The sequence below is a fragment of the Pinus tabuliformis genome, chromosome 9 (genome assembly GCF_031772625.1).
Source record: "Pinus tabuliformis cultivar Carrire ecotype Pingquan chromosome 9, CPIR1, whole genome shotgun sequence".
NCBI lineage: Eukaryota > Viridiplantae > Streptophyta > Pinopsida > Pinales > Pinaceae > Pinus > Pinus tabuliformis.
The window spans coordinates 1,344,513,967-1,344,658,145 of NC_142307.1; positions in this window are offsets into that span (position 1 = coordinate 1,344,513,967).

A 144,179-nucleotide genomic window follows, 5' to 3' on the forward strand; every position below is an offset into this window, starting at 1 on the left:
TCCATCTCTCTCTCTCTCTATGTGACTCCCCTTTTGGTGGCTTGTGGAAGTGTAATCTACAACGTATTTTGGTCTTAAGATTTTCTCCTAATACTCATACATGTGGGGGCAATTTGTTATCACCAAAAAATGATCGCCTAGCCATTTCTAACTAGGTGGATCGAAATACACCATGTGGATTTAATTTTACCATAGTAAAATCACTTTCACTGTGGAAAATACTTTAGTAAACCACTTTTATTAAATTATTTTCTGATTTAAATAAAAAAACCCCATGAGAATAATTAGATAAATCATTATTTATTTAATTTTCTCTAGGAATTATTATTAAATCATTATTTAATAATTATTCCTTGTCCCATTTGTCTAAATCCTTTAGGAATATTTAAATAAATCATTATTTATTTGAATTTCCTTATTTCTATTATTAGAATAATTATTAAATCACTATTTAATAATTATTTTGATTTCACACCTTTCTTGTTTCTCGCGAAATAGTTAATAAATCATTTTATTTGTTAATTATTTCTAAATAAAGGAATTTAAGCATTTTAAATTAGTTTTCCCTCTCTAATAAATATAATAAAGTGTCCAAAGTAGTTAGATCTGAATTTGGTCAATAATATTTTTTTGTTATCCATTTTTTAGATTAAATATAAAGGAGGGTTTTTCATTCATTCATCACCATGATCATTTTCATTATCAATATTATCGTCATTTTCTTGAGCTCCCATTTGATTTCTTCACTTTGTTTGGGCTTTTCATATGGTTTAGAGAGGGAATTCTATTTATGAAGCATCAAGGATATCAAAGGACCAATCCCCTGAAGGGGGACTTACATATCAATCTATAGATATCCTTCACCAGGTGTTATTAATAAATATTTATTTGTTTAAAATCATCTTTCCACTGGGTTATTATTCTGGATACATAATTTTGTTGCTATTTGTTTTAGATCTTGTTTCCTTTTACTACAAATTTTCCATTTATGTTGCAAATCTAGAATAACAACAACTATCAACTTGCTTTTAGGGTCACTTGTCACCTAGTGACTTAAGTGAGGGTTTTTGGTACATCTTCTAGGAATTTCCATACTAACACACCTAGTAAGAAATGGCTAGGTGATCATTTTTTGGTGATAACAGATTTGTCCCCAACATATGAGTGTTAGGAGAAAATTGTATGACTAAAATACGTTGTAGGTTACACTTCCATGAGACACCAAAGGGGAGTCAGAGAGAGAGAGAGAGAGAGAGAGAGAGAGAGAGAGAGAACTGAAGCAATGCAAGAAAGGACAAAAATGGAGGGGGCAAGACCTATTAAACTGATAGAAGTTTCCTTTTATGTTGGAGTACATGATCTCAAATGAGGCAGGAGAGGCATACCCATACCCACCGAGATAACTGCATAAAAAGAATAATGGTGAGCCCAACAATGCGGGATTGAGCTACAAAGTACATGATATGTTCGCATTAATGGGCCATAAAATAATACAATGGATACCATATACATAATTCTCCTAGAAAGACATAGGATAGGATTGAATACAATAACATCTTAGTACATGAGACATAATGCCCCTGATGAGCGCCAGTATTGTAGCAAGGATGTTGCAACTCCTGGGCTACCAGCTTTACTTATCAGCTTGGGGTTCGTACAAAATTGGAGGTGACAGTGCTATATGCACAAGTAAAAGTGAAGGTCTTGCTTGTTGTCACTGTTCATCTGGCGAGAGACCCCAGGGGTTCCAAGCCAGACTCCTATCGAGTCAAAAGAAGCTTGATTCTTTGATGGAAGAAGATAAAATTTATTCTAAGAGAGCTACTCTACTGCAGTAATGATGAAAACAACATGTAATGCTAAATCACACCATGTCCTAATTAACCATTTAAACAACTATGCTAAGTAGAATTGCTAAATCAACACTAACCTAATGCTGCTATATAAGTTACAAAAGTAAAGAGCATCAAACCATACTAATGTGTAAGTAAGAAAACTAAACTAAATCTGTTTTCACTTTTTTTGGTTTCCTTTGGTAAAATCAAGCATGAAATTTTAATCGTTCTTGCGGATGTGACAGGTGGATGGAAGGTGGTTGAGGATGGCTAGAAGGATTATGGAGTGGTTGGATGGTGTGGAAGGGCCCTAGGAGGCTTTTTGTGACTTCCTAGAGGTTCCCCATCAATCCAACCTCGAAAAAGGCGATTTCAGGAAAACCTACAGGATGTACTAGAAACCTACTGGATGATCCTATAGGAATTATAGGAAACCTACAAGATGCAACTAAGAGCTAATTGTGAGGTGCTAGGAATCTTGGAAAAGTTGTGTGATGAGTGGGATATGGTTTCGGAAGGTCTAAGAACACTCAGGAGTCAATATCCAAGAGAAGAGATGGCTAGATTCACTCAATGTGTCTAGGGGAATTTCAATAAAAAAGGACAAAAAAACTAGTGAGGGTGATGGTGGAACAAGAGATGGTTGAGGTTGAAGATGGGTGTTGGTGATGAAGTCTAGACCTCCTCCTGAAGTACCTGTAGTGCTTAAAACACGTGTGCCTTCCAAGAACTATGCAACAAGATACATTTTCGTAAACTAAAAAAGCATGAACCAATTGCCCACATTATGCATGAAGAAAGTGTTGAAGGAAATGAGAACATGAGTGAGATATTATTGCATAAATAGAGTAATGGAAAAATATGATAATGAAATGAACCAAGTACTGAATCAAGATAACAAACTCCAAATCTCATGCAAGAACTAGAAATATATGTTTTTGGGGTTGTTGAAGGGTCTCTTCCTCAAGTCATGGTCCTAGAGGGAGGAGGTGAGGCTGAGACACCTACTGACAACCTTATGGTGATATTTTTCTCCTTGCTAACCTGGTAATTGAAAGAAGGCACAAATGGAAGCAAACTAAAACACAACCAATCTACTCTACACTATTGTAATGGAAATTCAGCTACTTAAGCATATGAACATTTAAACCATGAATCTATGATAACATACATGTACAATAAAGAGGAGCCTTGGTTGCTAGGGTTGGGCCCTAAACCAAGAGATTTAGCCCTATGAGTTAGCTTAGTGCTAGCTTAAAACAAAACTAATTTTTATTATCAAAATCATGGATTACATAAAAAACTATCACAAGTCTTGCAGCTCCAAAATAGAGTAGAGTTTTTCAATAAAAAATTTGAATCCTACTAAGGTCCTAGGCCTCTCTACTTATACATCTAAATTCTCCAACGAATTCCTTAAAATTAGGGAGGCTCGGCTCCCAAACTCGAGATAAACTGGTACTTTGTCTTTCACTTTCTCAGTTTCCTTCTAGTCCTCATGATTTGGATGTTTGCACTTCGAGCTGATGGAGGAAAATTCGAATGGAGGTGTAGTAAATGAGGAAGATTTACCTCCTATAATTCCTCTCCCTTGTCCCATTTGAGTTTTGACCAAGGTCTTTGCCAAAATTCCTTGCTTTTATCCTTTAATCCTGCATTAAATGCAAATTAGACCACAAAGCAAAATATCCAACTGCAACTCATCTCATAAACAAAATATAATCAAAAGTATGCAATAATTTGTAAGAATAGTTGGTTTGACTAAGCTTGGAGGTGAATTAAGGCCCATAGTTACCCAATGATGAGGCTCATCATCACCCCCTACTGAAAGTGTTGCTCATCCTCTGAGAAACTTAGTCAATGTCCATGTCCTTCATGGATTTGGTAGCCTCTCTGAGATCCCATGCCTCTGCTGTGGTCACTTATACTTGTTCATAGAATCCTTCTTTCTTTTCTACTTCTTCCCACTACCTCTTTTCCTCTTCTTCTTTTCTCCCTTCTAGCATCCCTAGGAGTAATGGTGGACTGAGGCTTAGGCCTATGCAATTGACCTTCAATCTTTGCATTGATTGCTTATACATAGGTGTCATGTTGAGTTCCTCTCTCAACCTTTGAGGGGAGTGATATTCTTTGATATTCAAGCTATGTGGCAGTGCATTCCATCTCCTTAGGCAAGCATGTATACTATCATCTCCTAGTAGCCTAAACATATCTTCAAAATGTGAATTTGCTTGCTCTTGGGTAGCAATATATCTAGGTGCTAGCTGAGGATCATTTGCAATCAGATTATGGGTGTTTATTAGGGCCATGGGATTTGATTGTTTAGCTCTAATGAAAAGAGGTTCATTTTGCTCTCTAGCCAATATTCTTTTCATCTCTGCAACCCTTGACTCCTCATGGTTCATCCATGATGCTAAAGCAATTAATTATAGATCTCCTAGCTTGGCATTAGGGTCCCAAACATTCATGTCTATGAGGGCCATGTTGTGCAAGTAAAACTTAGCCATCTTGACCCTATTCTCTAGTGTACTTTGATCACAAAGATCAATAAACTGCATGTAGTCCTGAAATGGAATGGTGCCCCTTTGTGCTAGTGTTTTAATATGAAACTGTAGCCATTGTTCTTTGTGGTAAATAGCATAGGATTTATCTGGCATCCTACACTGGATGGCTTCCAAGTTGAGGTTGGCCATACATGCTAGTTTGTTCTCCCTTTCCTACAGTTGTCCCCTTAGCCATTCATTTTCCCTCTCAAGTTGATCTCTCATTATTGCTTCTTTATCCCTTAAGCCACTTAGCTCTTTATCCATTTCTTTGACCCTCTCTTCCATGTGCCCAATTTCTTCCACCCCTTTTGACTTGGTGATTTGCATCCATTAGTGGGTTTTGGCCCTCTCCTTCTCAAGTTCGAAAAACAATGGGATGGAAAATTTTTGAGCTGCCTCCAATAAACTGGTAGTAGGAGTCTAGGTTAGGTTGTGGGCTTGGTTCCTTTGTTTCAGGGTTTTCTTCTTTTGTTTGTTGTTTCTCCCCTACCTTGCCTTCAAATTTCTATGCTTCCTGTAGTTTTCGCAGAGTATCCTATAGGACTGTTTTTACTTCCTGTAGGTTTTGTTGTGGATCCTATAGGACGACCTTACCCTTTAAGGAAGTTGATTTAGTACTAGGCCTTCTTACATAGGTAATTGGTGACTTAGGCATTTTGTCTCTTGGTGTAGGGGAATATTCAATCTCAATAGGAGTTTTTGTGGATATTTGTGGCTTCCCTTGTTTGATTCTTGTGCTCTTTCTTGTTCTGAACTATAGTGGGGATTTCCTCCTTCTTTTCCCTTTTTGCTTGACTAGGGCGCTGAGAGCAGTGAGGGAAGTTGCTTCCTCCCTCTTAGTAGCCTTTGGAGACACCCTAGGTGACTCCTATTTGTGTTCTTCCTTTTCTATTTGAATGCCTTCCTCCTATCTGTTTTTCTTGTCTCCTTCCACCTAATCTTCTTCCTCCTCCCCATCAGTTTCTTGTTTAGTTTCCTCTGTTTCATCATCATCCTCCTTCTCTTCTCCCTATTCTTTTTATTCTTCATCATGTTCCTCTGTGTCAGCTTCTTCTCCTTCATACATCTCATCCTTATCTAACTTTGTATCTTTTTCTTCCTGTTTTGCCTCCTCCTCACTGACAAAAGGACTAGCATCATAAGTGAGGGTTTTGATTTCATCTTCTGTTGGCAAGTCTCTCAAGACTAACCATGTTATAGGGAGTCTGAGGTTTTGGAGGGCATCCTCAATGAGGATCCTGATCAACCCATGGTGAGCCAATTGTTGGGAATTCCCTTCCTTTACTTTGTTTCTGAAGTCTATGAGTGATTGCATCAAGAAATAGGGTATGTTGAGTCTTTGGTGAACCGGTGTTTCTACCCGAATCTTAATTCTTCAAGGATCCTAAAATGGTAGCCATAAACATCATTGTATCTACCCTCACATGAGATATATTTGATGAGTTGGTGGCCAACCTCACTCCATGGGTATGGTAGATTGTCCCTCCTTACCCCATTTTTATCCTCTATGGGTTCTTCACCTTCTAAAAATAATTTCCCTTTTTTCCACCTAACTGTCTACTTTGTCTTCTTTTCTCCATGGAATTCCTAGGGGAAGTGTGGTGACCCTACTGATGAACTCTGGGGTGAGATCTATAATGAGTTCTCTATCTAAAATAGTGGCATGGATTCTGCTGTGTGGAGTGAGGGAATGAGAAATTTCTTGAGCCACCTCATCATCATACCCTGTGAATTTCTCGAAAAACTCCATCCAGTTGTGTCTTGTAAAGATTTCAAACACTTGGGGGTGTTGTTGTATCCTCACAGTGTTTGTGGGTTCTCTCCTATTAAACCCTCCTGTCATCTTGCTTGTGAGGCTTGAGGAGAAAATGAGAGGGTTGACACAAAATTTTTAAATTCAGGAGGAAAATAAAGTTTACTGTGTATGCAATTCACCTCCCATAGTTGCTAAATTCACTAGATTTGATAACATTTCTAGTTAATTTCCTTTTTTTTTTTTTTATAATTGGCAGAAACTGATCTCTTTTTTATTTGAATGGTGAGTGAAGGGATGATGATAATGGACGAGGTGAGGGGTTAGTTCATGTGGAGGATGAATTTTAGGGACCTAAAAAACCTACCATGTGCCCTCTGATTGCTTCCTGTAGGTTTTCCGGGTCATTGTACTTCTTACAGGATCATCCTGTAGGTTTTCAGGGGATCTTATAGGAATACAGGGGATCCTGTAGAAAACACAGTCTATGCATAAATTGAAGCAGTGGAGTGGAACACGATAGAAATGGTGGAGGGATGCATGGTAAGGAGTGGAGGAGATGGATAGGTGTGAGGCAGGGTTCCCTTTGGATCCTCTTTTTTCTCCTTGACTATCTTTCTTGCCCACCTGCAATTAACAATTATATATTTTCTCTCTCTTTTTTTTTTGAAAAACACCTAGGCTGCCTCAAAGAGGTTTTCACCCTAGATGTTTGCCTTGGCTGCCTCAAAGAAGGTTTTCACCCAGGGATCTTCTTATTCTTATTTCTACTTCTTTTTTTTCATCATTGGGCCACCTCATGAGCTTTTCGACCCAAAGAAGGGACTCAGGCGCCTCATGGAGGTTTTCATATGAGTCTCTCCCCTTTTTTTTTTTTTTTTCAATGACCTGATGAGGGAGGAGCTGGAACTTGCTCCACCACCATCATTGTTTTATTGATATTGTTAATGAACTCTTACCTTGATAAATGCCTCTTGTACATTTTCAATCCGTGCCCATTAACAAGCAAAGGAATGGCTTCTTCATATATAGTTCTTATTTTCACTGAACCATTATCATGGCATCTCTCCACCACATAAGGTCTGATCCATCTTGTCCTTAGCTTGGCCTTGAAGTCTCTATACCTAGAATCATATAATAATTCCCAATCGCCCTCTTGAAATTGCTTCTCATTAATATGTTTATCATGCTAGATCTTCCTCTGAATCTAAACTATCTCTGTATATAGGAGGGCCTGCATTCTGAATTAATCCAAGTTTTTCAATTGGAACAATTTTTCTTTATGTGGATGATTGAGATCCAAATGTAGTTGGGCTACCATCCTTAATGTGTTATATTCAAACTCAATGGACATCAAATCCTTTTTCCCATAGACCAGCTCATAGGGTGTAAATCCAGTGGTGGTATTTCATGTGGTATTATAGGCCCAGTGGCCTCAACTAGTCTCTCTGCCTAATCCTTCCTACTACTACTCACTACCTTGGTTAAGATGCTCTCCAGTGCCCTATTGGACACCTCCACTTTCCCATTAGCTTGTGGATGATACAAAGTGGAGTTCCTATGCTTGATTTTGTGACGGCTGACTAGTTCTTCAATCATGTTGGAGGTAAACTGGCTACCTTGGTTTGTGACTAGCTCTCTTGGATACCCAAATCTATAGAAGACATTCTCTCTTAGGAACTCAGCCATCTTCTCTTCTGTTGTTTCCTTAATTACTTTGGTTTTAGCCCACTTAGTCAAATAATTAGTGCACACAATAATGTACTATTTTTGCTTTGAAGGAGGGTTGATAAGACCAATGAAGTCCATGCCCCACTTGTCAAATGGCTCAAAAGTCACTTGAGGCTATAGGGGCATTTCATATCTTGTAGTAGGATTTCCCATCCTTTGGCACCGATCACACTGAATAATGTACTTTTTCACATCTTGATGAAGGGTGGGCCAATAATAGCCTGCTTGTAACACTTTGGATCTTGTCCTATTTGCTGTGAAGTGACCTCCATAAGGCCCATCATGAAAGGTCAGAAGGATGTCAAAAACTTCCTCTTACATTACACACCTTCTCAAGATTTGATCTGGGCCAAGTTTGAAAAGATTTCCCCCAATCCAGGTGAAGGGGGCGCTCTTCCTGACTATCTTTCTCTTTTCTTTGGAGGGAAAGTATGGTGGGAACTATGCTGATACCAAATTGTTTGGTATATCAGCAAACCATGGAGAGAGAACTGAAATAGCAAACAAGTGCTCGTTTGGTAACTGGTCATTCACCATTCCTTCTTCACCTGCAGGCAGATTCACCTTAGATAAAATATCTGCAACAACATTTTCTTTACTAGGCTTATAAATAATGGTTAGATCAAACTGCTGTAATAAAAGCAACCACCTTATAATTCGAGCATTCACATCTGGTTTGTTCATTAAATATTTGATTGGTTAGTATGCACAAATGTTTGATAGCCTGTTGTAGAAATTTCACCTGTAGAACAAATCGATATATGCAATCTCCTAAACCATAATACTTGTTCTACTTCTACAAAACATTAAGCGGAAGCATAATCGAATTCATGAGCAACATCAAGTAGAAACATGCATAACTGATCAAGAGAAATAATCACACATAACACAAGATATTTCCAGGTGAAAGCACCAGCATAAAACCCCAACCATGTATTATCAATCAAGTGGAAATCCTCTTCACAATACAAAAAGAATTAGCTCTCAAGTTATTCAGTTCTCAATGAACTATGAAGATATGAAGATATCTCATAAACCAACCAAGCCCTGCATATAAAGGCTTTACCTATGGTCCAATCCCTATTTCCTTGCGCAGTTTGCTTAGGAAATAATAGCAAAAGTATATGCAATTAATTCCAAACATACCAAGTCAACCTATGGTCCAACTACACAATCTTTGAGGACACTAGTTCCTCAATCATGCAAAAACTACTTACTAGAAATAGTCAAGCATCTGATAGTACACTATCCCACATCTGATCTCAACTGGGTCTTTGACAGAACTGACATGCAATAGTTATCCATGAGTGAATCCTCAATTATCTAAAATAATAGTTGTCACATGCATGCAAGCATTAACAAACTATATTTTATTATTTTAACAACTTGTTAAAATAATCTAACTGGACTTGACTAGTTAGAACTAAGTCAACTAATTCTCTCATTATAGAACTCATACTTATTCCCTCAATCAGTGGAGGAAATTAAGGATAAGTTTCTCAATTAGTGGGACAACTCATGTGCATGCTCACAAAGACTTCAAATTCGAATTTCCTTAACTAATTAACTCAACTGAATTAATTAATTACTATTTCCAACTGCTGTTAAGACCAAGATTAATTTTACTTCCTATAGATAGACTAGGGACTCCTATAAATAGGAAGGGACACAGAAATGCTATTTTTAGAACTTTCTATTTTTAGTAGTTTCACCTCTCACCCAAGGTGGTGAATGACCTCACTGGCCAAACTGCTATTTTTAGACATGCTATTTTTAGAAGTCTTATTTTTAGCACATTCTAAATTTAACATTTCTTGTTGCACATTTTTCAACACCTGTAACATAATGCCTAAATTTGTTTAATGAATGCACAACAGCCAGGAGTTCCTTTTCGGTCACTGTATAATTTATCTTAGCCTTTGACAAGTTCTTACTGATGAAATAGATGGAAAAGGGAAGTTTCTCCTCTACCTAACCTAAGGCTGCTCCTATGGTTTTGTGTGAGGCATCAGCATGAATATGAAAAGGGAGGGCCTAGTTTGGGTCTTGAAGAATTGGTGCAGTGGTTAACTTACCCTTTAGAATGTCTAAGGCCTCTTGACAACTTTTTGACAATATAAACTCAAAATATTTGGCCAACAACCCAAATAAAGGAGAGGCCAACTTGCTGAAGTCGTTTATGAACCTTTGGTAGTATCCAACTAACCCTAAGAAACTCCTGACATCTCTCTGATTTTGCGGAGGTGGGACCTTTTGGATGATTTCTATTTTGTTTGGGTCCACCTGCAATCCTTGTTGAGATATTGAATGACCTAGCATGGTCCCTTCAATCATTAAGAATTCACATTTTTCTAGACTGAGAGACAGGTTCATTTCAATGCATTTGTGCAATACTTTTCCTAGGTTTGTTAGGAATTCTTGAAAATCACAGCCATAAGGTGTAAAATCATCCATTAAAATTTCCATCGCATCATGTACTAATTTGGCGAAGATACTCAAGACTGTTCTCTGGAAAGTGGCAGGAGCATTGCATAGGCCAAAAAGAAGGACCCTATAGGCAAAAGTACCCCAAGAAAAGGTGAATGTGGTCTTATCTAGTCTTCTGGGCAGATTTGGATTTGGTTGTACCCACTAAATCCATCTAGGAAAGAAAAAAACTTTTTCCCTGCTAGGCCATCTAGCACTTGTTCAATGAAGGGTAGGGGAAAATGATCCTTCTTTGTTGCTTTGTTCAACTCCCTGTAATCGACACAAATTCTTCACTTACCATTTTTCTTGGGAACTAAAACTAAAGGAGAGACCCACTCACTATCAGAGATAGGGTAAATGAATACTGCATCTAGCAGTTTTTGCAGTTCTTCTTTGACTATATCTTTAAGAGCTGGATTTATCCTCCTTTGTGGTTGTCAGACCGGCTTGCAACCTTCTTTGATGTATATGTGGTGAGTACACACTGAGGGGTGTACCCCTTTCATTTCCTTGTAACTCCAAGTAAAGGTTTCTAGGTTTTCTTTCAGAATGTTCAATAGCTTTTCCTCTTCGAGAGCAGAAAGAGATGGATTAATTTTCCAGGTTTTCTCTAGGTCGAATTCTATGGTTTTGACATGAAGTGGATTGGAATCGTCCAAGCATAAGTTAATTAGATGATTGTTTTGGGTTTCCATTACTTCTTCTTCTAATGGTAATGATTCAGCAGTTGGACTTTGGAGCAGGTGTTCAATTAAGTCATCCTCATCCTGTTGTCCTCCTCCTATGATTACTTCTAAAGCATAAAGTTGGGCAGAATAAATCTCATCTTCTTCCTCTTCCTCCAACCATAAAGGTAAATCATGCTCTAGAGAAGGTTGAGTAGGAGGGTATAGGACTAACCATTTGGACATATGCCCATTCTAATATTCCCATCTCTGCAGCTAATGTAAGCATCGGTTGTGGCCAACCATGGCCTCCCAAGGATGAGAGGATAACCAGTGAGTTTAGCCTTAGGCTGGGGAACTAGAAAATCTGTAGGGTACTCCCAGGAGTCAATGGAGACCATCACATCCTCCAAAATTCCCTCAAGGGGTATACTTTACTATGCGCACTTGTATGAATTGTGAATATTGTTAAGTATAACTAAAAGCATACAAATAAGCCAAGTTAATCAACTAGTATCAAATTACTAGTAAGGACTTGGGTAATAACACTATTCGGCCCCTAAGTAGGGCTACACGAAGGTAGCACCTCAAGCTATGAGGAACAGGTAAGTGTGCATAACAACATACACGTAGGGTTGAACGGCGAACCACTTGAGACCATCAGACATCTCTAGGGTGCGGAAACCTGGTTCTAGCACCCTCCCATACTACTTCGAGTGAGACATCAGTGCGCACTCCATAGACTATTGCCAAAAGGGCTAGTAGTACTGGGATTTGTTTGGCTAAATCATCTCTGAACCTGGGTCAGGCCCCAACAAGCCAAAAAATGGTTCCATTGTCGAGATCGAGATCTGCATAAGGGATGTCTAATGTTGTGTCACAAGAATCAGACGAAGAAAGAAATTGAAGGGGGTTGGATTGAAAGATTCACTAGTTTGCGGCGCAGGAAAACAAGAATCCACGAGTATCAAAGGAATAGTGGTTAGAGCGCTACTTATATATGGAAATCCATGAAATTTTCTTTGAATCCTTCCCCTCTAAGTTGTATGAGTGGATCACGAAGCTAGTAGACAGTCAAGGAAGGTGTAGGCTTGACAAACCGATTGTGTGGACTCCAGAATTGGTGCGTGGACTAGAAGCATCAGAAGATAAGATCATGCGTGTTGTGGACCATTGGCTTGATCAAATTATAGGATGCTTTATCATCGAATTAGTGGTAGACACGACAGGCAGCTACAACGAGGCGGAATGATGCTTCTTCAAAGGACCGCAAGGTAAGTACATTGAATCTTTGAACACTTGGATTAAAATGCTATTGTGTGAATAGCGGGTTATGCGAATAAATTGATGTTTGGGGCTACGTGGATTGGGATGATCTATAGAAACGAAGGTAGCACAGAGATAGAGAATAGCCCCTTGATTTCACCTCAGTGAGAAAGTGAGGAACAACTCGTGAAAGTTTCACTGAGAAGTGTGATCAATCTGATAAGGCAGCGAATTCTATGCATACCACCTCCACCTACACCACCACCAATCTCACCATATTCATCCCCATCTCCACCCACACCACCTTTGCCACCACCATAGTTCAATATGTAGAGTGCGATAAAATTACCAGTGTTCAAAGGAGTAGGGAACAAAGATCCAGACCAATTTTGGTTCGTAGTAAAAGCCGTATGGGAAGCACAAGGAGTCATGGATGAAAATATAAAGAAGGAAACACTCGTAATCACGTTACAGGATCAAACACTGACATGGTACATTAAGCATTCTAATGACCATCCAAATGCAGGGATTGCAGATATCCAGGCTGCGCTGAATAGGGAATTTAGCAGGCCAAAATCAGAGACACAGTCGATTATCGGGTTTAAGGAAATCACGATGCTTCAAGGCGATACCCCCTAGGAGCTAGATCAGAGACCAAATAATATGATTTGTGAAGCAAACATGACCTTGAAGGATTGACAACATTGCACATGGTTTGTAGCACCACTAACGCTACATCTAAGGACCGCGTTGTTGCAGCAGAAGTTATCGACCTATGCCAAAGCTTTGGATATTGCAATGAGACTGCAAGAAACATCGATACAAGATCCTAGCCTGGGAGTCCAAAAAATCCACATGCAACTGAAAAATTTGTGTCTGGAAATGTAGAGTTTGAAACAGGACAGGACAACTCGCCCAGAGGCATGCGAGGAGGAATGGTGCATAAAGTGCAAGGGATAGGGACACTACAAGGACCATTGTCCAGCCTTTGCAAACTACTTTGCGGGAGGAGGGCCAATGCCATTAAGTCCAAAAGCATAAGCAGGACCGAGCGTGGCGACTGCATTATGGTGCGTGATTTGTTAGATAGGAGGAAAACATGCTACGAATAATTGTAACCTATTACAGAAGTATACGAAGATGTCCCAGAAATTGTTCTGTGTTGTAGAAGTTATGAATTGATGAATGAACTCCTCCCTACAAAGTTCAGACCAAAATGCGAGTCCTCGATCAAAATGCAGGAATGGCTTGCATTGGATTCTAGGGGCGTGGACGAGGTCGAGGTGGAATGGGACTAGGAAGGGGTCATGGATAATTGATTTGTTACAATTGCAGAGGGACATGGCATTATGCCCGTGATTGTACAAATCTGACAAGGGAATCATGTTTATATTATACCCAGTTTTATCATGAGATGGAGCACTGCCCCACACTCATAGTGAGGTTGCGTGATAAAGGAACACTCCAGTCTCCCTTGACGTAGAACCTACAAATGGTGAGGCCTAAGTCGTGCGAAGAGGACCCAAACATAAACATCATGCTCCGAAGTGGTATCACAACAGGAGAGGAAAAGGGCAAGTAGCTTGAAGAAAGTGTGTGGGTTCTCAAGGCTCCCACAAAGAAACCTAAGTTTGATTTGGAGCGCACGAAGGAGACATTCATGGAAGCTAAGAAGAGCTTCATGGAGGCCTCCACTTCAGGTAGTAAGGATCAAATAGAACTGGAGATGGATCCTTCAATGATCACTACCTTTCTTGAGACATGCATGAAGCTAATGTGTGATAGAAAAGCAGTGAAAGGACTGCAAGAACTCATCACTAGATGTGCTGGATCAGGGGAACCGCACATATTCCGGAAGCTCAGAAAGCACACGTCGCGAACAAGAAGGGAAATGAGATTGAATGCGCAAATCGGGGAGTATGAAATTGATCAAGTAGTTCTGGATCTAGGATCGGACGTGAATGTATTGCCAAAGTAGACATGGGATCACATGGGCAGGCCCGCGTTGCAGTGGTCCCCTGTTCAATTGCGAATGGCGAACTAGCAAAAGATCCTACCCATGGGAAGATTGCAAGGAGTAACGGTGGATATTGAAGGTGCGTGGTGGACTCCAGTATTGCAGCAATAATGCTGCAACTCCTGGGACTCCCTTCTTTACTTTTATCAACCTGGTAGTTCGTAACAAACTTGGAAGCGACGGTGCTATATGCACAAGTACTAACTCTTGCCACAGGCTGTCACTTGATCAGCTGGCACAAGTCTGCTAGGAGCTTAAGCCAACTTCTATGAGCTCTTAGAAGAAGCTTTTAATTTTGATGGATGAAAGCTAACTCAAAGGAGGCTAATCTACTTGCAAAGAGAAACTAAAAGCTGAAAGGAAATGCAAACCCTAGCAAAACCTAGTTTTACCGACTAACCCTAATGGTGCAAGAAAAGAGATGAAAGTTGTTGAAATGGATGCTATTGACTCTTGGAAAGGTAAAATGCAAGTGTCTAAGTTACTTTTGAAGGAAAATATGGAAAAAGCATCTTTTTGTATTTTTGAGTAAGTTGGCAGAATTATTATGCATGTGCTTTAACTATTTTTGACTGAGCAGGGGTTTATTGGCGAAAGGAAATGTAGTGGGCACTTGTAGGAGGTTGGGAAGGTGAGAATAGGGCCTAAGGGGTCCCTAACACCCTTCCAGAGAGTTTCACAGTGATCGGATCTCAAAAAACTGCTCACGTGAACTTCTACAGGAAGTTTGCAGGGGTTCTACAAGATGTTCTACAGGAAGATCTGAAAGAGGATTTTGGAGGGTTGATGGTGGAAAAATGGTGGGAAAGTGGAAATGGAGGTTGGATAAACATGTTAAGGGGTCTAGGACCTGGTGAATGAGGTTACGGTGTGATTAAGGTGATTGGATTTGTTCAAAGATGGCGGGAGCAATGATGCACAAGAATGTAGAAATTAGGGCAAAGTGGGGAAATGTGCAAATGAATGGAAGGAATCTTGGATTAGGGGTTGGAGAAGGTTGTATGATGGAGGAAAGGTAGGCAAGGAGGTATCACAGGTGTTCTGCACACTATTTTCCAAAATTGATCAACAAAGACTAGGAAAACCAAAGATCTAGCTATTTTGACCTAATTTGACCTAAAAACCAGAAACATGATGAACATAAGTTTATTGGTAGAAAATCATGCAAGATAACTATGGAAACTAAGCAAAAATAGATTCTAAACATGCAAGTACAACTGGTATCAACTTTCCTAACTAAAGATCTAACACTAGCAATTGCATAAAGAGGCAAAAACAATGTTTTTGTGGCAACAAGTATGCCTTGGTCTTAGCTCATGGTCCCAAGGAGGGAGAGATGAGATCAAGGATTGCTTGACGGCCTTTTTGCAGATATTTTCTGTTACCAAACTATCAAATCAACCTGAAGCATGAAAAACTATCTCAATCATCAACCTAAGTAACAAAGCAAGATTTTAACCTAAATAACATAAATTATTCTATGAATGCAACAAAGACACATAAAAGTACACAAAAGAAGTATTGGCACTTGGGTTGGGCCCAACCCCAAGAGCTATAGCCTCCTAAGAAAGATTAGAGCTGGTACAAAGTTGGATTCATCTTTATTGATCAAAAAATAATAGTTACATCCCAAAAACTGTCTACAAGAAAAAGCTCGAAAATGTGCTGAAATGCAGAGCTAACCTACTGACTAAAATCTAACTAACAGCTGACTAAAATCTGACTAAATCCTACCTAACCAAACTGAGGCCCTAAGCCTTCATATTTATACAAATTGGGGACCCCAAAAGTCCTCCTAAACTTTAGGAACTCGGCTGCCAAAACTTGCAGTTAACAACAACTTTACTAGCCGTGCTCGACTGCCCTTGTGATAATCGATGTGGTGGCCCTTGAACTCTGAGCTGCTAGTGGAGAATTTAAGGTAGGGGCTCATAAATGAAGGGGACACCTTCCTACAAATCCTCTCCCTTGTTCTTCCATGAATTTGGCTGCCAAGTGCTCATTAAAACCTTTGATTTTGTCTCAAAATTGACTAAAAAAACTTCATAAAGCACACATTAGACTTTTTGGCATAATGACTAACCCAATTCACTCTATTAGCATAAATATAATAAAAAAATGCAATAAACTAATGAGAATGGTGGATTAATTCGAATTAGGAGGCTGAATGAGCCCATATAATTACCCATTTCTGGGGCTCATCATCAGCCCCCTACTGAAAGTGTTACTCATCCTCTGAGCAACTAATCTATCTCTTCATCTTTAATGGCCCTGGTGGCCTCCTTACCATCCCAAGCTTCTGATGTGTGCCATAAAATTCTACCTTCTTGTCCATGTCCTTCCACTGCTCCTCCTATTCTGCTTGTTTGAATTCTTGTGCTTTTCCTAGCCTTTAAATACATGGAGGCCTGCCTTTCTCTCCTTTTCCTTTTCTTTTTGTAGGTGTGCTTAATGCAGCAAGCACAGCTGCTACCTCCATTGCCAATATCTCAGGTGATTTCTCCTCTTGCTATTCTTTTTCCTTGCTTCCTATAGAAATCCCTGTGTCAACTGTTTCTGTGTGTGTTGTTGAGATCTCAGGGTGTGTCTTTTCCTTTTGCTTTTGTGTGCCTGCTTTGGTTGTGGCAGCCTTCATTTGGGATTTCTTGGCCTTCTCTTTCCTACTTTGCATCCTCTTTTCCCTTGGTGTTTTTGTTGTTGTTTCTTCCTCTATTTTAGGCTCAACAATCTGGCCCATTTCCCCTTTTTCTTTCTGTTCTTTCTGTGCTTGAATGTCCTGTGTTCCTTCACCATTGGTTTTCTCACCTTCTTCAGTGTGTTCTCCCTCCTCACTGCTAGATGGGGTGATGTTTTCGGCCAAAATTCTAATATTGTCATCCCTAGACATGTTTCTGAAGATTTCCCAAGATATGGGAACAGTGTAGGTGTGCAAAGCATCTTCCACCAATAGTTTGATGAGCCCATGATGGGCCAACTGATCTGGGATCCCTTCATTTAACTTTGTACCACATTCAATTAGTGACTGAAGAAGAAAATAGGGGATGCTCAGTTTCTTGGCTGGAGGCAAGGAAATCCCATGCCTTAGTTCACACAACAACCTAAAATGATAACCATAGATGATGCTAAACCTCCCTTCACATGTGATGTACTTCGTAATTTGGAAACTGACTTCACTCTAGAGAGTGCTCTTTTTATGTTTTAATCAGAAAAGGAAATGCTTAGGCAACCAAACAGTCAATTTGAAACAGAGGATAGCTGAATTTGGTTTCCCCTGAACCTAAGAAGGAATTTCTCGTGTGTCCAATATCAACTAGCAACAATTCCATTGTTTTAAGGCTGCTGTCACCCAGAACTTGATTGTTTGCTTATGAAAGGAAGAATTTTGTTTTTACAGGCAGAGCACAAGGATCAGGTTCTTTTCTCAGCACACAGGCAGATATGCAAATCCAAAATTTTTTTACACACGGATAGGCTAGCCTCCAAGGCTTCATATATCTTCCCTACAGGAGAATTTAAAAAGAAAATGTGGAGGAGATTCTTGATGCAGGAAAACTGGGGAAGCTCAGTGCAATATGTAGGCAAATGTTTTACTTCCACTACATAGGCAGACTTTTCTTCTGATTTTCCAATCTGATGTTGTTCAATTCACCACCTTGCACGAACATATCATGCATAGAGGATTTTTTTTGAGCCTACCTCATTTTGAGCTTCAAATTCGCTGAAAATCCTGGGTTTTCTTTCTGCAGGGCTGTTTTCTGCCTTTCCTGTAGAAGAATTCTTGTAGAAGGCTCTTGTTTCCTGTAAAACGAAAGTGTGCTTCCTGTAGAATGCCGATAAGTAGGAGGGTTTTGAAAAATGGCTGAGAAAGACTGGTTCGCTGCTATGGAGGTGGTATGGAGCTTGTTGCAGCTGCAGGGACGATGATAAAATGGAAACAACAGTGGTGAGAGTATTTCAAAGATGAGTTTGATTGGCTGCTTATGGAGACTTCCGTTGATGGAGGGTGAGCTGGCCAAGTGAACGTTGGCCCCATGTAGACCGTTGGTCCCCACTGCAGTGTTATTATGAACTGTATGTTCTCTGCTTGTAATCACTTCCATCAATTACGTTGGAGTTTAAACAGCCACCACTACCTATTTTCAGTTTTCTTCTTGAGATGGCTGAGCACACGTGTTGATTGCACCCACCGAGCGCTGTTTGAACTGGATGAGGGTGGCCAGTTAGCTGGCCACCAATCTTGTTTAATCACAACCATCTCATTGTTCACACAGTTCTTAAATTACATTCATGCAATAGAGGAATGGGTTTAGTCACGTACCTGGAAGTCGAATGCATTTGTTGTGAGGTGCTATGGCCTTTCTTTCTGCTGCATGCCTTTGCTTTTGTGGATGCATGCTGGTCTGGTTGCTGATACATGGCTATTTTTCTTGTGCAGGTATCCTCTGGCTGGATCTCAGCTGCAGGAGTCTGTTTCAACGTTCAAATTTGCACCCTCATGTTGCTGATGTTGGATTTTTGCAGGATAACGACTTGTTTTGTCCATAGCTCCCAAACGATAGACCGATTGACTTGAAACTTTTTGAGCATGTTTCTATCATCATTATGCACCTCCCATAGCAAAATTGTGGTCAATGGATGCACAGATTTCGAGAAAAACTGAAAATGGGTGAAGGTGACAGAGGTCAACTTCTCGAAAACCGTGCACTGGAATTGGTTGAAATTTCTTGGGCAGGTTACTATCACCCACATGCATCTCCCCATGAAACAGGTTTTTAAATGGATGCACGGATATGGAGAAAATGCCAAAATGGCTGAAGGTGATGGAGGTTGATTTCTTGGAAACCGTGCACTAGAATTGGCTGAAATTGCTTGGGCATGTTGCCATCATCCCTATACAACTCCTCATAAAACAATTTTTTAAATGGATGCACGGTTTTCAAGTTAGGGAAAAAACAAATTTTTGCTCTATGTATTTTTGTATCAGAGCATTCTGCAGTTTTTGCACAGTAAGGAAAAAATGAGCTTGGGCTGTAATGCAGACTTGGGTCTCAGCTGATGAGGAATCTAGATAGAGGGTAACATGTATGGTGAGTGAAAAACTGCTGCTTGATTTGTCATTAAGGAGTTTTTGCTGGCAGTATGAAGAAAACAGGATTTCTGTGTGTGACTGGGCAGGAACATAAAAAAAATGAGTGCAATGGAGGTGTACGGAGATGGAAAAATGTGACATATGGTGATGGATGAAAGTAGGGATGTTTACAGGCCTCATGAACAGATTCCCAACCTTCGGGTCCTCCTTGGAGATCAATCTTGGCTTGTTTGTAGGCTCTATAGGATCTTCCTATAGAAGACACAAAACTTCCTGTAGAAGGTGAAATCTCAGTTCGAATGAGACCAAATCTTAGGAAAGGGTAGTGGTCATGGAGGAATGGATTGTGAGGGATGCTTGCAGCCTGGTGCTGACTTCCGTCTTTGTCTTGTGCGATCCTCCTAACTTGCAATGTCCTTCCTGCAACCTGCAATTATTCAATAGAAATTAGATTTATTTTTATTTTTCTCTTTTCTTCTTCCTTTTTCTCTTTTTTCTTTGAAAAAAACAACTAGGGTGCCTCATGGAGGTTTTCACCCTAATTGCCTGCCCTGGGCGCCTCCAAGGGAGGTTTTCACCTAGCGATCTTATTCTCTTTTTCTTTCCTCTTATTTCCAACCCATTGACCACCTCATGGAGGTTTTCAATCAATGAGCCAATCTGAGACACCTCCGAGAAGGTTTTCACCTTAGATTTTTATTTTCCTCTTATTTTCATTTTTTTCTTTTTTCCTACCCTACCCTACTTGAAAAACAAAATCATTTTTAAGTATAAGAATACTTCCAATGGAGCCATGTGAACATCGAGATTAGAGACAAAATGACGTGGAGGCTTGAAATGCATGCTTTGACAGGTATCCAGATTTCAGAGACCAAATGATTTGACTTTGAAGGGATCAAACATAGTCGAGGAAGAGAGTGCTGCTGCAACTTAGTGACCGTCTGGAACCATATCTCAATATAGCTCTGATATCCTTGGTCCTTTTGCTGATCTGGATCATTCTCCATACCTTCTTCTATCATGACCTTCACATCTTCCTCTTTTTGCTGATTGTTCTCTTGAATACATGCAGGATTTGATGGTAACCATGAGGGAGCTCTCTCGATCTCTAATTCTGATGTCTTCTCTTCATCAAGTGCAGCCCATGGTTCTTTGATCTCCTCTCTTGAATCTTCTTTTGCTGGATGTGGTCCTTCAATACTGTCAATATAATCTCTTCCTTGCAATACTCTTCCTGAGCTATGGTGAACATCATTGAGCTCAAAAGGAGTTGTTTGGAAATGTTGTGCCTTAGCATTGTAATTGGGTTGAGCTACTCCAATGTGCGGGTTTGGAAATGGTGGTATGGGTAGTTGAGTGGGGGTGTATATTTGAGATGGATGTGGATGGGGTTGTGGTTGGGCAGGTGGTTTCCCACTATATACTTGTTGAGCCTGCCTATTATTTGGGTTCGGGTTTGGTTGAGTAGGCATTTGGGGCTGCCTTGGTGGAGCAAGAGGCGATGGTTGCGATTGAGCAGGTGGTGGAGGAAAAGGAGCAGGAGGAGTGTTGTACTGGGGCCTTCACCCCGGATGAGGTGCATTCCACTGAGGCTGCGGCTGAGCGTAGGGGTGAAATGGATGAGCAACTGGTTGGGCATAATATGGAGATGTGAAGCATAAAGGAGGAGGTGTGGACCAGGAAGGATGAGCAGGGGGACCCCAAGAAGGCATGGAAGTGGCTTGATAGGGGTTGTAATAGGTCTGGGATGTCCCTTGCATTCCTTGTTGGTAAGGTATGGGTCCATGTGGCCTCCTTTGGTTCATATAATAGAGTGGTTCAGGGGCTCCTTTGGCCCTCTGATATGCAACTTTGATTCCAGGTAAGGAAGGGCACTGGTGCATAGGATGGTTTTTTTCACAGACAAAACACACTTCTATAGAGTGCAATGGACATTTGTTCCTAGGATGCTTTCTAGTGCACCTAGGACAAAATATTGCCAAAGACCTCTCGGCTTCCTCTTGATTCCTTTGGATCCGCAAGGTATCCATTTGCATGGCAACCATCTGCCTTATCTCGCTCTTGCAATATTCCCACATGTTTCCAATTTCACCTTCAATGGATGAGTTGGAAGAAAAGGTACTGCTCCCAACATTTCTGTTTTCAGCCATTTGCTCCAGAGGAATGTTTTCTTCTTCTTCTCCCCTAGAGGTTCTTCAAATATGTCTTGTTGTCCACCTAGGGGTTCTTCTTAATCACAGCCATCGAAGAAGAGAGAAGGTTAGCTGTGTGAAGCAGTGGGGGTGTTGTGCAAACATTTTTCTGACTTATCTCTACTTCGACAAGGCATGAAAGGAAATCTTTTTGGTTGATTTTTGTTTTTGTTTTTTGCTTGTACCTGCAAAACTGAAATAGATTGAACTGCAACTAACTAAAATCTATCTTGCTGAAATGAAAATGTAGAATTGAAATGAAAGCAGGAAAGGACTAATATATGTTGCTGAAATGAAATTGCAGGAATGAAATGTTAAGCTACGCTTGCAGAATGGAAATTGCAAAATTGAAATGCTAATCTATGCTTGCAGAATTGAAATTGCGGAATTGAAATGCTAATCTACGCTTGCAGAATCGAAATTGCAGAATTGAAACGCTAATCTATGAAAGCAGGAAATGCTAATCTACGCTTGTTGAAATGAATTGAAAGCAGGAAATGTCTAATCTACTTTTGCGGAAATGAAATTGCAGAATTCAAATGAAACAACTGCTCTACTCTTGCTGAAATAAACTACTTAGTAGAAGGTTGCAGTAGAAAATAGAAGAAAAGCAGCAATCACAAATACTTTGATGTTTCCCTGGCAATGGCGCCAAAAAGATGGTGGGCTCCAATATTGCAGCAATAATAATGTTGCAACTCCTGGGACTCCCTTCTTTACTTTTATCAACTTGATAGTTCGTAACAAACTTGGAAGCGACGGTGCTATATGCACAAGTACTAGCTCTTGTTGCAGGCTGTCACTTGATCAGCTGGCACAAGTCCGCTAGGATCTTAAGCCAACTTCTATGAGCTCTTAGAATAAGCTTTTAACTGTGATGGATGAAAGCTAACTCAAAGGAGGCTAATATACTTGCAGAAAGAAACTAAAATATGAAAGGAAATGCAAACCCTAGCAAACCCTAGTTTTACCGACTAACCCTAATGGTGCAAGAAAAGAGATGATAGCTGCTGAAATGGATGCTATTGACTCTTGGAAAGGTAAAATGCATGTGTCTAAGTTACTTTTGAAGGAAAATATGGAAAAAACATCTTTTTGTATTTTTGAGTAAGTTAGCAGAATTATTATGCATGTGTTTTAACTATTTTTGACTGTGTAGGGGTTTATTGGCGAAAGGAAACGGAGTGGGTACTTGCAGGAGGTTGGGAAGGTTAGAAGAGGGCCTAAGGGGTCCCTAACATCCTTCCAGAGATTTTCACAGTGATCGGATATCGAAAAATTGCTCTTGTGAACTTCTACAAGAAGTCTGCAGGGGTTCTACAGGATGTTCTACAGGAAGATTCGAAAGAGGATTTTGGAGGGTTGATGGTGGAAAAACGGTGGGAAAGTGGAAATGGAGGTTGGATAAGGATGTTAAGGGGTCTATGACCTGGTGAATGAGGTTAAGGAGTGATTAAGGTGATTGGATTTTTTCAAGGATGGAGGGAGCAATGATGCACAAGAATGTGGAAATTAGGGCAAAGTGGGGAAATGTGCAAATGAAGGGAAGGAATCTTGGATTAGGGGTTGGATAAGGTTGTATGATGGAGGAAAGGTAGGCAAGGAGGTATCACAGGTGTTCTGCACACTATTTTCCAAAATTGATCAACAAAGACTAGGAAAACCAAAGATCTAGCTATTTTGACCTAAAAACCAGAAACATGATGAACAGAAGTTTATTGGCATAAAATCATGCAAGATAACTATGGAAACTAAGCAAGAACAAATTCTAAACATGCAAGTACAACTGGTATCAACTTTCTTAACTAAATATCTAACACTAGCAATTGCATGAAGAGGCAAAAACAATGTTTTTGTGGCAGCAAGTATGCCTTGGTCTCAGCTCATGGTCCCAAGGAGGGAGAGATGAGATCAAGGATTGCTTGATGGCATTTTTGTAGATATTTTCTATTACCAAACTATCAAATCAACCTAAAGCATGAAAAACTATCTCAATCATCAAAACAACCTAAGTAACAAAGCAAGATTTTAACCTAAATAACAGAAATTATTCTATGAATGCAGCAAAGACACATAAAAGTACACAAAGGAGGTACTGGCACTTGGGTTGGGCCCAACCCCAAGAGCTACAACCTCCTAAGAAATATTAGAGCTGGTGCAAAGTTGGATTCATCTTTATTGATCAAAAAATAATAGTTACATCCCAAAAACTATCTACAAGAAAAAGCTAAAAAATGTGCTGAAATGCAGAGCTAACCTACTGACTAAAATATAACTAACATCTGACTAAAATCTAACTAACTCCTACCTAACCAAACTAAGGCCCTAAGCCTTCTTATTTATACAAATTGAGGACCCCAATAGTCCTCCTAAACTTTAGGAACTCGGCTGCCAAAACTTGCAGTTAACAACAACTTTACTAGCCCTGCTCAGATGCCCTTGTGATAATTGATGTGGTGGTCCTTGAACTCTGAGCTGCTGTGGAGAATTCAAGGTAGGGGCTCATAAATGAAGGGGACACCTTCCTACAAATCATCTCCCTTGTTCTTCCATGAATTTGGCTGCCAAGTGCTGATTAAAACCTTTGATTTTGTCTCAAAATTGACCAAAAAAATTGCATAAAGCACACATTAGAGTTTTTGGCATAATGACGAACCCAATTCACTCTATTAGCATAAATATAATAAAAAACATGTAATAAAATAATGAGAAGATTTTGAATAACAATATTGTGATTAAATATTAATTTTTTATAAAACGCGCGCGCCCTGATCTACGAGCTTCCATCTAGGTCAGCGATCGCTGCCAGGACTTCCCACCGCCATGGGTGCACCAGGGGGTGCGGAGCCCTCTCCCACCCCTCCACCATCAACAGTAGAAGCCTTCCGTAGCCTGCTATCGCAGAAGGGGAAAAAACGACCACATCCCGAAGTCCCGAAGTTCATCAAAAAGCTTGATGAAATCCCAGAAATTGCTTTGCCGGAAGATCAACCGATCAAAATCGCCCTTGCCTTGGCTGACAGAGGTTTAGTGGGGCAATTTATGGGTCGTTGGCCAACAACAAAATCGACTGATGAATGGGTTCAACGAAACTGGAGGCCCCTGCTGCCCAACAACATGATCTGCTATCCGGTCGGTAGAGGTTTTTTCATCTTCGAATTCACTACCAAGGAAGACCGAGATCTGGTGTTCAAAAATGGTCCATATTTCATGGGAAACCAAGGTCTCTTTCTGAACAAATGGACCCCCGACTTCGACCTTTCAGTTGATTTCCCAAAGGAGGTTCCTGTTTGGGTTCGGCTACCCAACCTGCCAATACACTGTTGGAGCTTCCAATCCCTGCAAAAGATAGGAAATGGACTGGGCAGATTCATCGAGAAAGCTGATAACAAGGGCCAATAGACCTACGCCAGAATCTGCGTGGAAGTTGACTTGGAATCTGGTCTTCCAGAAGCCCTCAAACTTACAGTTGGAGATTGGCACCACTTCCAGAAGCTGGACTATGGGCAACTGCCTTTTAAGTGCAGAATCTACCATGAGCACGGTCACTTTCAACGAAACTGCCCCAAAGCACCATCAGGGGACAAAGTGGAAGAAGAAGGATGGAAAGAAATAAAAAAGGGCAAGGTAGTCTCAAAGCCAAATGAGTAAAAGAAAACAGGACCAAGGGGGAATCCCCAGACCAATGACAAGACCAAACCAGTCTCAAATGAAGGCCCCTCCTCAGGGGAAAAGGTGGATGCCTCAGAGAACCATGAAGAAACTGAAGATCAGTCGAAGAAAGGGAAAGAAACCGAAGAAGAAACAAATGTCCCCCTAACAGAGGTAGATCAAGGGGGAAACGCAGGCAACGACGAGCACATTAGTCTTGCATCTAACTCAGGGGAAGAATCAGAAGAAAGAGACTCTGAATCAGACAGCTCACAAATTTCTCCTATCAAATCGACCAGGGGCCGGAAATCCAAGAAGAAACAGAGAGAGGAGAAAACTTATCTGGATGTTCTCCAAGGCTCCCAGAAAACTCTCAAAGGAATGATGAACACCAGATCTGGGCGCAAGCACAACAGGGCTCCAAAAGGAGCCACTCCTTCCCAACCCAGTAAATAATGAAATACGTCTCCTGGAATTGCAGAGGATTAGGTAGCAGGCTGAAAGAAGATGCCCTGAAAGACATTGTGAGGTTGCATTTGCCTGAAATCCTTCTCATCCAGGAGACAAAGCTGGAGGACACTCTCCTCCTCCATTCCAGCAAAACATTCTGGCGCAAAGGCCCTGGTAGAGCTGTCAGTGCTAGAGGCGCCTCTGGTGGGATTGCCTCCTTCTGGGACAGCTCCAAATATGACTTGATTCAAGAAGAAAGTTGCCAGCACTGGATTTTCACTCAGCTCCTCCACAAAGACTCTGGTCAACAAGTAAGTATGTTCAACCTTTATGCTCCGGTCTCTCCAGCGGAGAAAAAAATTTGTTGGGACTCGCTCCAGTCTTTTCTTTTATTGCACAATCCAGAAAACATCATTATTGCAGGGGATCTGAACGTTACTCTAGCTGCTGAAGAGAAAAAAGGTGGTTCTCCTGTAAGGGATCCAGCTAGAGAATGGGTAGAAGATATAATGATTGGCTGGGATCTGGAGGATATCAAACCATCAGCTGGGAAATACACTTGGTCTAACAAAAGATTAGGTCCCAGCCATATAGCTACTCGTTTGGACAGATTCCTCGTCCAAGCCTCCTTTCTTACTAGTGGTCTAATGGCCTCATCCAAAATTCTTCCTAACTGCACTTCCGATCATAAACCCATTAGTCTCGAGCTCTCCATGGATGGTTTTCTTGGCCCCATTCCCTTTAGATTTAGCCCTTTGTGGATTCAGCAAGAGGGTTTCAATGAGGTGGTTTCTGAAGTCTGGAACCGACAAATCCTGGGATCCCCTTTCTTTGTGTGGGAAGAAAAGTTGCGGGCTCTTAAGAGAAGGCTCAAGGAGTGGGCTAAAACTCTGAAAACTCCAGCTGCCAAGAGAAAAGAGTCTTTAGAAAACCTTGCTGCCCTCCAATCATCAATGGAGGATTCTGCTATTACCCAAAGTCTGCTCCAAAAAGAAGTTGAGTTGCAAAAAGCCCTCCATAAAGCTAGTAGGGACGAAGAGGAGTATTGGAGACAAAAATCCAGAAACTTATGGTTACAGGCCGGCGACAAAAATACTAGTTTTTTCCACAAGCATGCCGAAGCTCGCAAGCAATTCAAAAATGTATCAGAAATCCGCTCCCAAGATGCAGTGGTTAAAGATTTTGAAGGCATCAAGAGAGCAGCCTTCTCTTTTTTCAAAGATCTTTATTCAGCGCCTGCTGACCCACCTATAGATCCCCATGCCTATCCATATAATCTAATCCCCTTCTGTGTGCAAGACTCTGTCAATAATATGCTGACTGCACCGATCAGCATGGATGAGCTCAAGAAAGCCTTGGATTGCATGGAACCGGATAAGGCGCCAGGGCCTGATGGGTTCACTGCTAGGTTCCTTCAGTCTTGCTGGTCAACTATCAATAAAGACCTCATGAGAATGGTAAGGAAGTCCCAATCTTGCTCAAAGATATGAGGCAGTACCAACTCAGCCTTCCTTGCATTGCTTCCGAAAGAGAAAGGAGCTTCAGATTTTAGTATATTTCGTCCCATTTCGCTATGTAATACTAGATATAAACTGATCACCAAAATAATTTCCATTCGACTCAAGAATATTCTGCCGGACATCATACCGGAGAATCAAGGAGGCTTCATCAAAGGGAGAAAGATACTGGATAATATTGTGCTGGTTCAAGAGGCAGTTCATTCAAGTGGCCAGAGAAAAGAGAAAGGAATGGTAATAAAACTCGATTTGGCAAATGCCTTTGACAGGGTGAGGCATGACTTCCTGTTCACTGTTATGACGAAAATGGGCTTCTCAATAACCTTCATAAATTGGGTGAAAGCCTGCATTGCCTCTCCTTGGATTGCACCGTTGGTAAATGGCCGTTCTACTGAATTTTTTAATGCATCTAGGGGATTAAGACAAGGTTGTCCGCTGTCCCCTCTCCTCTATGCTATCCAAGCCTCAGTGCTTAGTTTCCAGCTAGACTTTTGTCAACAAGTCCATACTCTACCAGGCCTCAGAATGGTGCACAATGTAAAAGACACAAACCATGCCTAATTTGCCGTTGATACTCTGCTCCTGGGTGGAGCGAGCATTAATTCGGCTAGATCTTTTAAAAAGGAACTAGACATTTATAAGGAGGCCTCCGGCAGCAAGATAAACTATTCAAAAAGCACAATCTATGGCTGGAACTGCTTGGTCAAAGATCTGGCTGACATAGCTAGGCTCCTTGAGATGAAAGTCTGTCAGACCTAGGAGTCATTCAAATATCTTGGGATACCAATCTTCAAATCCACTCCTAAAGTTACCCACTGGATGCCCCTCTTAGACAAGCTTAAGCTCAGAATACAAGCCTGGGGAGCCTCCTGGCTGAACACTGCTGGGAAAATAATTCTTATAAAATCTGTTCTAATAAGCATGCCTCTTTTTCAGCACTCCATTCTTCTTGCCCCCAAAACCTTTCTCAGTAAAATGGATGGTATGCTGAGGAGATTCCTTTGGGAAGGGGGGAAAAATAATGAAAGAAGACTTCATTTAGTTAATTGGGATACCATTAAGAGGCCAATCCTGGAAGGAGGTCTGCAAATGAGAGATTTGGCTGCACAAAATCTCGCTCTAGGCTCTAAAATCCTGTGGAATATTGTGGCTGGGAAAATAAGCTGGAGCAAGAAAGTCCTGTGGAAGAAATATTTTCAAGGTCAGCGTTTGAGATGTTTGGATCATCCGCCAAAAACCACCAAAGGTTCCCCAATTTTCAAGCTTTGTATCGCTGCTCTGGAGCATTTCAGTCCCAATCTCTACTGGATCCCAGGTAATGGGAAAAAAATTAGAATTTGGGAAGACCAGATTCTAGGAGTTCAGCCATTAAACCATATAGAGGGCCTTCCAAATATTAAATTTTGGCTACTGTCCAACAATATGGAAACCCTTTGGGACATATCCACCTGGACGGAGGACTCTGGTAGACGGTGGGACAGCTGGAATCTGGGAGAGGTTCCACATCGTCTGCAAACTGAAGCTTCATTACTATTAGACAAACTCCAAGGAAAATCCCCCATGTCAGCAACAGCCAAGGACAAAAGAGGGTGGGGCTCCCATTCTGGTTCTTTCTCGGTTGCTGAAGGTTACAAAAGTTTGATTGCTGTTCCTAATGTCCCTCCTGACCCAACGCAATGGAATTTTATTTGGGGCTTCCCTTCGCTCCCAAAAGTAGACTTCTTCTGCTGGACGTTAGCTCACAACAGTATTCTCACAGGAGATAACCTGAGAAAACGTGGAATGGAAGGGCCATCCAGATGCCCTTTGTGTATGTCAGAGGAAGAAACAACTGATCACCTGTTGTTGCTGTGCCCTTTTGCCAAAGCAGTTTGGAAGGGGGTTCTGAGATCAAGGGCTGACAAGGTTGAGCTGCCAAGAAATATGCCAAAACTGCTTCACGAGTGGGCCAAGCTATCTTCGTTCTGCCTCAATAAAAAAAACCTGCTTAAGACTGCTTGGATGTGGATCCCTAAATTCACCTGCTGGAAGTTATGGTTGGAAAGGAATAACAGATTATTCAGGGGTGAAACCTGCACTTCAAACAACGTTATCTCCAAAATTAAAGCTCTATTGGGAGAGACTTTGGATGCTATACCGGCTTTAAGGAATGAAGCGATTCTGGACAGTGAGGAGGAGCTTTGGCTGAAAGATATTGTTCCAAATAAACAAACCAATCCTATTTCTCCGGCCTCTTGCCATGCTATGTGGGAAATTCGCCTGGAAGAACAGGAGTTTCTAAAGTGGCGTTCTGCTCTGGATGACCACTGTCTATTCTTCGACGGGGCCTCTAAAGGCAACCCTGGGGCTGCGGGTGGGGGTGGAGTTCTTCTGAATCCCGATGGCTCTACATTGCTCAGGTATCATTGGGGTCTGGGATTCGAATCAAACAACAGAGCTGAGGCTCTGGCTTTGTGGCAGGGGCTTTCTCTGGCTCTTAATCGGAACATTCAGTCTCTGACGGTCTTCGGAGACTCCAGACTTATCATTCAAGCGATGAACTCACTTTCGAATCCTTCGCAGATCCATTTAGTCCTCATTCTCAAGAAAATTAGATCCATGCTGGCCAAGTTTCGGAAAATTTCCTTCTATCATATCCTGAGGCAACTGAATTCACAAGCCGATCTGGAAGCCAATCTTGGCTCAGCCTGTAGCCAAAGAACCCTTTCAGTCAATTCTGAAGAATCTCTCTGCATCATCCCATAATCTTCTTAAGACCTTCACTCTCAGAAAATCTGTTCACTCTGATGCATTGGGGATCTGCACCTGAACTAGTAACATTGGGATCTACAACAGGCTATTCTTAGGAGTCGATGCTCTGGAAGCTCAGTCCCTATCAGTAGCATTGGAAGCTCAGACCTCAGCAGAAGCATATGCCAGAGTGTGAATTTCTGAAGATAAGTAGACAACAATCCAAGCTGTTCTATTTACAGGAAGGGTTCATCATGAACAAAGGAGAGAAATCTTGGGCAGTAACCTTTGCAAACTGATACGTTTTCCAAACATGACCACTCCCAAACTGAAAGATGTTCTTTCTTGCGATGACTTGGATAATGTGTGTGCATCAAAGGTAGTGTCAGAAGCACTTCTTTTGAAGGCAGATGCACACCACAAAATATTGAATGAAAGGGTGTTCCAGCATTCCCCTATTACAGTGGTGGAGTATGATGACCCTATCAAGGAATGCATGGTGTTTTGGTGCATAACCAAAGATTCCTGTTCTCAGTTCTCTCCTGATGATGAGCCGCTGTATTCTCTACCTTTCTTGTTCTGTGGCGCAAATACAATCTGTAAAACTGTAGGAGGAAACGTTCTGATAATGTCTCAAAATCATCCAGAAGGCGGTTGGTATTTCATTTGCCCATGGATTTAGTGGAAGGACGAGGAGCAGGCATTGGTCCTAAACGCTTGTACAGAGCAGCACAATGAACAGAGCAAATTCTATCCCGGCAAATTGGTGGTTTCTCTGACATCAAAAGGCGGTCCAGACAAGTCCAGCAGTTTCAAAGCACCTCCAAGCATGGATTCAGCGAAACAAATCCTCCAAAGGGCGGTCCAGTTATTTCCGCAACATCAAAGCATCTTCATGGACCTGCTGTATCAAAGAGCAAAACCCTCTCTGTGTAATAAGAAAGCCTGAGTGACAAGAAATAATGGGTAACAAATGAATTACTGTGTAACAAGTACGCGGCAACTATTTTGCCACCTTTCAAAGCAAATTAACCGTTAAAGTAAAAAAAAATAATGAGAATGGTGGATTAAGTCGAATTAGGACGCTGAATGAGCCCATATAATTACCCATTTTTGGGGGTCATCAGTGTGAGCGCACTTGCATATTTCGAAGTGATAGAGATTTTTGATGACAACAATCCCTATCCCATGCTACTGGGAATAGATTGGACCACTGATATGAATGGGGTGATAAATCTCAAGAAGCGCAAGATGATTTTTGAGAAAAATTCACTGCATGTAGTGGTACCTTTAGACCATGTGGAAGGATCACGCTACATGGAGCCAGTGTGTGACGATGAAAGCGACAACGATCTAGACTATATCTACAAGATAACTGCTTGAGAGCAGGATTGGTTAAATCCTACAGTGGATGGTAGGATTTTGTGGGTGTGCGAAAGCTCCTGCACATCAGATTCGGATGAGGAAATAGAAGGATGGTAGAACTGGTTACACGAGGTAACCATGCTCAATTGCAACATGATGGTAAGATCACTGCACTGCGTGAAAACAAAGGTAATGGATCTACCTATGTATGATGGGTTGACAGTGGTGGATGAATTCCTGAACAAATTTAAAAGAGAGGTGCTAGAATAGCAGCGTTTTGACGCTTTGAAATGGGCATTATTAGCTATGCCCGCAAGTTTGTGGGGTGCACATCAAAGTAGTTTTGAGAACATGCATGAATGCAGAATGGTGATGCTTATACAGTTTGGAAAGCCTCAGCTGCAGATGAAAGCCGCATATGATGGATGAAACAACCTACGTGCTTAGCTCTCTAGATGGGTACAGGCATATGGTATGCAACCTGCACGAATACACACCATCCTCGCGATATAAAATAGGAACAACAAGCAGGAGCGGGCACAACTAGGATGCGAACAATGAAGGATGATACGACTAAGCGCACTGGAGATTATACGCGAGGAAGCCTTTGACAGGTGTGCGAAATGTTGAACACGATCCACCATGTGAAATGCACTGACTGGGACCTGCATGTACCAATGGTTATATGGGCTTATAGGAACATGTGAAAAACCCTGGCCACACAAGCACTTCCAAAGCTGAAGTATGAAGTAGGGGCTATGATCCCTATGGAGCATGCGAAGCCTAGTTTGCGCATAGCAGCACCCATAGATATGAAGGTCCACGAAGCCCAAAACAAAGGAATCACACAGCCACGACAAATAGAACACATAAGACTCGAGGAAGAAATTCGACAGGGAAACCTTAGACTTCGCAAACTTGAAAAAGACCGGGTATGGCTAAGGGAGAAAAGCACTTTGATGGACTCAGAGGTCAAGAAGCTAGAAGATAAAATAAAGGAAGCATTTCTCGTCAAAAAACCAAGGATGGTAAGGCAAGGTGCATACGATCATACTAAAAAGTTGGAGCATTATCGCCATAAACCGTTTAGTCTACTACCTTGGCTTGGACCACATATCGCCAAACATAGTAGCACGTTGCAAGTAGTAAAGTGCACAATGCCGATCATAACAATGGAAGGTGGAGATTCTCCACAAACCATGTTGGAGGATGAGATGGAGCCCTGCACAGGTGGTGTGACTACCTGACTAGCCATAGGAAGAATAGTCTTAACACTCTGGGAAATTGAAAGGGAGTGCGAGACAATAAACTATTCTACCTGGTAGCTGTGCGATATGGGAGATGTGCGCAGAAGCAGAATGTCACAAGATTCGCAACCGCACACAAAGGGCTACGATGCCACGCAGGTTGGCTGGGAAGTGACCATTGAGGTCACTATTCATGATGGGATGTGCGATCTGAGGCCAAATGGAGCGGGTGGCGGGCATTTAAGATGCGATTTATGGGCAAGATTTGGGAAAATATATCACCGAGAAAGCATTAATGGCCCAAAATTGGGGGGAACGGTCAAATTTGAATTCAAAAGGCATTATAAAACACAAAGGGCTGGCTAGTGAACAACACTTGGTCATTTGAGAGTTGAGTGTTTGAGCAGAGCACTAAGCATTGAGAGTCGAGCATAAGTGAGCTGCTATGTTCACGAATGACAAAATACAGCCTAGATACGATGATGCCACTAAAGATGGTTTGGGAATTGAAGAGGTAATCGTCGGTGAGGCCACACAGACCGAAATGGTGGAGAATGTCCTAGAAGGTGCCAGGGTTGTGGCAAAAATCCCCAAATCACTGTGAATGCCAAGGCTGAAGAAATATAAACAAGCAATGACCCTCGTACGCGTGTCCCCGAGGAACCCACTATGCAACAAGCTAAGGCACTAAAGGAGCAGGTGGACACTGCACGACACAAGGAGGCAGTTCTCAAAGTGCGCGTTTAGCCATGGATTGATAAGGCCTTCATGATCACGATGCATATCGAAGGAAAGCTTGCGCACATACAGGGGATGCACACGCACATGCAGGGAAGCACACTAGACACAGAGGTCTCAGAAGAATGGATGCAGCAGGTTCAGTAAGCAACAACTCAGTGCGTTGCGGACATCAGTACCATTCAAGAATAGTAGGAGGGACTCCACGCCAAGATTGCTGCGCTGACAGAGTGACTCGAGGGTGAGTCACGATGTTTTTGTTGGGGGCTTATTGGGCATTGAATCCCCCCACGACATGTTTTGGGGCTCAAAGCCCAAGTTTTGAGTTGATATTGTTGTAAAGCTCCGCGAATTGCGGGCGCAAAATGTATGTTAGAATCATAGGGTTGTTCGCCCTAGTCTTGAATGTAAGGTCGGCCTACCCATGGTCCGCGGACCATGGGATTGTATAAATAGAGCAAGGCTCTAAGTTGTAAAGAGAGATCCAATCTAATAGAGAATGGGCATGAAAGTTCCTAGAGATTAAGTCAAAGGATGAAGTGTGTCTTGGGTCGTAGAGTAGGAAAAAGCTCTGCAGCTGAGTGTGCAAAGGCCTAGTAGAGTCGGCAGCTGAGTGCGCGGACCCCTATAGCTGAGTGTGTAGGGTTGAGTCAAGTCTGTAATCGGAGAAGAGATTAATAAAGAAAGGTTTTGTTACCAATTATGTGTATCTGTTCTGATTTATTATATGTTTGATATCATTTGCGAATATACTGTTTCTTTACTGTGCGCACTTGTATGAATTGTGAATATTGTTAAGCATAACTGGAAGAATACAAATAAGCTAAGTTAATCAACTAGTATCAGATTACTAGTAAGGACATGGGTAATAGAACTATTCGGCCCTTGAGTAGGGCTACACGAAGGCAACACCTTAGGCTGTGAGGAATGGGTAAGTGCGTGTAGCGACATATGCACAAGGTTGAACTGCGGACCACTCGAAACCATCAGACATCTCCAGGGTGTGGAAACCTGGTTCTAGCACACACCCATACTACTTCGGGTGAGACCTCAGTCTACGCTCCATAGACTGTTGCCAAAAGGGCCAGTAGTACTGAGATTTGTTTGGCTAAATCACCTCTGAACTTGGTCAGGCCCCAACAAGCCAATACTCAGTGACCCCTTCAGCTCCTTGATATACAACACTAAGTCTGGGTAAAGAAGGGAACTTGTCTTTGGAGTGGTTTTCTTCACAGAGAGCAAATTTCAATACAGTCCAATGGAGATTCATTCCTAGGATGCCTCTTGGTGCATCTAGGACAAAAGATGGCCAAGGCTCTCTATTCCTCTTGCTTCCTTTTGATGTTCATGGTGTCCAATTTCAAGGCAAGGGTTTACAACATCTCATTTTTGAAATATGCCAACATATTTCCAATTTCATCCTTGATGGATGAGTTGGAAGATGATGTACTGGCCATAGGTTGACTACTCCTACCCTTTTTCCTGGCTACCCTAGAATGGTTTCTAAAGATAGTCTTGATATCCTCATAGGGTAATTGGTAAATATCTCCTACTGCTAATAGATGTAAGGTATCCAAAAGATCTTCCCATACTCCTCTGAGCAGGACCAGCTTTAGTGACTCGGGGTCAAGTGTGCACCTGACCCTTTTGTAACTAAGTTGGAATATCTCTTTGTAGTCTTCTAAGGATTCATCCTGGCTCATGGTAATCTTGAAAATTTCTTCTTTAGTATCCTTTGACATAAAGTAGTCCCGATATTTGTTGTTAAAATCCTGCTGCATTTGAGCCCACGTTGTGATGCTATCTCCAGGTAAACCCATGAACCAGTGAAATGCTGCATCCTTGAGGGTAGATGGAAACAATTTTAACTTTTCTTATCATCTGTATAGTCATAGGTTCGGCATATAACAACAAACTCAAATAGGAAAGTTTTTGGGTCCTCTTTCGTCAGGCCATGGAAATGAGGTAGGGCAGAGGGGCTTATATTCTTCATCTTGGTGTCCCCATTGGTTTGCCTAATGGGGAAGGCACCCTCAACTCTCTCTCTGTTCCCTTTGTAATTTTAGTTTTCAGCCATTGGTTCAGTAGGAATGGGTTCCTCTTCTTCTTCTTCCCCTATAGGTTCTTCAAATACATCAGGTTGCTCACCTAAAGGTTCCTCCAGTTCACAGCCATCGAAGAAGAGAGTGTAGGAATTTACAAGGTAAGTTCCTCAGAAAGAACACAAAAGGACACCACTCACAAACAGATCATAGATCAATACACCAGTATTCTTGATGTGGTTAAAACCCTCAAAGAGGGAAACAGTCCATGGCCTGAGCCAATGTAGCCACTTCAGGCAATTTATTAATAAAATAATTAAAATTTACATAAGCTTCTCTCATGAACAGTTACCCTACAAATGACACTCCACGCTCTTTAAATAGAGATCATGGACCAATCAGGTGTTAAGCCACAGATCAAGTGTCGATAATACCGAGGAGAGAATGAACCCTTGAATCACTACATATCGTGACCATTGGATTGTAAGTTACAAAAGTACATAGTAAAGAAACACACTTTACCTAACTCTACACTAGACCAAGTTATACTTAACTATTTACTATGTGTCGGAATATCTTAATATACCCCCTTAAGAACAACTTGGGATAGGATTGAAGGATGTACAAATATGACACAATAGGAGAAGGAAGGAGGCATTAGAGCCTATCCCCCCTTAGTGACAACTTCTTGAACTATAAATCGAAGTTCAGTAAACTTCGCCTTTGTGAGAGCCTTTGTAAAGATGTATGCAACTTGATCATATATTGAACAATATTGCACTTCAATAACATGGTCATGAATGAGCTTTCTGATGAAGTGCATGTGCAATTCAATGTGTTTGCTGCACTGGTGTTGGATTGGATCTTTGCATAGTTGAATGGCACTTTGATTATCACACCAAAGTGTAGTCAGATGATGCTGCTGAAATCCAAACTTTGACAGGATCTGACAAAGCCACAGGGCTTCCTTACTAGCTTCTATGACACCATGATACTCTACTTCTGCTGAAGAAGGAGAAATGGCACTTTGTTTATTGCAAGCCCATGTAATATGTCCTAAACAAAGAGTGAACACATAACTTGCAGTAGACTTCCAATCATTAGGGTCACTAGCCCAATCGGAATTAGTGAAACCAACCAATAGAGGAGATGCTTCTACACTGTAATGAATCCCAAACTGAACTATACCTCGAACATAATGAACTATTCTTTTAGCTGATTTCCAATGAATTTCATGTGGGTTTTTCATAAACCGAGCAATAAGGTCAACAACAAAGGAAAGGTCAGGATGAGTATGGGTCAGATACAAAAGTTTTCCTACAAGTTGACGGTATAAGGTAGCATCAACTTCAGGGGAAGTACAAGTGACTGAAAGTTTGGATCCAGACTAAAAGGGATAAGGGGATAGATTACATTCTTCCATGTGAAAATGGCATAGAAGATCACATGAATACTTGGACTGGGAAAGGGAAATACCTTCCTTGGATTGCAAGACTTGAAGACCAAGAAAATAATGCAAGTATCGTAAGTCTGTCATTTCAAACCTCTTTTTAAGGCTGGAATTCACATGCTTTATAAGGTTGGGATCACTACTAGTAAGGATAAGATCATCAACATAAAGAACAAGAATTTTTTAAAGAGACTTTCCCCCTTTCTTGGTGTAGACAGTATTGTCAGAATGACACCTAGAAAAGCTAGTTTCTAAAAGAAAGTTATCCATTTTGGCATACCAAGCCCGAGGGGATTGCTTGAGACCATAAAGGGATTTCTTAAGCCAACATACAAGACTGGAGTCTGTTTGTATAAATCCAGTAGGTTGTTCCATATAGATTTATTCATGCAAGTCCCCATGCAAGAAGGCATATTTAACATCCATCTAATGGACTTCCCATTTGAAAGAGGTAGCAAGGGAAAGAACAAGGCAAATAGAGTTCATTTTGGCAACAAGGGAGAAGGTTTTAGTATAGTCAATGGCTTCAACTTGTGAAAAACCCTTAGCAACAAGATGAGATTTATGTTTATCAACTTTTCCATCTGGTCCATACTTGGTTCTGTAAACCCATTTGCATCTAACAAGTTTTCGTCCCTTTGGAAGAGGAACAAGATCCCATGTATCATTTGCCAATAATGAACGATATTCTTCATTCATAGCTGCGTCCCAATCTAGATGGCCTGAAGCTTCTGCAAAGGTATCAGGATCATAATTCGCTGAAGCTTGAGCTAGTAAAGAAGAGGCTCTATCGAACTGAGAACGTGTACGTCGTTGATCTGTAGGATCATTGACAAGAGCACCTATGACATCCCAATTAGAACGGACCCATTTTGGAAGCTGAGGAGATGAAAGAGGATCCTAAGAAGGTGGGGGAGGATTGTCATCCTCGCTATCATCATTTGAAGAAGAAATATTTTAATAAGTAGAAGGGATAGAGAGAGGTGGCACATCCATTGAACTAGGATCGTAAGATGATATATTTTCAGCAAACTTTACATCTCTTCCAATGATAACATTTTTGGACTTAAGTGGAATAAGTCTATATCCTTTGACATCTTTAGAATATCCAACAAAAATACATTTTTCACTCTTAGGTTCTAAAGCTTTATGTTTCTCATCTGGAATATGCGTCCATGCTTCACTTCCAAAAACACGAAAGTGACTTACATCTGGTTTAATTGAGCTCCATGTTTCTTCTAGATTGATATTCTTTATAACCTTAGTAGGAGTGCAATTTAATATGTAATTTTCACAGTTAATTGCTTCTGCCCAAAAATTAAGACTAAGTCCTTTAGATTGAAGCATACAATTAGGCATTTCCTTTAAGGTAATATTCTTCCTTTCAGCTACACCATTTTGTTGTGGAGTATATGGAACAATATGTTGCATTTGAATTCCATTCTTAGTGCAAAAATTGATGAATTTGTTGTTAACATATTCTCTTCCATTATCAGATCTTAGCTTAAGAATTTGATGTCTATATTGTTTTTCAGCAAAGGCCTTAAAGGCCAAGAACATGTTAAATACTTCACTCTTGAGTTTTAAGAAGTATACCCAAGTGCATCTGGAGAAATCATCAATGAAAGTTAAGAAATACTTCTAGCGAGAGAATGAAACAACTGGAAATGGACCACATAAATCACTATGCACAAGTTGTAAAGGGGCTAAGGCATGCCAAGAGGCACGTTTTTCAAAACTATCCCGATGATGTTTTCCGAGTACACATATGGAAAAAAAACCATCTTTGCAAGATACCATTGGAAGACCTATCACCATATTTTCTTTACATAGATTCTGAAGCGAGTGATAGTTTAAGTGACCAAATTGCTTATGCCAAAGTTTTCTCACTTCATCATTATGAACAAAAAATACCGAGGGAATATTTGATTACCCAAAGTTGTTAAACTTACACAACCTTGTAGAATCATCAACAATGCCAATAGCTAAAATCTGTCTAAGATCTCTTAGGTCCTTAATTACAACATCGTGAGGTGAAAATTCAATGATTTTACCTTCACCTAAATGAGTTATCTAATATACAGATAGAAGGTTGTAGGATACGGTTGGAACACACAATACATCATTAAATTAACCATTGTCTAGATGAATAGTTCTAGTCCCTACAACACTAAGAGATCTATCATCACCAACATATATATTTTTCGTGTTACAATCATTAAAGAAGAAAACATATCTTTGTTTTTGGCCATGTGATAAGAAGCTCTAGAATCAATGAGCCTCTCATGAGAATGACAAGAAGAAGATACATTTAGTGCATAACTGAACCGAGATGCTTAACAACCACATGTGGAAAGTGATATTCCTGAAGGTGAAGTTGAAGTTGAAGAGTGCTCCAAATGGATGTTAAGCTTCTTCATTGCTACTTCCAAGGCTTCCATCTTCTTAAAGAATTTGGATTCTAAGTGGCCATCTCGATTACAAAAGTGGCAATGTCTATCAGTCTTCTTCCCTTTGTTTTTATTTGCCTTATCATTTTGCTGAAATTATTTTTCATTTTGAGACTGAAATTGCTTAGGACCCTTACTTGGTTTAGGACCATTTTTTTTTTAGGATATTGCGTCTTAGGATTCTTTGAATTTGGTTGCTCCTGGGTGGCTAAGGCTTTCTTAGAAGAGTTTCCAAGATTAAGAATACCAAGATATAAGAGCTTTTCTTGTTCACTTTTTAAAGAATCACAAAAGGCATCAAAAGACAGGGAATTGTAGTATTGTCCTTGAGAAATAAAGGCTTCTCTAGTAGAATGGAAGGTGGAAACAAACACAGAGTAGGCTAGTCCCAACTTAGTAAGAATGGAATAGATAAGGCTACTATCTTCTTTCTTAACCTTAGCACCTTCCAAGAAAAGTCTAAGGGTCTTGAACTTGGACAAAAATTCTTCAATGGAAGAAAAATTATTGGGGTCCAATGTAAGCAACTCATTTTCGAGTTGATGGGATCTAATTTCATTTTTAATTCAAAAAACTTTAGTGAGTTGTTTCATTGCTTCATTAGGAGTATCAAGTTCTGCGATATGGAATCTAAGGTCTGGAGAAATAGACATCCTTATCAACCCACATGCTTGATCTTGCCTATTTTCCCATTTGGTTGCTTTATCTTCATGTTGAGGTTTGGTTTCTTGGCCTGAGGCTATTCTGTAAAGACCTTTACTTCTAAGTAAATCCACAATGTAGGACCACCATTGGAAGTAGTTGGTGCTATCAAGAATAAATTTGCATGGAATTTCCATTTTAATGGAAACTGAAGCTGTAGATGTTGAAACTAAGTGTTCCAATGGAAAGATCTCAAAAAATTAGGCTGATTAAAAAAAAATAGCTCTTAAAACGGCTTCTGGATGAGTTACCCACTAAATTGTAACTTAAATAAAAGATAAAGAGACTTTAGAATTATAAGTGACTCACTTTTTATATTGGGTGAGAACACTTTTACATAAAGTAACTTTAAAACATAAAAAACATGTGATTTTTGAAAAAGTAACTCAACAAAAAGAAAGACTTGAACCCAAGACCTCTATTCTCATAAAGTAACTTTGGACCAAGTGAGCTAGTTTAAAAGGTTAGTAATTTTTGGAAAAGAGGCAGTTTTTTTTTTAGTCACTGAAGCTTTGGGGTGCATGCTTGCTTGAGAGATCTCTTTTTTTCCTACAAAACAAAAACCACAGAACGCAACACGTACATACAAAAAAACAAAAAAAAAACTTACAGTTTGAAGTTAGCTTTACTCAAAAACTAAAAATTTTCCTCAATGTTTCTGATTTTCTGAGATCACACTAAGACGTGGTGGAAAAGAGCATACACATGAGAAAAATCCTTCCTTTATGTTTCTGATCTGCCCAGATTGCACAGAGTCATGGGGAAAAGAGCATACGCAGAAATGAAAGGTATAGATCCAGTAATTAAAAAATAGAGAGATAAATAAATCGAAATAAACAGAGAGAAAATAACTAAAAACTTCAAATAAACACTCTATACCTCTAGATCTTAAAACTAACGTAGCTAGGGCTACCAGAAACCTTTTTGCATGAAACGAATGGGGTTCCTCCCTAGAACAAATGCTCCTAACATAATAGAGTAGTCCTCTCACCCCGAAAGCAGACATAAAAAATAGATCTAGGAAACGACAGTTGGATGCAGTTCTACCAACTTCAGATTTGGATCACCAACGGATGCGACCCTCAAATAGCTCCGATACCATGTAGGAATTTACAAGGTAAGTTCCTTGGATAGAACACCAAAGGATTCCACTCACAAATAGATCACAGATCAATACACCAGTATTCTTGATGTGGTTAAAACCCTCAAAGAGGGAAATAGTTCACCGCCTGAGCCAATGCGGCCACTTTAGGCAATTTATTAATAAAAGAAAGAAAATTTACATAAGCTTCTCTCATGAATGGTTACCCTACAAATGACCCTTTATGCTCTTTAAATTGAGATCATGGACCAATCAGGTGTTAAGCCACGGATCAAGTGTCGGTAATACCGAGGAGAGAATGAACTGTTAGATCATGACATGTCATGACCGTCAGATTGTTAGTTACAAAAGTACATAGTAAAGCAACACACTTTACCTAATTCTACACTAGACCAAGTTACACTTAACTATTTCCTATGTGTCAGAATATCCTAACAGAGAGAAGGTTGGCTGTTGGAAGTAGTGTGGGTATTTGGTAAGAATTTCCCTAAATTGCCCCTATTCCTACAAGGCATGAAAGGAAATGTTTTGGGTTGGTTTTTGTAAGATTTTTTTAAATTGGAAAGTAATTTGTAGAAATAAAATTGTTGATTGAATGAAAACTACTGACAGAAAGAAAAGTTACTTGTTGAATTGAAATTCTACTTGCATAATGGAAAGGAAAGCAGATAATGACAACTGAAAAAAAGAAAGCTACTAGATTACTTTTCCAAAAATAAACTAATGGCAGAAAATTGGAGCCTAGAAATAGAAGAAAAGAAAGTAGTAATCACATTTTACTCAGACACCTCCCTGACAATAGTGCCAAAAAGTGATGAGCGCCAATATTGTAGCAAGGATTTTGCAACTCACGGGCTACCAGCTTCACTTATCAACCCAGGGTTCGTACAAACTTAGAAGCGACAGTACTATATGCACAAGTAAAAGTGAAGGTTCTGCCTATTATCACTGTTCATTTGGCGAGAGACCACAGGGGTTCCAAGGCAGACTTCTATAGAGTCAGAAGAAGCTTGATGCTTTGACGGAAGAAGAGAAAATTTATTCTAAGAAAGCTACTCTACTGCAGTAATGAGGAAAACAACATGTAATGCTAAATCACACCATATCCTAATTAACCATTTAAACAGCTATGCTAAGAAGAATTTCTAAATAAACACTAACCTAATGCTTCTATCTAAGTTACAAAAGTAAAAAGCATCAAACCATACCAATGTGTAAGTAAGAAAACTAAACTAAATCTATTTTCACTTTTTTTGTTTTCCTTTGGTAAATTCAATCATGAAATTTTAATTGTTCTTGTGGATGTGACAAGTGGATGGAAGGTGGTTGAGGATGGCTAGAAGGCTTATGCAGTGGTTGGATGGTGTGGAAGGGCCCTAGGAGGCTTTTTGTGACTTCCTAGAGGTTCCCCATCAATTCGGCCTCAAAATAGGCCGTTTCAGGAAAACCTACAGGATGTACTAGAAACCTATAGGATGATCCTGTAGGAATTACAGGAAACCTACAGGATGCATCTGAGAGCTAATTGTGAGGTATTGGAGGTGTTGGGAAGCTTGGAAAAGGTGTGAGATGAGTGGGATAGGGTGTTAGAAGGTCTAGGAACACTCAGGAGTCAATATCCAAGGGGAGAGATAGCTAGATTCACTGAGTGTATCTAGGGGAATTTCAATAAAAAAGGACAAAAAAAAATAGTGAGGGTGATGGTGGAACAAGAGATGGTTGAGGTGGATGAGGTGGAATATGGGTGTTGGTGATGAAGTCTAGACCTCCTCCTCAAGTAACTGTAGTGCTTAAAACATGTGTGTCTTCCAAGAACTATGCAACAAGATACATTTTCATAAACTAGAAAAGAATGAATCAATTGCCCACATTATGAATGAAGAAAGTGTTGAAGGAAATAAGAACATGAGTGAGATCTTCTTGTAGAAATAGAGTAATGGAAAAAGATAACAATGAAATGAAGCAAGTACTGAATCAAGATAATAAACTCTGAAGCTCATGCAAGAACTAGAAATCTGTGTTTTTGGGGTTGCTGAAGGGTCTCTTCCTCAAGTTATGGTCCCAGAGGGAGGAGGTGAGGCTGAGACACCTATTGACAACTTTACAGTGATCTTTTTCTCCTTGCTAACCTGCTAACTGAAATAAGGCACAAATGGAAGCAAACTAAAATACAACCAATCTACTCTAGACTGTTGTAATGGAAATGTAGCTACTTAAGAAAATGAACATTTAAACCATGAATCTATGCTAGAATACATGTACAATAAAGAGGAGCCTTGGTTGTTAGGCTTGGGCCCTAACCCAAGAGCTTCAGCCCTATGATTTAGCTCCGTGCTGGCTCAAAACAAAACCCATTTTATTATCAAAACCATGGATTACATCAAAAATTGTCACAAGTCTTGCAACTCGAAAATAGAGTAGAGTTTTACAATCAAAAATCTGAATCCTACTGAGGTTCTAGGCCTCTCTACTTATACATCTAAAGTCTCCAATGACTTCATTAAAATTAGGGAGGCTCAGCTCCCAAACTTGAGATCAACTAGTGCTTTGTCTTTCACTTGCTCGACTGCCTTCTAGTCCTCATGATTTGGCTGTTTTCACTCCAAGATGATGGAGGAATATTTGAATGGAGGGGTAGAAAATGAATAGGATTTACCTACTATAATTCCTCTCCCTTGTCCCATTAGAGTTTTGACCAAGGTCCTTGTCAAAATTCCTTGATTTTATCCTTTAATCCTGCATTAAATGCACATTAGACCACAAAGAAAAATATGCAACTCTAACTCATCTCATAAACAAAATATAATCAAAAGTATGCAATAAGTTGTGAGAATAGTGGGTTTGACTAAGCTAGGAGGTGAATTAAGGCCCATATAATTACCCAATAATGAGGCTCATCAGCCCTTCAAGCTGACATGGTGAGAAGGGGGGGGGGGGGAGTGGGGTTGTAACCAAAGAAGCCTTGTTGCATAGGAAAGGGCTCTGAATATTTGAATGGATCATTTGAAGGAGAAATGCATGCTGTAGGCACTACAAGCAATGAAAGGAAAACCCATCACATCTACAGAACTACATATGAGGCTAGATCAACATTGGCATACATCTCGGCATGTGAGTGGCTACCTAAACGGCCACCCCTTAATGAGGTCTCGAACATCTCGCACACACTTGGGAATCACTAATATGATCTGAACCATCAAGTTTATGATTCTTAATCGTGTGATAAGTATTTGACATCAAGAATGTGAGAAACAACCAAGTCAAAGGGAAATGTCAATTCCCTTAACTTGATTTGAGGCACCGAACAAAGATGAAATATGGAACCAAGGTGCACCTAACTCTAGGCCACTGTTCTGGAATAAATGTGATGAAGTTGACAAAAAAGGGTCTACCAGAGTTAAGGCAATAACGAATCCTTAACAAAGGCATGAGGTATCATAGTAGAGTGACTAATGGACTGGCACCATGGATGATGATGGAGGTAAACAATATGAGTGGTGGACAGACAACTTCCCTTGTCATAGCATGATATGTATGGTTGACCTGGCAGTGACTGACTCGATTCCAAAAGGGATAGTCAATGACTCAAACAAGAGTTTTACAAAGATAGAACAGTAGAGATGGAGGCCAAATATGAATACAATGGGATGGTTGTGACAAAAATATGTATGGAAAACTGTAATTGGACTCAAGAGGACTTGGAACAGACTCCATAGATACAAGGGTGACTCGATGATGCTACCACGTGGGGGAGGCCCTAAGGGGACCATAAAAACATGAGTAGATGATGATTATTCATGAAAAAAATTGACATGTGAGTCAAACAGAGCAAAGGTAAAGTGGTACCAGAGCCTGGGTGTCTCAAATGAAGAAATTCGATTTTCAGAGGTTGAAAAGTGAGACCTTATGGAAAAGATAGCTTCCCAGTGAAGTGTTGCTTTACCCAAAACAAAGGGAGACCCATTATACAAATCAGTGAGAGTTTTCCAATGGTGTTGACATTTGTCAAACGAAGTTACCATTTGGTCACAATGGGTGACATAAAAACTCGGGTTTTTCCTATAAAAGGACTTCTTTCCCCAAATCCAATTCATTTGGATAGTGAGTTGTTGGAGAATTTGGAGAGGAGGAGAAGTCCCTAAATTTTGTGGTTGTGGTAGTGGAAAAACCGACCAATGGATTTTGGACCCTTGACTTTCAAGTAGGTGGCCTTACTTGTCTAAAATTTCCTTAATGCTTCTTGGAAGAATGGTTCCTGATGAAGAATCAAGGTAAGAAAGGAATACAGGAATGCACTACTAGAAAAGGTATAGAATCATCCTTCTCCACCAAGTCAAACATGGGGTCTAGGTGATAAGTGTGGCATCACATAGACTAGAATATTTGAAAATATGGCATCAATCATGTACAATAGGAAATGTGCATATGGCTCGTTGGAGGGACCAGTAGGACAAGCTATCCAAAGAATGGGAGCATAATAGACCATACCTAGATCATTGGGGTCTAGGCCAGGACTTATGTTAATTAAGTGAAAAGGTTGCCAGGGGCCATCATGCCCTCAAGCATGAGATACTGCCCCCTAGTATGTGTGATGGGGGGGAATGATCAGGTATGCAAAGGGTGGGAATGATGCCCCCAACTAGAGGATTACGTGGAGTGCCATTGTTTTCCAAGTGCTCAAGTAGGGGATTGGAGCATTTGGTCTAATAGGCACGAGATACTCCAAAGGATAATTTGCATGTTATAGACATGATGGATGTATTTAGAAGAGTGGACTCTAAACACATTTTGATGAGGTGGTTCACCATTTGTTTATGATTGTCTTCTCATGGGAAGAGTGGATAGAGAAAATTAGAGAAAAGAAATGGTGGATTACTAATATCATTTGGCACTTCATATATGAATCAATGGACTGAATTTATGGGTTTGCATACATGGTGTCACCATACCAAAGAGTGGATTTGAAATATAATGAATTGATGCTCATCTAAACAACACTATGGGTGACCAACAATAATGTGTAAGGGATAGGATTGTTGAGGTAAAATGGAGGAATGATTAAGTGGATCATCCCTAGAGTGATAAGAAGTGATATGAGACTTTAGAGATTCTTCTACATGGCTAAGAATAATGGTACTCCTAAACTCTCAAAAGTGGATGCATCCTTACCCAAACATTGTGTGGCAATGTAATGGCCATAAGGTGGATGTGGTTCAAATTCATGGGTTCGACATAAGGGGTTATTGAACCAGTGGACCTCACCATGGAGGAAGTATTTGGACTCCACAACATATGGATCATGGGTTTGCTACATAAGGAAGTATGCATGATGTTGCATATCATCCCAAGGATAATATGGGGTGATCATGGCTTCCATGATGTCTTCATTAGAATGGAGTATGGGGGGGATGGAAGAATAGAGACCACATGAAGAAGAGGATCTACTTGAGGCGTATTCATGAGAGATAAGGTTCACATGTGCACTATGAAGGCTGGGAGACATGTGACTAGTAGATGGGAGATCTGTTGATGTTAAGACTGAAGTGTTCGTGAAAGAACGTTTAACATCACCACAATAGGAGACATCAAGGGAGTCCCATTACATTGATCTCATGGATGACGAAAGGTAGATAATAGGAGCTGTAATATCCATCATCTCGACATCACGGGGAGGGATCACGATGGTGGTTAAGAAATCTCATGTTCTAGAAGAGGAGTGGGATGAGAATCTGTAGGTAAAGTAGAGGTGGAATCACTACAAGTGGTCTCTAATTCTGGAAGCACTTGATGTGTATCACAAAAATATTCTAGACAAGGAAAACGATGAGAATAATGGCCATAATTATTACACAAAGCACAATGGTGATTCATGCGTAATGATCTATTATTATTAGCTGACTCAAGTAAGATGACATGGACCTCAGGAATGTTAGAATCAAGGAAGGTATCAAATCCCACATTATTGAATTGAGGGAGTTTAGGACAATTATTGGTGGCATGACTAACAATATCACAAAAGTAACATGGAATAATAGGCTTTAGCAGATTAAAGGGGGCCGAAGTTGTTGGGGGTTCCTTGTCTTTGGTTACATTTTTATGGGATTTCTCCCCCTCACTAGATGCTTTCACAACAGGAGTAGGTTCCTGTTGAGGTTGCTAGGGAAATGAAGAAAAGGAAGGGGTAGGAACAATAGGTTGAATAGAGGTCAAAGCATTGTAAGGTTTGAGTTGATTTGGGGTAGTTTTTGCAAGAGGATTAATTTTCCAGGCTGGGATCCCCAAGGTAATGTTAGGTAAACTCAACATAGCCATGACAAGTGTAGAATAAAATAAGGAGGTTGAAATAAGAACGTTATCTGACCATAAGGGTAATGACTTGGGGGACTTCTTCGAGATGGTTAAGGCTTAGGGAAATGGTTCTGGGATGAAAAGGACTAAGAGAGATACCAACAAAAGGAAGGGGACCTTGACGAGTGATACCAGAAGGTTGGGTTGAGTTGGGGACAATAGGTTGCAGAGGTGCTCACTACTATGTAGGCATACCAAACCATTTATGGAGGACCTTGATGCTTGGAGCATGCAAACACTGGGTGAGAAGGAGTAGGTGGTGGACCATAATAAGAACCAACAAAGGTGGAATCTTTGTAGACTATAGGAGAGACATTGGTGAGGGACAAGATAGTCTGATTTGCAGTCATCAATGAGATAGTGGACTAAGGTGAAGTCTACTATTTGTGATCATAGTACGTCAGTTAATCGATAGTAATGATATTTTCATTATGGGGGAAGCACATCTTAAGGTGAACAACATATGCAATAGCTTACATAGCATATGTATAAATATGACCCAAAACGATGTTGTAATCTAATGGGGCATCAATGACTTTAATGTCAATAAAGACAGTCTTATCGCAATAGTGATAGGATAGTTGCGATATAAGCCAAGGGGTTGTGAGGGATGACCATCCCAAGCATGGAGAGTGATGGTGGAAGGAGACAGTTCAAGTGAACCTAGTTGCTTCCAAACACTAGCAGCCATCACACAGGTGGAGGTGCCTTTCTCTATGATACACCACTAAACAGTGGTGTTTCTTATGGTGAATAGTATTTGAAATGCAACAGATGAAGGTAGGGGAGGATTTTCTAACTTGTCAATGTGAAATACAATCCAGCATTGACATGCTAGTAGGAGACTGTGCCAAGTCATCTACTATGTTATAAGTATGGGTGGTTTTAGCATAACAAATTTTTCGACATAATGGACATGTGGGGATCTTGGGAATAACCTCTGCCTTAGGTGGATGGATATGTAAGGTACCATTGGATAACAAAAGAGGCTTGGTGGAGCCTTTAGGTTAGGAATCATTCACTGACTTATCAGGTAGCTTGTCATATTGGCATGATCGAGCCTAAAGGTTGACTTGTGCAGTATTGACCTCATCAGAATTCATCCTAAGAATCTGATAATCATTGTGACCAGAAGATGGAGCTGGGGGAGTTGCCTGACCTTGTGTAGCCTAAGAAACAAGATATCCTTGGTGAGGAAAATGATTGGTAAGAACATCTAGTTGAGATGAAGTAGGAGGGGGAGGAGGATCTATGGGCTACGGTCCTCTAGAAGCAACTTCTAGAATTGCCCATACTTGACGCATCTGAGGTCAAAGACGACACTTATGAGTATAATGGCCATATATGTTGCAGCAGGCACAAATGGAAGCAAACTAACATACAACCAATCTAATCTACACTGTTGTAATGGAAATGAAACTACTTAAGCAAATGAACAATTAAACTATGAATCTATGCTAGCATACATGTACAATAAAGAGGATCCTTGGCTGCTAGGGTCGGGCCCTAACCCAAGAGCTTCAACCGTCTGAGTTAACTCAGTGTTGGATCAAAACAAAACTCATTCTTATTATCAAAATAATGGATTACATAAAAAACTATCAGAAGTCTTGCAACTCGAAAATAGAATAGAGTTTTACAATCAAAAATATGAATCGTATTGAGGTCCTAGGCCTCTCTACTTATACTTTTGAAGTCTCCAATGACTTCCTTAAAATTAGGGAGGCTCAGCTCCCAAACTCAAGATAAACTGGTGCTTTTTCTTCACTTGCTCAGCTGCCTTCTAGTCCTCATGATTTGGTTGTTTGCACTCCTAGCTGATGGAGGAATATTCGAATGGATGGGTAGTAAATGAGGAGGATTTTCCTCCTATAATTCCTCTCCCTTGTCCCATTTGAGTTTTGACCAAGGCCTTTGCCAAAATTCCTTGCTTTTATCCTTTAATCCTGCATTAAATGCACATTAGACCACAAAGCAAAATATCCAACTATAACTCATTAATAAACAAAATATAATAAAAATTATGCAATAAGTTGTGAGAATAGTGGGTTTGACTAAGCTAGGAGGTGAACTAAGGCCCATATAATTACCCAATGACAAGGCTCATCATCACCCCCCTACTGAAAGTGTTTCTCATCCTATGAGCAACTTAGTAAATGTCCATGTCCTTCATGGCTCTGGTAGCCTCTCTGACATACCATGCCTCTGTTGTGTTCTCTTCTTCTTGTTCATAGAATCTTGATTTCTTTTCTGCTTCTTCCCACTGCCTCTTTTCTTCTTCTTCTTTTCTTCCTTCTATCATCCCTAGGAGTAGTGGTGGACTGAGTTTTAGGCCTATCCAATTTACCTTCAACCTTTGCATTGATTGCTTATACATAGGTGTCCTGTTGAGTGCCTCTATCAACCTTTGAGGGGAGTGATATTCTCTGATATTCAAGTTGTGTGGCAGTGTGTTCCATCTCCTTAGGCAGGCATGTATACTATCATCTCCTAATAGCCTAGACATATCCTTAAAATGTGAAATTGCTTGCTCTTGGGTAGAAAGATATCTAGTTGCCAACTGAGGATCATTTGAAATCAAATTATGGGTGCTGATTAGGGCCATGGGATTTGGTTGCTCAAATCTGATAAAAAGAGGTTCATTTTGCTCTCTCGCTAATATTCTTTTCATATCTGCAGCCCTTGACTCCTCATGGTTCATCCATGATGCCAAAGACATTAATTTTAGATCTCCTAGCTTGGCATTAGGCTCCAAAACATTCATGTCTGTGAGGGCCATGTTGTGCAAATAAAACTCAGCCATTTTGGCCCTATCCTCTAGTGTAATTTGATCACAAAGATCAATAAACTACTTGTAGTCCTGAAATGGCATGGTGCCTCTTTGTGCTAGTATTTTAATCTGAAACTATAGTCATTGTTCTTTGAGTTAAAGAGCATAGGATTTAGCTGGCATATTACACTGGATGGCCTCCAAGGAGAGGCTGGCCATACATGCTAGTAGGTTCTTTGTTTCCTACAGCTGTCCCCTCGGCCATGCATTTTCCCTCTCAAGTTGATCTCTCATTATTTCTTCTCTGTCCCTTAAGCCATTTAGCTCTTTGCCCATTTCTTTGAGTTTCTCTTCCATGTGCCCTCCATGTACCCAATGTCTTCCACCCCTTTTTACTTGGCTATTTGCATCCATCAGTGGGTTCTGGCCCTCTCCTTCTCAAGTTCGAAAAACAATGGGATGGAAAAATTTTGAGGTATTACCTTGCCTCCTTCAATAACCAGTAGTAGCAGTCCAGGTTAGGTTGGGGGCTTGGTTCCTTTGTCTCTGGGTCTTCTTCTTTTGTTTCTTGCTACTCCCCTACCTTGCTTTCCAATTTATGTGCTTCCTGTAGTTTCAGTAGAGTATCCTATAGGATTGTTTTTGCTTCTTGTAGGTTTTGCTCTAGATCTTGTAGGATGGCCTTAGCCTTTGAGGAAGTTGATCTGGTACTAGGCCTCCTTACATAGGTGATTGGTGACTTAGGGGAAGGCATTTTCTCTCTTGGTGTAGGGGAATCTTCAATATTAATAGGAATTTTTGTTGATATTTGTGGCTTCCCTTGTTTGATTCTTGTGCTCTTTCTTGTTCTAAAATATAGTGGGGTTTTCCTCCTTATTTTTCCTTTTTTCTTGACAGGGGTGCTGAGAGAAGTGGGGACAGTTGCTGCCTCCCTCTCAGTGGTCTCTGGAGACACCCTAGGTGACTCCTCATTGTGTTCTTCCCTTTCTATTTCAATGCCTTCTTCTTCTTTGTTTTTCGTGTCTACTTCCTCTTGTGGCTCTTCCTTGTCTCCATCAGTTTCTTCCTTAGTTTCCTCCTCTATTTCGTCATCACCCTCCCTCTCTTCTCCCTCTTCTTCTTCTACTTCATCATGTTCCCCTGTGTCGGCTTCTTCTTCATCCATCTCATCCTTATCTAGCTTTGTATCTTCTTCTTCATGTTTTTCCTCCTCCTCACTTACAGAAGGACTAGCATCATAAGTGAGGGTTTTGATGTCTTTCTCTGTTGGCAAGTCTTTGAAGACTGACCATGTTATAGGGATTCAGAGTTCTTAGAGGGAATCCTCAATGAGGATCCTAATCAACCCATGGTGAGCCAATTTTTGGGAATTCCCTTCCTTTACTATGTTGTTGGAGTCTATGAGTGATTGCATCAAGATATAGGGTATGTTGAGTCTTTGGTGAACTGGTTTTCTACCTCGAATCTTTATTCTTCAAGGATCTTGAAATGATAGCCATAAAAAACAATATATCTACCCTCACATGAGATATATTTGATGATTTGGTAGCCTACCTCACTCCATGGGTATGGCAGACTGTCCCTCCTTACTCCATTTTTGTCCTTAGTAGGTTCTTCTCCTTCTAAAAATAATTTCCTTTTTTCCACCTGACTGTCTCCTTTATCTTCTTTTCTCCATGGAATTCCTAGGGGAAGTGTGGTGACCCTACTGATGAGCTCTGGGGTGAGTTCTATAGTGAGGCCTCTAACTAAAACAATGGCATGGATTCTGCTATGTGGAGTGAGGGAATGAGAAAATTATTGAGCCACCTCATCATCATACCCTGTGAATTTTTCAAAAAACCCCATCCAGTTGTGTCTTGTAAAGATTTCAAGCACCTGGGGGTGTTGTTGTATCCTCACAGTGTTTTTGGGTTCTCTCCTATTAAACCCTCCTGTCATCTTGCTTGTGAAGCTTGAGGAGAAAATGAGAGGCTTGATACAATTTTTTTTAAATGCAGGAGGAAAATAGAGTTGACTGGGAATTTAATTCGCCTCTCATAGTTGCTAAATTCACTAGATTTTAGAGTATTTACAGTTCATTTTCTTGTAAATGGGGATGGAATGATAGAGCCTACCTCTTAAGAATGGTGGCAGTGGACAATTCTCGTGATATCCCCTCTTGAACTCTTCTATGCCTATCCTATAGACTGCCTCTGTGTATCCTATAGACTGATCCTGTAGACTGTATCCTGTAGACTATATCTTGTAGGAATTCTTATGCAAAACGATGGATCCTTGCTTCCGATGGGTGGCCAGAGTTATGAGAGCGACTTGAGTGAGGGAGTTTCGAGGAGGTGGAATGCATGAATGCATGTGAATGATGTTTTATTTCCCTCTATGTTGTTTCGGGGTGAGGTGATGTGTTGGTAGCAAAGGTACGTTGCCATTTTTGTACCGTTGGTCCCCACTACCACCTCAACATTTCCCACTCCTCGTAATCAGCTCCCACCTCGTAGATCCGTAGTTAACCACCTCTTGTCCTACTCCTCCTCTGTCTTTGAGTTGACTGTAGCCACGTGTGAGGGGACACCCGGTTTTGCATGTGCTGACTAAATGAAGGTGGCTAAGTTAGCTAGCCACCTTTTCAATTATAAACCAACTATCTCATAACCCTTATAACTTTTGATTAAATGATGCATATGAGTGAGTGACCGGGATACTTACTTGTGCTTTGGATGCCATGATGTAGTTGTCGAAGATCAGAGGTGTTGCGTTGTTTATTTGTTGCATGTCATTCTTCTTCCTCCTCTTGCTATCTGCTAATGGTTTCTTAGCTTTTTCAGGTATCTGTGATTGAAGATATAATGGTGCTGCTACTATGGAGCTCCTGGATCATCCTAGTGAAGACTTGTAGCTGGTGATTGGCATTTTGTGGGATCGGCTGCTACAGGACTTCCTATAGGATGTCTTGTAGCTGCTTCTCCCTTAGAATTCTTTAATCATGTTGCTGGCTGGGGCTGTGAGGATGGTGTAATGAATGGACAAAGGGAGTAGGAGTGTGTGTAGAGCAAAGGACACTCAGGGAATGCTCTTACTCCCCTTTGTTTTTCTTTTATTCTTTTTCTTTTTCCTATGACTGGCAGAAACTGATGTCTTTTTGTTTTGAATGGTGAGTGTAGGGATGATGATGGTGGATGAGGTGAGGTCTTAGATCATGCCTAGGAAGAATTTTAGGGACCTAACAAACGTACCATGTTCCCTCGGATTGCTTCCTGTAGGTTTTTTGGGCCACTGTAATTCCTACAGGATCATCCTGTAGGTTTGATCCTGTAGGTTTTCAGGGGTTCCTGTAGAAAACACAGTCTTCACATAAATCGAAGCAATGGAGTGGAAAAATGATAGAAATTATGGAGGGATGCATGGTCAGGAGTGGAGGAGATGAATATGTGTGAGGCAGGGTTCCCTTTGGATCCTATTTTTGCTCCTTGACTGTCTTTCTTTCCCACCTGCAAATAACAATTATATCCTTTTTCTCTATTTTTTTTTTTTGAAAAACACCTAGGCTGCCTTAGAGAGGTTTTCACCCTAGATGCTTGCCCTCGGTGCCTCAGGGAAGGTTTTCACCTAGGGATCTTCTTATTCTTCTTTCTATTTTTCTCATCATTGGTCTGCATCATGAGGTTTTCAACCCAAAAGATGGGACTCAGGCGCCTCATGGAGGTTTTCACCTGAGTCCTTATTCTTTTTTTCTCTTTTTCTTTTTTAGTGACTTGATGAGATAGGAGATAAAACTTGCTTCACCATCATCACTTTTTTATTGATATTGTCAATGAACTCTTGTTTTGGTAAAGGTCTCTTGTACATTTTCAATCGGTGCCCGTTAACAAGCAATGGAATGCTTCTTCATCTATAGTTCTGATTTGCACTGAACCATTATCATGGCATCTTTCCACAACATAAGGTCCGAGCCACCTTGTCCTTAGCTTGATCTTGAAGTCTTTATACCTAGAATCATATAGCAATGCCCAATCACCCTCCTAAAATTGCTTCTCCTTAATATGTTTATCATGCTATATCTTCCTTTGAAGTTGAACTATCTCTGTATGTAGGAGGGCCTGCACTCTAAATTGATCCAAGCCATTCAATTGGAAAAATCTATCTTCCTGTGCATGACTGAGATCCAAATCTAGTAGGGCTGCCATCGTCAATGTGTTATATTCAAACTCAATGGACAGCAAGGCCTTTTTCCCATAGACCAGCTCAGAGGGTGTAAATCCAGTGGTGGTCTTCCAGGTGGTATTATAGGCCCAGGTGGCCTCAATTAGTCTCTCTGCCCAATCCTTCCTACTACTGCTCACTACCTTGGATAAGATGCCCTCCAGTGCCCTATTGGTCACCAACACTTGACCATTAGCTTGTGGATGATAGGGAGTGGAGGTCCTACGCTTGATTTTGTGATGGATGATAAGTTCTTCAATCATGTTGGAGGTAAACTAGTTTCCTTGGTTTATGACTAGTTCTCTAGGGTACCCAAATTTGTAGAATACGTTTTCCCTTAGAAAATCAGCCACCTTCTCTTCTGTTGCTTCCTTAATTTCCTTGGTTTCAGCCCACTTAGTCAAATAATCACTGTACACAATAATTTATTATTTTTTCTTTGAAGGAGGGTTGATAGGCTTAATGAAGTCCATGCCCCACTTGTCAAATGGCTTGAAATCCACTTGAGGTTGTAGGGGCATTTCATCTCTTAGAGTAGGCTTTCCCATCCTCTGGAACCGATCACAATGACTAGTGTACTTTTTCACATCCTGATGAAGAGTGGGCCAATAATAGCCTGCTTGTAACACTTTGAATGATGTCTTGTTTGCTACAAAGTGACCTCCACAAGGCCCATCATGACAGGTCAGAAGGATGTCAAAAACTTCCTCTTCCCTTACACACTTTCTCAAGATTTGATCTGGGCCAAGTTTGAAAAGATTTCCCCTAATATAGGTGAAGGAGGCACTTTTCCTAACTATCTTGCTCTTTTCTTTGGAGGGCAAGTTTGGTGGGAAATGTGCTAATACCAAACAGTTTGCTATATCAGTAAACCATGGAGAGAGAACTGAAATAGAAAACAAGTTCTCATATGGTAACTGGTCATCCACCATTCCTTCTTCACCTGCAGGTAGATTCACCCTATATAAAAAGTCTGCAACAAAATTTTCCTTACCAGGCTTATCAACAATGGTTAGGTCAAACTGTTGTAATAAAAGAAACCATATTATAATTTTAGCATTCACATTTGGTTTGTTCATTAAATATTTGTTTGCGGCATGGTCAATATGCAAAAATTTTTGATAGCCTGTAATGTAATGCCTATATTTGTTTAATGAATGCACAACAACCAGGAGTTCCTTTGCGGTCATAGTATAATTTAGCTTAGCCTTTGACAAGTTCTTACTAATAAAATAGATGGCATAGGGCAATGTTGGGTTAGTGGGGCTTGACCCAGGTTCGGAAGTGATTTAGCCAAGAAAATCATGGTACTACTGGCCCTTTCGGCAATAGTCCATAGAGCGCAGACTGAGGTTGCACTCGAAGTAGTATGGGAGGGTGTTGGAACCAGGTTTCTGCACCCTAGGGATGTATTGATGAATTTTCTCGGGGGTCGCGGTCCAACCCTGTGCGCTTGTGCTACTCCGCGCAGTTAGTTATCCTTCATGACTTGTGCCACTACCTCCGCGAACCCCTGTAAGGTCACGAAGAAAGTACTACCCTGATATCTATTCTTATTGTGCTCTTATATTAGTGCTTAACTTTACTTGTGAAGGCCCAATATTCTTATTACTTCATTCAACATTCAGGTAAGTGCGCGTAATCATAAACAGTATAAATGCATAAAGATAAACAGAAACATAGATGCACAATATTCCGAATCAAACTTATCTTTATTAGTATTCCTTTTCAAGTACAATCCCACTTACAGACCTGACTCTGCCCAACACACTCAGTTGCAGGGGTCCACGCACTCAGCTACGGACTCTACTAGGCCTCTACACACTCAGCTGTAGAGCCTCTTCCTACTACTACGACCCAGTACACTTCAACTTTTCCTCTATTCTCTTACCATGCCTTCACTATTCTATCTATTACCTACTAAAATTACTATCTTTACACTTAGCAACTCACTCTATTTATACAATCCCATGTTCCGTGGACCATGGATAGGCCGACTCAACTTTACATTATTTTACAATTCTTAGGGTAGAAAACCCTATGACTCATCCTATACTTTCGCACTCCGCGCCTGCACTTCGCGGAGTCTTACAATACAATTGACCAAAACTCAGGCTTTAAACCCCAAAACCTACTATGAGGGATCCCATGCCCAACAACCCCCCAACACAATCATTGTGACTGGTCCCGAGTCACTCTGCTGGTGCGGCAATCTTGGCACGGAGCCCCTCCAACTATGCTTGGGTTGTGTGAAGGTTCGCAGTGCACTACTCTGCTGTCTTCTAGATCTGCTGTACTCTTTCTTCCGAATGCTCGCTGTTAGGGGCAGATCCCTATCTTAAGGTATGCATCACCTTCATTTGTGTGAGATTTCCTTCGATATCAGCAGTGATGTGAAGGCCTCATCAATCCACAGTTGGACGTGCGATTTAAGTACTACCTCTTTCTGTCATGCGGCCACCACCTGTTCCTTCAACGCCTTCGCCTATTGTAGCTTCGCTAATTGCTAGGTCAGGACAACTGTCTGCGCCATTCTGTGCACACTATCATACTACACTTGGAGCTCCCACACTTTTGTTTCTAAGCGCTGTATCATGGGGTCCTCCTGTAAGGAAGTGAGGACCGCGAGGGATTCTTCCAACATTATAGTATAGTCCTGCACTGCATGTCCTATTTCCTCAAGCCCCTTTTGGATAGTGCCAGCACGCTATTCCCTAAATTCCGGGGGCATGGATGACTGCACCTTTAATTGCAGTTTGGAAATCTGAAGGTTGAGGTCTAGCTGTATTCTCGTTGCTTCCTCCTTTGCCTCACGGAATCCACTAACCAATTTGTGAATTCGCACTCCTACTGGTAGATCTGTTGCAATTTCTAGCCCCAGGGCGCGGCGACATGCTTCCTCTACTATTTGTTCCAGTTGTTGATTCTACGCCAGTGCTTCATCGCATTGTAAACTAAGTTGCTCGATGTTGATTTGTTATTTGCTGAGCATTTGTACAATGCATCCTTCCCTAGCATGGAGTTCTGTTGTTGCTCCATCCTGTAGTTGGTATAATGTATCCCACAGAAGGGCAACCAAGTTTAGGCCAAGTCCCTTGATCTAGCCCACCGTGGCTTTGTCCTCCGTGTTGTCCGCTGTCAATGCTCCTTTTGGTAGTGCGACAGTGTTAGCCATTTTGGCCCGTAGCAACTACTCCATTGCTGATGTACTTGCGGCACCGTAGACGGCTACCATTTCCTCTTGGGGGGGTCGCACCTGAAGTTGCTGCAACTGCGCCCTGAGGGCCCCCAACACATCCTGATACTCTGTCATTGCTTCCTAGAGTGCTTCCCTGGTGACCTCATGAACTATGTCACCGATGTCGTATAGGTCACTCTCTATCAGTGTAATGGGTTCACCATCTAGTTTGGAAGCCTTGGTCTTCTTCCATGGCCCTGTTCATTCTGTACCGTGCAACCATTTCAGTTGTGTAGATGTCATACTTGGGTCTGTGCCTTCTATTGTGTCTTTTGTCCCTTGTCCTGTGGTTAGGTCTGGGCCTCTTTCCTCCTGCGTCATGGTGGCCCCGGTTGCCAGTGTTGCTACTGCTTTTTCGGTAACCTTGGTCTGCTCTGCAGCGGCCTTCGTTGCCTTGCGGGAAGCCCTTACCTCCTCAGCCAACTACTCATTACGCTTCCTGTTGTGCCAGTAGCTTGGAGGAATCATTTTGTTTTTGTTTTGTTGTCTCATCACGTGCTGCCAGATCTGGGGCATGGCACTTGGGTGGCCATGAGTCGAGTTTTGTCCAAGTCTGCACCGGATCCTTACGCGCCTTGATATACACATTGTGCATATCTGCCTTGAAGTCTGCAAAGTTCCACAGACTTTCATACATTGTGGGGGATAGGCGTGACCTTTTTTTGATCTACATCCAGACGGTCCCCTCCATGAGCACCCAGAAAATCTTGGTCTCATGAATTTGCGTGGTGTTCTTCATCGCCCAGGGCGATGTGTATTTTGTTGCCTCTAGCAAGTCCTGTTCAAGGGGAGGGAATTGACTGTCTTGAGGCAGTTCCCCTATCACCAATAAGATATACAAGAGCAACCATGCATAGTGGAAGGTCTTGCCCTACTCCTGAGCTTCTTTGCAGTTGGTTAGGAATTCCTCACAGAGGAATTCGACCCAGTTGAATTGGACCCCCTCTGCGCATTGTTCGGCCAACATGATAACCATCATTAGTACCTCGTTGCCGTGACATTTTCTCATCACCTTCGCAGTCAGCAGCTGGGCGGCTATGCACACCCCTTTGTCTTGAATGCTACTAATTACGTAGCCTCTCTGCTTCTTTTCCAACTTGTATTTCTTCTTCATGGCCTCTGCGAGCGCCAAATCTCTGCTTTTGCCAGCTATTTTTGTGGGGTCCCTTCCCATACAGGGAAGCCAAGAAATCCTGTGAATAAGCTCCACCATGATGGGAATAGGCTCCTCCAGCCACAAGTACCCATTGTGCACCAGGAAAAGCAGTTGCCTGATGACAAAAATCGTGATCAGTGCTCGATGAAAGTGTGGAATACATAGTAGGTGGAGTAGCTCAGCCTCCTCCACACCGCGCAACCATTTCTGCGGCTCTAGCACTGTAACTTGTTAGAGTCGGTCTAGTAGCCCTCCATCAGCGATCAAAGCTCTTTGCATGTGCATAAGTAGGTGTCTCATCAGTGTCATCTTATTGCATTCCATGAGGCATGCCATAACCCTGATGGAGGAGCTGGTGTCTTCATTCCCCTCTTGGCACTGCTGGATCAAGTTGTTTCAGTCATTAAACTTTTTCAAGGTTACTTGTCTTGTCTTGAGGTTAAAATTCTAGGTCTAGGGTTTAGGTCCAATTTGTCTTCAAGGTCATGTCTCTAAAAGTCAATAAATGCCCAGCAGGCCAGAGGGATGATTGCCAAAGTGCTTCTTTTAAAGATTTCATCTTGTACAGCTAATTATTACCTTGGATTTAAAAACCCTGTTTTTAAAGCCAAGGTCATTTTCTCAAATTTTGTAAAAAAAAATTGTAAAAATTCAAAATTCTTTGAAAGTCAGCACGCAGCCCTGGTCTCCTTTGCCAAGATTCCTCAGAAGCTATCCCTGCAAAAATTTTCAAGAAAAACATCAATTCAACCAATTTCAGGACAAAAGGAAACCATAAAGTCAGCAGCATTCAAAGTTTGAAAAAGTGTCATGATAAACATTAGAAAGAGGGTTTGAAATGAAATTAATTTAAAACAAGACTATAAAGCCCCTCTCTCCCTCCACTTAGTCTTCATTGTGCCTCAAAGCAATAGAGAGAATCGTTTTGAAGAAAATTTGGGCGAGTTTGTCTAGTCTGCCTGCGTGCGACCCATTGAGACTGGCGCGCGACCCGTCAGGCTGCCCATTCCAGTTCAGAAATTACACAGGCGCGACCCGTTGAGGGCGCGCGACCCGTTGGGCAGTGCGCGCGACCTGTTGGGAATTCCTCCGCCAAATTTCGCCAGTAAGCTGCTAAATAACCCCGGATTGCTTCAAGGTTGCAGGTAGGCCTCTCCTCATGAAAATACATTGTTTACCAAAGTTTGAAAAGCATGTGAATGTTGTTTAAGCCAATCATTTTGAAATAATGAATCCAAAGCATATTTGCTCAAGAAGGTCAAAGTGTTGGTTGAGCTAGGGTTTGTCTTGTTGTTTTCAAGGTTATCCTTTTCACCCCCACTTTTTCCCTACATCCTATTTCCACCTCCCTCATCATTTTACTCATTCTCCCTACCAAAAAATACCAAAAGCCTAAACCCTACCCCTATCCCTAAAAATCAAGAATCTCAAACTAAACCCTACCTCTCATAAAGCCTTTGCAAATCATAAATATGTGATGGGGCATATATCATGATTCCTTCCCTTAACTCCCTATTTCATATGTTTTTCCCAATTTCCCTTCAAAGTCTCCCTTCCCTAACATTTCCCTTGTGCTATTTGTCCCCTTGGAGCAGCATTTAAACAGTCAAAACAGCAGGGCATCCCATGGGAGGATTTTATCTCTCGAGAGGCTATGCTTCTCCGGGTCAATGCTCATTTGGAGAGGTTGCTAGCCAAGGCCAACCAAGATAAGGACTTGCTCAGGAACATGAAAAATCACTATTGGGCACGAATGCACGTATGCAAGGCAAAAAATGAAGGTGCTCCAAAGACGGTTGGCCAAAGCACAAAAACGAAGGAAAAGGCCTGACCCCCTCCACATCTTGGCTGAGGCTTCTTTGAAGGAGCATGATACTAAATAAATCAACTCCAGCACAAATTTAAAAAAAATTGAGCATTTTGGGTCATTTGTGATTTTTCTGGCAAAAAACAGGTTTTCTCCACCAATGGGTTGCGCGCCACGCGCGACCCTTTCGTTTGGAAACTCCATTTTGGGAAAACTCAGCATTTCTGGATTTTTCATGGAAAGTTACACTTGCTCAGCCATTGCCAAGAAATTTCACCAAGTTTTGGGCCTCTAGAAAGTCAAAAAACAAGCAAAAAATGACTTTCTGCCACATTTTTGACACACAGGAAGCAGTCTTGGGAGATTGCAAGTTTGGAGGGGCAAATGACCACCAAATTCAGAAATTCCACTTGGGCTGGAAAGTAGTCATCCATACCTTTCCAACAAGCCCACTTTTGCCTCATTTGGACACCTGGAAGTTCCTCCAAAGTGCCTCCAAAGGCGCACGACCCATTCAGGAATTGTGCGCGACCCATCAGGCAGTTTGCACAGGAATTCAACCTACAGCTCAGCAAAACGCAGTTTTGACTGGATTTGACTTTTTGGAGTTGATTTTCATCCTTCTTGTTATAAATGATGTAATTTTATGATATTTTGACACTTATTTATCTCTTCTAGAAGATTCATTCATAAGATAGGCAAAAATTTAATGAATGAATTGGTTTCCTAGCTTATAGAGGCAAGTTGTTTTGATTGCCTAGTTTTCAGTGCTTAGTTTAGAATTGGTTGAAACAACTCCTAGGATAGTGATATCGACCCCTAGAGGTAGGGAAATATGTTAGATGGCCTATATTATGTACTTTCTTGCTCATTTTCATGGTTGGACTCTTGAGGGAGAAGCTCTTATTGTATTACTCACTGTATCTCTGCAATTTTTGGCAAAGGAAGACCAGGGTTTTGCAATCCTTTTTGGGATTCTTGTGGTCACATGTATTGATGGTGTGTTTCTCTTTGTACTTGTAAGTGTGTTATGTGAATAATTTCCTTACTTTTCCTTCTACAAATTAGGCAAATGAAGTGTTAAAGTAGAATTCATGATTGCCATGCTCTGCTTTTAAGTTTGCTTAATATCAATGTTTTCAACTGTTTAAGGGGAATTCAAGGTTATTGCTTGCTCTCCTTAACTCCTCAGCGGTCATTCTCATCCATCCACCTCTATCAAAGGCATCAATACTGTCTCCTACCTTGCCCCAAAGAACCCCCTGCGGAAACTATGTCCAATCTCCGTACCCGAAATTACCATTCCCCAATTTTCCACCAAAACCCTAAAAATCCCAAATCAAACCTCTTGATCAGTTTACTAGCCTAAAATCAGTGTTTCCCTATTGGTTATCTCGCCCATTGAAGATCTTTACCGAGATAGACCGGAGAGAGCCCTCTCCTGCCCCGTAGGGCTAGCTACGAGGCTAAGTGGTTTGATGTTGCCTTGGAGTTTACCTTTCTCAGCCTGAGGTGAAATTCCAAGCGCTAACATAAATAACCCCTCCTTGCTCTATTTCATGAGTTTTCTCGTCTCCAAATGTGGGAACTTTTCACTATCCACGAGGTCCCAATCTTCAAATTTCATCATGGACACGCAGCCCAGAACCGAACCTTCAAACAGAATTCCATCTGGGAGGAACGAGGTTTGGAGTGTGCTCTTAACGATATCCAAATCCTTGGGTACTTTTGCTTTCCCTCTCCGCGGAGGGACATATTGGGGCAGTTTTGCTACAACGCGCACTGGCTGAATGTCTTCCTCCATTTCTTCATCTGCCTCGATCTCTTCTATGAAAGCCTGGAGATCCTCCTCCTCATCATTCGTTTCAATATTAATAGTCTTGCCCTTGTCTTCCATAGACAGTTTACCAAACCACGGATTTCGCGGAGACATGTAGACTGGTCCTACTGCCTGTCGATCCTTTTTAGGACTCGGCATCTGGGGCGATTTTGGAATTTCCAGTGCATCCCTCACTAACAGCATAGGGCTTTGCGTGGCTTCCTTGGTTGTCAACATCATTCTATTCAGGAAGTCCTACATCTCCTTTGGCAATCTCTCAAACAATGAACTTGCTCTCAAAGCCTCCAAATTCGTAAGGTCCATACCCACTTGATAGCGCAACAACTAAATTCTCAAAATTCCAAGGGTTGTTCGCTGGATAGCCACTTGTGATTTATAGGCCTTTTAAAATTCAAATTTGACCGTTCCCCCCTCATTCAGCCCATTAATTCTAGATTGGCAACAGATCGTCCCAAATCTAGTTTTGATTTTGTGTCTTAATTGCCCACTACCTACTCCTTGTTGTCTTAAATTGGACACTGTGGAGTACTAAAGAAGGTATGTTTTTGGTAATTATTTCAGCATCTTTTCATTAGAACTTACAAACCTTTTGCATCATGAACTAGGAAAATGATAAGGGATTGTAATAAAACTTGTAAGATTAATGTGCAAAATGAAAACACTGACAATTGTCATTCTCTTATGCAGGAAGAAGGAAAAACGAAAAGTTGCCGTTCCAAAGGAGAGGACAAGGACGGGTTAACTGCTGTCCCTTTGACGGGGAACCGTATGCAAACAAGGCAAAACAAATCAAAGCGAATCAGCCCTGGAAAGGAAGTGGAGATATCGGCTCGACGCAAGAAAGAAAAGAGATAACTAAGGACTAACGGTTTGACGAATCCCTCAGGATCCCTTGATCCTGAGGGATCGCTGCTTTAACTATTCTTTGCACCTAGACATCTCCACCTTCACCATTATAAAAGGGGCAGCACTATTAGCTCGAGGGGTCTATCGAGTCCTTATGTTTTATGTAATTTCTCTGAAGATTGAAACTTTGATCATCAAGTCTCGTTGAGAACTGATCTACTATAATTCCATTTTATGCATTAATACAAACTCGGTTGCTATTTCATCTCTGAGTCTGGAATAACTTCAAGCGGTGTACCCCTGGAGGCTAAGGGCCCGACCATGGAGGACACTTGCTCCTGTACTATTACGTTTGGTTTATGCATGGTTTGCTTATCAGCGTTATTTGGTAATCTGATATGTTTTGTTAGTTTACATCACATGCTCTGTTATGTTTGATTTGTTAAAGTTTCTAAAGATAGAACTATTGCATTAACTTGGCAACGTATCACTGTTCTTTTAAGTGTTGATATAATACTGTCGGTCTTTACAGAATATTGTTGCTGTTCAATTACAGAGCCTCTGTGCTGTGCACTTATTCATTGATATTACGGAATTCATCTTAGCGATTATGTCTCTGCGATTGTTGAGTTTATAGACATTGTTGTTCCATTTTGAAATGCAGTCGTACTCTTTCTAACTGAGATTGATAACTGGATCAGATTACTATTAAGGTGTGTCGTGTGTATGTATGCGAGGTTTTCAAGTGCTGTTCTATAATTCATCATTAATCAGTGCTGTTCCATTTTGGTGTGTTGTTCAATTCGTCCTTAAGAGTGAAGGATTGCCATTTGATTCCTGTAGGTCACGATTCGTGCATTTGATCTTGTAGACTAAGGTGTTACTGCTTGTTAGACTTAGTTGTTGTTACATTTTAATGTTTGTTGTTCCATTTCAGATTTGCTGTTCTATTCCTTAATTTCTGTCCCATTTCTTATCTGCCGTTCCGTTTCCTGTCATTTGTTATTTTGGTGTGAAGAACGATCCAAGGTTGTAGTGAGCACTGACATTTACTGTCTGGCTCCCAGATCCACGATCTGTTCTCTGATTTACTTTAGTTCCATCAGTTTACAAAGGGATGAGTTACTGCTATTGAACCCTTGACTGATAAATTGCTTAGTTTTCCGAATGTGTGGTTTAATCTTTTGAAGTAGTTTACTGTAAACAAGCATCCATTTACTCTTGTATTTTTAAGCACTTTACTACGAGCATTACTCTGGCAAATGATAGCCTCAGACTGAGACACTCTTTGAAATAACAAAACATTCCTGGATTGACAAACTAATGTGAGGTAATTAGAGGTGAAAGAGACCCTTTTTATAGCTCGACATTTTGGCGCCGTTGCCGGGGAAAGAGTTTAGCCATTTGTTCTTTTTCAGAGTAGTGTGAGAACCTGTTAGGGAAGAATTGGGTTTTAAAAATGGAAGGTGAGAACCTACGTGTGGAGCATGTAACAGCCCTGCTCCTCTGCCCGCTTTCCTACAGATTTGTTCCTGTTTTGTTTGGGGAGAATCTAGCAGTTGATTTGTGTCCATGACTAAGCAAAAAAAGCTAGAAAAGAATTCCAAACCTCTACCTAAGCCAGAAAAAGATAAGGGGCCAGTGACCCTTGGCCGATCAACCTTCATAGACGAAATCTTCAAGAAAGCAGAATCTCAGCCTTCAGTAGGGCCCATAAAAGTTATTTCTAGATAGCCTACTAGTTCCCTTCAGGCCACAGGATCACCATTTGTAGCCTTTGCTGAGGTGCATAGTCAAATTGAAGAGCAGGACTTTCAAGAAATTGAAAATTCTACTCCAAAACTATTGCAAGAAGGGAATTTCAACAATCTTTGTGAAGGAGGAGGAGAGACATGGGAAACTAAGAAACCGAGGTCTCCTCTTGGGACAACTCAGCCATTGAACAACCCAGACAAGGGAAGTGCTGCAAAAATCATTGTTGAAGAAACTCAATCTCCTCAGACATTAGGCACTCTCATTATCCCAGACAGAGGAAGTGTTATTAAAACCATTCCTGTTAAAGCCATTCCTTCTCAACCTAGGAATACCCTCCTAGATATCCCAGAAGGTTATTGGCATATATTCGACCAAATGGCTCAAAACCAGCCAAACACCCAAACCTCTACATTGCAATACCCCATAGTGGATACTGCAGCAAATGCGCCCATGAAAGCAATCCCTCTTCAACATATCCCTACATTCCACGGTCTTACATCAGAAGATCCGGATGCATTTCTATTTGAGTTCGATGTGCTGTGTAGGGGATATGATTACACCACCGACCCCCAAAAAATAAAATTATTTCCCTCTACATTAAAAGGGGCCGCCTTAAGATGGTTTATGGGATTAGGTGGCGGGGTTATAAATAACTGGGATTAGATAAAAGAATCTTTTCTAAAAAAATATCAGGACTATTGCAGGTCTAGAGAACTGAAGGATGAAATAATCCAGTTGGTAGCTAGACCAAATGAAACATTAGAGGAGTATGTGGAACGTTTTCAATATAATCTTCGAATATCTCCTTATGCATCACTACCTTTCCCTGATAATGTGTTAAAAATAGCATTGATTAGGGGCATGAAGGAACAATGGATTGAAACATTAAACATTATGGGAAAAGGAGATATTTATCAGGAAAATTTTGCTGACATTATTGACTTATGTATCAGGAGCTCGAGAGGCAGCACAAGATTAAAATCAGCAGAACATGATCGGTTTGTAAGAGATAATAAAATTTCGACAGAAGGAGTAACGCGTGTAGAAATTGGAAATATATTGGAAAATTTTAAAACTGATATATTAAGGATGCTAACTACACAACTTGATGTTATGCAAGCCAAGCAGAAGCAAATGGAGGCAGAACAGAATTTGGCAATTTTCTGTCCCCGATGCAGGAAGAAACATAGCCATAAGGAGTGTCCACTAGATGCAGTCTGAACATGCGCCATCTACACAAAAGATCACCTTACGGAAAGCTATCCCTCACTTCCTGGATTAAAAGCAGTATATAAGGAAGCAGAAGAAGAGCCAGAATCGGTATATTTGCTCAACCAGTGCCGTTAGTGGCAGCCACGACAATCTGGTATGTTTTCAGACCCGACCTCTTCTTTTCAATCTCCGCAGTATAATTCTCAACAATATAATATGTGGCAAAGTCAATCCCAACCCCCGTTTCCAAACTGGTCATCACAGTCGTTTCCTTCATCAACCCCGTGGCTGAATCAGGCAAGCCAATCTGGTTGGCTGAATCTTCCTTATACCCCACCATATTGGCAAAGTAACGCATACCCACCACAATGGACTCCCCCTACTTCACAAAGTTCAGCCTGGCAGACAAATTGGCAAAGACCGATGCATCAGCCAGTAGGAACCATGCCGCTCCCTCAACCTACACTGCCAGCCTTACAACAAAATCCCCAGTCTAATCTGAGACCGCAACTCCCAGCCCAACCCAACCCCAATCCAAATAATAGACCAGTCCAATCTGTCCAAATAGTAGAAACATCAGAAATAGGAGCTAATCTGAGGGAGTGTAATGATCTTCAGCTAAGATCTGGGCGTATTATTGAAACTGAGGGAGATAAGACAACCCATGTTGAAAATCAGTTACCCAGAGAACATCTGTCACAAGAAGAGGATGTGAACAAACAACAAAATCATAACCAAACAACCACATCCTCTCCCCCATTCCCAGAACGATTAATCATACCTCGACCTACACAATATCCTGATTTTGAAATTCTGGGAGAATTACAAAATTTGTACATAAAAATTCCATTCCTCCAAGCCATTCAAGACATTCCGATATATGCAAAGACTATAAAAGAATTGTGTGTAATGAAATCAAGGAGGAATATGGAAAATAATCCAAGAGTCCAAGTAGTTGGCACTCTATCTGACTTATTATCAGGAAAAGAAACACCCATTAAATACGAAGACCTAGGAAATCCAATAGTCACCGTACAAATTTATGGTCAAACCTTCCTTAATGCCTTAGTTGATCTAGAAGCTGCAATCAACATCTTAACAACTACTACTTGCCAAAAGCTAGGCATTACATCTGTAGAACCCACCTCTACCTTGTTAGAGTTGGCTGACCGATCTGTGGTTAGGCCAGAGGGCACACTACATGATGTCATGGTATCTATTGACTCCTGGGAATATCCGATCGATTTTCTGATAATAAATCCCAAAATTCGACTTGATGGACACCCATTGATTTTAGGAAGACCTTGGCTTGCAATTGCCGATGCCTATATTGGTTGCCGACAAGGCAATATGACCATAACAAGGGGAGCGAATATCAAGAACTTAGCCTTATACCCTCCAGCACAGCCAAGTGTCACAATAATCAAAACTAATAAGCACCCTGTATCATACCTTACTGACAACATTAGATCTCCATTAAATATACAAGAGGCACTTGATTTTAAAGATCAGACAGAGGACGATGCCATTAATAAATTTATTATTCAAACTGAATTCAGATCCCGCACATAGTGTCACATGATAGAGGCAGCATTTGATAACGAATTAGAAGAAGATCCTCTTAAAGATACACATGATCAAACGATACATGTTACCTCTGTTGAAAATAGTAAAATTGTGGAAATCGAACCGGGAAAGACCTTAAACATTAATGCCAACCTCACCTCTGAACAAGAAACGAAGCTCATCCATCTGTTGAGGAAATATAAAGAAGCATTTGCATGGGACTATCCTGATATGAAAGGAATTGACCCTCAATTATGTACACACCACATTTACATAGAAAAAGATGCGAGACTTGTTCGCCAGCCTCAGAGGAGACTTAATCCTCATCTAAAGGATGTGGTAAAAGCTGAAGTTCAAAAAATTTTAGATGTCAATTTCCTCTATCCTATCTCCGACAGTAAATGGGTCTCTCTGCTTGTGGTGGTACCAAAAAAGAATGGGAAATGGAGAATTTGTGTGGACTACAAAGAACTAAATAAAGCAACACAAAAAGACCACTTCCCCCTCCCATTCATTGACCAAGTAAAGAAAGAAATTCTTTTCTTTCCTGGATGGCTTCAGTGGATACAATCAGATTCAGATTGCCCCTGAAGACCAAGAGAAAACCACTTTTACTTGTCCGTGGGGAACATTTGCCTACAGAGTTCTACCTTTTGGATTATGCAATGCTCTTGCCACATTCCAAAGGGCTATCCTCAGCATTTTTGCAGACTTAATAAATGAAGGACTTGAAGTATACATGGATGACTTTACACCGTATGGAGACGATTTCGATCCAGCATTGGATACACTAGAAAAAGTCCTACAATGCTACATTGCTACCAGGCTTTGTTTAAGCCATGAAAAATGCTATATGATGATGACTGAAGGACTTATTCTAGGAAACTTTATTTCAGCAGCTGGCATTCAGGTAGACCCAGCCAAAATCCAAATAATTTTTCTTATTCCCACTCCTACCACTCAAACGGAGGTACGCAATTTTCTTGGATTTTCTGGTTATTATAGGAGGTTTATAGAACATTTTTCGCATATTGTTGCACCTCTGTATGCACTAACTGGTAACATTGATTTTCTTTGGACAGAAAAATGTGAACGTGCTTTCCAGGATCTGAAGAAACTTGTGTCCACAGCCCCAGTCCTTCAAGGACCAAATTGGGGTTTGCCATTTCAGATATCATCTGATGCCTCAGATACAGCCATTGGAGCAGTCCTTGGGCAGGAAGAGGATATAAAACCATACGCAATTTATTATATTAGCAAAAATTTATCCCCTGCTGAATTAAATTACACTGTTACTGAGAAAGAATTTCTAGCTGTAATACATGCTGTCAATAAGTTTAGACATTACATTACTGGATATCCTGTTATCTTGTATACATATCATTTTGCCATCAAATATTTAGTAAACAAGCCTATCACAAATGGCATAATAACTAGATGGATGATTTTATTGTAGGAATTTGATATTACAATCAAGGATCGACCTGGAAAAGAAAATCCTGTAGCCGATTTTCTCTCAAGAATGCCAAAGCCAATCGATGCAGCAGCAATGGAAGATCAATTTCCGGACGCGCATCTGTTTGCTGTGGCTGTTCAAACACCCTCGTATTTTGATGTTGCGAATTACCTAACAGTAGGTAAACTACCGAAACATATAACCCCTAATGAGCGGAAACAGATTGTTCAGAGGAGTGCTCGATTCTCGTGGGTTGGAGGCTACCTGTTCCACACAGGGGCAGACATGCATATCAGAAGATGTGTTTGAGAGGATGAAATATTCAACATTTTAAAAGCTTGCCATGACAGACCATGTGGCGGACATTTCACCGATCGCAAAACTGGACATAAGGTACTGCAAACAGGTATTATTGGCCTACAATTTTCAAAGATGCAAAGAAATTCGTCCAAGCTTGTGACAGTTTCTAGAGAGCAGGATATCCTGGTTAGTCCGATGAGATGCCCTTGAACCCACAGTTAGTCATTGAACCATTCGAACGATGGGCCCTTGATTTTGTCGGACCAATTAACCCACCCTCAAACCAGAAAACATATATTCTGGTGGCAACGGAATATGTCACCAAATGGGTTGAGGCAGAGGCGTTGCCGAGAGCTACAGAAGATTTTGTCATACAGTTCTTGTTCCATATATTTGTGCGTTATGGCCTTCCAAGAGATATAATTACAGACGGTGGACCACAGTTTGCTGGAACAAAATAGCTACAACACTAAAAAACTATCATGTCCAGCATAAAATCACTACTCCATACCACCCATAGGCAAATGGTCAGGTAGAAAGCAGCAATAAAATAATAGAAGCAATCCTAACAAAAAAAATTGCATCACATAGACGTGATTGGGCTGCCAGATTACCAGAGGCACTGTGGGCTTACAGAACAACATGGAGAAGTACCACTGGTTACTCACCTTATCAATTAGTGTTTGGCAAGCAACCCATTTTTCCCATAGAATTCGAAATCCAAACACTGCGAACAGCACAGGAAGTTGGCTTAGATTTAACTGAGGCACAGATCAATCGATTACAACAGATCAATGAGCTTGATGAAATCAGGCTCTCTGCACTCCAAAATACTGCACTTATCCAACAGCAGCGAGCTAAATGGCATGATGCTCTCATTAAAAATAAAGTCTTCCATGAAGGAGACTGGGCACTTTTGTATGATTCTAGGTTTCAGGACTTTCCCGGGAAACTCCAGACTCGTTGGTTGGGACCATACGAAATCCAGAAGGTACATGACAATGGTACTCTTACCCTAATCACTATTGACGGTTCTGGATATGCCTTCAAGGCAAATGGCCACTGAGTTTGCCTTTATCGCAAACTACTCACTTGGGAGTCCTTCTGCCAACAGCTACGCCAAGACTCTGATATGGAAATTTTGGGCGAGGGAGAGAAGTCTTCCTCACCTGTGATTCATTAAGTAATTTACCTCTTTTCACAGTTTGTACATAATTTCTTTTGTTTTGTTTTTGTACATATTTTTGAATCAAATGCTTTACCGTTACTTTTCGAAGCAGCAGCAATGTTATTATTTTTTCTGTTCATTTTCTCGAAGGGACAACATTTTCATTCTGATGTTCCTTTTTCAAAAGAACAACGCCTTTTGGATCAGCCGTCAATTTGCTTTAATTTTTTTCTTTTTCCTTATTTTTACTTTCTGCTGTTCCTTTTCCAAAGGAACAACACTTTTGCTTTTTGTTGTTCCTTTTCCAAAGGAACGACATTTGTGTGTTTTGCTATTCCTTTTCCAAAGGAACAATGTTTTCGATTTTTGTTGTTCCTTTTCCAAAGGAACCGAATTTTTGCGTTTTGTTGTTCATTTTCCAAAGGAACAACATTTTCGATTTTTGCTGTTCCTTTTCCAAAGGAACGACATTTGTGTGTTTTGCTATTCATTTTCCAAAGGAACAACGTTTTCAATTTTTTTTTTTGCTGTTCCTTTTCTAAAGGAACGACATTTGTGTTTTCTGCTGTTCCTCTTCCAAAGGAATAGCATTTTTGATCTTTGCTGTTCCTTTTTCCAAAAGGAACACCACTTGTATTCTTTTGCTCTTCCTCTTTGAAGCAGCAACATCCTCGTATCCCTTTTACTTATGCTTGCTCCCCTTGTTGTTTTAAATTAAGGATGCTTACTGTTCCTGTTCTTTCAAGTCTTTTGGAATACAACTATGCACTTATGCAATGGATACAAAATCACAACATACTGAAATCAGGTGAATTATAAAATCATTATTTTTATAATAAATTGCTCTGAATTGGTAAAAGGATAGAGGGAAGGACACACTTACCCATTATCTTTTGCTGTCATTGCTTCACTAACTCTGCTCTGATTGGTTATCTTTATCATGTTGGTTCCTTTTAAATTCTCTTTGATTATTATTCAGGAATAGGAGCAAAGGGTTTATATCTTCCTATTGAGATGTTAAGACTTCTTCCACAATTCCTACTCTTAAGGAATGTTGAACCACCCTTTGTGTATAAATGGGAAAGTACTTTATGAAAAAGAAAGAAAAAAAGAAAGAGAGCAAACTGACTTGTTTATATAAAGATGTCAAATGCAGGATCGGGGGTCTCATCAAGAGCCAACCTACCATGATCATGAGGAAGAAAGTGAAGTGGCATTCCCACTATGGCCACCACACTAGGGATATGGTCCAAAAGGTATATCAAATAAAGAACCCTTGGAACAGGAGGTCTCATCACGAGCCGACATGCCCACCTTTCGCTCCTTCCTCGTGAATGGCATTATGGCTAACTAGTCACCAAGCCAGCATAATGGCCTACATTTTGACATCACACAACACTTCCTAAGCATACACAAAGGATCATGGTTCCATGGGTGAAATAAACAACTCTGCCAAGGTTATGGACACCTGTCGGCAGTAGAGCACTGTTAATGGTATTGAAGTCACATTATTTGCACCAATAGGTAGTTATTAGCACCCTTCTGTTTCTTATACCTTAGTAATCAATCACATAAGACGAATGCATATTATTTTCCGAACCATACAATGCATATAAATCTATTATCACCAATCATGACAGAACAATTGACAATGACCGCATGGGACTCGGTATGTATGGCAGATGTCCTATCCTCCCAGCCTCGCATCATATCACAACAGTCTCTTACATATTAAACGATCCAACTTGACACCTCGATTTTGGTAATCTGCTACTTTTGTAAACATGGCATATTGCCATACGCTGTTCCTTTATGACTCTGCTTCAGAACAGACCGGCACACCGCTCCTTTATTTGACGGCCGGGACGGCCTATCACATTGTGGGGGGGAGGTTAACCTCATCATTCCTTGGATGACGTGTCAGACCGCTATTCGGGAAACTGTGTACTTGGGAATAGCACAGCTCAATGGTATACTATTTTTTATTTTTGCATGACTTGTTGTTCCTAAGCCATTTCCATTGTATATTCTGCAGCATTAGATTTTGAGCGAGTCTTGCGTCTGTCAGCCTCTCTGTGTTTTAACAGCATGAATAGCTGCCGTTCCATTGTCAAAATTCTAAGATTTTACAGCAAAACCATAAACATGGGAGGGAGATCGATTCAGAGAGAACCGCAGGTGTTAAAAGTCTTTGATGCTGCACGGGAAATCTTGGCAAGAGCCGGGTGGCTAACTTATCTCAATCGCTTACAGGAATCCAACGAGACTGTAGCAATTGAATTCTTGCAGAACTTGCAAGAGGATCACTCTACAGTGAGGGGGAGACACATAACAGTCACCGATGACATAATCGTAGAGGTCTCGGGACTGCTAGCCACTGGACCTGTATGGACACTAAAGAAGGAGAGATTGCAGAAGATTATAGAAACCTTCCAGGAGGAAGGCCAGAGCCTGACAATTAGAGGAAAGGGGGTTCTGCCAGCAGCATTAGGAGAACCATGGGCGGAATTGGCAAAGACCATTCAAAGCTACATCACCTGTGAAGGAAGAAAAGACGTGGTAAGACCACGACACCTTAAACTTTTAGCTGTGTTAAAGCAAAAATGCTCTGTAAATTTACCTGCATTTTTGAATTCATTACAACATGATGTTGCACGAAGCATGAAAAAGTCACAGCATGTAGAATCAGTTGTTAGCCATCATGGGTTGATATGCTTAATAGTCAGCCATATCCTTACCCAGTAGCAGAGCAGCTGTGAAGAGCTAATTGCCATGATAGATGGAGGATTGACCACACCATTCCCAAAACGTAAACATGCCACCAGTACACCTGAGCGTCCAGAAAAACGAAGGAAATCGGTCCGACTAGCACGGCTACGAGGGAGGCTGGAGAAGCCCCAAGGAAATACCAGCCAACTGGTAGAGATAGAAGATACAGGGGATGATCAACCCCCATGATCAGAAGGAGAAGAAAATGAGAAAGTAATGCAGGAAAATGAGGAAGGAGAAATGGAGGAAGAAACCGAGCAATTTGAGCAGGAGGAGGAAACAGAACAGCAGGAAGGCAGCCCAGTGCAGGATCCATTGGGAGAAGATGAATTGGCCAAAGTTTTGGCCAATATGGGCGAATATGGCCAATCTTCCAGCCCATCAGACCTCCATGTTGAAGAAGAACCAAAAGAACACTCTGCTCAGGAGGGAAATGCACCTGAAGAATCACATGCAGAGGAAGTAGAAGAGGAGAGTCAGCCTGTTCATGATGAAAACATGACAGGAGATGTAGAACAGGAATAATCCGTTCCTAGCCAGATGACACCAGAGGAAACTCCAGAGGAAGGGGGGGCAGAAAAGGAAGTCACCCAAGAAATAACAGAACCAGCTAGGGTTCTTGCCCCGGAGCAGCCAGAGCAGAGCAACAAAGAAGCACCCCAGAGAGAAAATGAGAAATTAATCTAGGTCATAGTCCAGGCCGCAGCGAATAGTCTGCTGTTCCCTCTAAGGAAATTGAGGAGATTAAGAAATTATGGAAAGAACAACAAAGACTACTGAATGTAATAGTTCAGCTTCGACAGCAAATCAGGATTTTGAAAGCAAGGAGAGGGGTAAAAAGGACTTCGGGAAGGAAACATGCAATTGCTCCAGCAAAACCCCTCAAGACAAAGGATCGGAGGACCAGAGTCCACCCTACTGTTCAAAACCCTGTCGAAAAGCAGGCTGCTGTTCCAAGTGTTGTTGAGAAGCAGATTGTTGTTCAAATTAAAAAGGAACAGCATTTGACTGATACCCACGTTAAGATAGAAACGGATGATATATTGACCTGCGATAAGGAAATTCAGACAGAGGCACCACCCTCAGGAGTGATAAGGGCCATGAACGCAAGACAATGCAATAGGAAAATTCAGGTAAAACTCCCGGTCTCCATCGCCGCATGGGAAAGAGTCCGAGAACGGTAACCCTACGGGAGGGTTTGACGCAAGCTCAGCAAGTAGCAGAAAGCTCATAGATCAAATGGTCCCTCGAGAAAGGTATGAAGAGGTACAGCAACAGCTTAGGAACATCAATCTATCCAAAAGCCAGGCCTTTGAAGGGTGGCGAAGGGAAGAAGAAAAATTCACGAAGGTAACTCGTAGGTCAGATATAGTTATCAAGCAGATGGATACCTTATGTTCTTTGTACAATGACGTCCTAACATGTAGAGCCCCTGCTAAGAATTATGCCTTGTTTTTAATGGAACAATATTTGCAATTGAAAATAAAGGTTGTTAAAGCAGGTGCTCCCATACAAATTAATACCATCAATGACTTTATAAACTGCTGTAAGCACTACGGGGTAAAAGTTCAAAGACTACTGTGTGAGTTTTATTTACATAACCTTGTATTAGACCAGGAGACCGAGCTGAACCCTGGCCCTTTTGTTGGGGATATCCAATTATAGGCATTTATTTCATTTAGGGTTAATCAAATTAAATGGCTTAAAGCCTATAATGCTTTCCAAAGGCAAGAAAACATATTAGATTTGTGGGTAAGAGCTGAGCCTAGGAATCCAGTACAGTTGTGGAGAGAACATAGGAACCTCATGAAGACTCTAGGTGTAATTGAAGCATTAGGACCCATTCACACAGTAATCAATCAGCAAGGAATAGAATACTTTTTCACTATTAAAGACCTTGCCATTGATGCGGCTAAATTTCGATATCAGATCTCTAATCCGAATATCCAACTCAGGGAACCATTTAAGTATGAAAATTTTAAGTTAGCCGCCAACTGCTTGCACCTCTATGGCGAAGTCATTTTGAGGGCAGGGCCATCCTAGTTAGGATATAGGTTCCGGAGTCCAATTATTTGGCACCCTGCACTTGGGTACCAAGCCCTATATGAGATGCCTGAGGGTCAGACAGGCCATTTCTTTGAACACCTAGTTATGCATCATGGCTGTAGACCTCCACATGAGATTCCATCTCCAGCCTACTCTCTCACTGCCTTACATGTCAACTACAATGTTTTCATGAGGGCATGAAAAAGGGTAAGCAGGGGGGTGTGTGGAGTACTAAAGAAGGTATGTTTTTGGTAATTATTTCAGCATCTTTTCATTAGAACTTACAAACCTTTTGCATCATGAACTAGGAAAATGATAAGGGATTGTAATAAAACTTGTAAGATTAATGTGCAAAATGAAAACACTGACAATTGTCATTCTCTTATGCAGGAAGAAGGAAAAACGAAAAGCTGCCGTTCCAAAGGAGAGGACAAGGACAAGTTAATCGCTGTCCCTTTGACAGGGAATCGTATGCAAACAAGGCAAAACAAATCAAAGCAAATCAGCCCTGGAAAGGAAGTGGAGATATCGGCTCGGCGCAAGAAAGAAAAGAGATAACTAAGGACTAAGGGATCCTGAGGGATCACTGCTTTAACTATTTTTTGCACCTAGACACCTCCGCCTTCACCATTATAAAAGGGGCAGCACTGTTAGCTCGAGGGGTCTGTCGAGTCCTTATGTTTTATGTAATTTCTCTGAAGATTGAAACTTTGATCATTGAGTCTCGTTGAGAACTGATCTACTGTAATTCCATTTTATGCATTAATACAAACTCGGTTGCTATTTCATCTCTGAGTCTGGAATAACTTCAAGCGGTGTACCCCTGGAGGCTAAGGGCCCGGTCCTGGAGGACACTTGCTCCTATACTATTACGTTTGGTTTATGCGTGGTTTGCTTATCAACGTTATTTGGTAATTTGATATGTTTTGTTAGTTTACATCACATGCTCTGTTATGTTTGATTTGTTAAAGTTTCTAAAGACAGAACTATTGCATTAACTTGGCAACGTATTACTGTTCTTTTAAGTGTTGATATAATAATGTCGGTCTTGACAGAATATTGTTGTTGTTCAATTACAGAGTCTCTATGCTATGCACTTATTCATTGATATTACGGAATTCATCTTAGTGATTATGTCTCTGCGATTGTTGAGTTTATAGACATTGCTGTTCCATTTTGAAATGTAGTCGTACTCTTTCTAACTGAGATTGATAACTGGATCAGATTACTATTAAGGTGTGTCGTGTGTATGTATGCGAGGTTTTCAAGCGCTGTTCTATAATTTATCATTAACCAGTGTTGTTCCATTTTGGTATGTTGTTCAATTCGTCCTTAAGAGTGAAGGATTTCCATTTGATTCCTGTAGGTCACGATTCGTGCATTTGATCTTGTAGACTAAGGTGTTACTGCTTGTTAGACTTAGTTGTAGTTACAGTTTCCTGTTTGCTGTTCCATTTCAAATTTGTTGTTCTATTCCTTAATTGCTGTCCCATTTCTTATCTGCCGTTCCATTTCCTGTCATTTGTTATTTTGGTGTGAAGAATGATCCAAGGCTGTAGTGAGCACTGACATTTACTGTCTGGCTCCTAGATCCATGATCTGTTCTCTAATTTACTTTAGTTCCATCAGTTTACAAAGGGATGAGTTACTGCTACTGAACCCTTGACTGATAAATTGCTTAGTTTTCTGAATGTGTGGTTTAATCTTTTGAAGTAGTTTGCTGTAAAAAAGCATCCGTTTACTCTTGTATTTTTAAGCACTGTACTAGGAGCATTACTCTGGCAAATGATAGCCTTAGACTGAGACACTCCTTGAAATAACAAAACGTTCCTGGATTGACAAACTAATGTGAGGTAATTAGAGGTGAAAGAGACCCTTTTTATAGCTCGAAAGACACCTTTTCATGAACAGTGACACCAATGGTCACTTCCTAGCCTACCCACGTAGCAACGAAGGGCCCTATGCATGGGTGCGACCCTTGTGACATACTGATCCTGTGCATAACCTCCTTATCGCACAACTCCTTGTTGGGTGTGGAGCATGATTATTTAGAGGTCTTTGTTTCAGCTGGATGTATACCCCAGGAATTTTGTACACCCCTCCATGCTGGGGGGGGGATCCGGGGGCCAGCGGTCCCCTGGTGGGGGTTTCGGGAGCAGCGCCCCTGAAGCTAAAAATAGATGTAAACTTGCCTTGTAAAAGTATAGTAATTTCTACTCAATCTGGGTCGTTCATTAGGCGGATGATCTGATGGTAGAACTTATGTTTAGTTTAGGGTTTTTTGCCCTAGAAGGCAACCCCTCTCTTTGTATGAGGGCATTGTATTTGAGGCTGTGTAATATATGTGTATTCTCCGAGTGATAAACAAAGAGGTGAGACTATGAGAGAAAATAGAGGATATTATAGCGGATCTACTGTAGGTTGTGTCTCTTCATTTTGCTAGATAATAGAAAGGAAGGACTAGCTGTTCGGGGTGGACATAGCCCAAACTGGGTGAACGACGTATATTTGTGTCTCTCTAATTTTATGCATTTTCTGTGTTTATATTTTTTCAATATTCTATGTGTTCCATTGCTCTGTAATATATAATTTTCTAACAGCCGTTAGCAGAGCCAAAGGTCTATTTGGCTGATAAACTCACAGGAAAGAAGGGTTCCTCATTCGGGTGGGAGAAATGGCGGAAGATGGTAAGTTTAGGGTCGAAAATTTTAATGGCCAAAACTTCTAACTGTGGAAGATGTAGATGGAAGATTATCTGTATCAGAAAGATCGGTACCTACCATTGGGTGGAAAAACAAAGATGTTGATGGGTATGATAGATGAAGAATGGAACCTTATCGACAGAAAGGCACTCGGAATAGTACGGTTGTGCCTTGCAGCGTCGGTCGCCTTCAACATTTCGAAGGAAACAATGACAGAGGGTTTGATTAAGGTGTTGGAGAAACTATATGAAAAACCCTCAGCCTCAAACAAGTTATTTCTTATGAAATAGTTATTTAATATGAAGATGTAGGTGGATCTGTTGCAGACCATATAAATGATTTTAATACTGTTACAAGTCAGTTATGTTCTGTAGGGGTAAACTTTGATGATGAAGTTAGAGCTCTATTATTCTTGTGATCATTGCTAAAAAGTTGGAATGGTTTAGTAATGGCCATTAGTAACTCTGTTTCTGGATCTAGTACTTTAAAGTTTGATGATGTTGTCAGTGCTATCCTTAGTGAGGAAATGCAACAGAAAAGCTCCGGTGAGACATCGGGTAATGCTTTGAGTGCAGAGTCTAGGGGAAGAAAAATGGAAAGAGGAAAGAGCTCAGGATATCGCAGTAAATCAAGGAAAGGCAGATCCGAGTCCAGATCAGGGATAGTGTGCTAGAAATGTAGAAAGAAAGGACACCTAAAGAAAGACTATAGATCTCGGAAGGGAAAAGAAGGAGATGCACAACAAGAAAACAATCATGAAGCAAATGTGACAGGTGAGGTGTTACAAGATGCTTTGATTCTTTCTTTCGAAAATATTACTGATTCCTGGGTGGTAGATTCAGGGGCTTCATTCCATGCCACACCTGATAAAAAATACTTTCATGACTATGTTCAAGGAGATTTTGGACAAGTCCGTTTGGGTGATGATAAACCCTGTAAAATTGTTGCAATGGGTAAGGTTATTGTAAAACAACAAAATGGAAACCAATGGCTACTAAAGGAGGTAAGGCATATTCCAGATCTGAAGAAAAATATTATTTCAACAGGGCAGTTAGGCGGTGAAGGTTGTGTGACAACTTTCACAGATAAAGCTTGAAAGGTCACCAAAGGAGCCCTGGTAATAGCATAAGGCGAAAATGTTGGTACATTGTATTTATGCAATGGTATTTCTAACTCTGTTAATGCTTTAACTTCCAAAGGAGCAGATGCAACATTATGGCATCCTAGGCTCGGACACATGAGTGAGAAGGGGATGAAGATTCTTCACTCAAGGAATTTATTGCCGGGTTTGAAGAATGTTGATTTGGACTTCTGTGAGAATTGCATTTATGGAAAACAAAAGAGAGTAAGATTTCTTAGAGTTGGGAAAGAAAAGCAGAGCAAAAAATTAGAGCTTGTGCATACAGATGTATGGGGACCTGCTCAGGTATCATCTCTCAGTGGCTCTCATTATTATGTTACTTTTATTGATGATGCAACTAGAAAAACTTGGATTTATTGTATTAAGAATAAATCTGATGTATTTGATACTTTCAAGAAATGGAAAGCTTTGGTTGAGATTGAGATTGTTGGCTCCCCGTTAATGGTGGTGTAGAAGGTCAATGCTCCCCGTGTGTTTTGTGGCATGTGCTTAAATCTAGCAGTGTAGAAGGTCAATGCTCCCTGTGTGTTTCGTGGCATGTGCTTAAATCTAGTGATGTGTCTGTTTACTAACACTTGCGGGTTTGGTGTAACGACAATCGTGACTCCAACAAGTGGTATTAGAGCCAGAGGTCTCAAGTTTGAAACACACTTGGCTCACGTTGGGGGGAGATTGTTGGCTCCCCATTAATGGTGGTGTAGAAGGTCAATGGTCCCCGTGTGTTTCATGGCATGTGCTTAAATCTAGCAGTGTAGAAGGTCAAATTTCCCCGTATGTTTCATGGCATGTGCTAAAATCTAGCGATGTGTCTGTTTACTAACACCTACGGGTTTTGGTGTAACGGCAATCGTGACTCCAACACTCCCATATAGATTCTTTTATAGTCCTACACTCTCTTTCAATTGCTTGGAGCACTGAGACTGTGCTCCATACAGATAGTTAGGTGGTCACACTACTTGTGCGAGGCTTCAATTCACCTTCCAGCCCGGCCCGTGAGTACACCTCAGTTACCCTTACTACAATCATCGCTGCACATTCCTCCTCATGTGGAGTGCTCCCCTGGTTACTTTGTTTGGTAAGGTGCGGTCGCAGCCATGGTAGCAGAGTCACAAATGCTCGGCGACAATCTTCAAGAGTCTGGTTGCTCGTAACTTGTCTGGTCACGTTGAGTCCATTGATGTGACAGGCTTGTAGGATTTCGTTTTCCAGGATTTTAATTTCTATGTCTATTAACATGCTTTCCTCAATCGTACTCGACCTTCTTTGAGTTCACGAAGCTTAAGGTTCCCTCATCGCATGGCTTCCCGTATCTGCATTTGTTTGCCCTCACATTGCTTCATAATTCCTTCGTCCTAGTTCTTGCGTACTGTCCCAACTATGGGAGCTATTGTGTGAGGATTCCTTTCCTGCAAAATTATGGTCTTGACTCTGCTCTTCAGCTTTGCGATCATCTCCGCGCTCAGGTTTTTGCACATGGCCCTATAGGTCCATCAGACCGCCAGTACACGCAGGTCCCAATCAGTTCGTCTCGCCTAGTGAACTTTGTTCAGGTTTCTGCATACCTTATTGAATGCTTCTACGTGGAACATTTGTGGTGTGCATCGCCTTTCCTGCTACTGCGTCCTGTTCCGATTTTCTATCCTTAGTTTGGGGTGTGCTTGTGTGGTCTGCACATCACACGTCTGTACCCATCGACACAAGTGGGTGCGTAAGCTGCTCTGTCTTGGCTGCCTGACTCTCGTTTGAAGCTAGGGACTTCCAAACCATAGGCACATCATCATTATAAATCCATGCCAGTCCTCAAATTTTTCTTGATGTGTACCCCACCACCATGTGAGTGTTGCGTGTAGTGCCCATTTCAACGCATCAAACCATTGTTGTTCCGGCATTGCATTCTCAAATTTGCTCAAGAATTCATCCATCGCTGTCAATCCATAATATGTCAGTAGCTCTCATGCCTCTATTGTCACACAACGCAGTGATCTAATCATCATGTTGCAATTCAGCGCTGTCACTTCGTGCAACCGATTTTTCCAGTGCTCTACTTCTTCATTTGATATTGAAGTGTAGGAGCTTTTACGCTCCCACGAGATCCTCCCATATGCAGTCAGATTCACCCAATCCTCGTCTGGTGCAGTTATATTGTAAATACAATCAAGATCATCATCACTTTCATCGTCACGCACTAGTTCAGTGTAGCGCACTCCTTCGGCTGGGTCCAGTGGGACTACTACACGTAGCGACTTTTTCTCGAAGATCATTTTCCACTTCTTCAAATTGATGACTCCGTTCATATCGGTGGCCCAGTCTATTCCTAACAATGCGGGATAGGGATTGCTATCATTGACAATCCAACCCCTTTTGGATAGCGCTAGCATGTTTCTCCCTAACTTCTGGGGCGTGGATGACTGCACCTTTAATCGCAGTTCGACAATTTGAAGGTTGAGTTCTAGCTGTATCATCGTTGCTTCCTCCTTTGCCTCGCGGAATCCACTTGCCAATTTGTGAATTTTCACTCCTACTGGTAGATCTGTCACAATTTCAAGCTCCGGGGTGCATCGACATGCTTCCTCCACTATCTGTTCCAACTACTGATTCTGCACCAGTGCTTCATCATGTTGTAAAGTAAGCTTCTCAATGTTGATTTGTTGTTCACTAAGAATTTGTACAATGCATCCTTCCCTAGCGCAGAGTTCTGCCATCACTCCATCCTGTAGTTGGTAAAATATATCCTGCGGAAGGGCAGCCAAGTTTAGGCCAAGTCCCTTGATCTGGTCCACCACAGCTTTGTCCTCAATGCTATTTGCTGTCAGTGCTCCTTCTGATAGTGTGATGGTGTTAGCCATTTTGGCTCACAGGCACTGCTTCGTTGCCAATGTACCTGCAGCACCATAGACGACTATCATTCCCTCCTTGGGGGGTCGCACTTGAAGTTTCTACTGTTACACCTTGAGGGCCCCCAACACATTCTATTGCTCTATCATTGCTTACTCAAGCACTTCCCTTGTGACCTCACGAACTGTGTCGATGATGTCATATAGGTCACCCTCTGTCAGTGTAATGGGTTCACCATCCAGTTTGGAAGCCTTGGTCTTCTTTTGTGGCTGTGTTCATTCTGTACTGCGTCACTGTTTTAGTTGTGTAGATGTCATGCTTGGGTCAATGCCTTTCATCATGTCTTCTATCCCCTATCCCGTGGTCAGGTCCGGGCCTCTTTCCTCTTGTGTCGTGGTGGCCCCGGTTGCCGGTGCTGCTACTACTTTTTCGGCGGCCTTGGTCTGCTTCGTAGCGGCCTTCGCTGCCTCACGAGAAGCCCTTACCTCCTCGGCCAATTGCTCGTTGTGCTTCTACTATGCCAGCAGCTTGGTGGCATCCTTCTATTTTTGTATCGCTGTCTCATCGTGCGCCACCAGATCTAAGGCACGCCACTTGTTGGCCATGAGTCGAGCACAGTGAAAATGACATCATCAATTGTGATGAAAGGAAGTTTGCTCCAATTATACGCTGGATCCTTACACGCCTTGATATACACATTTTCCATATCTTCCTTGAAGTCTGCAAAGTTTCGCAGACTATCATACACTATGGGGGATAGGCGCGGCCTTTTCTTGATCCACATCTAGACGCTCACCTCCATGAGAACCCAGAAGATCTTGGTCTCACAGATTTGCATGGTGTTCTTCATTTCCTAGAGCGACGCGTATTTTGCTACCTCTGGCAAGTCCTATTCAAGGGGAGGGAACTGACTGTCCTCAAGCGGTTCCCCTGTCACCAATAAGATAGACAAGAGAAACCATGCATAGTGGAAGGTCTTGCCTTGCTCCTGAGCTTCTTTGTAGTTGGTTAGGAATTCCTCACGGAGGAATTCAGCCCAGTTGAATTGGACCCCCTCCATGCATTGTTTAGCCAGTGCGATGACGTCGCTGGTACCTCATTGTTGCGGCATTTTATCATCACCTTCCTAGCCAGCAGCTGGGTGGCTATGCACACCCCTTTGTCTTGAATGCTACTAATTATGTAGCCTCTCTGTTTGTTTTCTAACTTGTATTTCTTCTTCATGGCCTCTGTGAGCTCCAAATCTCCACTTTTGCTAGCTATTTCCGCGGAGTCCCTTCCCATACAAGGAAGCCAATAAATCCTGTGAATAAACTCCGTCATGATGGGAATAGGCTCCACCAGCTACAAGTACCCATCATGCACTAGACAAAGCAGTTGCCTGATGATAAAGATCGTGATCGGTGCACAGTGAAAGTGTGGAATCCATAGTAGGTGGAGTAGGCCGGCCTCCTCCACATCGCGCAGCCATTTCTATGGCTCTAGCACTGTAACTAACCCCTCCTTGCTCTGTTTCATGAGTTTACTAGTCTCCAAATGTGGGAAATTTTCACTGTCTGCGAGGTCCCAATCTTCAAATTTCATCATGGGCACGCAGTCTAGAACCAAACCTTCAAACAGAATTCCATCTGGGAGGAGCGGGGTTTGGAGTGCACTCTTAATGGTATCCAAATCCTTGGGTGTTGTTGCTTTCCCTCTCTATGAAGGGACATACTTGGGTAGTTTTGTTGCAGCACGCACTGGTTGAATGTCTTCCTCCATTTCTTCATCCGCCTTGATCTCTTCTAGTAAATCTTGGAGATCCTCCTTCTCATCGTCCATCTCAAGATTAACAGTCTTGCCCTTGTCTTCGATAGACAGTTTACCAAAACGTAGATTTCGCGGAGACATGCAGACTGGTCCTACTGCCTTTGGATCCTTTTTGGGAGTTGGCATCTAGGGTGATTTTGGAATTTCCGATGCATCCCCCACCGACAGCGTAGGGCTCTGCGTAGCTTCCTCAGTTGTCAACACCATTTTATGCAGGAAGTGTTGCGTCTCCTTCGGCAATGTCTCAAACACTGAACTTGCTCTCAAAGCCTCCAAATTCATAAGGTCCATGCCCACTTGATAGTGCAACAACTAAATTCTCAAAACGCTAAGGGTTGTTCGTTGGATAGCCACTTGTGATTTATAGGCCTTTTTGAATTCAAATTCGATCGTTCCCCCTCATTCAGCCCATTAATGCTAGATTGGTGGCAGATTGTTCCAAATCTAGTTTAGATTTTGTGTATTAATTGCCCGCTGCCCACTCCTTATTGTCTTAAATTGGACATCTTGTCATGAACAGTGACACCAACGGTCACTTCCTAGTCTACCCGCGCTGCAGCATGGGCCCCCTATGCATGGGCATGACCTTTGTGACATATTGATCCCACGCGCAACCTCCTTATCGTGCAACTCTCATACAAACTCTTTCATAGTCTCGTGCCCTCTTTCAATGGCTTGGAGCATTGAGACTGTGCTCCCTATGAATAGTCAGGTGGTTGCACTACCTATGCGAGGCTTCAATTCACCTTCCAGCCTGGTCCATGGGTACCCCTCTGATACCCTTACTGCAGTCATCGCCACACATTCCTCCTTACGTGGTGTGCTCCCTTGGTTACTCTGTTTGGTAAGGTGCGGTCGCAGCCATGGTAGCAAAGTCACAAATGCTCGATGACAATCTTGAAGAGTTTGGCTGTTCGTAACTTGTCTGGTCATGCTCAGTCCATTCATGTGACATGCTTGCATGATTTCGTTTTCCAGGTTTTTGATTTCTGCATCTATTAACATGCTTTTCCTCCTGAGTAGTACCCAATCTTCTTCGAGTTCATGAAGCTTAAGGTTCCCTTGCCACATGGCTTCCTGTATCCACATCTGTTCACCCTCGTGTAGCTTCATAATTCCTTCATCCTGGTTCTCGCGTATTGTCCCAACTATGGGAGCCATTGCATGAGGATTCCTTTCCTCCAAAATTATGGCCTCAACTCTGCTCTTCAGCTTTGGGATCATCTCTGTGCTTAGGTTTTTGCACATGGCCCTATAGGCCCATCAAATTGTTGGTATGCGCAGGTCTCGCCTAGTGAACTATGTTTAGGATTTTGCATACCTTCTTGAATGCTTCTACATGGAACGTTTGTGGTGTGCATCACCTTTCTTGCTGTTGTGTCTTGTTCCAAATTTCGATCCTTAGTTTGGGGTGTGCTTATGTGGTCTGTACATCACATGTCTGTACCCATCGAAACAGGTGGGCGCGCAAGCTACTCCATCCTGGTTGCCTGACTCTCATTCGAAGGTGGGGGCTTCCAAACCATAGGCGCATCATCCTTCTACACGTGCCAGTCCTCAAAGTTTTCTTGATGTGTACCCCACCATCGTGCTGGTGTTGTGCGCAGTGCCCATTTCAACACATCGAACTAGTGTTGTTCAGGTACTATTTTCTCAAATTTGCTCAAGAATTCATCCATCGCTGTCAATCCATCATATGTCAGCAACTTTGATGCCTCTTGTCATGCAATGCGGTGATCTAATCATCATTTTGCAATTCAGCGTTGTCACTTCGTGCAATCGATTTTGCTAGCTCTCTACTTCTTCGTCTGAATCTGAAGTGTAGGAGATTTTGTGCTCCCATGAGAGCCTCCCATCTACAGTTGGATTCACCCAATCCTAGTCTCACGTAGTTATCTTGTAAATACAATCAAGATCATTGTCGCACACTGGTTCAATGTAGCGCGCTCCTTCGGCTGGTTCCAGTGGGACTACTACGCGTAGCGACTTTTTCTCGAAGATCATTTTGTGCTTCTTTAGATTGATGACTCTGTTCATATCGGTGGCCCAGTCTATTCCTAACAACATGGGATAGGGATTGTTGTCATCGATAATCTCTATCACTTCAAAATCTGTCTGTGTGCTCACGCCTTCAATATCAATTGTTACCCCTTGCAACCTTCCCATGGGAAAAATATTATGTTGGTTTGCCATTCGTAATTGAATATGGGACCACTGTAATGCAGGCATGCCCATGTGTTCCCATGTTTGCTTCGGTAATACATTCGCATATGAACCCAAATCTAGGATTACCTGATCCATTTCATATTCCCCAATATGTGCAGTCAACCTCATTTCTCTTCCAGTGCGCAATGCATGCTTCCCCAATTTCCAGATGACGCACGGTTCCCCTGACCCCGTGCACCTAGTGATCAGTTCCTGTAGTCCTTTAACCACCTTTTTGTCGCGTAGCTGTTTCATGCATGTCTCCAGAAAGGTAGTAAGCATTGACGGATCCATTCCTAGATCTATTTGATCCTTACTACCTAAAGTGGAGGCCTCCGTGAAGCTCTTCTTAGCTTCCATGAATTTCTCCTTTGCGCGTTCTAAGTCAAACTTAGGTTCCTTTGCAGGAGCCTTTTGAACCCACATACTTTCCTCTTGCTACTTTCCCTTATCCTCTCCCATGGTCACACCACTTTTGAGCATCATGTTTACATTCGGGTCCTCTTCGCGTGGTTCACACATCTTTGTGATCAATGTAGGATAGTCTATTGTTTCATGATCAAACTGAGAATAATACATACAGGATATCCTTGTCGGGTTGGTACAGTCGTGGGCATAGTGCCCTGGTCCTCGTAATTGTAACAAATTAACTGTCCGCAGCCCCTTCCTGGTCCCATTCCACCCCTTCCTCGACCTCGCCCCTAAAATCCAGCGTGCACCATCCATGCATCTAGGCCAAGGGCTTGCATTTCAGTCTGCATTCTATATGCTGGGGTCTAATCCATCATTAGCTCATAACTGTGGCAAGTGCACTCATCGTGGCCTACTGACCTGTAGAATTTACAAAACAATTGCTAGGGTGTCTGTGTATATTACTGTAGCAAATGACAATTGTTTGTCATGTGTTTCCCTCCTATCTGACAAATCACGCACCATAAAGCAGGTTCTGGACTTGGCCCTGCCTGTGCCTCTGGTCTCAACAGCATTGGCCCTCCTCCTGCCAAGTAATTCGCGAACACTAGACAGTGATCCTTATCATGACCTTGGCCTTTGCATTTTATGCACCATACTTCCTCGCGCGCCTCTAGCCAAGTTGTCCTGTCCTGTTTCAAACTTTGCATCTCCAGACAGATTCTGCAATTGTGCATGGATTTGTTGGACTCCCAAACTAGGGTCTTGTATACAGGTCTCATGCAATCTCATTGCCAACTCCAACACTTCGGCCTGGGTCGAAAGTTTCTGCTATGACAGTGTTGTCCTAAGCATGGTGTCAGGGATGCTACAAACCATGCACGATACTACGCATCCGTTAGCGTCATATTGGCCTCGCGGATTGTACTCTTCAGACATTGGTCCAAATCCTAAGGGGCCTTGCCTAGAAGCATCACGATTTCTTTAAACCTAATGATTGACTATGTCTCTGATTTTGGCCAGCTAAATTCTCTGTTCAATGCATTTTCAATCTCTGCTATCCCTGTGTTTGGGTGGTCATTAGAGTGCTTGATGTACCACGTTAATGCACGATCCTACAACACGCTCACCAATGTAGCCCTCTTAATATTGTCATTTGTGACACCTTGTGCTTCCCATACTGCTCTTACCACGAACCAAAATTGGTTCGGATCCTCATTCCCTACTCCTCTGAGTACTGGTAGTTTGATCGCGCTTGCCATACTGAACCGTGGAGGTGGTGGACATGGAGTGGGTGGAGATGGAGGTGAAAGAGGTGAAGTGGGTGGTAACCACGGAATCTGCTACCTTATCAAACTGATCGCGCTTCTCGAAGAAACTTTCGCGAGCTCGTCCTCGCTCTCCCGCGAGGGTGAAATTAAGGGAATATTTTCTAATTCTTCATTACTTCTACTTTTGTAGATTCTTCTGCTCCGCGTAGTCCCAAACATTAATTTACTTGCATAACCCACTTTTCACATAATAGCATCTTAATTCAAGTATTCAAACATTTAATATACTCACCTCACGGTCCCTTGAGAAAACATCTCTCTGCCTCGCTGTAACTGACAGTTGTGTCCACCGCGAACTTAGTGATAAATCCTCCTATTATTCAGTCAAGCCCGTGGTCCATAGCTCACGCTATCTTAACTTCTGAGCCTTCTAGTCTGTGCACTAATTTCGGAGTCCACAATATCAATTGGTCGAGCCTACACCTTCCTTGGCTGTCAATTAACCTTGTGATCCACTCATACAGTTCAGAAGGAAATGATGCAAAGAAATATCGTGGATTTCCATATACACGTAGTGATCCAACCACTTTTTCTCAAATACTTGCAGAGTTCTATTTTCCAGTGTCACTAACTCATGAATCTTCTTGTCCAACCACTATTTAATTTCCTTCTTTGTTGGTTTCCATTGGCACGACATTAGACATCCCTTATGCAGATCTTGGTCCCGGCAATGGAACCATTTGTTGGCTTAGTGGGGCTTGACCCAGGTTCGAAAGTGATTTACCCAAGAAAATCCTAGTACTACTGGCCCTTTCGGCAATAGTCTGTGGAGCGCGGACTGAGGTCTCACCTGAAGTAGTATGTGAGGGTGCTAGAACCAGGTTTCCGCACACTGGGGATGTCTTGATGAAGTTTCTAGGGGGTTGCTATCCGACCTTGCATGCTTGCGCTACTCTGCACGGTTGTCTATCCTTCGCAACTTGTGCCACTACCTCTGCACACCCCTGTAAGGGCACGAAGAAAGTACTACCCTGATCTCTATTATTAGTGTGCTATTATATTAGTGCTTAAATTTACTTGTGAGGGCCTAATATTCTTATTACTTCATTCAAAATTCAGGTAAGTGCATGTAATCATAAACAGTATAAATACATAAAGATAAACAGAAACATAGATGCACAATATTTTGAATCAAACTTATCTTTATTAGTATTCCTTTTCAAGTACAATCCCACTTAGAGACCTGACTCCACCCTATGCACTTAGCTGCAGGGGTCTGTGTACTCAGCTGCAGACTCTACTAGGTCTCTGCGCACTCAGTTGCAAAGCCTCTTCCTACTACTACATGACCCAGTACACTTCAAATTTTCCTCTATTCTCTTACCATGCCTTCGCTATTCTATCTATTACCTGCTAAAATTACTGTCTTTACACTTAGCGCCTCGCTCTATTTATACAATCCCATGGTCCACAGACCATGGGTAGGCCGACACAACTTTACATTATTTTACAATTATTAGGGTGGAAAACCCTATGACTCATCCTAGACTTTCGTGCTCCACACCCGCACTTCACAGAGTCTTTCAATACAATTGACCAAAACTCGGGCTTTAAGCCCCAAAACCTGCTGCGGGGGATCCCATGCCCAACAGGCAGTTTCTCCTCTACCTGTCCTAGGGCTGCTCCTATGGCTTTGTGTGAGGCATCAACATGAATATGAAAGGGGAGGGCCCAGTTTGGGCCTCGGAGAATTGGTGTAGTGGTTAACTTACCCTTTAGAATGTCTAAGGCCTCTTGATAGCTTTTTGACCAGGTAAACTCAGAATCTTTGGCCAACAACCCAAATAAAGGAGAGGCCAACTTGCTGAAGTTCTTTATGAACCTTTGGTAGTATCTAGCTAACCCCAATAAAATCCTCACATCTCTTTGATTTTGCGGAGGTGGGACCCTTTGGATGATTTCTATTTTGTTTGGGTCCACCTACAGTCCTTGTTGAGATATTGAATGACCTAGCATGGTCCCTTCAGTCATTAAGAATTCACATTTTTTAGGACTGAGAGATAGGTTCATTTCAATGCATTTGTGCAGTACTTTTCCTAGGTTAGCCAGGGCTTCTTGAAAATCACAACCATAAGGTGTAAAATCATCCATATAAATTCCACCACATCATGTACTAATTCGACGAAAATATTCAAGACTGCTCTCTGGAAAGTGGCAGGAGCATTGCATATTCCAAAAGGAAGGACCCTATAGGAAAAAGTACCCTAAGGATAGGTGAATGTGGCCTTATCTAGTCTTCTGGGAAGATTTGGATTTGGTTTTACCCACTAAATCCATCTAGGATAGAAAAAAACTTCTTCCTTGTTAGGCCGTCCAGCACTTGGTCAATGAAGGGTAGGGGAAAATGATCCTTCTTTGTTGCTTTGTTCAACTCCCTATAATCGACACAAATCCTCCACTTACCATTCTTCTTGGGAACTAACACTAAAGGGGAGACCCATTCACAGTCGGAGATAGGGTAAATGAATCCTACATCTAATAGTTTTTGTAGTTCTTCTTTGACTATATCTTTAAGAGCTAGATTCATCCTCCTATATGGTTGTCGGATTGGCTTGCAGCCTTCTTTGATTTATATGTGGTGAGTACACATTGAGGGGTGTACTCCCGTCATTTCCTTGTAACTCCAAGCGAAGGCCTCTAGGTTTTCTTTTAACATGTTGCATAGCTTTTCCTCTTCGAGAGTAGAAAGGGATGGATTAATTTTCAATGCTTTCTCTGGGCCAAATTCTATGGTTTTGACATGGAGTGGGTTGGAATCAGCCAAGCATAAGTCAATTGGATGATTTTTCTGAGTTTCCCTTACTTCTTCTTCCAATGGTAACGAACGAGAAGTTGGACTTTGGAGTAGGTGTTCAATCAAGTCATCCTCATCTTGATGTCCTCCTCCTAAGATTGCCTCTAAATCATAAAGTTGGGCAGAATAAACCTCATCTTCTTCCTCCTCCTCCAACCATAAAGGTAAATCATGCTCCAGAGAAGGTTGAGCATGAGGGTATAGGACTAATTGTTTGGACATATGCCCATTCTTGATGGCCATATTCCTAGCTCTGGAGCTAATATAAACATTAGCTGTGGCTAACCATGGCCTTCCAAGGATGAGAGGGTAACCATTAATCTTAGCATTAGGCTGGAGAACTAGAAAATCTACAGGGTACTCCCAGGAGTCAATGGAGACCATCACACCCTTCACAATTCCCTTAGGGGTAATTGTGGAATGGTCTGCAAGTTGCAAAACTGTTGTGGTCCTACTCAATGACCCTTGGAGGTTGAGCTTGAGCATGGTATCCTTGGTCATCACATTAATGGCAGCCCCAAGATCGATCAGAGTGTGTGGGACAATGGTGCCATTGATGTGCACATCTACTACAGGGATTCCAAGGTCCAAATATTTTGGAGATATTACCTACACCAACATTAAGTCGGACAACTTCCCAATGACATTAATGGTAGGGGCATCCCTTTTTCTTCTTCCTGGATGCTTGAAGAATTTCTCTTTAATCAACTTATTGTAAATAATAACAACTTTTATTGCCTGGAGAAGGGGGATCTTTACACATAGATTTTTCAATTCTCCCAGAAGTTTAGTTTCTTCTGGGGTAGGCTAGAGTGGTTGGGCTAATCTCTCAGGAAAGGGTGGATTTACTTTAAGGTTGCTTTCCTCTCTTTCTTCCTCAACCTCCCTATGTGGAAGGGGGGGTTGGTTATCTAGGAGGACTCTCCCAGATCTTAGGTCGATCTCCTATATTTCTACATCATAAGATGGATATGATGTCTCTCCACTATATACTTGTTGAGCCTGCATATTGTTTGGGTTCGGATTTCATTGGGTAGGAGTTTGGGGTTGCTTGGGTGGAGCAGAGTGTAGGAGTTGTGGTTGGGTAGGTGGTGGAGGCAATAGAGCTAGAGCATTGTTGTATTGGAGCCTCCACCCCTGGAGTGGTGTATTCCACTGAGGTTGTGGCGGAGCATAAGGTTGAAATGGCTGGATGGGAATGATACTGAGATGCACATGACCAAGGAGGGGGTGTAGACCTGGAAGGATGAGCAGGGGGTCACCAAGAAGGTATAGTTGTGATTTGGTTGGGGTTGTAATATGCATGGGATGACCCTTGCATGCCCTGCTGGTATGGTCTAGGCCCAGGAGGTCTCCTTTGGTTGATGTAGCAAAGCTACTCAGTGACCCCTTTAGCTCCTTGATATACAGATTTGAGTCCGGGTAAAGAAGGGTACTTGTTTGTGGAGTGGGTTTCATCACAGACTGAGCAAATTTCAATATATTTCAATGGACATTCATTCCTAGGATGCCTCCTAGTGCATCTAGGACAAAAGATGGCCAAGTCTCTCTCTGCTTCCTCTTGCTTCCTTTTGATGTTCATGGTGTCCAATTACAAGGCAAGGGTTTGAAGCATCTCAGTTTTGAAATATTCCAACATATTTCCAATTTCACCCTTGATGGATGAGTTGGAAGATGATGTACTGGCCATAGGTTGACTACCCCTACCTTTTTTCCTGGCTGCCCTAGAATGTTTTCTAAAGATAATCTTGATATCCTCATAGGGTAATTGGTAGATATCTCCTCCTACTAACAAATGTAAGGTATCGAGAAGATCTTCCCTTACTCCTCTGAGCAGGACTAGCTTTAGTGAATTGGGGTCAAGTGTGCACTTGGCCCTTTTGTAACTGAGCTGGAATATTTCTTCGTAGTCTTCTAAGGATTCATCCTGGCCCATGGTCATCTTGAAAATTTCTTGTTTAGTATCCTTTGACCTACAGTAGTCTCGATATTTGTTGTTAAAAGCTTGCTACATCTGAACCCAAGTTGTGATGTTATCTCCAGCTAAACCCATGAACCAGCATAATGCTGCATCCTTGAGGGTAGATGGAAACAATTTTAACTTTTTCTCATCATCTGTATAGTCATAGGTTCAGCATATAACAACAAACTCAAATAGGAAAGTGTCGGGGTCCTATGTGGTCAGGCCATGGAAATGAGGTAGGGAAGAGGGGCTTATATTCTTCATCCTAGTGTCCTCGTTGGTTTCCCTGATAGGGAAGGCACCCTCAACTCTCTCTCTCTATTCCCTCCGTCATTTCAGTTTTTAGCCATTGGTTCAGTAGGAATGGGTTCCTCTTCTTCTTCTTCTCATGTAGGTTCTTCAATATGTCAGGTTTCTCACCTAAAGGTTCCTCCAATTCACAGCCACCGAAGAAGAGAGAAGGTTAGTTGTTGGATGCAGTGGGGGTATTTGGCAAAAACTTTCCTAAATTGTCCCTATTCCTACGAGGCATGAAAGGAAATGTTTTTGGGCTGGTTTTTGTAATTTAAGCTGAAAATTACTTTTTAGAAATGAAATTACTAATTGAATGAAAATCACTGACATAATGAAAAAGCTACTTGCTGAATTGAAATTGTACTTGCAGAATGGAAAGGAAAGAAGATAATGAAAAATGAAAGGAAGGAAGCTACTAGATTACTTTTGCATAAATAAAGTAATGACAGAAAATTGAAGACAAGAAGTAGAAGAAAAGAAAGAAATAATCACATTCTACTTAGACACCTCCCCGACAACGATGCCAAAAAGTGATGAGCACCAGTATTGCAGTAAGGATGCTACAACTCCTGGGCTACTAGCTTTACTTATCAACCCGGGGTTCGTAAAAACTTGGAGGTGACAGTGCTATATGCACACGTAAAAGTGAAGGTCTTGCCTGTTGTCACTGTCCATCCGGTGAGAGACCCCAGGGACTCCAAGCCAGACTTCTATAGAGTCAGAAGAATCTTGATTCTTTGATGGAAGAAGAGTAAATCGACTCTAAGAGATCTATTCTACTGCAGCAATGAATACAACAACATGTAATGCTAAATCACACCATATTCTAACTAACCATTTAAACAGCTATGCTAAGCAGAATCGCTATATCACCACTAACCTAATGCGGCTATCTAAGTTACAGAAGTAAACAACATCAAACCATACTAATCTGTAAGTAAGAAAACTTAAACTAAATCTGTTTTCACTTTTTTTGGATCTCTGGCAAAATCAAGCATGCAAATCAATTGTTCTTGTGGATGTGACGGGTGGATGGATAAAAGGCTTATGGAGTGGTTGGATGGTGTGGAAGTATTTTTGTGACTTCCTAGAGGTTCCCTATCAATTTGGCCTCAAAACAGGTCGTTTCAAGAAAACCTACAGGATGTACTAGAAATCTATAGGATGATCCTGTAGGAATTACAGGAAACCTATAGGATGCAACCAAGAGCTAATTGTGAGGTGTTGGAGGTGTTGGGAAGCTTGGAAAAGGTGTGTGATGACTGGGATGGGGTGTTAGAAGGTCTAGGAACACTTAGGAGTCAATATCCAAGAGAAGAGATGGCTAGATTCGCTCAATGTATCTAGGGGAATTTCAATGAAAAATGACAAAAAAACTAGTGAGGGTGACGCTGGAACAAGAGATGACTAAGGTGGATGAGGTGGAAGGTGGTAGTTGGTGATGAAGTTTGGATCTCCTCCTGAAGTACCTGCTATGCTTAAAACATGTGTGTCTCCCAAGTATTGTGCAACAAGATACATCTTCATAAACTATAAAAGCATGAATCAATTACCTATAGTATGCATGAAGAAAGTGCTGGAGGAAATGAAAGCATGAGTGAGATCTTACTGCAAAAATAGAGTAATGGAAAGAGATGACAATGAAATGAACCAAATACTGAATCAAGACAACAAACTCCAAACCTCGTGCAAGAATTAGAAATCTGTGTTTTTGGAGTTGTTGAAGGGTCTCTTCCTTAAGTCATGGCCCCAGAGGGAGGAAGTGAGGCCGAGACACCTGCTGAAAAAATTATGGTGATCCTTTTTCTCCTTTATAACCTTCTAATTGAAAGAAGGCACAAATGGAAGCAAACTAACATATAACTAATCTAATCTACACTGTTGTAATGGAAATGTAGCTACTTAAGCAAATGAATAATTAAACTATGAATCTATGCTAGCATACATGTACAATAAAGAGGAGCCTACAATAAAGAGGAGCCTTGATTACTAGGGTCGAGCCTTAACCCAAGAGCTTCAACCCTCTGAGTTAACTCAGTGTTGGCTCAAAACAAAACTCATTCTTATTATCAAAACAATGGATTACATCAAAAATTGTCACAAGTCTTGCAGCTCAAAAATAGGATAGAGTTTTACAATAAAAAATCTGAATCCTACTGAGGTCTTAGGCCTCTCTACTTATACATCTAAAGTCTCCAACAACTTCCTTAAAATTAGGGAGGCTCGGCTCCCAAACTCAAGATAAACTGGTGCTTTGTCTTCACTTACTCGACTGCCTTCTAGTCCTCATGATTTGGTTGTTTGCACTCTGAGTTGATGGAGGAATATTCGAATGGAGGGGTAGTAAATGAGGAGGAGTTTCCTCCTATAATTCCTCTCCCTTTTCCCATTCAAGTTTTGACCAAGGTATTTGCCAAAATTCCTTGCGTTTATCCTTTAATCCTGCATTAAATGCACATTAGACCACAAAGAAAAATATCCAACTCTAACTCATCTCATAAACAAAATATAATCAAAAGTATGCAATAAGTTTTTCTAATAGTTGGTTTGACTAAGCTAGGAGGTGAATTAAGGCCCATATAATTACCCAATGATGAGGCTCATCACTATGTGCCTTCAAAAACAAAGAAAGTGTGCTTGGTGAATGTTCGCTTGCAGGGGAATCAAGGTTCTTCTACTACAGGGGGGAAGGAAAGTGAGGCTCTAAGAGTGAGGTAATAGTACCACCATAGCAAAGACGCACACAAACAAGAAAGATCTGCCTAACATCCAAATGAAAAGTCCACAAATATGCAATGATCATTACGACTACTACAACACATTCTCAATATGGAAAGAACTAAAATAACTTAAATAGTTCAAATACTTTAGTACAGGTGAAAGAAAAAATGATTCATAAACATTTACAGAACAGTCTTACAAATATTCATAATCCATGCATGAAAAATGTGTTGGCCATCATGCTTCAAATATTAATTAAAAGTCCCAAGATGCATGAATACAAACATCACTTGCTCCAATAGTGGATAGCTAGAGCTACTACTTTATCCCCAAAAGTACTAACTTGTCTCTCTAATGCCTTATAGGAGAAGCCCATCGCTTGTACAATGAGGGTGTATATATAACAAATGGGGTGATCCTTCACCTCCCTTGTGACTCTTGGACTATTCTCATGACTTTTTGACTTCCCTATGACTTTTCAACTCTTACATGACTCTACATTTTATACATGTCCTTTGGACTTCCACTTTACAGTTCATTTTCAAATAAAAATTTACATAATCCAGAAAATGATGTGGCACATGATGACTCATGACATGACATGACATGACAGGACAATAATGACATGGAAATGTGAAGACATTGTTTTTTGCTGCTTTCTTTGTTTCTTCTTGAAGGTGATCTCTTCGTCCTCCTTTGTATGGCTTAGATATAAGGAGTCTTCAATGTTATTAGATCTTGATTTGTTTTCGCAAACCGATGTCCCTTCACTTCCTCTAAATTGATCAACTTGCACTTGTAGCTACATAGATGTCTTCTAGCATGGTCTCCTTCTCCTTCTCCTTCTTCATAATCCCATCATAAAATTATAAAATACTTGCATCTGTATTTCACTCATGAAAGGAAGACATCATCCCAGTGAACCCTTAGTCTAAGATGTTGTATTATGATCGAGTGATTAAGCTGGAATTGGGTGGCAGTCTAAGAGAGAGGCTCAGGAACTGCACAATTACACAAGTCAAGTAGTCAAGGGGCAGGGTTGGGCCTTGAGATTGTACAATGCGTAGTTTAGGTTGGGTTAGGCTTGAGGATTACATAGTTGGGGTTTTAAGGATTTAGGCTAAAGGCTTGAGCACTGAGATTTCCCACAATGCATTGCTGGAAGGAGAAGGATGCCAGGTGATTGCACAATTGTGTAGTTCAAGAGCTCAAGCGTGAGGCTTGGGGATTGAGACTGCACAATGCACAGTTTAACCATGGCTGGAGGGAAATATTGCGCAGTTCTAGACATTAGGGGCTGGGATTGAGCACTGGGATTGTGAAGTGCGTAGTTATGGGAGGTAGAAACTATGCATTGCACATTTCCAATAGATAAGGCTACTACTTGAGGGCTGAGACTGCATAATGTGCATTTTAGGCTGGCTAAAAGAGGTTGAGTGGCCTGGTTAGGGACTTTCCCTAATTTTGACTAAGTGTTGGATCAGTGAAATGAATATGGAAAAAACATGACTCTCAGCATGATCTCACACTTAGATTACTTGATGATATAATAAGGAACACTTAGAACACATAAATAACATATTTTCCTCAATACAACAACTTCGTGATGGTTGACACCAAGTGCGACACTAAAGATATACATTGTGACGATTGTGACGACACTTGTGTGACAGTGCTTGAAAGTTTTTAAATGAGTGAGATATATTTTGTCATGATAAGAACAACTCATTTTCACAACACTTATCCCTATACACACTCATTTTCATCCACAATTTCTATTACTTCAAAATCAGTAGTAGTGTTCACCCCTTCAATGTCTACTGTGACACCTGATAGTCTTCCTAAAGGAACAATCTTTTGTTGATTTTCCATCTTTAGATGAATAGGTGACCATTGTGACTTTGGCTTACCCATCAATTCCCAAGTCTTCTATGGAAAAACATTGGCATTAGAAGTGCAGGAGTCTATCACTTCTTCCAACCTTTCTAAAAGTTTCTGGTTTCTTAACAACTTCATGCAAGTTTTTAGAAAATAATTCAAAATATATGGATCCACATCTTGTGTCACGTTTGATATTATATCATAGTTATTCTTCTGTTCTACCTGCATGCTATAATTCAAAGCCCATCATCCATAAATTTCTTCTTCGCTTACATGAAGACTTCTTTTTCCTTTTGAATATAAAATGCATCAACTTTTTCAGTAGCTTTTCTTACCCATGTAGCTCTAGTTTCCTTTTTTCGATCCGCTTTATCATCTCCAGCCATAACTCCACTCCTTATTACAATGCTAACATGAGGTTCACCAGTCCTTGGTTCTGCAATCATCATTTGGATGTTTTGTGTCGGCTTCTGGTTCCTTTTTTCTTGCATTTTTTCCATAAGTACCAGACACTCTTCAATAACATGATCAAAATATTTGCAATACTTACACGTCGTAGTAGAATTCTAACAATCCATTGCAAAATGTATTGCTTGGATGCAGTGATAGCAGATAATATGTCCTCATCCTGGACGAAGTCCACCACCTAAACCAATCCCTCGACCTCAACCTTGATAGCCACCTTGACCATCGTGCTATGGAATCTATATGAATTGACACTTTGCTCCACCATCAATTTTAAAGCTCGGTAGTTGTTGTCATCATGTCCCACTGATTTGCAGAACTTGCCATACAAGTTCCTTGGGGTCTGTACGTACTTATACAAAAGATAACAATCTTATGGGCAGTGTTCGCCTATATTTTTACATATCTCATACCATAAGCTAGATCCGACATTCAAGGGGTTTAAAGGGTTCGACACATCACTAGCCATGTAGCTTCTGAAAAGAGGGCATTGTTTGTTAGAATGACCTTCTTATTTACATTTTGTACACCATACCTCCTCTCAGACTTCCTTACTTTTCTTCATATCATATATCTGTAGAGTCAAATTTTCATCTTGAGTCTCTATCTTTTGCCATCACAAAGGAAATCTTATATGTGGAAGTAACGAACCTATAAACCATTCCTTATGCTACTGCAGAGGTATTTCGAAGCTCACCTAATCCAACAAGATCTTGAATCTTTGATAAAATTCCTAGATAGAATCAATATGCCTTTGTTTGATCTCTTTTATTTCTGGAATACAATGTGACTCAAACTTCAGCTTCTTAAATTCTTTCACCAATGTTGTTTTGATGTCTACAAATTCTCTATTCTAGTTGCTCAAATACATCATGTACCACATCAGTGCACTATCCCAGAATGTTATGATAAGTTGTGCTTTATTTATGTTTTTGTCATGGACCTACTTCAATTTCCATACTGCTTCACATAAGAACCATAATTTCTCAGGATCCTCTAATCCAGTTCCTTTAAATACAAGAAACTTAATATCATCGGCTAAAATTCTACTTGGATGGGGAGGGGGAGGGGGTGGGGAATGGGGATTATTAAGGGAGGGGGATGGGGGGTAGGAGGGGTAAGGGGGATAGGGGGCCAGTGAAAACAAAAAATACCCTGATTACTACTTGATTTTAACTTCATCGAACTTTCAGGCTGGAATGGTGAATACTGCGGGGTTACTTCAGGGCTCCCAGAATGGTTTTCTTCACTTTTAGAATTAATTAACAAAGGACTATTGTCCATTTCCATAAAAACCTTTGGATCTTGGCCATGCGATATATTCATAGTGTCTATTCTATACATTTTTCCACTACGTGTTGTTCCAGTATCTTCTTTGGATCTTCTAAACATAAGTAGCTAATAATCTTACTACATTCATAAAATTCCTTTTTCACACAAAAAGCATCTTAATCTAGATATTCAAATATATTAAGAGCTTACATCATTGTCCTTTGAAAAATATTCATTCTGCTTCACTGTAGGACACAATTGAGTTTGTTGCAAACTCGGTAACAAATCCTCCCAAAATGCTATTGATCCATAAATCAACAACTCTTGATATCTTCTTGTTTTTGTTCTTGAGTCGCTGTATTATTTCAGGATTACACTCTTTAGGTTCGTCTCACTTAAAACAATCTTTCCTTTCTATCGATCTTGATACCCACTCGTAGAGCTCGATGTGAAATGAAAAAAAGAAGATTTCATACTGATCTTTAAAGATATACTTATCCAACCACCTTTTAGTTGATAGAAAAGGGTTTCTATTTTCTTTCCCTGCAAATTCTTGTTCCTTTTATTCTACCCACTCTTGGATTTCTTTCTTCAATGGATGCCAAAAGATATCCCTCAAACAAACCCTGGTCCTAGCAATGAAACCATTTGATGCCTTAGGTTGGCTGGACCCAGGTTCAAAGTGCACTACGTACCAACAGAACCCTCAACCACTGGCACTCTTGGCAGTGACCTGCAAGCAGATCATAATCTCACCTAAATTGATTATGGGGAGTTGCAAAACCAGGTTTCTACAACCCGAATGATACTGCATTGTAGCACCCTTGTATTTTCTTATGTTTTAACACTTATTATTTTGCATTTACAAAATACTTCGCACTTATAATTTACTTCACAGAATTACAATCATTACTTACACATATCATAAACATTCATTAAATTTAAAATAATGAAATAAAGTGCAGATAATAAGAAAATAAACACATGTAGACACAGATTTCACCGTGGTTCGTCCCAATGTGGGACTACGTCCATAATAATTGTTTATTATCATATATAATTTGTACAACAAATAGTTCTTGACCTGTGCACTTAGTTGCAGGTCATTTGCACACTTAGCTGTAGACCCTTTCCTTCGCCACAAAACCCAACAACAAATAATCAAACCATAAACACATATTGGTTCTAATTATCACTGACTCCCTTCTTTATTATTCATTATTCATCCCTATATAATATTACATCAAGGGATTACATTACTACATTACCATGGACCACATACCATGGTTTCCAAAATACAAGGGAATATGGTCCAAAACCTTTTAACTTTTCAATTATATGCTTAAAAAAAATGGAGGGGCTTCATCACAAAGCCCCTATATGGCACGGTAGGTTTGTTTCATGGCCCTCATTTTCTGCATGGTCTACTTCACTGTATTGTGTGCTTTATCCCCAAAAATCAGCTTCCTTGCCCAAAATATGGCCAAGTTGGGCTACGCCCAACATTCTAGATCACACCTTGTTGAACCAAGTCTTGAGCAAAATGATATTGGACATAAACATGTTTGGTCTTCCTATGAAAAACTGGATTCTTGTAAAATTTAATAGAAATTTTATTACCACAAATCAACCAAGCAGGTTGATCCTACTTCTCATGTGGATCTTCCTAAATTATACTTAAACATACTTCTTCACATACTGCTATTTTTGTTGCTTTATATTATGTTTCAACTATGGAGAGAGAAACTATAGGTTTCTTTTGAATACTCTAAGAAATTGGTTTTGAACTCATTCTAAATGAATACCCTGAAGTCGATTTCCTATCATCCATATGACCTACCCAATATGATTTCGTATAACCAATCAACTTGAACTACTTTGTTGATACATATATATATATATATATATATATATATATATATATATATATATATATATATATATATATATATATATATATATATATATATATATATATATATATATATATATATATATATATATATATATATATATATATATATCTATTAAGCCATAGCGAATTGTACCATGCAAATATCTCGAAATCCTCTTAGCCTCCTTCGAATGTTAGTCCTTGGGTTATGACATAAATATGGATACCATATTGACTGTAAAGGATATATCTTGTAAATTTGTAGTTAGGTAGATCAAATTTCCAAATAATTATCAATATAGAGTGGCATCAACTGTATTGGATTCATCCTTTCTGTATAACTTTGACCCAACTCAAAATTTTGAACTTCTTTAGAATATCCTTAGTATACTTAGGTTTTGACATAAAAATACCATGTTCTTTCTACCATACTTCAATACCCAAGAAATAATGCAACTCACCAAGATTGTTCATTTCAAATGTTACAATCATGTTTGGCCTAAATATTTGAATCAATTGAAAATTTTTATCGTATATATAAGATCATCAACATGATGTGAAATGATAAGAATTTCTTGTCTTGACTAAACTATATAAATATTAGATTCAGATATAATTATGAGCTATAGCCACCCTGATATAATTAATATGTGATAAGAAATGTTGTTTTTTGGTGACTAAGTCTAGACAAACTATAATATAGATATGAACCTTTTCTCATTACCAGGCTACACACAATGAAGAGAAATGGAAAGACCCCCTCTCACATTCATCAGGTCGACTACAATCCATCTCTTCATGTTTGCTTCCTACTGTGAATTTGATTCTGTTAATTTATTGTTTCATTTATGTATGTTATTAAGTGTATTTTTATCATTATGTTATGGTATTTTCAGACCCTATTGTTGTGGTAGACTTATAATGGAAGGTATTCATACAATAAAACTCAATTCTTCAAACTTGACCTTGACTATCCATCAAGCACACCTGCAACACTTGTGCATAGCTTGTTGGGAGCTTGATAATGCTGAGAGGTAGGGGGGGTGGTGCGAGTCAGTATTGTGTAGGATGGATCACTTTAACAATTATTTTTCATTCTTAAGCAATTAACTAAATAAATCATTAATGAACAACACATTATAACAACATATATAAACACACATCATAAGTAGTATATAACCAAATGATAACGTCATCAACCATGAAATATGAGAAACAATAAACATGAAAACAACACATCAACACATGAACATAGGATATAAGGTGGAAACCCTTCTAGGAGAAAAACTACCATCTACTTCTTCATATGCTTCTTCTCTATTATTAAGATATTATTTACATCAAATCACTTGCGACCACCAGTGTGCAAAACCCCAACTTGTGATGCATGTGAAAAACCACTCACTCCAAGCCACTACCAAACATTTTCCACCACTTCCTCAACTTTGCAGGATAAGACCTGTTGGAAGCCACCACTCCCTCAATTATATATGCCCCTACCTTCAATAGTTTCCCAAGGCACCACCTTGGGAAAGCTATCACTCCCAAAGTTTTCAAGCCACAACTCAAAGGAAGACACCACTCCCTAAATCAGCAAGCCACCACTTTCCCACTGAAGGCCTCAACCTTCAACCTCTTATTGACCAAATTTATTCTATTTTCATATTGAGCCATGAAATATATAGTCAAACAACTACAGGCCTCATTTAATCATATTTTTAGACGAGACCCACTATATCCATCTCCTCAAACTAAATATAAAACACTCTTTCTACAATATAACTCTTTAACCAACTTAATCAACTTAATATACCTTGACCCATAAAACTCATGCAACCTCTGACTACTCATCAAGCTCAAACTCAAAAACCCGCAACATATTCTAAACAAGACAACACACTCTTTGTGCAGCCAATACATAACAATTCAACCATCCTATCAAAATCTCAAAATCAATTCCTACTCAAACCCTCCTTGCAGCTAACACCTCACTCAACTTAATGATACAATAGTGATAAAACAATTACAAAGTTTTTACAACAATACAAGGCATAAATATGAGCTTAGCCATATAACGTCCTTATCACCACTCTATCATGCACATTGGCTCTCTATCAACAATCTATGTAATGTGTCCACCAAATGATACCAGTAGTCAGTCATTGCAATTTGGATTAGATATGCTTCACAATGGACAACAATCTAACCCAATAGAAGCACCTCTGGTCACACCACAAAACTTATTCTCTTCCTCTGCTAGTCACACCACATCTCACATCGACCCAACATTCTTTAGCTGCATAACATGCCATTGATATATGTTCATTCTGAACACACCAATGATATATCTCTTCAATATTTTCATTCACACTCCTATGATCTATGAATCTCACGAACTGGTATAGGTTCACAATGCCACCATGATCTAAATATACCATCACTTGGCATAGTTCACACACATTTTGAACTCTATTCCAAAAATGATTTAGAAATTTTGTAACAAGCTTAGGTTATAGTTTCATGTAATAAAGGATATTAAAAGGAAAAAGATAACCAAGGATATGCGACATGTATTCCAAGCTGAATGTTGGGAAGACATTATAATGGGCATCACTTGTGGTTTAATAATGGAAATGGAATTTGGCAAAGGCATTAGCAAAGGAAAAGAGAAAATAATTGAAATTTAATTATGAGAAATAAGGAAAATAAGAGAAAATGGATGTGAAGAGACATAAACATTCATGCAAGGGAAATTAGAGGAAAAATGAAGGAAAATGAAGAAAAAAGAGGCATGAGTAATAAAAAGGCAAGTGAGATTTAATTGACAACTTTTTCTCATCTATTGATTGGGATCAACAAAAGGAGAGAGAACAAGCACTTGGACAAGAAAGTAAAGGAAAGAAAAAGGAAGGCAAAGGGAAGCAATGGAAAGCAAGGGAGCATAAGGAGAAGGTTGAATCAATAATTTTAAAGGGAAGATTTTGTAGGTAACATATCGCATGTGTTATTTCCTTGTTGGTATGTGAATGCAGGGTACATGCATTTGTTTGTTTGGTTCATTTGTTGTCATTGGCAAGGTTTTTTCTTGGTTTGACAATGGTTTCAGACTTACCTTGCCATTTCCTAGATAGCCATGGTGTGATGGGGTTTATTCTTAGTTGAGCTTTAGATTGCCGATAGGTTTTGGAACCGGGTGATGTAGTCTTAGGAAAATCCCAAGGGTTGGGGGTGGAGATAGTTTTCTCCAAGAAGCCTTCAATATGTGGGTGGAGATAGGAAAATTCCTAAGGGTATGGTGAAGGAATTTTGAGGCATCCAAGATTGGTTTGGTTTTTCGATTTCGAGAATGATTTAGGTGAGATCACGATCGCTTGAGGGTGGAGGTGGTTTAACCTCTCAATTCCTTGTTTGATTTTGTCTTGGTTTATCCCATGTGATCCCACATTCATGCTAAGAATATGGCACGGGGGTGATTGGATAAAACAATATTTGGTTTAGCCCAATATATGTTTGGGTGGTACATGGAAGTCCCTGACCTAGTTAGATTTTGCATAAGATAATGCGAGCTATTATTCTCATATAATGAATGAGAACATGTATTTGATATTATGTGGATTTTATGGTTGATATTTCATGGTTTCTATTCTGGTTATATGTTGGTTATAAGCATGGTTCTATGATGTGCTCTACCTATGAGTTTTGTTCATGATTTGATAGTTTATTGAATGGTTGATGAATGCATGGGATAACAAGTATTATTGCAGCTATCTTGAGAGGGCATTAGAACTTCTTGGTGATTCTCAGATAAAGTTTGGAAGTTTATGATCAAATATGCATTCATGATCTATATTATATGCTTATCATGTGTGTGACGAAATGACTATCGTGGATTAGGCATGGCTAGGTCAAGTTCTTGTTCAAGTTCTGAATGATTAGCATTATTAGCATCTTTTTTTATGTTTCTAGAAAGTTATAGGTAGTTATGGGCGGTGGTCTGGAGGCTATCCTAGAAAAGTGGCTCAGATGTTGGAACCATTGGTACAAAATTGGAGTTTTTAGGTCATAATCACATGGAACAGGCTTATGAGTGTGGTTATAGACACATAAATGCATTCTTGAGGTGTTATGGGTCTGATTATGTATTCAGGTCAGTGAAAAGGGTTCCAACTCAGGGATTTATCACCCGGGGTGGTTACTTGGCTCCTGAGTGGTCTACAGTCCCCGAGGGATGTTAACAAGTGTTGTTGATGCAATCAACATCCTCCAAAAATTTTCTCACACTTGAATTTTGGAGCCTACTAAGGATCTTAGATGTGTTCCTCTATGGTTACTCCAAGGTTGTTTGATATTTTTAAAACCCTTTAGGTCTTCTTCCTAGTTTTAAATTTTCAGTTTATTTTCACTCACATGCACAATATCAATTGAACTCATGAGCACACTTTATTTTACGCAAGATCAAACAAGCATAGAATTGTCCATCAAGACAGTTCCTATGCAATGTCTAGCTCATGTTGATAGCCAATGCACATTTTCATTGACAATCTCCCTCACTTCGGTTACGATTTTACTTCTATTTCTATGAGTATTCTCAACTGTTGATTTTGCGCACCTCTATGTTTAAAAGTGTCACTTTCACTTTTGTGACTATCACTTTTGCCTAAATTTTCCTTAATAAGTGTCATGTTCATGTTATCTTCACTCTCACATGTGTTTCCTTCAATTTCTTTAGCTTTTGCAAGTGTCACTTTGCTATCATTTCAAGGTGTGATTGTTGTTCATGAGTTGTGTGTATTCCCCTAGATTGCATCAATGGAATTTATGTGTGTGGTCTATGTTTGAGTTGTGATAGGATCCATTTATCTCTTTTACTCTATTGGTCTCACACTTAGCCATTTTGGAGCCCTCTCTTGGTTCTATTGCTCAGTGCAAGTTGTAAAGGCATTAGCCCTCTTACTAGGTAATGAACACAACTTATTCATGAGCCTCATTGATGTATATTTCCTCCCATACTTGTGCACTAAGCATTTTCTAAGGTATCCTCCCTCTCATAGTGCATTAGTATTTCCTAGGATAAGTGATCTAGCCTTTTGCTACCACCGTCAGTTAAAAAGCACACTTCAGAAGAACAAGGACCTTCTCTCCTCTAAAAAGTACAATTTGGAAAAACAAGGACCTTCTTTCCTTCAAAGATGCAGTCTCAGAGAACGAGTGCACTTCGGGACCATGAGTGCACTCCAACTCAAAGAAATGTGCCCTCCTTGAGCACATGGTGCACTCATGAAGCATGAAATTTCATTCTTCTCTTAGAGCACATGACACACTCACAAAGCATGAAGCCTTAGAGCACATGGTGCAATCATCAAGCATGAAGCTTCATCCTTACTTTTCAATCTCATGGTAGAGTTAGAAATCCTAAAGCCTCCATTTGAGCACACTCCTTCAGCATTAAGAACTACTCCCTCTTCGAGCGCATGAGTGCATCTTGAAGGCCTAAAGCGTAACTCCTTCATCTCTTTAGAGTGCACCCTTGTGCCCTCATAGTTCCTTTGAGTGGATGAGCAGACCTTGAATGCTTGAAGCCTCACTCCTTCATCTCTTCAGAGTGCACCCTTGCACCCTCTTAGTCTCTTTGAGAGCATGAGTGCACCTTGAAGGCATGAAGGGCTGAAGCCTCACCCCTTCATCTCTCCAGAGCGCGCCCTTGTTCCCTCTTAGTCTCTTTGAGTGCATGAGCACATCTTGAAGGCCTAAAGGATCAAAGCCTCACTCCTTCGTCTCTTCGGAGTACGCCCTTGTGTCCTTGATGTTCCCTCTCTCTTGCTTGAGCACACAAGTGCACATTAAAGGCCTCTTGTGAGACTTTACCTTTCACTCCCTTCAACATAGTATAAATGAACAACGGAGCCTTCCTAAGCCACTGATGAGTTTGATTGCACCCTCCTAATAAAGCCTCCATATTTCAACTCTCTCATAAGCCTATCATGATTTGATATTTCCATGCTTTAGGTAGTGACAAATATATGTTTTGAAGAATAATTTCACTTTGTCATGGATTTTCATTGGCAAGGGTACCTTCCTAGCATGAAAAGTTGATACTCAAACTAGATGGAAAGGAGAAAGCATAAAATAACTCCCGTAGAGAAGAAGAACAAAATAAATACATCATGGAGACATGAAGGAGATCATGGACCGAGATACAAAGAAGACATTGCATAGTAACTCAAAGGATTTTGATATTGATCAAAGACCCTTTGGAGGGTGAATATGAACAACAAAGTGGATCCTTAATGGAAATGAAGCATATCAGATCTATCGTTAAGAATCCAAGATGAAGCAAGAAGGAAGACAACTTGGCATTGCCACCTCTTCATGAAGTCCATTTCATCATTATCAAGTTGTAACTTGTACAAGTGTCATAATTATTCTGGACTTCCTGGGAAGGAGGTGAATCTCAGTACTACTTTGAGGGTGGAGGTGTGAGACTTTGGACTCCCTTGACGCAGATGTAGGCATCGTATCCTTTTATTTGCTGGTTAGAGAAAATGTGCATATGTATATATGTGTCTATCATGGTATATATTATATCGAGTTGTGTTTATATAACTCCATAAACAATATGATTATTTATTGGTGTTGAGCGATTAAAAGGTGTCTTTTTAACTCCTAATTATCTTCACATTAATTGTCAACCCAGGGACGATTTTTTATTTCTAGAGTGTACTCAGTCTGAGGCAGCTATTTAATCAAGAGTAATGTTATGAAAGATGTAGTATAGTGTTCTAAATGTAAGAATAAATGGATACTTGAAAAAGAAATCTAAATACAACAACATAAACTCAAATGCTCTGAAATCCAACTATTCACTCAGCAAACATTAATCGAGGATACAGTAGCAATAACTCATTCCTCTAGAGATTGATGCAATTGAAATCAAACTAGAACAAGACAATCAATCTGGGAATGGGGAAGCAATAACCAATGTTCTCTGCAGTTGACAGTCCTGCTTTAAAGCAATTAAAAGGAAATAAAAATTGAACTAAAGCTGCTATTGAAAGTAAACTAGGGAAACTCTTTAAAAGAAAACTCTTTGCCATTAATCAACAAAAATGAACAACAAAGTAAATGGACAACAAACTGTAATTAAGGAATTAAACAACAAATCCTATTTAATAAATTTGAATAGCAAACTCTAATTAATGGAATCGAATAACCAATCCTATTGAACAACAATCTGTAATGAATATCAATCAAACGGACCAACAAGTAGAATGAAACCATAATTGAAATAGAACAGCGGAGCTCTATTAAGACATTAACAAGATAAATTATACAGTGTTGAGATTTTTGTTAAATAATAAAAGAACAACAACGTGATTTGTTAATATAACACACTGATATCAAAGCAATTAAATAGCAAACCGATTAACTTGCAAACTGTAATAAAAGCAAATATGAATTATCTCACAACAATAATGAAAAGGTAGAGATACAAACAGCGGATCGATCCACCAGGGTCGGGCCCTCAACCACCGATGAAACGCCTCTGAGCTACTACAGAACTAAGAAGTTAAACGGAAACACATTCTTGTATTAATCATGCATAACAACGTTTAAAAACAATCGATCTCTGTTTAATCAATGAGATTCGATGATGAATTGTATAATTACAACAAGAAATCTCTCCATCTCTTAGCCATCCTCCCCTAATACATAATACATGCTCTCCTTTTATAATCATAAAGAGGAGAAATCAAATGGTAAATATGATTTCTCATAACAATATTGGATTGTTTCTAACCAATTGATCAACAAGAAAATATATTTCCATCCATCTTTCAACAAGAGCAAGGAAAATTTGGCTTTACAGCTGAGATTTGGAGGACGACCGCAACAACAAATCTGAGAAAATTATGCTCAAAGAACCCTACGTTTCTTTCAATACAAGCCGAATTTGGGAAAACCATTCTTTAAAAAAGTTAACTTGGTCTGTTCTGGACAAAACCCATGTTTCAGATTTTCTAGTTTCTTCTCCATTTGCCCAAAACATTCAATACAAAATTGTCACTTCTTATTCCAACGAATTTTTGAGTTGGCACATTTAATGATCAAATCTTCAATCTGGAAATTATCTTGGAGGCTAAAAATGGTGAGTAATGTTACAACCAATTTATTAATAAACCATAATTGATAAAATCATGCATAATCATCAATTTATTAAAAATAAAGGAGAATAAATAATATTTTTCCATAAGAGCATAAATCATTATAAGATGGAATTATATGATAAACCATGATAAATGACATGATAAAGAAGAGTAGAAATGGGTGGAATAGGCATTCAAAAGTGATAATAATAATGACATATTAACGGCCCAACAATTGGTTGAAGCGAATGTGAAAAAATATATATGTGTTGTCATTGTAAATATTGCATCGAGATGGGTTTATAAAGGTACATAAGTAGAATGGTGTTGATGTTTTTAGCAGTTTGATATGTTGTAAATACAACAACGAGCTGTCTTATAGATCTCTATAGGTAGTATGTTTTGCTAGTCATAAGCATCGTTGAACACCGACGATGGTATTCCCCCAAGGGGGAGGGTTTTGTAATAGCCCCGGGTAAAATTTTCATGTAATAAAGGATATTAAAAGGAAAAAATCAACCAAGGTCACGGGACACATGTTCCAAGCTGAATGTTGGGAAAACATTATAGTGGGCATCACTTGTGGTATGATAAAGGCTATGGAAATTGGAAAAGGCATTGACAAAGACAAAGAGGCAATAATTGGCATTTGACTATGAGAAATAAGGAAAATAGGAGAAAAAGAAGATGAATATACAAAAATATGCATGCAATGGAAAATGTAGGTTTTAACCCCGTACAGAAATTACCTGCATATGAATTCTAAAAAACAGAAAATAAACAATACGAGAGCATAACACATAAAACACATATACACAGAGATTTTCCCCTAGATCCCAAAACTGGGATTACCAGCTTGATTTTTCATTATTTTCCTTTCAATGTTACAATACATATTTATACATGTCGAAGCATCCAATACCATGGACCGAAAACCATCACATCCAAAACCCTGTGATTCCCCCCGCTACGCAATCGACGCAACGAAGGGGGGACTCCGCCCCCCTTCTAACCCCCTAGTTAACTACGTGAGCTAGTTGTGGAAAGAATATAACACAACCCAACATTCTCCCACTTGTTGTTTTCTTTCCACGGGGGGCCACAAGAGAGCTTAGTCATTTATCTAGCCCTACAATGCCCATTGTTTCTCTACACCAAGAGAACTTCTTAGAGCTCACAGCTTTTGTCAATGCATTTGCAGTATTCTTCAAAGTGTCCACCTTTACCAGCAACACCCTTTTGTCTTCTATCATATCCCTCACAAAGTGATACTGAACATCAATGTGATTTGTCTTTGAATGATATGCAGGGTTCTTTGCCAAGAAAATTGCACTTTGGCTGTCACAGTCTATCCTTATAGCTCCTTATACTAACCCCATACTTGAACACAATCTTTGCAACCAAACTAATTCCTTGCTTGCATGAGTGGCTGCCATGTATTCTGCCTCTGTAGTTGATAGTGCCACTACAGATTGTTTCTTACTCATCCAACTGACTGCACCTCCAAATAGGTTAAACACATACCCACTTGTAGATCTTCTCTGATCCATATCTCCAGCCGAATCTACATCAACAAAGCCACAAATATCCAAAAATCTATCCAATCCTAGTCTTCCTTGGTAGCACAAACCATAATCACTAGTGCCATGAAAATACCTGAAAACCCACTTCATTGATGTCCAGTGCTCCTTCCCTGGTTTTGACATAAACCTCCTCAATACTCCCACTGCATGTGCAATGTCTGGTCTAATATAGACCATTGCATACATCAGGCTACCGACTGCACTTGCATATGGAACACGGGACATGTCTTATTCCTCTTCTTGTGTATTAGGACACTGTTCAGTAGATAACTTCACACCTACAGGAATAGGAACCTTCACCAGTTTACTATCTTGCATTTTAAACCTCTGCAGTATTGTCTCGACATACTTCCTCTGGTTTAACCATAGCATCCTCTTTTCCTAGTCTCTTTTAATTTCCATGCCCAAAATATAGTTTGCAGCACCAAGATCTTTCATGTTGAATTTGGAGGATAATTGGGTCTTCAAATCCTGGATAATTTCTTTATCATTTCCAACCAGCAACATATCATCCACATACAAGACCAGATAAATAACATGGTCACCAATTAATTTAAAATACATAGTGATCTGCTTTGCTTCTAGTGAAGCCAAGTCCCCATATAAATGTATCAAATTTCTGAGACCACATCCTTGGTGACTATTTTAAACCATACAAAGACTTCTTTAACTTGCATACTAGTTCTTTCTTACCACAAAGCCTTCAGGTTGCTTCATGTAGATGCCCTCTTCCAGATCCCCATGAAGAAATGTTGTCTTCACATCCATCTGTTCTACCTCAAAATCAAAAGCAGCAGCAACAGATAAAAGCAATCTAATAGAAGCTACCTTGGCAACATGAGAAAAAATATCACTAAAATCAATTCCCGGCACCTGGGAATAACCTTTTGCTACCAACCGAGCTTTGTATTTCTCCACCTTTCCTTCTGCATTTGTCTTCTTCTTGAACACCCATTTTCTACCAATGGGTTTCCTTCCAGTTGGCAACTCCACCAGATCCCAAGCCTCATTTTTGTGCAAAGATGCCATTTCATCAACTTCCAGAGTTTTCCATCCTCTGAATCTACTGCTTCCTTCATGATTCTGGGATCATCATCAGTAATAGATGAATCAAAATTTGAATAGAAATAAGATAGACTATACCTTTCAGGTTCCCTTCTTTCTCGAACTGATCTTCTCACACCTGGAGTTTGTGGCTCTTCATCTTCTGATTCCTCCTCTACTGTAGAGTCTGATTCTTCCTGCTTTAGCTCAAACTCTATCTTCTCATATTCCTTTTGTTGGAATTCATGTTTAATAACATCTTTCACCTTTATGAACACCACATCTCGGCTGTACACAACCTTCATTATTACTGGGTTCCAAAGTTTATAACCCTTTAAACCATCCTTATACCCAATAAAGATGCACTTTTCAGATTTACTATCCAACTTGGTTTGTTTCTCCTTTGGAACATGTAGATATGCATCACATCCAAATACCCTCAGATGTGAAAGAGAGGGTTTCTTACCAGTCCATACTCTTGTGGAGTCTTATCCTCCAATGCTGATGAAGGTGATCTATTGACTATGTAACATGTTGTCTCCACTGCCTCTGCCCAGAATTCCTGTCCTAACCTGGCACCACTGAGCATGCTTCTTGCCCTTTCCATTAACATATTGTTCATCCTTTCTGCAACTCCATTTTTTTGAGGTGTATATCAAGTAGTCTTCTGCCCTACTATACCACACTTCTTACAGAATTCTTCAAATTCCTTACTGCAGAGTTTCTCCACTGTTAGCTGTCCTCAACACCTTTATCTTCTTCTCTATCTGGTTTTCCACCAGAGCCTTAAATTCTTTAAACCTATCAAAGACTTCAGGTTTCTTCTTAAGGAAATATATCCATGTATTCCTTGAGAAGTCATCTATAAACGATACATAGTACACAAAGTTACCCAGTGATGGAAGCTTCACAGGTCCAAACACATCACTATGCACAAGCTCTAATATCTGTTTCACCATCTTTCCACAAGAGGGGAAACTCACCTGATTCTGCTTCCCATATACACAATTTTCAGAGAAATCAAAATCCAGAGAGCTATTACTCATACCTTCTACCATAATTTTACCATGAAGTATTCGAAGGCCCTTCTCTCCAATATGTCCAAGCCTTTGATGCCATAGCATGGTCTTCTCTCTAGAGACCACTAGATTTTTTGTTCCACTTTTAGGAACCATGGAACTATTGCGCCCATCAACAACAGTGTTACCTAGCAGCTTGTACAGAGTTCCAATTCAAACTCCCCGCATCAATACTAGTGCCCCCTGAACCATCTTTTAGGTATCCTTCTCAAACATTGTTTTCACACTTGCATCATCTAGCCTGCTTACAAAAATCAGATTTCTGGCTAATGCAGGAATATGCAGAACACCTGGAAGTGTTCTAACACTTCCACCTTGCAACTTCAACTTTACCTTTTTGTGCCAATGATTTTGGCCTTCCCGTCACCCCCCAAGAAGACATCACCACCATCATATTTCTCATACTCGTAGAACCACTCTCTATGGGGAGTGAAGTGAAAGGATGCACCTGAGTCAATCAACTATGCCTCATGATCTACATGTGTACTTGAAGAAGCCAAGTACACATCCCCACCTTCATCTGAGGTGGTTTTCACCTCTATAGAAGGAGCATCATTAGATCCATTTCCTTTATTAGGAGCTTTAGATTTATAGTCCCTTTTGTAGTGCCCTTCCTTTCCGCATTTCCAGCACACCACCTTTACAGGTTTTCCTGGAGATTTAGATCTCCCACTCGATGAATTATTTTTGTTTCTGTTCTGGGAATGTTCTCATACAAACAAGGCATCACCATTCTTGCTCTCCATATTTTTCCGTCTCATTTCCTCTGTCAGCAAGGATGAGACTATTTCATCAAACTGCAAGGTAGTTGCATTGCTACCTATTGCAATAACAACACTATCCCACGAAGCTGGTAGAGAACACAACAAACTGATGCACTTATCTTCATCTAAAATTTTAATATCAACACATGATAACTGACTTACCACAGTATTAAATGCATTCAGATGCTCTGTCACCGAGTCTCCATCTTTCATCATCAGGTTATACAACTTTTTCTGTAGGAACAGTTTATTCACTAGAGACTTAGATTGGTATTCACCAGAGACTTAGATTGGTATAAAGTCCCTAACTTGTCCCACAAAGCCTTCATCGTAGATTCCCCTGATACATTCAGCAATACTGAATCTGAGACACACAATTGTATTGTGCTCTTTGCCTTCCGATCCAACTTCTTCCATTCTTCATCAGACACTCCCGTTGGTTTAGTACCTGGATCTACCGCGATCCACTGATCTTTATCCACCAACAGATCCTCCATCTTGAGTTTCCATAACTCAAAACTCTGACAATTAAATTTCTCGATCTCTATCTTTCCATTGCTTGCCATCTTCTTTCACCACCAGAATCGATCTTGCAGATCTCCCACTGAACAGGGTCTACCACAGGCCCAAGTGAAACAACTCAGTAATAAAGGCGTCCCCTTGAAGCCAAAACAACTCTCATACCAAATGTAGGTTTTAACCCCATACGAAAATTACCTGTATACGAATTCTAAAACACAGAAAATAAACAATGCGGGAGCATAACACATAAAACACATATACACAGAGATTTTGCCATGGATCCCAAAACCGGGACTACCAGCTTGATTTTTCATTATTTTCCTTCCAATGTTACAATACATATTTATACATGCCAAAGCATCCAATACCATGGACCAAAAACCACCGCGTCCAAAACCATGAACCGAAAACCATCACGTCCAAAACCATGAGCGAAAATCATGCACAAAACCATGGGTAGGTCTGCCCAACCTAACATAGGGTCCAAAACCAAAATTTTATGGGGCACTGCCCCGCACCCCATAGAGTGGGGTTACCTGCACCCCTCAAACCCCTTGTGAATCCCCCCGCTACGCAATTGGTGCAACAAAAGGGGGGCTCCGCTCCCCTTCTAACCCCCCAGTTATCTACGTGGGCTAGTCGTGGAAAGAATATAACACAACCCAACATAAATTAGAGGAAAAATTAAGGAAAATGAAAAAAGAGACATCAATAATAAAAAGGCACTTAAGAATCACTTGAAAACTTTTGCTCATCTTTTGATCAAGATAGGAAAAAGAAGAGAGACAAATCACTTGGACAATAGAGAAAAGGAAATCAAAAGGAAGGCAAAGGGAAGCAAAGGAAAGCAAGGGTGCACAAGGAAGAGGATGAATTAAAAAATTAGTATGAAGATTTTGTAGGTAACAGGTTGCATGTGTGATTTCCTTATTGATATGTGAATGCATGATACATGCATATGTTTATTTGGTTCATTTTTTTATCATTGGCATGGTCTTTTCCTGGTTTGACAATAGTTTCAGCTGCTCCTTTCCATTTCCTCGATAACCATGATGTGATGGGGTTCATTCCTAGTTGAGCCTTGGATTGCCAGAAGGTTTTGGAACTCGATGAGGTGGTCTCAGGAAAATCCCAAAGGTTCAAGGTGAGATGGTTTTCTATGGGAATCCATTGACAAGTTGGTGGAGACAGAAAAATTCTTCAAGATATGGTGAAGGAATTTTGAGGCATCCAAGTTTGATTTGGTTTTATGATCTCAAGATCAATTTAGGTGAGATCACGATAGCTTGAGGGTTCAAAACCTTGTGAACAAAAAAATATATAATTTAAATAAATATAATGCATACTTTAATTTATTTGGAAATTCTCTCATTGCAATTATTTATGTTAAAATAATTTCATACTAATTCATTTTATAACAATTTTGAGTTAATAAAATCATATAATATTTCAAATAGATATGTATTTTCTTTTTAATTTAATATGAGAAATATATTATTTATTAAATATTATTTATAGTTATTTTAATATGAATTAAATTTATATATTAATTTATATTGTAAAAAAATTATCAATTTAAAAAAGTTTTTTATTATTTAATTCTAATTTTAATAAAAGAATCGATTTTTAATAGATTAATTGATTTCACACAATTTAAAAAAAGAAGAAGAGTGAATTCATGCTTTGTAATGTTTATTTCATATTATATAATAGAAAATCTTAAATTTGTATATAGAAAAAGAAAATGGCATTAGTGGACGGTGAATTTCCAACTTATTAGTTTTACTTCCCCCCTTATTAGATTTTGTCAATGCATCTGCAGTATTCTTCAAAGTGTCCACCTTTACCAGCAACACCCTTTTGTCTTCTATCATATCCCTCACAAAGTGATACTGAACATCACTGTGATTTTTCTTTGAATGATATGCAAGGTTCTTTGCCAAGAAAATTGCATTTTAGCTGTCACAGTCTATCCTTATAGCTCCCTATACTAACCCCATACTTGAATACAATATCTACAACCAAACTACTTCCTTTCTTGCATGAGTGGCTACCATATATTCTACCTCTGTAGTTGATAGTGCCACTACAGATTGTTTCTTACTCATCCAACTGACTGCACCTCCAAATAGGTTAAACACATACCCACTTGTAGATATTCTCTGATCCAGATCTCTAGTCAAGTCTCCATCAACAAAGCCATGAATATCCAACACTCTGTCCAATCTTGGTCTTCCTTGGTAGCACAACCATAATCACTAGTGCCACGCAAATACCTAAAAACCCGCTTCACTGATGTCAAGTGCTCCTTCCCTGGTTTTGACATAAACCTGCTCAATACTCTCACTGCATGTGCAATGTCTGGTCTAGTACATACAATTGCATACATCAGGCTACCAATTGCACTTGCATATGGAACACGGGACATGTCTTCTTCGTCTTCTTGTGTCTTAGGACACTGTTCAACAGGTAACTTCACACCTACGGGAATAGGAATCTTCATCGGTTTACTATCATGCATATTAAACCTCTACAGTATTGTCTCGACATACTTCCTCTAGTTTAACTAGAGCTTCCTCTTTTCCCGGTCTCTTTTAATTTCCAGGCCCAAAATATAGTTTGCAGCACCAAGATTTTTCATGTCGAATTTGGAGGACAATTGGGTCTTCAAATCCTAGATAATTTCTTTGTCATTTCCAACCAGCAACATATCACCCACATACAAGACTAGATAAATAACATGGTCACCAATTAATTTAAAATACACAGTGATCTGCTTTGCTTCTAGTGAAGCCAAGTCCCCGTATAAATGTATCAAATTTCTGATACCACATCCTTTGTGACTATTTTAAACCGTACAGAGACTTCTTTAACTTGCATACTAGTCCTTTCTTACCCTTCACAGCAAAGCCTTCAGGTTACTTCATGTAGATCCCCTCTTCAAGATCCCCGTGAAGAAATGTTGCCTTCACATTCATCTGTTCTACCTCAAAATCAAAAGCAGCATCAACAGATAAAAGCAATCTAATAGAAGTTACCTTGGCAACATGAGAAAAAATATCACCAAAATCAATTCCCGGCACCTGGGAATAACCTTTTACTACCAACCGAGCTTTGTATTTCTCCACCTTTCCTTCTGCATTTGTCTTCTTCTCGAACACCCATTTGCTACCAATGGGTTTCCTTCCAGCTGACAACTCCACTAGATCCCAAGCCTCATTTTTGTGCAAAGATGCCATTTCATCAACCATGGCCTCTTTCCAGAGTTTTCCATCCTCTAAATCCACTGCTTCCTTCACAGTTTTGGGATCATCATCAGTAATAGATAAAGAAAATTTTGAAAAAAAAAGTAGATAGACTATACCTTTCAGGCTCCCTTCTTTCTCGAACTGATCTTCTCACACCTGGAGTTTGTGGCTCTTCATCTTCTGATTCCTCCTGTGCTATAGAGTCTGATTCTTCTTGCTTTAGCAAAAACTCTATCTTCTCAGATTCCTTTTGAATGGACTTCATGTTTAACAACATCTTTCACCTCTCTGAACACCACATCTCGGCTGTACACAACCTTCCTTGTTATTGGGTTCCAAAGCTTATAAACCTTTAAACCATCCTTATACCCAATAAAGATGCACTTTTCAGATCTACTATCCAACTTGGTTCGTTTCTCCTTTGGAACATGTAGATATGCATCACATCCAAATATCCTCAGATGTGAAAGAGAGGGTTTCTTACCAGTGCATACCTCTTATGGAGTCTTATCCTCCAATGCTGATGAAGTTGATCTATTGACTAGGTAACATGCTATCTCCACCGCCTCTGCCCAGAATTCCTTTCCTAACCTGGCACCACTGCGCATGCTTCTTGCCCTTTCCATAAACGTCTTGTTCATTCCTTCTACAACTCCATTTTGCTGAGGTGTATATGGAGTAGTCTTATGCCGTGCTATACCACACTTCTTACAGAATTCTTCAAATTCCTTACTGCAAAACTCTTCACCGTTATCTGTCCTCAGCACCTTTATCTTCTTCTTTGTCTGGTTTTCGACCAGAGCCTTAAATTGTTTAAACCTGTCAAAGACTTTAGATTTGTTCTTAAGGAAATATATCCATGTATTCCTTGAGAAGTCGTCTATAAATGATACATAGTACACAGAGTTACCTAGTGATGGAACCTTCAAAGGTCCAAACACATCACTTGGACAATAAAGAAAAGGAAATCAAAAGGAAGGCAAAGGGAAGCAAAGGAAAGCAAAGGTGCATAAGAAGAAGGTTGAATAAAAAAATTAGTAGGAAGATTTTGCATGTAACAGGTTGCATGTGTGATTTCTTTATTGACATGTGAATGCACGGTACATGTATATGTTTATTTGGTTCATTTGTTATCATTGGCATGGTCTTTTCCTGGTTTGATAGTAGTTTTAGCCGCTCCTTTCCATTTCCTCGATAACCATGGTGTGATGGGGTTCATTCTTAGTTGAGCTTTGGATTGCCAAAAGGTTTTGGAACTTGATGAGGTGGTCTCAGGAAAATCCCAAAGGTTCAAGGTGAGATGGTTTTCTATGGGAAGCCCTTGACAAGTGGGTGGAGACAGAAAAATTCTTCAAGATATGATGAAGGAATTTTGAGGCATCCAAGCTTGATTTGGTTTTATGATCTCGGGATCAGTTTAGGTGAGATCACGATAGCTTGCGGGTTCAAAACCTTGTGAACAAAAATATATATAATTTAAATAAATATAATGCATACTTTAATTTATTTCGAAATTCTCTCATTGCAATTATTTATGTTAAAATAATTTCATACTAATTCATTTTATAACAATTTTGAGTTAATAAAATCATATAATATTTCAAATAGATATGTATTTTCCTTTTAATTTAATATGAGGCATAATGCATCACAAAGTGTAACACACCCAAAATGACCCCTTTATGTATTTCTTTGTATCCATGTGTATGTTTGTGATATTCTAGCCACCCAGGTGTTCTAATAGACTAGTGAGTCTAATGTTGTAATTTGTAATCACAGGCATGCTAACAATATACTTAGTTACTATTAGGATGGCTATAAACTTAGCCAATCTTGAACATGGCTATAAACATACTTAATCTTGGAAGCTCACAATCCACTTCCTCACTAGAAATCCCTAACCATACAGTACATATCTCTAATCATATCATCATTCTTCTTTAGATCCCCCTCCTTATTAACTATTTCTAACCCTATGTAAGTTTTTACTTTTATCTTTCATCTTACTTCCCCCTTATATCTATGACTATTTTCATTTCTTAATCTCTAAAACCCCCTAGTATTGAACCTTTCTCCCTTCCCCATCATATTTTCTCCTCTACCTTTAAACCACCTTAGATGTACTTAACTTCTAAACATTCCCTATTTTTTAGAACAAATTTCCTTTTCTTTTTTTATTTAATCTTGATTGTTCATTGATCATTCCATTCCTTCTCCTCTCTATTAATTTTAATAATCATTTTTAATAGTTTCAAACAATCTACATAACCTATTATACTTTTGTTGTCCCCCTTTATATATTAATTTGGTAATAGTATAATGACATGAAAAAAATATGAATAAACATTAATTAAAATTTATATTAATAATATTATTCAATAAAATTATTGATAATAATAATAAAATTAATTATATCATTATGAATTAATATTTTTTTTTCTCTGCAAATACTAAAATCTATTAACTGAAAAGAGGAATATTTTTACATGGAGTTGAGGCCTCAGAGATCAGAACCCGAGAGCACTCAACACAGCAGAACTGCCCCCTTACAAAAAGAACCTGGGGAGACCAGTTACATAGAGCTAGAAAACATATATAAAACCAGAGAAAGACTTATAGAACGAAGATAGAGACATTGACAGCAGAAAGCCTAAATTCTTAGCAAACCAGTCTCTTCATTTTGTTGGATAATATAAAAGGAAGGACTGGTTGTTTCTTCGTGGACGTAGCCCAAATTGGGTGAACCAAGTATATTTGTGTCTCTCTTATTTTATGCATTTCATGTGTTTATATTTCTACAATATATTTTATGTGTTCCATTGCTTTGTAATATATAATTTTCTAACAACTAGTATCAGAGCCGAAGGTCTATTTGGCTGATAAACATGCAGGAGAGAAGGGTTCCTAGTTCGAGTGGGAGCAATGGTGGAAGATCGTAGGTTTAGGGTAAAAAAATTGAACAACCAAAACTACCACGTGTGGAAGATTCATATGGGAGATTATCTATATCAAAAATATCTGTACCTACCATTGAGTGGTTGGTTTTGTGGTCATAAATCTTCTTTATCTTCTCTTGCAGCCAGAAAATGTTTTGAGAAACCTCTTCTCTTGTTTATTGAAGGTGAATCATTTGATTAATCTGGTGCTGAATATCATCTTCTTCACCGCCTGATTCCTGCAAGAGTAATGCTAGCAGTATAGTGATTTCCAAAATTAAATAAATGTTGGAAACAAACTCTAAATGTAATGGCAAGAAACTTAAATTATTTGCAACTAAATCATTCACTTAAGAAACAACTCTTTAATTTCTTTTTCTAATCTCTCTTCTTTAGTAAGCTCCTCAACTAGTGTGCCTTCTATCCACTCCTGTTGATTAGAATATTGTTCAATTTGAGGGATGCTATAATGCACATATCCTGTAAGCTTGTGTTTGACTCTCCTAAAGCTTATGAAATGTTCAGGGTCATATGGTGACCAAAGAAAACTTTTTTTCAGCTTAAGTTTGTCTCTCAGAATAGTGTCAGCCTCTTTCCATGCTTCTTCCGTTTTATTAAAGATAAAAGGGCCCAGTTGGTGCCTTATCTTGAGCTGCGCCTTTTTCCTAGCACCATAGAAATGAGTCAAATCTGAACTACTGAATTGCTGGTAGTATTCCAGGGCGAAGAGTCTCATAGGGACAAACTTTGGCATTTTGTAGGGAGATAATTGACAGCCATAGATCCTGATCACTGTATGGTTTTGGTAAAAATACCAATCACCAATGCTGTATTCCTTTGAGAAGTGTAAGATTTTCTGCATTTCAACGGTATAAAAAACAAAAAAAAGGAGAAAAGCAGGCCCAAGTGGCGTTAAACTTCCATATCCTCACCAAGAGTCTTCTCCGTAACCCGACACGTGCTGCCAATCCTCAGACTTTCATTGCCATCCGTCTCGCTGACAGGGTTCGCCAAGGAATGACTTGTGGCGCCAAGAGTCCCTTCCCCAGCTACTGGGCTTATGTCTTCAAGGGGCAGAATGCCTTTAGGAATTTCCTCCTGACCAGACTTATCACTCTTCCAATTCTCCGGGCTTCCCTTATCCATGGAATGCTCACTGCTTTGAGAAGGATCAGGAGCGATGCATGCCAGAGGGGAGATTTGATTTTCTTCTTCCGAAAGGATTATAGTGATGTGAGCAGTAATCAGAGGCCTATTCAAATTGCTTTGAAATTTGAAATGCGTGGTTTGGAAAGCGCTATTAGGAATTGGCCTGCGCCCTGAGCTCAAAGGAGGCACATCCTCATGAGAGGAGTGAAGATTAATAGGCCATTGTTCAGGTTCCACAGAGAGACTGGCGGTTGGATGTTTTCAGCTTCCACGTCGCCCCCTGGAATGATTCCTTCTCCCCTGGCGAACCATTATGAAAAGCGAAGGGGAAGGCATAGAGAGACTAGAGAGACCAGAGACAACAACATAGGGATGGAAAGAATGACACAGAGACTGAATTAAACGCATAGAGAAAGCCCGAGACGGAGATGCAACACGTCTAATTCTAAATTCAAGAGTTGTGGAGAGCTTACCCCTTAAAGCCATGCTGATCCTTCCGTGGGGAACCTTAGCGTAATAGAACCTCTTCCGGAGATACAGAGAGTCAGCTTGGAGCTTGCCTCTGTTTGCAAGGATCTGCCTGTCACCATAAACCACATCTAACCAGGGCTCGAAGCAGTAAGACTGAGCTCACACCTGTTTGCAAGGATCTGCCTGTCACCATAAACCACATCTAACCAGGGCTCGAAGCAGTAAGACTGAGCTCGTGGTGTGAGGAAAACATACAGGATCGACATGATTATAACAGCCACAGTGTTGCGTTGAACAGCGCACTCCATAAATGCAAAAATCCTACAGTATCCAACCTTAATAACTCCATCCCTCTTGCGCGAGGTGAAGACCTCGGAAGCCACGCTGCCCTGTAGCTGGCAGTACCTAGTTTTACTATCTTGCATGACATTCATTTAATGCAATTGTGCCACAGGCATCCAGGCATTATGAATCAATATTATTAATACTAACAATAATGTTAAAATTAATATTACTATTTAAATAATAATATCATTAGTTTTAATGTTAATGATATTATCAATATTAATGATATTACTATGATTTTAATTTCAGTGAGTAAAAAATTTAATAACAATTTTAACTATTTAATAATATTGATATTATTAGCTAATTAATATAAAAGTAAAATTTCCTTTATAATTTATTTAATTAATTAATTGTGAAACTCATTTTTAATTTAACTAATTGTTAGTAAATATGTTGTAATTAATTAATTAAAAATATTGTAATTAATTAAAAGTATTATAGTAGTGTCTAGAGGCCTTCTGCAACAAAGTACACGGATGATGAGTTAATGTAAGTAAATTTATCAGCTTTTTTTAAGATAATATTTATTGCAAATAAAAATAAATATATACATAAAAAAATATACACCATTCATTTTCACTCTCACTTCATTGTTGGCCACTAATAACCGGGAGGAGATAAAAAGTGATTAAGGGGAAGATTAACGGTGTCAAAATCCGAAAATTTAACCATTTGAAAACGACGATTCATATTGGGTATAAAAATCTGGCAGCCTTATTGGCATAGAGTCAGTTTTCCTCTTAAGCTTTGCACTGATATATGTATTGGCATTTAAGCTACTTCTGAATATACTGTCATCTGGGCTTTGTGCACACGAATTTAGGGTTTTTTTTCCTCTCTATGTAGAAATCTGCGTAAATAATATCATTGGATTCAGTATAATATTCTTAATTTATCCATATTATTAACCAAAGAAAATTATAGTCAGTTATTTAGATTAACTAGTCTAGATTTATTTTAATCAATATCTAAGATTTATTAGATCATAAAAGATCGTCTAGAAATCTTCGGCAAAATCACATAATCAACCTTTTGTCGACGCGTTTCGAACCAACCAGTGTGGTTCATTGTCAGGACAAGTTGAAGAACCAATCTAGCTTAGCTCGATTAAATATAGTGTGCAGAGACTCCAACGGCTAAAATTCTAACCGCTAATTTGACCTAATGACGCTGGTCAAATCACTAAAAAAGTAATGACCATTATGATATTAATATTATATTAGAGATTTGAAATAATATTAATAATATATCTATTTTTAAATTAATTTATTATTATTCAATTTTTTAAATAATAAATCATAATAAATCATTTAACATATAATAACCATTTATACTATAGATTCTATTAATAGAAATAATATTAATAATGTATCTATTTATTTTAAATTAACAAATGAATTCCTTTTTTACCAATTTTAACTATTTCTAGAAAAATATTAATTAACTTTTTTTAGTGATTTGACCAGGGTCATTAGGTCAAATTAGCCGTTAGAATTTTAGCCGTTGGAGTCTCTGCACACTATATTTAATCGAGCCAGATTGGTTCTTCAACTTGTCCTGACGATGAACCACACTGGTTGGTTCGAAACGCGTCGACAAAAGGTTGATTATGTGATTTTGCCGAAGATTTCTAGACAATGTTATGGATCACAAAAGTCTAAATTCCTTAATTTATTAGATCATGAAAGATTTAGGTTTATGCTTGGTTTCTTTTATTGTTTAAGGCGGTCTTTGAACTCTGCAACACGTCGTGGAAGCAGTGCTGCAGAACGTTAAAATTTTGAAACCACAATGTCATTGCAACAGGAAGATGGGAAGGTTAGGGTTATAGGAATTGTGGGCCTTGGAGGGGTTGGCAAAACCACCCAGATGTTTTTACTGATTTTAATTATTGCATTTGATATGTTTAGTTCATAAAAAGTATTTTTTTTTATTACTTCAAGTCTTGTTCTTGTAGTGAAACATGAGATTAATGAGAATATTACAGCAAAAATATTCAAAGAACATATGATATTAAAAGAAATTTAAATAATAACCATTTTTATTAATAATTATTATTTGTTTTTAAAATACTGATAATAAATATATGAATTTAAAAAAAAATCAAATAATAACAATACAGACCGAAAAAATATATTCTCCATATAAAATATATATTTTTTAATTTTAATGAAAGTTCACTCTCTAAACTATATTTTGAAATATATTATATGAAAAAGGTTATTAAAATCTCTAATTTAATTCAAAATGAACAACTACATTTTATTTATTTGGTTGACAAAAGCTCCTCCATTATTACATATGATGCTCAGCTATGGCATTTAAGATGGCGGTATATTACTGCAGCAAATACCGCCATTAGCACTAAGTTCACATCTAGGTGTGTCCTTTGTACAGTCAGCATCTGTTTTGCAGTGCACATTGGTATTGCAATGGTAATTATAGCTTGCAGCACTGACCGGTATGATAGGTATGACATTATCTTCTGGCTCACTGGAGACTGGTGTGATAGGTATGATAATATCGTTTGGCTCACTGGAGGGTGTGATGGGTATGCCTGCAGCACTGACTGGTATGATAGGTACCATAGTATCATGTGGCTCACTGGAGACTGGTGTGATAGGTATGATAATATCATCTGGCTCACTAGAGGGTTCACACCCTATTGTACTGGAGGGTTCACACCCTATTGCAGCACTGACTGGTATGATAGGTACCATAGTATCATGTGGCTCACTGGAGACTGGTGTGGTGATAGGTATGATAATATCATCTGGCTCACTGGAGGGTTCACACCCTATTGTACTGGAGGGTTCACACCCTATTGTACCAGGAACGCCTGCAAAATTCACAATAAGAAAATTAAACAAAATATTCTGTTAGATTAATCATATCATCAAATTTGATCACGAACTAATTAACTAATATGATTCATCCTCAAAACAAAATAAGTGATTTGAAAAATGTTCCAATAAACCATCTATCCTGAAAATCTCTTTTTAAATAAAATATTATAACATATTATAGACAAGCTAACCTTCATTAAAATAAATTAACCAGATGAATTTAATCTTACCCTGAACACTTAAAATCAAGCAAAGCACTGCAATGAATCCCACAAACATTTTAAAGTTCATTGACATGAGAAAGAGTTTTCCCATTTCTCTCTCTCCACAATAATGCACACAACAGACCAAAAACAGTGTCTCCCGATAATATTTTGTTTAAAGTTCTCAACAAAAAGCAACATTGCTCATAACAACCTTGCTAACTGTATTTATAACAGTGCGAGCCTGCTATGACCTGAAAGATATGTTTTCAGTCTATCCCGCATGCAATGGAGATGCAGACGGATATATTTATTTCATTCCAAAATATCTCTGATAGAATTTCTGAAATTCTGTGGTTTCTCTAAAAATTGATATATTTATTTCATTCCAAAATATCTCCGATAAAATTTCTGAAATTCTGTGGTTTCTCTGAAATTTGAGAGAAATTCTAGGCAAAAATACTCTTCCGGACAACGATGAGAATTTCATTGGGGCACTACAAGTTTAGGGTTTTTTTAAACTGGGAGCTTGAATAACTTTTATAAATAAATAAATAAATAAGCATATCATAATATGTTAAGTTATTTGGTAATTATTTCATGGCCATCTTTATGTTAAAATAAAATGATATTTAAATATTATAAATGTAGCAGGAATTGATTTTATATCTATTTTGAATTAGCAAAGTAATAAAATGATTTAATGGATAATTAACATATTATTTTAATTTAATATGGTAAACTCATAATTTTTTAAATAAATAAATAGGTTTTAGTGTGAATTTAATTTAGATTGGTTTTCATTAATTTGTATTTAATTTAATTTAATTTTTGTTTGTTTGATTTATTGAGATTTTGAACATTGAATTTTATAATTTACATAATACCTTATAATATGCTGATTCTCAATTGAGTTGGATAATTTGTATTCTATTTTATTTATATTCATTCCATTTTATTTTAGGATATAATGACCCACTTAGAAAGATGAAGGGTTATGATTGTGATCATACAATATCTTTATATCTGCTTGAGTATCATAGAGAGAGTTGCATATTTGGAGATTGATAAGAATTAGATCTTTCACAAATATATCAGTAGAGTTTATGTGTATTTGATTATGATAAAGAGAGTTGCATATTTGGAGATTAATAAGGGCTAGATCTTTCACAAATATATCAGTAGACTTTATGTGTACTTGATTATGATAAAGAGAGTTGCATGTTTGGAGATTAATAAGGGCTAGAGGTTTAAAAAGTTTCAGTAGGCTTCCAGGCATTTAGTTGTTGCTACAAAGTAGGATCCTATGTGTTTAGATAGTCAATGAAAAGGATGAAATGAAATACACAAAAATCCCTCCGAGGGATGTGTAGGAAGTAGAAGTGGCTGGTAAAATCCGAGCTTTTGATACGGGCTAAATAAGACATAATGATTGACAAAGAACAACACCACCAAGATGACCATGTGTGTGTGTTAATTTAGTGATTGGGCTTGTGTTTCTATCTCTATATATTTTGAGGTTGGAGGGCCTATGTGATTAAGGATGAAGAGCATATATGCTAAAAGGTTAGTGAGTCTAATTTTGTAATATGTAATCACACCTATAATAATAGTACAAGTAGTAAGTATTAAGATGGTTATAATAATAGTACACCTAGTAAGTATTAAGATGGTTATAAACTTAGTCAGAATTGGAAACCCACCAAACCCCAATGATCCAGTACCTATATCTAATTGTTTCATTCTTGTTTTTTTGATACCCTCCTTGTTACCTACTTCTAAGCCTATTTAAATTTTTAGTCTTCTATTTTATCTTGCGTCCTACTTACATCCTTGACCATTTTCCTTTTTAATGGCTTCACAACCCCTTTTATTTAACTTTTCTTCCCTCCCCTCCTTTATTTGATCACATTTTCTCTTCTCTACCTTTAGTTTAATGTCTAAACATCTCCACTCTTTTAGAATTTAATTTCCCCCTTTTATTTAATTTTTTATACATCATTTTTTTTTCTTCTTATATCATTCCATTTTGTTTCTTGCTTATTAATTTTAATAATATTTCTCAATAGTTTCAAATCAAATCATTATCCTTTACCTTACCTAGTTTATTGTGTCTCTGGTCTTCCTTTCAATGCTTTTAAGTAAAAATCTAACCTTAGGTAGACATAATATTGATAAAGCATTAATTTATATTTATATTAATAATACTATTCAAGGAAATTATTGAAAATATAAATAAAATTGATCTTATCATTATTATTTACACTATTATAAACAATATTTATAGTTTTAATAATATTATAATTGACTCTTTTATATAGCACCTTAACTAATATTATCAACCAAACATATCACATTATAATATTATTGTAAATATTAAGATTACATAATTAATTAATATCATGAGTCCTAGCCTATTAATCAAATATTAGATAACAATACTAAATTTTTTTAGTTAATAATATTTTTTTCCTTGATTAGGGGAATCAACATCTGGGTCAATTTGGTACTCAAGTGCTAATTTGGAAGCTCAGTGACAAATATCAACCATGGGAGGATATTACTCTTTTAGAGAGGACCAATTTTGACTATTGAAGCTCTCAATTTGTACAAGGGAAAGTGTAATTTTGAATTAAGACCCACATGTACATATTTAATCACGTAAGCCTAAAAAATAAATTGGACACCCATGGATGGCTATACCTACAAGTCAAGTGACCCTCATTTGGACATCATCATGAAGAATTTATTATATTCTTCTTTCTTTAGTCTTGGCTCACACAGGTGTTAGATGGTTGGTGGAAGTTCACTCACACAGGTCTCAGATTGGAGGGTTTGAAGGTCACACATGTCTAGGGTTTTGGGTCACAATAGCAGGATTGTAACACACAATTTATGGTTGCAGTAGCATGCAAGTTGGCTCATCCATGAGGCTCAAGCATTTCAAGGGCACACGCATCGTCATCCATGAAGTTGGGACCTAGGGTTTGGTTTTATCAGATGACCATAGGTTTCACTCATTGTTCAAGGGTTAGTGAGTTGACTTCAAACAATGATAGTTGATTGCATGCTTCTAAAGTAGGGTTTTGAGTATTAGCATTGTTGGATTCATCTCATGGATATTGTTTAATTAATTTGCTGCATAGGTTTATGGTTGTTGATATGGATCATTATACTCTCTCTTGATGAATCATTCAATGACAATCTAATAAGAAGAAGAATTTGAAATGGTTTTCCCCATAGCAGGTTTTTATCTTAGTGTTTCTATGTGTGAACTCTTTTCTTCTAATAAGAAGAAGAATTTGAAATGGTTTTCTTGGTAGTGGTTTTTGCCCTAGTCTCCAACAAATCCTAATGTCTCTATGTGTGAACCCTTTCCTTCTTTTATTCCTTTATGTTTCGTTGCATTAATGATGATGATGATGATGTTCTTTCTATATAATTTCATATGTTGGTGGATAGTGTTGTAAATTTGAATAATGTTACGATGTTATGCGGTGAATTCTATATGTAAATGATGAAATGCAATTATTGAAGCAAAGAACAATATATCCCTAAGAAAAAATTAAATTAACATGGTATGAGAGTTGGGCTAAAGAAAAGTCATTGAGATTACCTTATGAATACACCTTTGATGGAAGTGAGAGAAGATGGAGGAGACCTAAATAATACTAGGGTTTGAAAAAACCCTCGGGAATCTATTTATTATTGTTTTAGGGATATTATCAAGTTAGGGGTTGGAATAAACCTTCGATTATAAACCCTAGGGAATCTATTTATTATTGTTTTAGGGATATTATCACGTTAGGGGTTGGAATAAACCCTCCATTATAACAAACATTTGAGACATGCAACCTAGAAACCCTAGCATGATCACTGTGTAAATATTATAGCACTTATGAGATTTGATGCAGCGCTAGATGGGTAGTCTCGATTAGGCCTCTGTGCTGATGAAGTTGAAGGCTACAATGTTATATGGACAATGGACAGTCATGAATATTGAAGGCTGGTTCAAGAGGGAGATCATCACCTCTCATTGAAGATAAGTACTTTTACATTTATGTTACCTCTTTGTGATTCTATTCTTGTTTAAGTTTATTTCTTTGATCATTACTTATACTTCCTGCATGTATATGTAAGTATTTGGATACTTTTAACCTCCTCATGAGATGGGATAAGTGTATCCTTCTTGAGGATCATTTGAGGTGCAGGAAAATAGGGCTAGTGTAGGAAGAAAAGAGTTAGCACTAGAAAAGGAAAAAGGCACTTGATGAAAAGTTAACAAAGTGGTCCAACTCACTATGTTAAATAAGAAGGTGCACAGGTATTTGCATACTACAAGGTAGACATGGTGTATTGTTTCAAAGTTATGTTTCAATTGCAATATTGGATGGAAAATTAAGCCTTAAGGTATGATGACAATATCACCTTCAGAAATGGCTCATGCATGCATATGAAAGTAAGTTTGATTCATTGTACTTATGAGGAGATGGCCCACTTGGTGTTGAGTCATGGTAAAGCTACTTAGAAACATTGAATCTTTTAAATATATATTGATATACTTGATATTTGGCAAGAATAATTTATTTTATACATAATGGATTTCCCAATCTCATAAAGAAGGCTAGCACATTGATTCTTATATATGATAGTTTGATACTATTGATAATGTTTGTGATAAGCATGATAACCATGATGATAGAAGTGTAAAAATATGATTATTTCTTAGGATTTCCTTGTTTACCTTGGCTTAGTAATTATGACACATGGTAAAAGTGGATGCCCTGATTTGATGATTGAATAAATATAAAAGAAGTGATGAAATGATTATGATCCTTGAAGTATGATGAATCACTTGACAGTTGCCCTAATCATATGACTTTAACACTTGATGAAAATTTGATGGCATGTGATGGTGAAGTATTTTATGTTGACATGTTATGTCCATGATGAATATATGTATTAGAAATATAGTTTGATTTCATGATAGAACATTTTTGTTAATGTATGTCAGTATTATGATAGACAATTTAATGACTCAAATAATGATGACTGAAGTGGTTGCTCATTAAGAGGGAGAAACTCTCCATAAGACCCCTACATCTATTATCATTTACATTAAATGTATAAAATATTCCTTATTGATGAAATTTTCTGGCATAACTAGACAGTTTTATGATGTTGTTGGTCTGCAGCAAGTTCTCATTAGAGAAGAAAGGTTTTCTCTTAGTGTATGCCTCAATTGCACGGAAGAAGCTTAAGAGTGTGATTATAGCTTCCAAACCTCATGGAAGAAAGCCTATGGGTGTGGTTATGCTTGTTGGTCACAAAATATGAAGCCTCATGCATAAAATCGGAAGTGTAAGTGGAGTATGACAATCCTACAGATATGGAGTAGACATCAAAAAGTTCTATGATCATGGAAGTTTGAATGTTTGACTTACTATAAAATTGTTGACTAAACTTGTGTTTGCAGGGGACTGGAATATGCATATTAGTATGTTAATTTGATTTGATCATTGAAGTTAGTATATGATGGTAATTGATAACAATTGCAAGGTTTTGACAGGATTTGGATTATTGACTTAACTTAGTTGGCTTGGATAATTGATGATGCCTTAGAACTTTGACATGATTCTTGATGGTTCATAGACATATTTTGGGCTATGGATTGATTGAATTTACATTCACAACAAATTAAGGTTTTGACTTGATAACTGTTGATTTTCCTTGATGATAGTGCTATGTGGGCATGGTGACTTTCAATGATTAAAGTTGGCATTGATTTTGTATTGCCTTCATTGTCTTTGGCACATTGGTTAAAGTATAAACATTTTAGACTTATCCTTGGTATAAGAATTTGCTTCTAGTTACATAAATAATTCATGTTATGATTATATGGATGTCCTAATGGAATTTGATATTGTTTGATAACAATTTGTTGACACGACAAAGATGAAGTCATTACTTGGTATTTGGATGTGAGTTCTACCTCACATTTGTTCTGAAGAGTTTGTTATAGGGATATTGGCAGAAACTTTTATAATTTTGATATTAGTTTTGATTTGGAATATAAGGCTTGATAATATGACTTAGTTGATTTTATTGCACAACATTGATTTGTGTAAGGATAAGCATATTGGTTTGTTCAAGCGTTATGTTTGTAGAAAGCAAAGCTCCCCTAGCCTGGTATGTCTACATCCATAGTTACCTAGTGAAACCAAGAATATGTTCCAATCCAAACCTCTACTTCAAAAATTTTGCTTTTATATGTTGATGGTCTATTCTTGATAGGTAATGAGCCTCTAGTGATTAAAGTAAGAGGGAGTTCAAAAGTTTAAGATAAAGAATCATGGTATGATGAGTTACTTCCTAAAGTTTGGAAAATAAAATCTATATCATGAAGCTATTGAAGAGTTTTTGGAAATTAGAAATGCAAATCCTTAGATACTCTGATTGAATTATGCACAAATATTGTTGGACTTGCCTTGGAAACGAAGAATTGGTGTTCCATGTGAACACCCGTCCATATATATATATATATATATATATATATATATATATATATATATATATATATATCACATAGAATCTAAATCAAGTCATGATTGAGTAGCTTCATACACATTGAGTTGCCACCAAGCACCCTTGGAGATATTTGCATTTTTTGGTCTGAGATATTATTCTTATGATATGTGATTGCATGGATGTATTGATACTATTTGGGATTTATATTGATGAGATGAGCACATCTAGGAGTTTCTTTAGTATGGGATATGCCATGATATCTTTGGATGAGAAGTTTGTAGCTTTATGCACGAACCAAGGTTGAGTACGATATTGTTCACATGGATAAATGTGAGGCAAGTTGAAGAATCTCTTTGGAGATTTGTTTTATTAAGTTCTGGATATGACAAGGATACATCCTGATAATATTGAGTGGGATCTCATTGGCAGAGAATCACATATATAGCTAGGACTGAGATGTCTTCATATATTCAAATAGTGTTGTTGTATGCCTGCAAAATTCATAATACAAAGATTAAATAAAAATACAAAATATTTAGTTAGATTAATCACATCATTAGAATTTGATCACGAATTAATTAATTAATATGATTCATCCTCAAGACAAAATAAGTGATTTGAAAAATGTTCCAATAAACTATCTATCCTTAAAAAAGTCTTTTAAAATAAAACATCTATCCTAAAAAACTCTTTCCAAATAAAATATTATACACAAGCTAACACTTGAAAGATATGTTTTCAGTCTATCCCTCATGTAATGGAGATGGAGATGGATATATTTATTTCATTCCAAAATATCTTTGATAGAATTTCTGAAATTCTATGCTTTCTTTGAAATTTCAGAGAAATTCTCTGAAAAATAGTTTTCCTCACAACCATGAGAATTTCTTTGGGGGACTACAAGTTTTTGGTTCTTTGAGGCTGGGAGCTTGAATGACTTATATATATATATATATATATATATATATATATATATGTCATAATATGTTAACTCATTTGGTAATTTTTCATAACCATCTTTATGTTAAAATAAAATGATATTAGAATTGATTTTATATCTATTTTGAGTTAGTAACGTAACAAAATGATTCAAGTGGATATTTAACATATTTTTTAATTTAATGAGATAAATTCATAATTTTTTAAATAAATAAATAGGTTTTAGTGTGAATTAAATTTAGATTGGTTTTCATTAATTTGTATTTTATTTTATTTAATTTTTGTTTGTTTGATTTATTGAGATTTTGAACATTGAATTTTATGATTTACATAATACCTTATAATATGGTGATTCTCAATTGAGTTGAATAATCTGTATTTTATTTTATTAATATAGATTCAATTTTATTTTAGGATATAATGACCTATTTAGAAAGATGAAGGATTATGATTGTGATCATACAATATTTTTATGTCTCCTTGAATATGATAGAGAGAGTTGCATATTTGGAGATAGATAAGAATTAGATCTTTCACAAATATATTAGCGGAATTTATGTGTATTTGATTATGATAAAGAGAGTTGTATATTTGGAGATTAATAAGGGCTAGATCTTTCCAAATATATAAATAGACTTTATGTGTACTTGATTATGATAAAGAGAGTTGCATGTTTGGAGATTAATAAGGGCTAGACGTATAAAAAGTTTCAGTAGGATTCTAGGAATTTAGTTGTTGCTACAAAGTAGGATCCTATAAGGTGGATGGAAACTTAAAAAGGGCTATAGACTAGTGCTCATAACAAATTTCAAAGGAAAATAGATTTTGGCAAAGTGCATTGCTCTATCATAAAAATGTTTCACTAAATGTAATGCCTTATCCCACTACTTCTTTTTTGGAGTAGTTGGACCAAGGTGTGATTCACCATTTCACTCTCGTGATGAGTTTACATCTTTCACTACAATATATGCCAAAATGAGTTTTGAAAATGATTGAAAATTAGCATCCATATCAAAGGTTATAGTTGAAGGAAGGTGATGTATAACTTTATCAAATATGTTGTGATGAACTATCAAGTAGAACACCAAAGTTTATCCAAACATGGATGAAAAAATAATATTTATTTTACTATCTAATCATAAGCTTGTTATAGGGCATGAATAAGGTCATATTTGAAGAAAACGCACTATAACAGAAACACAATCATGTGTTTAGATAGTCAATGAAAATGATGAAATGAAATACACAAAATCCCCTGAGAAGGATGTGTAGGAAGTAGAAGTGGCTGGTAAAATCCAAGCTTTTGATATAGTCTAAATAAGACATAACAATTGACAAAGAACAACACCACCAAGATGACCAGGTGTATGTGTGTGTGTTAATTTAGTGATTCTATTGGTGTGGGGCTTGTGTATCTATCTCTATATGTTTTGAGGTTGGAGGGCCTATGTGATTAAGGATGAAGAGCATATATGATAAAAGGTTAGTGAGTCTAATTTTTGTAATATGTAATCGTACACGTAGTAAATATTAAGATGATTATTATAATAGTACACATAGTAAGTATTAAGATGGTTATAATAATAGTACACTTAGTAAGTATTAATATGGTTATAAACTTAGTGAGACTTGGAAACCCACCATCCACTTCCTCCCTAGAAACCCCAATGATCCAGTACCTATATCTAATTGTTTCATTCTTGTTTTTTTGATACCATCCTTGTTACCTACTTCTAAGCCTATTTAAATTTTTATTCTTCTATTTTATCTTGCTTCCTAATGACATCCTTGACCAATTTCCTTTTTAATGGCTTCAAAACCCATTTTATTTAACTTTTCTTCCCTCCCCTCCTTTATTTTATCACATTTTCTCTTCTCTACCTCTCGTTTAATGTCTAAGCATCTCCACTCTTTTAGAATTTAATTTCCCTCTTTTATTTAATCTTTTATACATCATTTTTTTCTTCTTATATCATTCCATTTTGTTTCTTTCATATTAATTTTAATAATATTTCTCAATGGTTTCAAATCAAATCATTATCCTTTACCTTACCTAACTTATTGTGTCTCTTGTCTCCCTTTCAATGCTTTTAAGTAATAATCTAACAGTAAGTAGATAGAATATTGATAAAACATTAATTTATTTTCATATTAATAATAGTATTCAAGGAAATTATTGAAAATATAAATAAAATTGATCTTATCATTATTATTTACACTATTATAAACAATATTAATAGTTTTAATAATATTATAATTGATTCTTTTATAATAGCACCTTTACTAATATTATCAACCAAACATATCACATTATAATATTAATAATATTATTGTAAATATTAAGATTACATAATTAATTAATATCTATTAATATTAATGGGTCCTAGCCTATTAATCAAATATTAAATAACAATACTAAATTTTTTTAGTTAATAGTATTTTTTTCCTTGATTAGGGGAATCAAAAACTATGTCAATTTGGTACTCAAGTGTTAATTTGGAAGCTCAGTGTCAAATATCAACCACGGGACGATATTCCTCTTTTCGAGAGCACCAATTTTGACTATTTAAGTGCTAAATTTGGACAAGGGAAAGTGTAGTTTTGAATTAAGACCCACATGTGCATATTTAATCAAGTTAGCGGAAAAGATAAATTGGACACCCATGGATGGCTATAAATACAAGTCAAGTGACCCTCATTTGGACATCATCATGAAGAATTTCTTATATTCTTCTTTCTTTAGTTTTGGCTCACATAGGTCTTAGGTGGTTTGTGGAACTTCACTCACACAAGTCTGAGATTGCAGGGTCTCAGTGTCACACATGTTTAGGGTTTTGGGTCACAACTGCAAGCTTGTAACACACAATTTATGGTTGCAGTTGCATGTAGGTCGGCTCATCCATGCTGTTGAAGCATTTCAATTGCACACACATCATGTCATCCATGCGATTGGGACCTAGGGTTTGGTTTTATCAGTTGAGCATAGATTTCACTCATTGTTCACAAGGTTCATTAGTTGACTGCTTACAGTGATAGTTGATTGCATGCTTCTGAAGTATGGTTTTGAGTATTAGCATTGTTGTGTTCATCTCATGTATATTGTTTAGTTAATTTTCTCCATAGGTTTATGGTTGTTGATATGGATCATTGTACTCTCTCTTGCTGAATCATTCAATGACAATCTAATACGAAGAAGAATTTGAAATGTTTTTCCCCATAGCAGGTTTTTCCCCAGTCTCTGACCAATCCTAGTGTTTCTATGTGTGAACGCTTTTCTTCTAATAAGAAGAAGAATTTGAAATGGTTTTCCCCGTAGTGAATTTTTGCCTAGTTTCCAACCAATCATAGTGTCTCTATGTGTGAACTCTTTCCTTCTTTCATTCCTTTATGTTTCGTTGCATTAATGATGATGATGATGTTGTTCTTTATATATGGTTGCATATGTTTCTAGATAATGTTGTAAATCTGAATAATGTTATGATGTTATGGGGTGAATTCTATATGTAAATGATGCAATTCAATTATCAAAGGAAAGAACAATATATCCCTAAGAAAAAATTAACATGGTATCAGAGTTGGGCTAAAGAAAATTCATTGAGATCACCACTATGAATACACCTTTGATGGAAGTGAGAGAAGATGGAGGAGACCTAAAATAATGCTAGGGTTTGAAGGAAACCCTAGGGAATCTATTTATTAGTGTTTTATGGATATTATCACGTTATGGTTTGGAATAAACCCTGGATTATAACAAATATTTGAGACATGCAACCTAAAAACCCTAGCATGATCAGTGTGTAGATATTCTAACACTTATGTCAGATTCAATGCAACTCTAGATGGATACTTTCTATTAGGCATGGGTTTTGATGAATTTGAAGGCTACAATGTTATATGGACAATGGACAGTCATGAATCTTAAAGGTTGGTTCAAGAGGGAGATGATCAGCTCTCATTGAAGATAAGTACTTTTAGGTTTATGTTACCTCTTTGTGATTCTATTCTTGTTTAAGTTTATTGCTTTGACCATTAATTATACTTCGTGCATGTATATGTAAGTATTTGGATACTTCTAACCTCCTCATGAGATGTGATAAGTTGATCCTTCTTGAGGATCATTTGAGGTGCAGGAAAGGATGGCTAATGTAGGAAGAAAAGAGTCAGCACTAGAAAAGGAAAAAGGCACTTAATGAAAAGTTAACAAAGTGGTCCAACTCACTATGTTAAATAAGAAGGTTCACAGGTATTTGCATACTACAAGGTATATATGGTGTATTGTTTCAAAGTTATGTTTCATTTGAAATATTGGATGGCAATGTAAGCCTTAAGGTATGATGACAATATCACCTTCAGAAATGACTCATGCATGCATGTGAAAGTACGTTTGATTCATTGTACTTATGATGAGATGGCACACTTGGTATTGAGTCATGGTAAAGCTACTTATAAACATTGAATTTGTTATATATATATATATATATATTGATATACTTGATATTTGACAAGCATATTTTAGTTTATATATAATGGATTTCCCAATCTTATAAAGAAGGCTAGCACATTGATTCTTATATATGATAGTTTGATACTATTGATGATGTTTGTGATAAGCATGATAACCATGATGATAGAAGTGTAACAATACGATTATTTCTTAGGATCTCATTTTTTACCTTGGCTTAGTAATTATGACACATGGTAAAAGTGGATGTCCTAATTTGATGATTGAATAAATATAAAATAAGTGATGAAATGATTATGATCCTTGAATTATGATGAAGCACTTGACAACTGCCCTAATCATATGACTTTAACCCTTGGTGAAAATTTGATGGCATGTGATGGTGAAGTATTTTATGTTGACATGTTATGTCCATGATGAATATATGTATTAGAACCTGGTATAGTTTGATTTCATGATCTCATAGTTTTGTTGATGCATGGTAGTATTACGATAGACAAGTTAATGACTTGAATAATGATGACTGAAGTGGTTGCTCATTAAGAGGGAGAAAATCTTTATAAGACCCCTACACCTATTATCATTTTCTTTAAATGTATAAAATATTCCTTATTGATGAAATTTTCTGGCATAACTAGACAATTTTATGATGTTGTTGGTCTGCAGCAAGTTCTGGTTAGAGAAGATAGGGTTTCTCTTAGTGTAAGCCCCAATTGCATGGAAGAAGCTTAAGAGTCTGATTATAGCTTCCCAATCGCATGGAAGAAAGCCTATGGGTGTGGTTATGCTTGTAGGTCACAAAATATGAAGCCTCGTGCATAAAATCAGAAGCGCACATGGAGTATGACAATCCTGTAGATATGGAGTAGACATCAGAAAGTTCTATGCGCATGGAAGTTTGAGTGTTTGACTTACTATAGAGAATGCAAACTTTTTAACTAAACTTGTGTTTGTAGGGGACTGGAATATGCATATTAGTATGTTATTTTGATTTTATCATTGAAGTTAGTATATGACAGTAATTGATAACAATTGCAAGGTTTTGACAAGATTTGGATTATTGGCTTAACTTAGTTGGCTTGGATAATTGATGATGTTTTAGAACTTTGACATGATGCTTGATGGTTCATAGAAATATTTTGTGTTATGGATTGATTTAATTTACATTGATAAAAAATTAAGGTTTTCACTTGATAATTGTTTATTTTCCTTGATGATAGTGCTATGTGGGCACAGTGACTTTCAGTGATTAAAGTTGGCATTGATTTTGTATTTCCTTCATTGTCTTCTGCACATTGGTTAAAGTATAAATAGTTGAGACTTATCCTTGGTATAAGACTTTGCTTCTAGTGACATAAGTAATTCATGTTATGATTATATCGATGGCCTAATGCAATTTGATATTGTTTGATAACAATTTGTTGACACGACAATAGATGAAGTCATGACTTGGTATTTGGATGTGAGTTCTACCTCACATTTGTTATGAAGAGTTTGTTACAAGGATATTGGAAGAAACTTTTATAGTTTTGATATTAGTTTTGATTTGGAATCTAGGGCTTGATAATATGACTTAGTTCATTTTATTGCACAATATTGATTTGTGTAAGGTTGAGCATATTGGTTTGTTCAAGTGTTATGTTTGCAGAAAGCATTATATGAAGCAAGCTCCCCGAGCCTAATATGTATGCATCGATAGTTACCTGGTGAAACCAGGAATATGTGCCAATCCAGACCTCTACTTCAAAAGTGGTCCAAGGTATGACTTTGATTTTGGTTTTATATGTTGATGGTCTATTCTTGATAGGTAATGAGCCTCTAATGATTAAAGTAAGAGGGAGTTCAAAAGTTTAAAATAAAGAATCATGGCATGATGAATTACTTTCTAAAGTTTGGAAAATAAAATCTATATCATGAAGCTATTGAAGAGTTTTTGGAAATTAGAAATGCAAATCCTTGGACACTCTCATTGAATTATGCAAAAATATTGCTGGACTTGCCTTGGAAACCTACAGTTGATTGAGGCATTTGTGTTCCATGTGAACACCTATCCACACACACATACACACAGATATATATATATATATATATATATATATATATATATATATATATATATATATATATATATATTCGCATAGAACCGAAATCAATTCATGATTGAGTCACTTCATACACATTGATTTGTCGCCAAGCACCCTTCGAGATACTTGCATGCATTGATCCATTTTTTGTCTGAGATATTATTCCTATGATATGTGACTGCATGGATGTATTGATACTGTTTTGGATTTCTATTGATGAGATGAGCACATCTAGGTGTTTCCTTAGTATGAGATATGCCATGATAATTTTGGATGAGAAGTTTGTAGATTTATAGTAAAATATTGCTTGCATGGATAACTGTGAGGTGGGTTGAAGAATCTCTTTGGAGTTTTGTTTGAGAAAATTCATGATATGACAAGGATACATTCTGATAATATTGAGTGAGATTTGAATGGCAAAGAATCACATATATAGCTAGGACTGAGATGTCTTCATATATTGAGACAGTGTTGTTGTACGAGACAAGCTTAGAATTTTGGTTGCTACCTCCGTGAGAGGGAGGATGAATAAGGTATCCTTTTGTGATATATATATATATATATATATATATATATATATATATATATATATATATATATATATATATATATATATATATATATATATATAGATAGATAGATATATATATTTGTTCTAACATAATATTTGATTTGAAGTCTTGCATGAATAGGATATTGCTTCTATTGAGACTGTAGGTTTTAACCCCGTACAGAAATTACCTACATACGAATTCTAAAACACAGAAAATAAACAATGCAAGATCATAACACATAAAACACATATATACAGAGATTTTCCCTTGGATCCCAAAACCAGGACTACCATCTTGATTTTTCATTATGTTCCTTTCAATGTTACAATACATATTTATACATGTCGAATCATCCAATACCATGGACCGAAAACCATCGCGTCCAATACCATGGACTGAAAACCATCGCGTCAAAAAAACATGTGCAAAAATCATGCACAAAACCATAGGTGGGTCCGCCCAACCTAACATAGGGTCCAAAACCAAAATTTTCCGGGGTGCTACCCCAGACCCTATAAAGTGGGGTTATGGGTGCCCTTCAAACCCCCTGTTAACTACGTGGAAAGAATTTAACACAACCCAACATTCTCCCACTTATTGTTTTCTTTCCACAGGGGGCCACAAGAGAGCTTAATCACTTTCCCAGCCCTGAAATGCCCATTGTCTCTCTACACCAAGAGAACTTCTCAGAGCTCACAAATTTTGTCAATGCATCTGCAGTATTCTTCAAAGTGTCCACCTTTACCAGCAACACCTTTTTGTCTTCTATCATATCCCTCACAAAGTGATACTGAACATCAATGTGCTTTGTCTTTGAATGATATGCAGGGTTCTTTGCCAAGAAAATTTCACTTTGGCTATCACAGTCTATCCTTATAGCTTCCTGTACTAACCCCATACTTGAACACAATCTCTGCAACCAAACTGCTTCCTTTCTTGCATGAGTGGCTGCCATGTATTCTGCCTCTGTAGTTGATAGTGCCACTACATATTGTTTCTTACTCATCCAACTGACTGCACCTCCAAATAGATTAAACATATACCCACTTGTAGATCTTCTCTGATCCAAATCTCCAGCCCAGTCTGCATCAACAAAGCCATGAATATCCAACACTTTGTCCAATCTTGGTCTTCCTTGGTAGCATAAACCATAATCACTAGTGCCACGCAAATACCTGAAAACCTGCTTCACTGTTGTCCAATGCTCCTTTCATGGTTTTGACATAAGTTTGCTCAATACTCCCACTGCATGTGTAATGTCTCGTCTAGTATAGACCATTGCATACATCAGGTTACTGATTTCACTTGCATATGGAACACGGGACATATCCTCTTCCTCTTCTTATGTCTTGGGACACTGTTCAGCAAATAACTTTAAACCTACATGAATAGGAACCTTCACCGGTTTATTATCCTACATATTAAACCTTTGCAATATTGTCTCGACATACTTCCTCTGGTTTAACCAGAGCTTCCTCTTTTCTCGATCTCTTTTAATTTCCATGCCCAAAATATAGTTTGCAGCAACAAGAACTTTCATGTTGAATTTGGAGGACAATTGGGTCTTCAAATCATGGATAATTTCTTTGTCATTTGCAACCAGCAACATATCATCCACATACAAGACCAGATAAATAACACGGTCACCAATTAATTTAAAATACACACAGTGATCTGCTTTGCTTTTGGTGAAGCCAAGTCCCCATATAAATGTATCAAATTTTTGATACCACATCCTTGGTGACTATTTTAACCCATACAGAGACTTCTTTAACTTGCATACCAGTTCTTTCTTACCCTTCGCTGTAAAGCCTTCAGGTTGCTTCTGTTAGATTCGGTCCTTACAGCCCTCCATCAGAGATCTGTTCACTTTTTACATATCATTCTTAGGTGTCTCGCTCATTCCACTTCGTTGCATTTCGCTAGGGGCATGCCATTGACTGACGAGAGGGTATGGTCGTCTTGTCTTTCCTCATGCTTGTACCTGCAGAGCTAATTAAAATTCCTCAAAAATCACTGAAGTTCAGGTCACATCATCATGGTCATAAATGATTATTTTCGTTAAAAAGAGTCTTTAGTCCTAGAGTCTACGGTTTCAAGTCTTTGGATACATGTGATAAAAGCTCACAGGCCATGAGGTTGGTTTCGAAAGTTTTCCTATTTCATATTTTTATTCCCAAAAACATTTGAAGACATTTTTTAGTTCAAAACTCTATTTTGAATTGGAAACTATCAAATTTAGTTGTTGTAATATTGATGTATTTGTTTCACCATAAGAAGTTTCACAGCAAGCCTCTGATGTTTGCCAAAGCCAAATGCCAAAATCTCTGCAAAAAATCAAAACATTTCATCAGTCCAAGATTTAGAAAAAGAGTGAAAAGCCAAGGACAAAATTGCATTAAATGGTAAAGTTCCAAAAGCCAAACATTATAAAAGTGGGTTATGGTTTAATGAGATATTTTATAACCCACTATAAAGCATGGAAAACAAATCATTTTCACAAATTTCCCAAAGCAAGACCAAAATAGAGTGTTGAAGACAAAGTGGGAACGTTTCAAGGTTGTGGAGTTGAAGGAGAAGTGCGCGCTATGCACTCGGCATCACCGGCCTGTGCAAAATTACATGCGCGCTACGCATTGGGAGCGCGCTACGCACTGGGCTTCACGGGCCTGTGCAAAATTACATGCGCGCTACGCATTGGGAGCGCACTACACATTGGGTAAGCGCGCTACACATACAAATTCAAAGCCAAAAATTTTTGCTCCTTCGTCCAGATTCATGCCAAATCGCCTCCAACTGCTTGCAAGCAGGTCCTTTATGATTGCTCAGTGAATTTTAGACATGGTTATGGTGTGTTGAATGTGGAGAAAAAAGTGTGAAATGTAAAACCATATGTTGATTCCCAAATTCACTTCTTAGGGTTTGAAGCAAATGAAGCCAAAAACTTCTTAGCGACTGTGTGGGTTAATTTATGCCTGTGTCATCTATTTTTAGTGGTGTTCATGCTCATTATTAACCTTAGCCTCACGCTCTCTCTTTGCCATTACATCACTGCTGTCATTGTTATGGCCATTTTCATTTTCACACTGTTTTTTCATGCAAACTCATTTGACAAAACTATTCTCATTATGGCTTCCCTATGATACTTTGATACACATGTGACACATTCGAGGAGTAAAGCATACACTGAAATTTTTTCCTTCACTATACCTATATCAGCATACATTTTGTAAACAGTCTGATTTTAGCACAATGTCAGAGATGGATTCAGTTTATGAACAGGAGTATGACAGTGATTCCACAGCAGAAATTAATGTGCCACAGAGGTCTCATAAAAGTGGCAAAAGTGGTAAGCATCTCAGGGAGGAACCTACTTCTTTGGCTCAATTGCAAGCTTGCTCGCTTGCAATGGATTTTTTTTGCTATAAGTCATGTTACCACTATTGTGAGCTGATTTCACAAACTCAGCATCATCATGAGCTAGCTCGTCTATTTGTTCTACACTTACATGATGGCCATGTAAATCTTTCCGGAGTAGATTTCATTCTATTACCAGAAACCATTGCTCAAGCCACCAGAATACCAAATGTAGGAGAGGAATGGAGCAAGAGAGAGCAGCTAGAAAAATTCTACTATGAGCCATACATCAAACCTGGGTTTATAAGGCAGCTAAGCAGGGTATTTCCATTCAGATTTCTAAAGGATGAGTTTGCACCCTTGATGAAGCTTATCATTTGATATTTCAGTTGTGAGGGCAGATTCTCGTGCCTCTATACGTACCATATTCATTTGTTGATGCATTTGACGAGGGTACGTATGATAAGCATTCCATACTTCATGTATCGCAATATAGAGAGAATGACATATCTTGTACAAAGAAAGACCCCAGCACAGCAGCATAGAAGTATATATCATTACGCGCTGATCAAAATCATTGTGGTACAACAGCTCACACAGCAGGGCATTACTTGGGAGGATTTCATCTCCCGTGACTTCTTCACAGTGCTACAGCCGCCTCCCGAGGTAGTTCATGATGAGGGAGAGCCTTCACATCAGTTTGACATTCCTGAGAC